The following is a 141,427-nucleotide window of genomic DNA, read 5'->3' on the forward strand; positions in this document are numbered from 1 at the left end:
AAGTGCAAAGTTTCATACCTAGAATACTAAATCCAGTGTGCAGCTGAAGTATCTAGAATGGCTATCGCTGAAGAATATAGGTGCGGGAGTCACAGTATATTTTAAAAAGTAGAACCTGAACTCTCCATACCATCCTCATTTTAGCTGTCCTGAATGCAATCAGTTTTGTTCCTGTTTTCCAGGAGACCAATTCTTAGCCATCTGTAAGTCTATTATTGGAAGAAGATCTGTACAAAGAGAAGAGTCCAGAACTGTAGATTATAAGAAGCAAAACTGGGATTCATCCTGATCATTGACAATAGGGAATTCCACAGCCTGGGGAAAACACTGCATCTGGAATATAAGAGCTTCCCCCTAAGGACAGGGGGAAGTCAGTCAGTGTCTCTAACTATCCTAGCTGTCATGGCAGGGGAGAGGTAGTATTAGGGCTAGACCATTAATAGCTTTACAGATCAAGACCAACGTCTTGAAGCAAGTCTGGAGCTGGATAGGGAGCTAGTAAGGAATAAAGTGCACCCAATGTGATGTGATCTTAATGAGTTCCACTGGGCAAGGGGGCAGCGACATGATGAATCAGATGCAGCTTTCTTGAGGCTTTAGTGGTCAACCCCCAAAACATCATTTTGTAGTGACCCTCCCTGGGTCATGAAAAGCATGTGGGATCACTGTGGTTAGATCTCCTGGTTTGTTGAAGATGGAGGGTGTTACTGGACACAGTCATTAATTGAGTTCTTAGAGACAGCAAAGAGTCCGGTAGAACTATATACTATCTCAGCGCAGGAGGGCAGAGTGTGTGGCCACAGTTTCCTGCCACGCCTTCCAAGTGTTTTCCTCTTGCTGCTAATTTCACCTCCATCTTCCCTGAATTTAACAGAGCCACTTTCCTGCCTCCCAAGTTCTGTTCCCTTCAGATACTGAGACATGAATGTCAGTAATGGGTGCAAAAGTGGTAGAGCTGGGTATTGTTGGCACATTGATGACCCTGTAGTACATGACAGCTCACATGAATAAGAGGAAAAAAGAAAAGGAGTACTTGTGGCACCTTTTCTTTTTGCAAATACAGACTAACACGGCTGTTACTCTGAAACCATGAATAAGAGGGTTGACAAGTTCTGCAGCACTCTACAGGGAAGAGGAGCAATCACTCATTATGTCCATCTGGATTCTGTGAGCGGGAAAATGAGCAAAAACAACTCTGCCTACCCCTGCAAGGTCTCATAGGGGAGTCAGTAGGACATCATGTTTGATCGTGTGGAAGGCTGCTGATAGGTCAAGCAATATTAGAATGGACATCTCACTTCTATCCACGGCCAGAAGGGGGTCATCAGTGGAGCCAGGTCTGTCTCTGTGACTGACTGGAAAGGGTCAAGAATACTGGGGAGGTAAGTTGCTTCTGGAGGCAGTTTTCCATCATCTTTTCTAGAAAAAGTCCAAGATGCTGATTTTGTTTACTGTCACGTGTATATTTATAGCACCTATAACAATTGTATTTTGGTACTGAAAGATGCCCAGATTGCAAATGTTTCTAACTAGGACCCCCTTATTTTCCTTCCCTGCAACCTTGGGAAAATCTTCTGCTCTCAGAGGAAATCCCCGTCTGAAATGCTTTGTTAAACATGCCGCCAGAGTCCAGGCACACTCAACATTCCAGTAGATATGCTGAGGACAGTAATGCCTGGGTTTGATACTTGTCACACTTTGCCAAAACAATAAAGTCTTCTTCGCTATCCCATACAATTCCTAATGTTCCCTCTACCACACTGTCTGCTAGATAGGCGCCGAATCCGTGGGTGCTCTGGGGCAGGAGAACCCATGGGGAAAAAATAGTGGGTGCTTAGCACCCACTGGTGGCCCCCCGATCAGCTCTTCCTCTTCCCCCACCCCAGCGCCTCCCACCTGCCGGTCGGCCCTCCGATCAGTAGAGCCCTGCGCGGGTACAAATTTATACCCGTGGATGCGGATATCTGCGGATATAAATCAGTATCTGCTGAACTGCAGAGCTCTCCTGGGAACCGCAGCAACAAAAGGAGCAGAACATGGGGCTGCCACTCCCAGGAGCCAGTGCCCTGCGCTGCCAGCTCATCCGGCATGGCCTTACCGCTCCCAGCCCTGCCCCCATCCCTTCCATGTAGCTGTCTGCATCTCCTGTCTGGGGGAGTGTGCTGCTTGAACACAAGAGTGCAGCCAGGGACAGCTGCCGGTGGGGCGGGGGGCAGTACAGCCATGCTGGAGGAGCTGCCGGTGCAAGGCGAAGGCTCCTGGGAGTGGCAGCCCCACTTTTTGCTCCTTTCGCTGCTGTGGTTCCCAGGAGAACCCTGTGGTTCCATAGATACCAATTTATATCTGCGGAGGGCTCTACTGATCAGCTCCTCTTCCTCCCTCCCAGTGCCTCTCGCCTGCTGTGATCAGCTGTTCAGCGGCATGCAGGAGGCACTGGGGGGAGGGGTGGAACAGGGTGAGAAGAGGCAGGACGGGGGGGTCGGGGGAAAGGGCGGAGTGGGGGGCGGGCCTGTGGCAGAGCAGGGGTCCAGCACTCCTGGGGAAATCACAAAGTCAGAACCTCTGGTCTGCTAAGCTGAGATGGAGCAACTGAGAGCATTGGATACAATGTTTTTCAGTGGTGGAAGTCTCTTGGGACTCATATTAATAAAAATCCCTTAGTGCTTCCCCAGATCTTTTATAGGCACTCTTAGTAAGTACAGCGATGGAGTACCAAGACCCACTGTAGCTATTGGAACCATGGCATCACGAGCACACGAGAGCGTAGTTCTCAACACAGCTATCAATGCTAGCTCTTGAGGGCAGGGACTATGTCATTTAACATTCATAATAATAAAACACTAAACTAGGGTTTAGAAAACCTAATAAGAAAATGTTAAACTAGTGTTTAGTGTGTTCTTATTTTTAACACCAACCAGATGACTGATTTCAACCATCTTTTGTATGGGTGGGTGGGGAATACAAAGTCTCTCTCCGCTCCCTGTGTTCTCTTTTTTTGGCCTCTGAGGATTGGAGTACCTCTTGGTTCAGTTCTTCCCAAACAGGTGTGTTACATGGGAAAGGTATCTTAAAGGAGATAGTCCCAAGGTTCTCGCTCACTTAGGAGAAGTCCTCATAGCTCTGAGAGTGTCTGTACAGCTGTGGGGTTATCTCTGCAATCAGGAACCAAGCAAAGTTATCAGCTCGAGGGTAAACAGCACGTTCTTTTCACTAGAACTCATAGGTTTAAAAAAGCTCGATACTAAACTCTGGCTGGCTTCCAGCACCACCTCTCCCCTCAGATCTCTTCTTTTTAAATTTTTTTTAACTGAACTCAATCCTGTCATTATCAAGGTGAAATATGATGCCATTAGCATGGCAGACTAGTTATTTGTAGAATGAGACGGCAGCTTTTCTGCTTCTAATTATCTGACTGTATGAGAAATCCTGACATTAGGAACAGACTGTCACTGCAGCGAGAGGCTGTTTGATCCACCGTGCACTGAGACGCTTGTACAGTTTAGAACGTTTCTACCAAAAGACAGGACCCCATTTTCAAAGTCTAGCAGCAGCATTGCTGGGGAATCGAGGGGTCTAGTCTCTTAATTCAGAATCAGGGGCAGAATGGAAATGCCCAGCGATTCTGAGCTGCAGGGCAGCAGAGCGGCAGCAATTGGCGTAAATTATCGAAAGACACAAAAGGTAAATGATATCATGGGCATCGTCAGACCTCTGATTTCTTTTTCCTTCCTGCTGTTCAGGGAACATTGCCCAAGAAAATGTTTTGAAAACAATTCACTAAAAGAAACTACAGCTGGACAATATTGATTTCTAAGGCAACAACCACTGTGGCCAGGTACCCCATGGGAATGAGATATTCTAGTCCTCTCTTCTAATCCCTTGTGACCCCTACATTGAAAGCATTGCTTTTAAATCACATTGTATTGCACAGGCTGCTTATCTGTGGTTCTCATTCTGAATACCTGCCTTTGTACATCAGTGCTATAAACATACCCATTTAAAGAAGGCAGCAGACAAAATGTTAATACTGTTATTTGTTCTACTCTCTGTACCAGTTCCTTAAACAGAACAAACTGAACTGAGTTCACCATTGACTAGGCATGCAACTATCCTATTAAATGGGCTGACCCATCCATTTTATTCTTTCCTTTGCCCATAACTGGAGGTTGCATTTTATTTCCTTTGGATTATCCGTCAGTTTCTCAAGATGATTCTCCTACATTAAGTCACTTTTCAATAGGTTTGTCTTGTCGTGATCTGGAAGCAACTGCTAATGTTAAAGACAAAAATATTTTTGTCATGACTAAAATAGACCAAAATGGAAACCATCAACAAAAATACTTCAGCCTCATTGCCACTAGCTTGATTAAAAAAAAATATTCTTTCTGTATATGCAACGAAGCACAACTATTTAACGTGTTTGTAACAGCCCACAGGACAAATACAATACAGGCCAAATCCACCTTTGATATAACTCCATGGAAGCCAGTGAAATCACACCACAGATGAATTGTGCCCTGTATGTCACGAGTGATCGTTCCAGAGTTCCTCAAACAGTAGGAGTGGATGAATCAGTAAGATTACAAATAAGCAGCTCTTACTGTTCAAGCAGCTGAGATTTTCGGTGGTTAAAGCAGTGCTTTGCAGGACTTGGTCATTAAATGGGATTTTCTTTGGAGAAAATGAGTCCCCCCGGGATACCATTATTCTGAATTCCCACTGCTCCATGGGTATTAAGAGAAAATGCATTAATCCATTCTGGTTACAAGAGTTTGCAAGGCTTGGTAATAAGATCTAAATGCATTTCCAGATGGTCTATATTCAAGAGATTTCTCAGGGCAAGAGCTCAGTACAGAGGGAACTTCTCTTTTCACACAAACACAGACTTGTTTCCAGAATGCACCGAATCCAGATATGTAAAATGCTGTTGAGCAGTGTAAAGTCACTGAGCACACAAAGTTTGACAGGACGGACTTTGTTTCGTATTTCCATTGGCAACCAGACTTATACTTTTCTCTTGTCAACTAAGATTTCTCTGGGTGTCTTGGAAGAATGGCCTTTCCTTTCACCTACTAGGTCAGGCAAAAGAGAGGGCAGCTGGAAGGAAGTGGCTTTCATTTTCATCCGCATACGAAAAACAGTTTTTCATGGACATCCAGAAAGGCTCCAATATTTCAAGCACTTGAAACCTCTTTCCTTAGGCCACACACAGCCTGAGCTATGCAGCTGTTGAGCTCTCTCACTTGTCTTAACTCCTTATGTGCCCCATCACTGCTGAAGTGCTTTAATTTAAGCTGGGCATCCTGAAGGGCACAGAGATGGCACTTCCCTGGATAAGCAGGGAAGGAACCATTCTCTGTGTTGCTCCCAATATATCTCTGTTCTTGAGCACAGCAGGAAGGAAAGGAATACAGACTCCGCCAGGTAGGAATACTGAATCTTTATTCCAACAGAGAAGCAGGAAAGTCTGTGAAGGTGCTAGATTACTGAGGACTAATTGGCAATTAAAATTAATTGTGAACAGTGCATTGGGACAAGCTAATACTTTGTCCCGTTGGCACTGGGGTTTGAAAAGCTAGAACTATGCCTGTATTCCTGACGCTGCTGAGACCCGACCTTTCTTTAAAGATGACTGGTAAGGAACAAGCCAACTGCTTACTCCCTCGCACTGTAAGCATCCCCTGGTACCCCGGCTGGTAAATACCTCTTTGCTGACTCTACTACTTCATATTCTGCTACCATGTAACCAAAGGTAGAAACCTTTTTCTTAGGCCCTATTGTCTGCCTTCCTGACACTGTGCCCAGGAGGGTTACGAAATACATGCTGCAAAATAAAGGGCCTAATTCAACTCACTGATGTCAAAGGAAGCTGGACTGTGCTGTAAGGGACAAGGTCACAAGAGAGCGGAAATTTTGAACAGTGAGGGTGCTTAGCCATTGCAACAAACTACCAAGGGAACTGGTGGATTCTCCATCTCTTGATAGCTTTAGATTAAAATTGGATGTCTTTCTGGATGATATGCATTAACAAGACATGGGTTGTGTTATAAGGAGGTCAGACTAGATCTAATGGTACTTCTGGCAATAAATCTATGAAAAAATAAAGGAAGCTAATTTCCATCTACAGCAAAGACCTAAACAAACAAACTATATGTTCTTCTGGGGCTTGAATTCAGTTTTATTTTTAACTTACCCATATGAAATTACCTAATCTGAATGGCTCACTTATCTTTGATCTTTCACCACTAACCTGTACTTCTAATTGGGGATAAGAGATTACAAAAATATTTTCCCTAATTAAGGGGAAAGAATTTCTTTGTGGTCATTAGGCATCTAAAAATAAATCCTATGAAATGAAAGGTGGTTATGATTATACAGCTTTTCATTGTAAAAAGATTAACTGATTATATTAGCAATATGGGGCCATGTACTCTTAATGATGCTGGAAATAAAGTCTGTGAACTCTCATATCCACCAAACTATACAGTCCATCACATTGCTGATCGGACATGTAAAGAAAATTTGGGTAACATTATAATAGTGTTGCTCTTTCAGATGCTGTGTTACCTTTTCTAATACTGAGGGACGAGGAGAGGGAAGGACAGAATGCTATTCTTTGAGAAGAGATGCCAAGGGAAGCTCTCTACCTCCTAGAATGGAGACCCCTCTTACTCATGGGCATGATGGTAGTCCCAGAGGAGTCAGTTTCCCCCATTTCTTAGTATTTACTATCTAGCCTTAGATTGAGCCAGTACTGGGGCTGGTCCATTCACACTGCCTACTGAAAAACCTACACTGGGGACCTCAATTAGTGTGTGTGGTGTTATTTTTTTTTTTCAATGGAAGATGAGAGTTGAAAGAGCAGCCAGGTTCAAGGGGAGGGTCTCTCGAGCCCAGGGAGCCTTAGTGGGTTGGGAAACAAAAAGGGCCACTTTTCAAATGTCAGTGTTAATATATACATTCCAGTTAGTTAAATGAGGTATTATCTTCTTCTTCCGCCAGGAACTATTTTTCACAGTGGAAGGATATGTTGGGAGTTTCTCCAACAAGTTGTTGAATTTATTTTTTACAAATTAGTCTTAAAATGAAGGGGACACATTCTGATATTAGGATCCCCTTCACAGTGTGGGTGGGAGGCTGTTTCTTGCACTTCTCAGGTGGCTGAGGGCATGAAGTTGTGTGCACCCAATGGTTTACTACTAAGCGACACACAGAGGCAGCTTATTGCTCTTTTTCTTTCTTGCCCCTCCCCTATTCAGGGTGGGTGACTTCTGTAGTCTTCTTCCAAAACTCCTTGTACGCCTAGCTGTCACGTAAATTGGTCTCTCTGCCGATATCTGGTCCATATACAGTCTCTGGCCTCCCCTGTGGTCATCTTTCAGCCATGAACATTGTAGGAGTCATCCTACCAGTGTAACTGTTAGGTCTCCACTGGGCATGTCTGTACCAACATAGCCTAGCCTCCCTCAACTTGTCTTTCATTGGGGCCCACATTAGGCCCCTCACAACCTCATTTTTTTTCTTGTCATGAAGCGTCCAACCATTTGACCCTCTCAACATCTACATTTCTGTAGTGGAAGCATTCTGATGTCTTTTCCTGTGGCTGGCCACGTCTCTGTTCCATACATTAGGATGGGTTGAACTACAGTTTTATACACTCTACCTTTTAACTTTATTGGCATCTTTTTATTACAGAGAACTGGGATCAGCTCACACCACTTGTACCAAGCAGCTTTGGTACTATGCTGGGCACCATTGTCAGCAACCATTAATACCAGGTATTTAAATTCTTCCACTCTTCTAAGCTGTCTGCCTGTAATATCCTTTATGGTGGGTCCTCCTCCCTCAGTTATCGAAGCCTCAGTTTTACCAAAAAGAAAAGGAGTACTTGTGGCACCTTAGAGACTAACCAATTTATTTGAGCATGAGCTTTCGTGAGCTACAGCTCACTTCATCGGATGCATACCGTGGAAACTGCAGAAGACATTATATACACACAGAGACCATGAAACAATACCTCCTCCCACCCCACTGTCCTGCTGGTAATAGCTTATCTAAAGTGATCATCAAGTTGGGCCATTTCCAGCACTAATCCAGGTTTTCTCACCCTCCGCCCCCCCCGCCCAAACTTACAATACAATACCCACCTGCGGAAGTGAAGAAACAGATTGATAGAGCCAGAAGAGTTCCCAGAAGTCACCTACTACAGGACAGGCCTAACAAAGAAAATAACAGAACGCCACTAGCCGTCACCTTCAGCCCCAAACTAAAACCCCTCCAACGCATTATTAAGGATCTACAACCTATCCTGAAGGATGACCCAACACTCTCACAAATCTTGGGAGACAGGCCAGTCCTTGCCTACAGACAGCCCCGCAACCTGAAGCAAATACTCACCAACAACCACATACCACACAACAGAACCACTAACCCAGGAACCTATCCTTGCAACAAAGCCCGTTGCCAACTGTGCCCACATATCTATTCAGGGGACACCATCACAGGGCCTAATAACATCAGCCACACTATCAGAGGCTCGTTCACCTGCACATCCACCAATGTGATATATGCCATCATGTGCCAGCAATGCCCCTCTGCCATGTACATTGGTCAAACTGGACAGTCTCTACGTAAAAGAATAAATGGACACAAATCAGATGTCAAGAATTAAGCATTCATAAACCAGTCGGAGAACACTTCAATCTCTCCGGTCACGCAATCACAGACATGAAGGTTGCTATCTTACAACAAAAAAACTTCAAATCCAGACTCCAGCGAGAAACTGCTGAATTGGAATTCATTTGCAAATTGGATACTATTAATTTAGGCTTAAATAGAGACTGGGAGTGGCTACCTTGCATAATGACTTAGCCTATTTCCCCTTGTTTTTTCCTACCCCCCCCCCAGACGTTCTGGTTAAACTTGGATTTAAACTTGGAGAGTGGTCAGTTTGGATGAGCTATTGCCAGCAGGAGAGTGAGTTTGTGTGCGTGTTCCCGGGGGGGTGGGGTGAGGGGGTGAGAAAGCCTGGATTTGTGCTGGAAATGGCCCACCTTGATTACCATGCACATTGTAGGGAGAGTGGTCACTTTGGATGAGCTATTACCAGCAGGAGAGTGAGTTTGTGTGTGTGGTTTTTGGAAGGGGGTGAGGGGGTGAGAGAACCTGGATTTGTGCAGGAAATGGCCCACCTTGATTATCATACACATTGTGAAGAGAGTGGTCACTTTGGATGGGCTATTACCAGCAGGAGAGTGAGTTTGTTTGTGGGGGGGCGGAGGGTGAGAAAACCTGGATTTGTGCTGGAAATGGCCCAACTTGATGATCACTTTAGATAAGCTATTACCAGCAGGACAGTGGGGTGGGAGGAGGTATTGTTTCATGGTCTCTGTGTGTATATAATGTCTTCTGCAGTTTCCACGGTATGCATCCGATGAAGTGAGCTGTAGCTCATGAAAGCTCATGCTCAAATAAATTGGTTAGTCTCTAAGGTGCCACAAGTACTCCTTTTCTTTTTGCGAATACAGACTAACACGGCTGTTACTCTGAAATCAGTTTTACCAGTGTTTGCTCAACCCTATATTGCCACTGCTCAAAGTCGGTTTGTAGGGTCTTACAATCTTCTGCACATATCACTAAGTCATCAGTGAACAGCATATTCCAAGGCATCTCCCTTCATATAGTCTCATGTATCACATCCATGTAAACAAAAAGGGCCCAATACTATCTCCTGATGCGAGCCAATGTTTACTGTAAATTCTTTGGTTTAGCCCCATTAGAGTGACTACCATAGTCAAAATCAATCATATATAGCCTGGATAAGGCAGCCATATTCTTCTGGCACACCTCTCTGTTGCAAACTCCACCAAACTAATTCTCTCAGTACATGACTGTATGCCTTATCCAAGTCCACAAAGACCATACCTAGTTGCATTCTCTTTTCCCTGAACTTCCCCATGGGGATTTGTAGAGCAAATATGGCATCAACTGTACACCCTTCCAGCATAAATCCATATTCACCCTTCCCAATTTCAGCTGTTCCATGCAGATGATTTTCAATAATCTTCTCCCAGACTTTCGTAGCAAGTGATGTCAGCTTACCTGAGTGATAATTATCATATAGTATATCTCCTTTATGTTTAAAAATGGGCACCACAAAACTTTTATGCCACTCATCTAGCATTTTCTCTTTCTTAAGAATACAGTATCATGTTCTTAGATTCTCCTTCATCACTCTTTCAAAATAATCACTCCAGACTTCGTTGGGTAAATCACCATTTGTTTGCAATAGATCACATTCATTTTTAATATAAAAAAACTTGTTCACATCCCTCATCATTTTGTCTTGTAATGAGTTTGTAGATTGTCTTTTCTCCCTTATATTCTCCTAGTTGGTTATATAATTAATCTGGGACCAAATTTTTAGTTATCACAATACTTCTTTTGGCTTTGTTTTTGCCTGTATATACACCATCTTATCACTGCTCAAGCCACTGCCCTGCCATTTTTTTTAAGGTTACGTTTTGTTTTTGACTGATTCTTTAAATTGAGGATTCCACCATCAAGTCTTTCTTCGTATCCTTTCCAGCACTGCTTTAATCACTGTTAAGACTTCATGTGCCATTTCCAGCAACAGTAACTGTAGTTTGTATCCTCCATACATCCCCCACTTGCTTCTTTAACTTTAGCGGCCTTTGCCCAGGTATAAGAATCAGGTGAAGCTGTTGTTCCTTGCAAGCAACATATGCCCTAGTCCTCTGAGTTACACTTGATATGGGAATGAAGATATCTTTAAACAAGAAATAATGCAAAGACTTCCTGACTACATGAACACATCTATTGAATGAGTTTTACAGGTCGGCTATCCAAGCTTGACATACATGGTTTGAAATCTGAATTTCCCTTTTCCTAGGTGAGCTACCTACCAAGGCTACCAAATCCCACCCACCCTGGCAAGACTTTTTTTAATGCTGTCTTTATTTGCCTTGTTCTTGTCATAGAACCAATGTGGCATTTTACAGAGGTAGCCATGCCACCAACTACCCCATCGCACCCTGTTGAGAGATGCCACCAGTTGGTCCGTGACTGCTTATTGGATATTTGCAGCTGTCCTGCGTCTGCAGAATATTCCCCTATCTGCCACCCAGGGATGTGCCTTATGGGAGTTACACATCCCGTCACAAGGCAGAAGCTGCTTATTGCTTTATGTTCAAATCTATTTCACCATTGATACTTTCACCCTGTGACCTGTCAGAATGCTGTGCCGAGCAAAATGGGAGCTGCTTGCTTTAAAGAGATCATCTGTTTGCTCTTGAAACAATTAGAGAGGGCAGACATGTTCCTGAAATAGTTACAGAACACAAAACAGCTACGACTGAAACAAGTTCCAGATGGGGTTTGAGAGGGGTTTGGTTTTGGTAACAACAAATTAAAATGGATTCCATGTCTTAAAATTCCTCTGGTATCTAACGAACAGGAAACATGAATTACAAGCAATAATTTACTACAAACAAAAGAGATGAACTCTGAGACAGGCCCATTTATCTTTGTTCAAGTGCCTCCTTGAGGTTTGCATGTTTACCGCCTGACGAGAGCTAATGGCTTTCTTCCTCAGTCTTTGTGTTTTCAAACTCTTAGCTATTTTGGGTCCAACACAAAAGGAAAGGAAGGTGCTGAGCTCCTGCTGAAGGGGCTGGCTTACCTGTGACCTTGGAGAGATACACAGAAGTTCCTTGAAAGCATACAACAGAGAGAAAACATGAGAAATGATTGCAAGGGGTCAAGGACTAGAGGCACGTTAAACAGGAGAGAGGCGCTTGATATTCCCCCTCCCCCAAAGTTGCTGCACATTCAGGAAATATTTCATTTAGAAATGCAGGACCAAATTTATCCCAGGTGTAACTTTAGTGGACTTGCACTAAGGATTATTTGGGCTCTTAGACTACAGGGACATTTTCCTCTGTCTTGATTTACTGACTGCAAAGCTTTTGAGTGCAGCTGATAATAGTCGCTAGGATTGCAATGCGGTTTCGTAATACTGTACCACTGACAAGGCTATCTCCTGTGCAATTGTGTTTGTTTCATGCACAAATATGTCAAGTAAAGGTTATAGATGGAAATGTTTTGCCATTAGCATGTGCATCAGCTGCAAGAGACCTACTAAACATGCATCTTTCAAGGTCCATTTAATAACAGCTTTGACCTGGATTGAGCAGACAGGCTGGTTTTATAGAAATTTGGATCATAACCTCAGTGGACAGCAACTCCTAGGGGTTTGCCCAGTAAGATAGTGTCAGCAGTTGCACAAACCTCCCTCAAAGGGGGAAGGGACCCAGTGAATAGCAGAAGAACTACTGTAAGTTATTGCTGGGGAGGAGGCAGGGGGGCAGCATTAGCTCTATGCCTGGAGCCCTCATGGTCAGGGGGCTGATAGGACAATGCCACGGAGAGATGGAATCAGTCAAGAAGTCCCGGAACAATGTTACTGTTCCTGTGAGCCCTTGACATACAACATTTTCTAGTTTAGTTTTTGAATAAATATGGTTTCTTTCCTCTGTAGTTTTAACTTTATAAAAAATAGCCAGAGTTGAGCCACACAAAAATGAGTGTAACTCTGTTGTGCAATTGTATTAATGTGTAAGAGAGGAAAAATATCATTCCTGAATCCCATAAAATGTTGACATGATGATGAAAAGATTAAAACCGTCTCTGGCTGTACTACCCTGAATGCACCCAGCCTTGTCTGAACTCAGCAGCGAAGCCAAGTCAGGCAGGGTTGGTGTTTGGATAGGAAACGGCCTAAGATTTCTACATCTGCTAGCATCTTTTGCTTCTTCCAACACTAGGTGGCAATCTTCTCACTTCATTTACTTATTCCCTCCCCCTGCATCCTTTAAAACAAAAAGCAAGAAAGAGCTTAAAAAAAGAGTGCTTCCCCTTATTTTTTAAAATTGATTGCTGTTTAATAAATTATATTTGCTTTGAATTGTATGTAATGATCAGTGGGTCAGGGAAGCATCCAGTGCAGAGAGAGCACCCCGGAGTGGGGACATCCAAGCCCCTGCCCTAAGTGAACATGACAAGGTTGGAGGTCAAGCCCCCCAGGAATCCTGGGCCCAGCCTTGTTGGGGTTATGAGGACTCCGCCACACAGGAGAGTGAAAGGGGAGCCCTTGAGGTCAGGCAGGCCTCTGGGTAAAGGAAGTGGGAGCGAGGACTCATCATTTCGCTGGGGTAGGGTATAAGCCAGGAAAGTTCCCCACAATAGCGGGACCATTCCCCCGCTTACATCTAGGGTGCGAGTTGGCCAGACACTTGCCTTCTCTATTATATTCATTTTACAGATGGGAAACTAAGGCATAGTGATGTGCCTGACAGAAGAGGCATAATTCTCCTGTCTGTCTGCTGTCTATGGTGTGTATCTAAGCACCATGTACAATGTCCCTCCAAACTCCCACTAGGATTGTTGTGTCAACAAAACAAAGTTTATGAACGTAGGTTAAATTCAGGGTCCAAGTTCACCCTTCCCTCACTCCATCCCTGGGATTCACTCAAGCCACAGTCCAACTCCAGTTAATACATCAGGTATCCCCACCTTAGAGCTGTCAGGCCACAGCCCACTTTCTCAGCACTTCAGACCTAGGGGCCTTCTATCACCAAACTGTTTCAGTTTCATATGTACCCACTTGTCTTATTTTTTATTCCTCCCCTGACATAGTTTCTTTAACCTCATGATCCTCATTTTCCTGCTGGGTTTTGTTCTTTACCAAATGGCTGGCTGGGGAAGTGAAAAGGAGAGACTCTTCTCCCCGCACCCCACCACTCCCCCAACTGAAGACTTCATTTTCCATTAATGAAGATTTTAAAAGACATCTCAGGGCTCATTAAGAATCTGGTGACAGCTTTACCTTCTTATGCAGAAACTTAACACCAGACCATTTCCCCGGTGGCCAAAGCCCGGATGGCTGCAATGTTAGTTCTGACTCCACTGGAGAGTTCTGGAAAGCATGATCATGCTGCAGCATAAATGGATGTCAAGAGGTTTACTTAGCTCTTTATCAGATCTTCATTTCAAAGGGCATTTCATAATATATTTGAAATGGTTATGCAGGGAGCTCAGTCTCTCTGCCGCCTCCCCAAGAACTGAATGCTAAGCTCTGCTATCATCACCTAGGTGATACCCAGGGACACTGCAGGAGCATGTCTCAGAAATGCACTGGGTGAGTGTAGGGTTGTTGAGAAGTGTCTGGTTGTTATTCTTCTAGTGAACTTTTTCCCATTTACATTAACCACTTATTTCCCTCTGAGTCTGGTGTGATGCCTTCCCTCTACTGCACAAGAGGAACTGGTCTTTTTCTCTTTAGTAAGAATCAGTTAAAAAAAAAATCTCCCTATGACAGAGTGCTAGCAGCAACACCCTGATCGCTGACCTTGCTGCAGCCTGTAAAAGGCTGCAGGCTCCGCTCGGGGCGGCGAAACACTTTCTGCTGGGGAATTATGAGCACCCAGATGGTAACCACTGCCTTAAGGATGTAATTGGGAGGCTATAAGTAGACGGAACAGGAAGCAAGGGGGAAGCTCAGCTGGTGAGATGTGCTGAGCCTGTATGAAAAGCTCCTGGTACTAGATGCCTGTGCTATGTTGTGTGTGTATAGGTGCAGAGGAATAAAAGGTTCATGGGGTGAATGGCAAACAGCCTGGGTGAGCCTGTGAGGTGACAGAAACAGGCTAGAGTGGTTCTCATCCTGCGGCCTAAAGGCCACTTGCAGCCCAATCAGCACAGAGCTGCGGCCCATGTGACATCCTCAGGGCCATGTAGTATTGGATGTGGCCTGTGGCCCACAATGGTAAATAGGTTGAGAACCACTGGGGCAAGACAGTGTGGCACATTGAGTAGCTACCTGAGAGCGTGCCCTGCGATCCTCCCCCAAATGCTTTACCAAGAGCAAAGTCATTGTGTATCATCCACTTTGGGGGGGTTTTTTTGCCAGGTTTCCATTAGGCCAAACTGATCAAACTGGTTGGTTGCCCTGATCACAAATCTAGTGAAGTTCAATATTGGTAATGTCCCTTTTTGTGGCATGACATTCACGAGAGTGCACTACATCCTAGGAACAGCCCTGCCGTTCTTATGGTGCAGGAATGACCTCAACAGACTCACTGGCTCTTGTGCTCCAGCGCCAGTGTGATTAATGATGACGTTTGCCCCCTCAGGGCCTTTCGGGTTTTGTGCAGAGTCCACCTGTAACTGAGCATCCTAGTCAGGAAACGCCTTTCATCTTCTCCATAAATCACTTAGTTGCTCTGGGTCTCTGCCTCGCTGCTGTGTGATGCCTTTGGGGAGTTTTCAGAGGCCCCTGCCTGGATTCGGGGGGGGGGTGCTTGTGTCATTTCGGACCCCTCTGCTAATCTAATAAAACTGTTAAGAAGCAAAGGCACGTAGCCCTTTTCATTAAAGCTAGCTTCAGTGGTGCTACACTACTGCCATTACATTTGGGGGGGTGGGCAGGTAAGGTGTTCCTATATAAATTTACTCAGCTCTTCCGATTTAGAACTAGACAATCAGTGCAGCATGGCTAAAAACTTGCATCTAGGTGCAGACGTTTACTCTCCAGCTCTCATTCAGAGAATCTAAAGAGGGTGCAAATCTAGGTAACAGCATCACACAACCAGATTGCTGCCATGGTGGCTGCAGGGGACAGCTGCAATTCTAGGGAAGCAAGTAACATCTTCAGAGACTGTTCCAGGCAGAGAATCTGGAAGACTGAAATCCACGAGTAGGAAAAATTAATAAAATTCAGCTGGAATTACTTGATTCATATACATTCTCCTGGCTAGGCAGCTGGAGAGCTGTCATCACTAATTCTGACTGTGCACAGTTCTTATTCTCTTTGTTACCCCATCTTCCCCAACCTCACCCCAGCCTGCTTTGTCTTAGCCACTTATTATTTCTTACCTTCTAGAGCGCAAGTTCTTTGGGGACAAGAGCCGTAACTTACTGTTTGTGCAGCGCCTAGCCCAATGGGGCTCAACCTGTTGCCTTTATGCGCTACCACAATACGAATAATACTAGTTACTAATACACCTTTTAGGGTGGTTATCTTGGCAGAGAAAACTCCCTTGCAAAACTTCAAGAGATAACACTAAAAATATAGCTGCTGACACTTGGAAAAGGATATAAATGCCACAAAAGACCATTTTAGATCTCAGTAAGTAATAAGTGGGCCCTCGAGTATTGTCCTGTAGTGAGGAGGTGAAAAGCAGGAATTGCATCCTACTTAATTTTCAAGCCTAAATGTGCTTTGAGCTTGTTACACAATTCAGTGAGCTGTTCATACCTACGTGTTGTTTGATATGCCTTTTTTTTTTTTTTAGCTTATCTGTCTTTCTGTTCTTTGCAATAGGAATTGAGAGCGAAATTCTCCCCTGTGCAGCAGGCCAGAACAATGCCTAGGCACCACTTAAACAGGGTTTAAGTGGGACTTAAGTACATAGGCATGGGGTTGACCCTTTGTAGATGGGGAATCAGAAGTTGTACGTGCTTCAGCTTGCTTCTTTTTCTTCATTCCTCTGCAAAAGATCCAAAGGTTTAACAGATGCGTGCCTGGTTTTAAATCCGTCTCCGAGGATTATAAGAGTCTACTTGTCTGTACTTTGTAGCCTCCTACTTCAGAGATCCACAGAACTCATTCCCTTCTTTTTGCACATTCTAGTGACTTTCCCCTTGCCATTGCTGATTTTGTTCCCTGCCTGGTGAGAACCCTGGTGCCTTGGGAAACAAGGGTGTGAGATGCACTATTAGGCCTTTCCTAGTCCCTTTTTTGGAAAGGCCTTTTTACACATGAAGGTTCAGAATCCAGATTTACTGCTGAATGTTACACTCCTGCCCCATCCCAGGCTAGGATCACATTGCAGGGTGGGGGGCATAGGGAACATCCAATGATTCATTTATTAAAAACAGCCCTAGACCATAACTCCAGTTGTAGGGGGGCTGAGCTGGGAGGGCAGGGGTGAGTTCTTGACAAGTCAGCCAGGGAGGCCGTTTCAGATTTTGGCAGTGGAGGGCAATTTTAACCATGATTCCAGGGGCTATTTAGGCACTTGAAACTCTAGGTTTTTTGGCAGATAATTTAGCAATTAGCTGACACGAGCACTGTATCTAATTCCTATGTAAAAAAGAAAATGAAATAAATATTAGGCCCACTCAGCTGTAACACTAACATGTTCTGACATCTTAAGGGCAAGTCACTTAAGGGACACTGGTTAGGTTTAAAATGTTTAATGTTTATTCTTACTTTGTTACTAACTCTGCAGAGAGGGAAACCCCATCAGGATGCCTGGATTCTATCTCAGCTCTGGGAGGCAAGTGGGATGTAGGGGGTTACAGCGGGGGGGAAGGAGGGAGCAGAAACATCTGGGTTCTATAAAAGACCATCAGAATGGTCTTACTGTGTAAGACCAATGGTCCACCTAGCCCAGTGTCCTGTCTTCCAACAGGTTTCAGAGTAACAGCTGTGTTAGTCTGTCTTTGCAAAAAGAAAAGGAGTACTTATGGCACCTTAGAGACTAACCAATTTATTTGAGCATGAGCTTCCAACAGTGGCCAATACCAGGTGCTTCAGAGGCAATGAACAGAACAGGGCAATGGTAGAGTGATTCATCCCATCACCCACTCCCAGCTTCTGGCAAACATAGGCTAGGGACACACAGAATATGGTGCTGGCTCCCTGCCCACCCTGGCTAATAGCCATTGACGGACCTATCCTCCAGGTACTTTATTGGAACCCTGTTATAGTTTTGCCCTTCACAACATCCCCTGGCAAAAAGAGTTCCACGGGTTGACTGTGAAGAAATACTTTCTTTTGTTTGTTTGAAATCTGCTGCCTATCAATTTCACTGGGTGACCCCTAGTTCTTGTGTTATGTGAAGGAGTACATAACATTTCCTTATCCAGTTTTTCACACCATTCATGATTTTATAGACCTCTATCCTATTCCCCCCTAATCACCTCTTTTCCAACCTGAAAACTTCCAGCCTTTTTTTAATCTCTCCTCAGAGGGAAGCTGTTCCCTACCCCGTATCATTTCTGCTGCCCGTCTCGGTACCTTTTCCGACTCCAATATACCTTTTTTCGACAGGGTGACCAAATCTGCAGGCAGCACTCCATGCCTGGGCGTACCATGGGTTTACAGAGCGAGCCTAGGACAGTTTGTTTCGTCAGGGATCCCCTTCGGCAGGGTTCCTCTTTTGGCCGCTCGCTCTTTTGACGACCCGCAGGGACTCCCCACTTCTCCTTCTCCATCAGCAGCCGCTGACGTAGACCCCCCCCCCGCCGCCATTTTTTTTGTCTGGGGAGGTGGGATCCTATTTTGCGAGGCGCTTTCCGGCGCGTTTATCAGCGTCGCCGCTGACTGGCCAGTCTCTCCACAAGGCCGCCGGGTCTTCGTGCGGGCACGGACGGACGCGGCCGCTCCTCTGGACCCCGCCATCCCGCTGCCCAGGCTCCCCGAGGCGGGCGCTCCCCGGGTGGCTCCCGGCCCTCGGCTCTGGCCTGAACGGTCCCGAGCGGTTCTGCAGCGGCTGCGAACGTCGCCAGCTGCCGGCTCGCCCCTTCCCCCGGCTCGCTTGTGAAGCGCCGGTCCCGCCCGGGGGACAGAGCCACGCTATGGGCCTCCAGGGGGCGCCGCCCCGCGCCCCTCCAGCCGGCGAAAAGCCGCCGCTCAGCGGCGTCCCAACCCCTCCAGGGGGCCCGGGCCGCGCCCACTTCCACACGCCCACCCCGTGCACGCGTGGGCTCTTCCCATTGGTCTAGGTGCTCTGACGCTAGGGCTCTCTGGTGCGCTGATTGGCCGCCTGTTACAGCCACGTGGCCCTCTCTCCTCCCGCCACAACAACCACCACCCCTGCCAGAAGAGGGGCAGGACTCGTGCGCTCCCACTGGCTCCGGGCCGCCTCACTCTCTGCTCTGTCCCACCCCCACAGAGCTGCGCTTCCCAGTGGTTGGTTTGTCGCCGCTGACCGCTCTATTCCCCTCCAGTCAGGGCGAGTTTCTTCCGGGTTGGGGAGGCGGGTGGCAGGCGGTGGTTGGCTGGTGAGCGCTGTCTGTCACTTCCTCCTGGCGCAGCGATTGGCGAGCGGAGGCTTGGGGGTGGGGCTGAGCCTGCCTCAGTCGCTGCGGCCGTATGGCTGCGTTAAAGGGGCCGTAGCGCCGTTTGCCGCCGCCGCCCCGGACCCGCCGCTGCAGGCCGGTGCCGGCTCCCCGGCGGCGCCATGGCCTATCAGGGCTTCGCGCAGGAGTACCTGGGGATCCCGGCCGTGACGCGGGCCTACACCACCGCCTGCGTCCTCACCACCGCCGCCGTGGTAAGGGGGGGGCCGGGGCCAGGGGGCCGCGAGCGGCCTCCCGCCGGCCGGGATCTGCGGGAGCTCGCTGCGGCCCGGCCCAGCTGCCCTCCCCGCGGGGGGGCATAAAGCCGCAGTCAGCCGCCCGCCCACGTGCGCGCTGCCGTGTGGACGCGGGCTCTGACACGTTTCAGCCCCCGCCCCTCCGGGCCCGGCCGTGTGCCCTGGGACTGGCGCCTGTGGGCGGCCAAGTGGGCAATCGGGGTGTGAACGCTCCCGCCGCCAGCCCGGGGGTTACCAGCTCTCCCCAGCCGGCCCCGGGTCGGACCCCTCGGAGGCTCCTTTCGAGTGGACGTTGCTGGGTGTTCTCTGCCCTGCTCACCGGGAGGGGATTTGGGCTGAGGCTGGTCCCTGGGCTGTGTCCTGTACCCTGTGCTCTGCTCCTCAGTGCTAGGGAGGGAGGCAGACGCTGTGCCCGGGACACCTACCTGCTGGACATTTGGTCTGTGCGTTTGCCTGCTCCTCGTTTCCTTTCTGTGGCAGGGAATGGGATAGTTCAAAAAAGAGCAACAAGATTTTCAGTATTCTTCTAGCGCTTATTCCCTAGTTCGAGGCTAAATTCTGCGAATAGTGGAATTGGTGGGCTTGCATTCTGGCTCTCAACATTTGCATAATTTGCTCTAATTTTCTATTAGCACACTCTCTCTTTCTGTCCCACCATCAGCTGGCAGTGAAATAAGTTTGTGACCCGGCCTGAGACAGGGTGCAATATCTAATGCTCTCTGAGGCCAGACTCTGTTAGGAGTAAGGTGCTTCAATAGTCCTGCGTGCAGCTCACCATGTCTTCCCTGAACCATCCTTGCAAATCACCACCTCTTCCCTTGCTGGGTAGGGGTTGGAATGAACAGTATTGTCAGAGGTTGCATTTAATGTCCTTTATGGGATGGCAGGTAGGATGGGTTTGGGAGGGCTGATGTTTTTGCCCCCTCACACACTACAGGTTAGACAAATACCTCTAAGGGCTGGTCTAGATAATACTTAATCCTGTTATGAGTGCAGGGAACTGGACTAGATGACCTCACAAGGTACCTTCCAGTTCTCCGATTCTATACACAGACACAGTGTTCACCCAAAATCAGAAAACCAAATGGTATCTGCTTGAATAAAGAGCATCAGAGGATGATAAAAAGGGGCTCAGAGAAGCAATAGATACAAGTCGAGCAGTGTGCACGGCAAAAAACCAAAAGAGAATGACTGCTCCGTTTATGCAGCAAGTGGCTCATTCCCCACTGAAAACACTTCATACATTTCCACTCCCCCAGTGACAGGGTTCTTTGTGTCTCCAGCAAACTCCACCTTTGTCTCCAAATTGCTCGGACTAAGATCCTTCCATTGAAACAGATTCTGACCATTCCACCTGCATTTGTCTGCTGATCCTTTCCCTTGTTCCTCTGCTGCTTTGTGTCTGTCCTGGCCCCATTCCTCTTTCCCTCAAGCTTCCCGCTTCCAACCTTGCCTGATGTTGTATGCCAACTTCCTTCCCTTCTACCCTCCCAAAAATAAAAAACTACCTTGGTTTGTCAACCATCATACTATTACATAACAACCCTGAGTAGCTGTGCGACCTAATCGCTGTATCCTTTGTCCTCCCCATTCCTCTCTGCATCACTTAATGCTCTCACTCATGGCATCATGTGTAAAATTAAGTGGTAGGTTTCTTGGTACAAAGTCTGGCATACTCTGGGTGCTGTATAAACAACACTAAGGGCAGCATGACCTGCTTCTCATGTCTCGCTCCAAGGTTAAATGGTTGCTCTCTTGGTTTCTTGCAGCAATTAGAATTCATCACCCCTTTCCAGCTGTATTTCAACCCAGATCTGATTTTCAGAAAGTTCCAGGTGAGATTCTTTTCTTATAAGGGGTCAATTTTCCACTGAGTCCTTCATTCTTTTCCTAGCCTGATAATCCAGAGATTTCATGAGCTGGAGGTGGAGCCAGCAGGCCAGCCCAATTTCCCTATTTCCTTATCACAAGGAGCCCTACTAGCCTGGAGGAGCTTCTTTATTCCAGATACTCTCTTGTGCTCTGTCTGGTGGTGAAAGTGGCCGCTGGGCCTTGTGGGACTTTTTCCCACTAGCAGAAGTTTGGAGTTGTGGCTATAGTCAGACAGTAGTGTTTTCCCCACCCTTCTCTGCCCCACGCCACAGTGGGTTCTTTAGGTCCATTTCCTGTTTTACTCAGATCCTACTAAGACTGTCAATCCAGTCCCCTTTCAAGAAGAAGGTTGGGTGAGATTTATGACCATCTAGTCTCTTGAGGCTGGATGGGGGAAGCTCTTCTTTAGGAAGGAGTCTTGCCTTGGGTGGTGGGATCATAAATTGTCTCTTCCCTTGGGGAAGGTGTGGAAATATCACTCACCAAGGAGGAAAGACTGTCTGGCTCTGAGAGGGTAGATGGAATCCATAGGAGGTGGGTAAGACAAGCATCTAGTTTTGTGGGGCTGATTACCGAACAGGGTAAATGGCTGTATGGAAGCACATAGGTGCGGGGGACCTTCCAAACTGGGGAAGAGATATGGCTGTCCATCTCGTTCTTTTCCTGTCTCTTCTCTTACAGATTTGGAGGCTGATCACGAACTTCCTCTTTTTTGGGCCCTTGGGATTCAGTTTCTTTTTCAACATGATATTTTTGTATCCTTTGGTCTCAGCAGCACTTTCTGCTCCCTTTTCATTTTAAATGTGACTCTCCACTCGCCCACCTTCCCGATCTAGTTGGCTTGTATCATCAGCGGGGCGGGGCTGGGCTGTAGAGTTCCCCTTCCTCAAAAGTCAATTCCCAGACAGGGTCGCTCCAGAGCCTGTTGGTGCCTTGGGATGGGAGATGGCCAAGCTCACTGCTGAAGAGATCCAGCTAGCCCATCACTCATTCAATCTGCCATCCAAAGTACCTGTCAGGCTGGGGCAACCCCCCTTGAGGAATGCCTAGTGTGATATCAGTGAGGCAGGCAATGTTAGCTGCCACCAGAGACTACAGAGCCATACCAGCTCCTGGAACTGTGCTGTCCATGGCCAGTGCAGTGTGGTTTCTGCAGCCACGCTGGGCAGAGGTGACTCACTCTTTCCCTGAGTCTGGTAACACAAGACAAAAGATGAATCTCACTGCTCTGGCTCAGGGACTTGGGCAGCTGGCTGGCAGCTTCCTCTCATGAAACCTCTTGTGGTAGCTTGTTGGCAAACCCCTGTGGTTCATCCAGTGATGCAGGGCAGCCAGCTGTTAAGTTTCCTATACTGCAAACCCTCTCGTTTCCTGCTCTCAGGTACAGATATTGCCGAATGCTAGAGGAAGGCTCCTTTCGGGGACGGACTGCAGACTTTGTTTTCATGTTTCTCTTCGGGGGATTTCTCATGACAGTATCCTTTGTTTGTTTGAGTAGGTCAAGGCCCTCTGGGCTGCTGTCCTATGACACTTTGTGAATAGGCTGCTAGTCCACTGACTCCTTGTACCAAGGACCTTCTTAAGGTCTTCTGTATGCCTCTCTACATTCTGGTTGGCTTTCCCATAACGTAGGACAGGTGGCTGCCTAGAGTGGCAAAACTTGGACTGCACGATGTGAGGCTCATGTTTCCCAAGGCAGACAAACTCTGGAGCCACCAGGCTGACAGATGCAGTCTCTGCTCCTGCTTTTCTCACGTACAGCAGCCTCTGTCTGTGCAGGCTCTCAAATGGTGGACTGGCAACTCCACAGGCTAATTCCTTTCGTTGTACACGTCTGTTCGTACTCCCCAGGCCCTGAAAGGATTCGTCTAAGATTTATGCTCCAGCTACAAAAAGTTAACTTTTGTTTCTTCCACTGATCACAGGAGCTCTGATGTATCTGGAGGGGTCACATATAATTTGGACAGGGGGGCAGGATGTTGTGTAATCAGGGATGCAGGAAGCTGTCCGATCAGTAGGCTTCACCGGAAATGGAGTCATATAGCTCTTACCAGATTAAGTAAAAACGTTAAGTAACCTTACTGAGCTATGAGGTTCCTGTTCCCATATCTCTACACTGATCCATGCTGTCATCTCGGGGGGAAGGGGGGGTTGTTACTGCCCAATAACAGCTCACACTGGAGTGTCTAAGTGATTGGAATATGGGTAATTTAGAGAAAACAGCAGCAATTAAAACTTTTAGCTCCAAGCTCCCAGAGTGCGTGGGACTGACGAAGGAGCTGCCTGCATGTAGCTGAAGGCAGCTTGGCCCTGAATCTTTAGTAGACTGCGTACCGTAAGTCTCTGCACTGTGATGGTATAGCTCATGGGCATGACCAGGGCTACTTCTGATTTTTGTACCTAGTGTGAACATTGTTTTAAGCTTTGGAACCATTTTAAAGTAAGAAAAACATATCTGGGAAGGACAAAAAACTCCTTCTGCAGAGAAGCCTGCTGCCATCTGTTGCAAGGTGCACTCAGAGAAGGGTGTTAAACGTGTGTCCAGATGGAAATGAGCTGTATCAAAAGATGCACTTTCCCTAAAGCTGTGTGTATTTTCATATGCAAATGCTGAGCAGACTCCGACATCCAGGTGCAGTGTCTGTAAGTGCTTCGCTAGGCAAATGCCAATGCATCTGTGGTGTCCACACTCTTGACCTGCCAAGACTGAGTCAGAGGCCCTGAGCACAGCAGGGGAAATGATTGGGAAGCCCAGTCTCACCTCTGCAAACCTGCAGCTAGGCCTTAGGGCCATTGGCATGTTAGAAACAAACCACCCATCTCCTTTCCAGGGAAAGGACTCTAATTGAGAAGAGGGTATGGTTTATCTTGGACAGAACTCTCTTGCAGAGGACAAGTGTGAGCGGCTTGGATGCCGATAAATGTCAGGTCCACCTCTTGTGCTCAAAACATGAAACTTAACTTGAAGAAGTGGCCTGGCTGGCTCCTAAGCATTGTAATGGGATACAGAATCTCTCTCCCTCTAGGGCAGCCATTCCGACCTAGCCCAGGGTAGTAGTTATAATCCTCAGAGCTCTGAAGATGAGTTTCCTCTCAGTCCACATCCCACTCGACCAGTGTCCATGAAATGAAAACTACCGTGTCGCACTAACTGGCATCCTCAGCAAAGAGCAAGGAAGGGCTTCCCATGGATACTGACCTACCTACCTACCCCTCACAGCCTTGGAAGGCAGCTTGGTCATGTGGAGAGGGCATGGTACAGGGAGTTGGTGGAGATGGCTTCTATTTTGGGATCTGGCACTGACTCACTGGGACCTAGGCAAGCTGACCTCTCTCTGCTAGCTTCCCCATTGGGGGAAAGCAGGATCATTCTACTTACAAAGAGCTTGGAGCTCTTTTGTTGAAGTACTGAATCATGGTGATATTAAAACCACTCCCTTCAGAGCAATGGTGAGGGGCTAATGAACAGCCCCTGCTGCTGCCTCTAAGGGTTTTATAGAGGGCTTGGGACTCCCTGCTGTCAGTCAGGCTGCTTCCACTAGCACTAAGTTCATGCTCTGTAGATTTACAGGAGAGAATTAACAAAATAGGGTTCTCCTGTGAGCTGAGCAGGTTGGACACTTACCATAGTGGCAATAACCATCAGTTTGGACATTGCTCCTGAAGAGCCAGGTGGTTTTCCAAGGGAATAACCGCTGTTTGTGCTATGCCTGCCCTGGGGTGGAACATGCTGTTCCTCAGCAGAACGGCATGCTGACTAATTCCTGTTGCAGCCACTGTTACGGAGGGTTGGGTGCAAGGAGGGGTGAGTATGGGGGCTGTCTCCATGCACAGGAGAGGGGTGAACTTCTGCAGGATAAAGCTGGTGACTTGTCTGCTCATTTTGCTGTCCAAGTTAGCTGCATCCAGACAGGCCCTGCTCACAGATTCATATGAGGCCTGGGTCTAAGGAGACCTGTCGTGTCCAATCTTCCATCTTGCACAGAGGTTTTTGGCAAAACACTACTAACACCCCTGGAAGCTTAACATCTAGTGATGAAGCCCCAATTATTGCACCAGGCAGTTTCATGTCTCTTCCAGGCTATGGAACACTTCTCTAAGTTCATTAAAGAAAAACTATGTCCAGTGTAGGAATATTGTCCTCTGCTGCAGGGGAGGCCAGTGTCCTGGAAAAGTGGAGGGGGGGAGGGGTGCTGCAGAAGTGAGGGTGCACAGCCCTTTCTTGCCACAAGCTCACCCCAGGCAGCACAGAGTAGCTGCGGTGTAAATGACACTGATCCAGTGCAGGTTTTGCTACCTGGGGAAGGTGAGGACGCAGCACTGGGCAGAGGGATTGATGTGTCCCAGACCTCATGGAAGGAGTTGCGAGTTGCATGGGCTCTCTCTCACTTATGTAGCGGACTCCAGTACGCTGAAATCCTAGGCAGCTGCCCAAGTATCTAACTAATGTGTCAGAACTTCAGGCATTTGTCAGGGGCTTATGAGATTGTCCCATCTTCTGTCCTGCTGCTCTGGGCTGTAGCATAAGCAGAATGTGCTGTTCTCCTTGACTCTGTAGCTCTCAGCTCTTCGGCCTCTTTGCAAGCCTCTTCTTCCTGGGCCAGGCTTTCACCATCATGCTGGTGTACGTGTGGAGTCGCAGGAACCCTTACATCCGCATGAACTTCTTCGGGCTTCTTAACTTCCAGGCCCCCTTCCTGCCCTGGGTTCTGATGGGATTCTCTCTGCTGCTGGGCAATTCTATCATCATTGATTTGTTGGGTAAGAGGACACAGAGCACCCTTTGGAAGGGTGGTGTCTGGGCATGTACAGCTCTCCCAACCGTGACTCCAGCGGTTTACGTCACATGGCCTGGGTTCACCCTTGGTGGCATGCCCTTTCTCAGAGGAGAACAGCTGGCCTAGTCTGATTGATTGATTGCCACAGACACCCAAGTTCAGGCTCACTGTTGAACTAAGTGCACTTTGTATGGCACCTGTGTATTGTGCCCAGGAGGCACCAACGACTAGCTTGGGATGGTGCCACCTATGAATCCACAGCAGAGCTGGCTGTTCAGGAATGGGGATGGGAAGAAAATGAGCTCTAAGCTGACACTCATGCCCCGCTCCTTCTGCCCTCCCAGTTCTGTTTTTTTTGTCCATACCCCAAGAGTTCTCTGCAGCCATGCTTTACTTTGGAGCATAAAGCACGAGTACATTCAAAGCCAAGCCTTTGCTAAAGGCGACACCCCCCCACCCTCCTCACACACAGAGTGGTGACTCACACAGGGCTCTCCCAGCTGGGTATGTAGAGGCAATGCAGCTGTCTCCTGGGACAGCTGCTTACAGGTAGCTCTTTTCCTGTCTCAGAACTTCAGCGAGCAGCTAGTTAGCTGCCCTCCACCCCCAGGGAAGAGGCATGTCTGAGGGTAACACTTCTGCCTTCATCTTCTCTACAGGAATTGCAGTGGGTCATATTTATTATTTCCTTGAAGATGTTTTTCCCAACCAGCCTGGAGGGAAGAAGTTGCTGCTCACTCCAGACTTCCTGTAAGTGAAATTCTAGTCATTTTTCCTGGATCCAATGTATCATCTACACCTCCAAAGGTTTTTTTCCAAAGCAAAATAGCTAACCTGCCTCAGTGCTGGGAGACAACCTCAGCCTCACTCGGGCTGGTCATGTCTCCGAGCAGGTTACTAACCAGGCAGTGCAAATGCTGACAGCTGTCCACATGCAACCCTCTCTGTTGTGGAAAGCGCCACATGCCTCAGACTGCTGTTCTAACTGGCAATCTGTACATGCTCTGCTCCGGCTTGAATGCTTTGACGCAGGCTCCCTTGTTACTGGGAGTCAGGCTTCCCATGGAAGGAAGTGGCCCTTGTTGGACACTTGAGCAATAAGATATTATGGCACAAGGGCAGCTCCAGGCTTGATAACTGAAGTACAGCGTATGGGTAACTGGATCAAGTCACTGGAGGGTAGACAGGAATGCATAGGCTTTTTCCCTGACTCAACTGAGAACTGTGGAAACCCCCCGGTGCAGTACATGTAGCTGTCCCTGAGAGTAGATTTGGTTCCTAGAAGGGATGGGGTGGCTTTCATCCCTCACACCTAATTCTTACTGTTCACTTCTTTTGGGGATGGGCCTGTTCCCTGCCAGGAAGCTGGTATTTGACACTCCTGAAGAAGATCCAAACTACAACCCCCTTCCTGATGATCAGCCAGCTGCTGACCAAGACCAGAACCAGCCGCCGCCTCAATAGTGGGGGAGAACCTGCTCTTCCCCCACGTGACCGAACTCTTCTCCTTCCTGCTGGACTGATACTGTGCCCTGGGTAGGGGGAAAGCTTTGCCATGGACAGATGCTGTCTGAAGAACAGCTCCAGTCACTAATTTTAGTCTGTATCACTGTTCCTTGGGGATAACTTATTTCCCAAGTTTTTCCTTGGAGTATCATTTACAAACTGAATGGAATTATGTAGATGTATGTGTACAGAAGTGGTGTAGGGAGGGGGTAGAGGCTAGCCCCTGGCTACAGTAAATCCCACAGCAGCCTGGGCCTCAAATGATCATCCTAGTCTAGTTCTGCTACAGCCATGCTGTGTGCCAAGTCACCTTTCTCCTTGGTATGCCCCTGGTACTCCCTCCTTCCCAAAGGCTACAGTAGTTGCTTTGTGCCATGGAAGTGCTTGATGCTCTAGGTATTACTCAGCTGTAGCAATGTAGCAATGCAGCAAACCCTAGGACTGGAAAATCACAGCAGGGAATGGTTCATTGCCTTGGTTCTGCTCTTCTTTCCCCTTCCATTCTCCCAGCTTCTTTACATTAAAGTTTATATTTTTCAAAGGCTGAGCTATGCCTGGTAGGGCAAGAGGCACCCAGGGCTGTTATGCAGAACGGTTATTACTTACACCTAGGAATGAAGCCCTTGCTGAGTGTCAGGGCCTAAGTTATTTCAAATTCAGCTCAAACAAAGGGAAGATGTAGACTAGTGCACTTGCCCAGCTCCAGGAGAGCCCACCACAAGGACAGATGGGAGCTTGAGTGCTGCAGGGAAAGGAAACAAGCAATGCAGGTGCCAGACAGGCTGAAGGAGATGCAGAATATTGAAAGACAGCAGCAAGGCCCTCTTAATGTAAAACACTTGAACAGCTGCTCAGAGCTGAAAGTTTTCCAGTCTCCTCTAATCATGGTACAGTGGCTCATGTTAAATTAGTGAATTTAATAGTGACAAGGTTTGCCCCTGTACAGCCCAGCAATAACTTTTAGGCCTTATCTACAGCCACCAAGTTGCACTGGTTTAAAAGCCCACTGTATTATACCCATGCAAGTGCCTGTGAATTACATCTGAAAGCTGAACAGTTTTGGATCCACACCAAGTTGAACCACTTAACAAAGCTGAATAGTGTGTGTGTCTGGACCAGGCCTAAGTATTTCAAACCAAAGTTTGCATTATGCAGCCACCTTTGTGGGGCTGGCTTGTGTCATAGTGCTTTGCAAGCTTTGCAACCAGAGCCACTAGACTCAAACAGTAACGAGTATCAAGTTAGCAGAAGCAAAATGGTGCAGGAGCCTTAAGGCTCAGGAAGCTCAGCCCTTCACTTAATTCTCTGCAGTTTATGTCAAGTGCTGCTCCCAGAGGAGAGGCTGAAGCCTCCTTACCACAAAGTAGGCATAGTCTTAGTACCCACCAAACAAAAAATCCATTGTAATCAAGCTCCATTCAAAGGGGGGGAGACAGGGAGATTTACTCATCATTTACATTCTAAGCTTAGCTGTGTATAAATGCAGCTTTTGGCTGTGGGACTCCCCCCATGTTGGAATAACCTGTTGATGAAAGGTAAGAGGCAAAGACTAGCAGTTGATCAGTGTAAGGGTTAAGGCTGCAGTGATAAAGCTGCTGAGTTTGCAAGTTCATGGCTTCTGCAAACTCTGAATTTTTATTCTTCCCTCCTCCCAGACTCAGCTGTTTGAAAGCAAACAGGTTTCTATGAACTGGGGTTGCCAATGTGCAAGACAAAGCACGATAATTCTCATGCTAAAAGGAGATTTCTGACAATGCTAGAAGCGTGGGTTGATTATGCTGGAATAGGTTTTACAGCCTCCTTTAAGCACACCAGTGTCAGATTGTCAGTGTAATCTGTGCTGCTTGCAACATTGTCTCTTGGTTTTCCTGGAGGAGGAGGAGTAGGAGTAGGAGTGCAAGCTCGAGCAAAACAGCCAACAAGCCAGCAGCTTGGCTTTGATTCTATTTAAAAAAATAAAATAAAAAGCTGACCATGTGTATCTTGTTTAAAACAGCCAAATTAAACTCCTCCTGGGAAAGGGCAGGTCTCTGCATTCTCACCAGCTTTACAGAATCCCAGCCCCAAAGTGTTAATGGCACGTGCAAATACAGCTTTATTCCTGGTGAGAGCTTAGTTAATTCATTAGCTGCAAGGGAGGGACTGACTGCACATGATCATGCACAGTGGCGGCTTTTTACTGAAGGAAAGATGCAATTTCAGCAGAGAGTCTGTAGTCTTACCACCAGTTCTGGGAGTTGAGGTATTCTCCCCAACTTTGGCTTCCAACCAACGCACTCTGACACTAGACAGAGATGAACTTCAAAGCCTACCTGAAGCCATGGACTATACCATGCTCGCCAAGCTAACCAGCCATGGTCCATTCACTGAGACATAACTACAGACACAAAGCTAGTTCTGATCACCCTGAGTGCACTAAACAAACAGCTCCTTCATGATCCAGACAGCGTCAGCATTCACTCTGTGTAGTTCTCATGATCTTCACCATTCCCACCCCAGTGAGTCACAAAGCCCAGTCCTCTGGTAAAAGACAAGGCCTGGGCAGGATTCCCTTTGAAGCTTATTAGATCTATTCCAAATGAGCAGCTAGAGGACAGGACTCCCTACCAGCTGTGAACATCCAGCTCTTGTTGACCTGGGGAGAAAAGAAGGGCTGGAAACAACCCATGAAGCTCCAACAACTCCAGCGTTAGGCCATCAGAAGGCTCAACTGTCAGGAGCCCAAACAATGGGAGCTAGACTCCCATGCATATAAGTTACTGATTCAAACCAACCATTATGCATTCCTTTTATTTTAAAAGTTGTCTTAACAGTGCAACTTGCACATATACCAAAAAAAAAAAAAAAAAATCTTTACTCAGTCCACACACAGGTACATGAGGGCTCTGACAGCTGCCACAGGTCTCGGATGGATAACGTGCTAATGCAACGTTCTAGCCCCATGGCATTAAGGTGGGGGCAGGGGTGGGAGTCAGCAGTACCCTGAACTGCTTGGCAAGTGGAATGTATGTCCTCATTCTGGGCCAAAAAGATTCAAGACAAACCCCTGCCAATCTCCTAGGTCCTTTTGGGGGAGAGGAGTGGAGACAGAGTCCGTAGGATGAACACCACTGTCATATCAGGGAGGGTTACCAGGCTGGAGCAGTGTTGGCCAAACGTCTCATGCGCCTGTAGGAAGTGGGGGAGAAAAAGGCACAGTAAGTGATTGGGAAATTATGCTTTAGTAGATCTGCCTGGAATGGCAGCACACAGCCCTCCCAGATGCTAAAGGGCAAGTTACTGCACAGTCATAGGGGCTGCTCGACAAACTTACTTGCTAGTTAACACCCTAGCCTGGTTGTACTAACGACTTGAACCACATTGTTATCTGCCCAGCTCCTGAAGAGTGTATGGCATTGCTGCCATTGCTGAGAAACCTGGCTACTCATTTCCATGTGTTCTTTCAGCCTGAATTGTGTTTCAACATCCATCAGCCATTGACAGTTCAGCTTTACTGCAAGAGCTTACAGCTCCTGAGTATCAGAATGTCAGTCTTGTCAAATTGAGTATTAAATAACTGGGAGACGGTTTGTTTATCAGATACCAATGGCAGGGACTCCATAGTTTTGAGCAATCCATGGCTGTTGCTTGAACCACTAGAATCTCTCAGTTTTATTATCTACAGTATCTTGGGGAGATAAACCAGGCAGATTTCACTTCACATCCATACAGGTTTGAACAGCTTAAGCTGACCCCGCAGTGCTGCTTTGTAGGTCTCCCCCTACAGGGGCAAAAGCTGCTCTTGTAATCACAGTGTTCCTACCTGTGCCAGCCAATAGGCAGAAGTGCAGTTAACCAGGCTGGGGTTTGGAACGTCACTCCTACTTCAAACAGTGCGTCTCCATGCATAAAAGGGAAGCTTTGTCAGGATGCTAGGCAGCATGTGGCATTTAGTCTTAAGACTCTTCGAGACCCCAGATATTACTGCACTAGAGAGGAGCGAGCTTTGAGCAGGAGATGGTCAAAATGAAAATGTTAAGACACTTGCAGAGTGATGTGATAACAGTTTAATATCCTGAAGCAAAAGGAGAGAGAAATCCTCTTTCTGGTGTATTGATCTGAAATCCTGCCAGCTGGCTCTCAGCAGAGAAAAATAAAACATCAAAGCTTTTAAAAATTCTATCCTAGAGAGGGGCCAGAATGAAAACTGTATGAACGGGCAGCACCTTGTGTTTCTGTCTTGGTCTCGGATCTTCTTCTCCATCTCCGCGTCCGTCAGGGTTTCGAGCAGAGGGCACCACTGGTCAGCATCACCTGTGTTGCGAATGGCGATCTCTACAGTTGGCAGAGGGTTCTCACTAAAGCACCAGGTCAAGACAAAAAACAAAATTCAGCCAAATCTGAATTGCAACAGCCAAGACACACAGACCTTTTGCTCCCCTTGGGCACTGCCCCAGAGCTGAGATGGGAGGGGTACTCAATGGTTCTCCACTCTGGCTGGGCACTCATTCTTACAGCTGCTTGGTACAGTCTGGTTCCTGCCCAGTAGACAGACAAGCTACAGTTCCTGGAGCCTGGAATTGCCATGAATCTAACTATTTCAAAGCCATCGTCTCTTGTACGCATCAGTGTAAGGGGATTCATCAAAGCAAACGCTGAACAAGTCCTCCTTATTTTAGAAAGTTTTGGCCGTCAGGAGGCATATGACCAATATTAACAACAACATGAAGACTGCAGTTTAAAGAAGCATGCAGGTTTTGAATGCCAACCACAGTCTCAGTAGATTTCCCCTCTCTGAAGGCTCACTATGTAACTGGCTAATGGACATACGACATTCAGGCTGAGTGATCACAGACTAAGGAAGAGATCATACCAGTTTATGAATGCTGAAAGCTTTGTCATATCCAAGGGGACATTCATGAACTGGGAGAGTACCCTGCCTGCTCAGAAATGTGGCTTCCTGAGGTTCCTGCCAGCATTTCTGAGGCCATGTCTACACTTACCGGGGATCAAGGCTGCTGTGATCAATGCATCAGGGGTCGATTTAGTGGGTCTAGTGAAGACCCGCTGAATTAACTGCAGAGTGCTCTCTGGTTGACTCCGGTAGCCCACCGGAACAAGAAGAGTAAGGTAAGTCGACCAGAGAACGTCTCCGGTCGACACAGCACAGTGTAGATACCGCAGTAAGCTGACCTAAGTTATAGCGTAACTCAGGTCAAGTTAGTCCCATAGTGTAGACAAGGCCTCAGGCTATGCAAACTGCAAGTGGGGTACTGTAATTCTGAGTTGCCTAGTACAAATGCTCTTTCTTCACAGCCTTTGGCAACTCCTTAGGTTCATAAGACCTGGTGACAACAATAAACTCTCCCAATCTTCCACTGAAGAGCAACACATTATTGCAATTGAATCTAGAGACCCTAGTCATGGATTGGGTTCCATTGCACTAGCTATTCTACAAATGTACGGAATAAGTGACAGTCCCTGACCCAAAGAGCTTAGTCTGCTAGTGCAAGTTAAAAAACTAGTCTGCTATGAGCAGCTACACCATCACATGCTTACAAAGGGGTCTTTACTTCACTATCCCTTTAAGAATTAACTGGTACGGCCCCTTGTGCTTATGTGAGTGGCTTCCTAAATATTGAGGAGCTGGAAATGCAGCGAAGCTACAGGCAAGTCTCAGTGTAAATATTTGGTTCAAATTTTGAAAAAGTGTGTGTGTGTCTCTGTCCATCACAGGTGCACACGGCCATGTCTGACCCCTCCCACAGAGACACCACCACACAGGGTAGGATCCTGTCACTTACATGCAGCTAATCCTAGCTCTCTGATTCACAGGACATAATTCAACTGCTGATCACCATGGAAATGGGTTGTCTGCAGCAAAGCTGTTGATCGAGAATGGCAAACCTTTAGCTAACCCTCCAATAAGATATTAATCCAAGGCCTCCTGGGAGGATGCCTCACTTGAATCTACTTCTGGTACGTCTGATGCCCATTTTAGCCACTCACCAAGAACACATACCTCAGCCCAGCCTGCGAGCATTGCTGTGTGTTCCAGAGCCAACTGCTAGATCTTAGCTGTGTATTCAACTAGATGTTTAAACTGCTCTTGTTTTTCTCGCACACTTACCCCTTTGGGGCTGGTTAGATGAAGTTTCCTGAAATACATTTGTGCTACCAAGTGAGAAGAGAATTTGAGGGCCTGATTCCAGCTCACACCCGCACAAGTCAACAGACTTCAATAGGGCTGCAAGACTGGGCCTAAGAGCATAATTTCAGCACAATCTTAAACTGGATCCCACATTTCCATGGACCGGCAGGAGTCAAAGAGAGAGGAAGGGAATCTACACTCTTGTGACAACACCTCAACTTCTCAAGGACACAATGCTGCTGCCAGGCTGGAGGAGTGGCAGAGGGGATACTCCCAGTGTAGGAGGCCCTGTGTAATGCACCATCAGCTGCATAATTTTTAGTGGAATGAGAGGAAGTTTTGACCTTCCCCATGCCCCGGTCCAACCCTCAAGTGACAGGCTGAGGTAACATTCACATGTGGCAGGATCCATACAGCCAGCTGAGCAGGGTGACACTTTCTACTGGACACAAGGATGACCCCTAAGGCATGGAGTGTTTGGTGTCTGGTAAAATCAGCTCCTTCCGTTAGATATTCAGATGGAAGCTCTTTGGGCCAGGGAGCTTGTTTGTATAGGGTCACTATATACTGAATAAGTCATGGGGACAGGAGAACTTGTTGGGTCCCATTTCAGCCTCTTAAAAATACTTTCATATACCTTACTATAGAAATAGTTCTATCTAGTGGCTCTCAGCCCTGTACTGCTATATCATGTTTCTTGGCTCTCTCCTTGTTTCGCACTGACAGTGCTGACCAGCAAAAGCAGAATCCCACCGAATTACATGGTTTCAGCTCTCCCTCAGATGATTAAGATCTGCATGACTCCTCAGACTCTTGGCAGTCCCTGGAGATATTAAGGCTGTTCTTTTGATACTGCTACAGCAGACCCTTCTCCTACATCACTGGAATGTCTCTCTTCAGCAACCACCACTACTGTGGTTTGGGAATTCAGGAACTAACCAACCACAGAACCCAAATATCATTAATCACAAGAAGGTTTCAAAGCCACTCCTCTGCCGGAGGAGAAGCAGAAGGAAGAGGACATTTGTACTAAGAGAAACAAAACAAGGTTTTAATTAGTGTTTTTTTAAACAAGAGATGATGTCTAAGTATTGATGATTACTTTGTTCTGCTGGGGCCTCCTTTCCCACATTCCTCTCCTACCAGCAGCCAGCACTTTGATTTCATTGTTTGCAATAAGGTTCCTTTATCTTTGACAGGAGGTTTGAAGTCTACCTATTGCAATCATCCTCTATGTGCAAACTCTCCTTAATAATCAGGGCCATGCAGAAGTCCTTGGTAAACTGGCTTTAACAAGCCAGGGTGTGAAGTCACCTCTTGGGACCACAGGCTGGTATTATATCAGAGCATCCGTGGCAAACTAAGGACTGTCTGAGAGAACAGCATTTGTTATAAGCTAAAATGACTAGAAGGGAGGTACATTTTCATATCAGGCAAGCAACCTCCTGAGGGAAAAAACCTAACTATCTACCTGCAAATAGCCTCCATCCTAACCAGGTCACCTGTGATAAATGGGGAAAACACAGGTATATTAGAAAAGCCTTTTGGTACCTATGCAGGTTCATAGGGCCCCTCTGAAGCACTAAGGGACAAGAACTAGGAAGAGTGACCATCTGGGAATGCTAGTCTCCACTGGATATGAGATACACTGTAATGGGGTGTGCAGAAGGCAATTTAAACTTATAAGGAATGAAGCAGTAGCGTTTGGGCTAATCCAAAAGAGGACTTCTGTCCAACAGTGACGAGAGGGCTCTCCTCTTTACTTCAAGGACTGTCACAAGTATAAGCCAGGAGGGAGATACAGAGAAGAAAGCTTGAACTCCCAGCTGTGCTCGCCAGCACATATTGCTAAACCAGCAAACGGTCCCCCTACCCTGGTTGCTTTCGAAGAGTTTACTCCCCAGTGTGGCCAGGATAAAACTATTCCCACCACCACTGCACAGAGCTTGAGACGCACTTCCACCCAGTCTCAGGGACTGCACCTACAGTTAGGAACACACCTGTGACTCTGCGTTGGTGGAGGCTGTAGTGTAGACATGCCTAGGGCATTTTTTCCATTATGTCATACAACTCTACTGAGAGGGGGTTAGAAGACAGTGGGAAAGACACTAGATTCCGGTCCATATTTCAGCTTTTCTAGTGTGGACAAGACTAAAAGCACCTTTGGCAATGGCGCCAAAAATGGTTTGGTCCCCAGCCACATCAGGAGATACCAATCAGCTTTCACTGACAAAGGAAGGTATAAGTCACACCCTGAGATGCTAACAGAGGGGAAACACCGGCAGCAGGACAAGCACACAAGCTCTAACAATGAGACTGTACTCTTGCTTAAATCCATAACTACAAACTCCTCTCCAGAGAGGCAGTTCTCCACACTTAAGCAGAGAGGATTTTATGTTTACCTTTGGTTTACACTGAGTCTCTTACAAACATTGCTTTGGCAATAATTTTGGAATTACACTGTTTCTGGGGACCCCACTGGGGTACATTCTTGAAGGAAAGCGAACTGAGAAGCGCCAAGGGGCAGATGAGGAGTTAAAAGCAGCTGGCCTACAGCACTCCGGTGCTCCATTTCCAAAGGAGGCTGCCACGATGCTGGTTGTGGACAGTCGTGAATATACAAAGACCGTGGAGAAAGGCAGAGCAAAGGACAGAAGGTTACAGTGATACAGACATATGCTCATGGTGCCAAGAGTACTAACTGGCTGGGGCTCTTCTAAAATTATGAAAGCTGACTGCTAACTCCTGACTACAGCAATTTATTAAACCACAATGTGAACTATAATAATCCTACGCACTCTCAGGATTGCCTCTTATACAATAAACAGGTCAGACTCGCAATCTAAGTGCCAGCAGAGTAATTCTATGGACTAGCCTCCTACTTCTACCATAACTCTATCTCCTGTTTTCTGCTTCTATGCTCCCTCCCCCAGCCCAGATCGACCTCTAAGCATTGCCCGACCCTCCAATAAAGGGCTGGATGCGGTTCTCTTCGAATCACTGGGGTGTACCATTGTGATGGCCTGAAATGGCCACAGGGAATTACTAAAAGCCAAAGCAAGGCATGTCCTTTCCCCCAGCCACTGTTGGCCCCGCAAATCATCTCACCTTCACAAAGTATCACAATGCACAGAGTTTAGTCTGCCAGGCCAGCCCAGAGACCAGCTCATTAATGCATATTCCTAACTTGCACACTTGTAATATATTATAATGAAATACATTAAGGATAAAAACCATCCATACACTAATTCACCACAGACCACTACATAATACAACTGGAACCTATTACTGTCAGAATGCATAACCTGTCTCCTGGTGATAAGTAAATCCTGTACATGCTGCAACCCAGCTACAAAACGCAGGTCTGGAATCACACCAGTTTTTATTCTGGCCAGTGCAGGGCATTACAGTTGCTGTTTAAATCAACATTAAGCTTTGAAAATACTTAAGACCGGTTCACGAGTCAACGTGATACAGGGAACACAAATGGCTTGGAGGCCTCTCGAAAACGGTATCAGTATGTATGTTATGAAAGGAGAACATGATTAAAGGGTACATATTTTCTGTATGAAGAAGATGAAACAATAGCTGTTACCCATTAGCTATAACAAAAGGCTGTAATGTGGTAAGAGCTGATATTCAGTATCACAGAATAGTATTGCCTGGAACAGTTACAAACTGTACGTAGCACCCCCAGCGTCTCAACGCAAACGGCACTTAGGGAATGAAGCAGCCATTTCTAGTCTTTTGGCTCTATTTTAAACCAAAAGATACTTGATGTTTTGAATGGGTGAAGCAGATTCCTCAAGTTAGCCAACCACCAAGAGCCTCAGGGTATGAATGAGACACAGGCCTGAGGGGCAGCATGCAGAGCCAGGCTTCCCTAGAGTTTGTGGTGTTTGCACTGGTCCCATTCCCAGCCCCAGTAAAGCTGAACTCCATGCTCTCCAGAGTCAGCCTGCATGTTACATCCAAGTGAGGCTATGCTCCATTTCCCCAATGCAGGCACCAATTCTGAAATTAGCTTACATCAGTGAGGACGGCATTGAAATAGCACCTCTCCCAAACAGCCTCAGCACATTTACACCTTGCCCTCCCAGCCACCCAGCAACACAGCCTGTGAACCACACAAGAAAGTGGGAAGAGTCTCTGCAGGGTTCCCAACAGGGGACCATAAAGGAGCTGCCACCACCACGCAGGAAATGGCCGTTACATAATATTGGCTTTGGGGAATTCCTTTGATTTGTGTTACTAAGACATTTACATGAAAGGAATATCTTCACTGCTTAGGAGTTCATTTGCTTCTTCCTCCTCTGATAAACCTCTCCACAGCAACTAACTTATGTCAAAGTGAGGAGGGCTTCAGGTGACAGAAGGACCACATGAGCTCAAGAAGCCAAAACCTTGTTTCCATGCAAGCATCCTTAAGAAGAGCAGAGTAGGAACCAGTGTGGTACATCAGCAGGATTGTCTCCCAGAGAATCTCTTCCACAAGGAGGCAGCTATTTAACAGATAAGACTACAGTGTTCTGTACCTGAAGGCATAAGTCTTCTGATGCCAGCTCAGCTGTCCCCGAATGCTGTAAGCGATGGTGGTGACAAATTCCCCACCGAGCCCAAGCTCTGAACACAGCTTCAGTGCAAACTTCTCCGGAGAGTTCTCCTTCTCCGACATGTCCCATTCAAACTGGTCTACCAGGGAAATGTTCCCCACGTGGATATTTAGCTGGACACAATGCCATAAACACAAGTCAGATTTGTTTGCATCTCAAATGCTCTTACGCATACCAATCTCTTGCATTACCTTGTCATGGTCATGCTTATTTAATGCGGAACGTAAAGTTCAGGGGCAAAGAAGATAAAAGGCTGAACCAATTCCATGCATTTCTAGAACTACTGTATTTGGGTTCTATACTGCCATTAGTGCTAGGAAACCCAAATGTGTGAGGACTTCCAGCGCTCCTCCCCAAAATGTGACACTGTTCCTTCCCCCACGGAACTCCTATTACATCATCGTCATCTCAATTCCTGGCACAGGACAGCAGTGTGCAATAGTCTGCCACCAGGGCCTCAACACGGAGGACAGAGATGCGATCTAGACACAGGACTGGGAGCCAGGAACTCCTAGCTTGAGGAGCCCATATACTTTTCCTTCCCCAAACAGCCTTCTACAAAGTAAGTTAACCGAGGTCATGCCTTCCTTCTTTATTACCTTAATAATAACTCGTTGATCTGATTGGTCCTCTAGGATACTGTCAGTTGGATAAGACTCAATCTGTTGTCGAATTGCAGAGGCAATGGCAGGGACAAAGGTCAGAGGATTCAAATCCAGGTCATCACAGAGAATCTCCGAGAACATTTCTGGGGTCATTAGCTTTTCTGATGGAGGTGAAGAAAGGAAAACCAATTTAATTAGAACAAGCCAGTATTCCCAGTTAATTCAGTCAGGGCTTACAGCAATTAGAATCTTCCTCTCACTAATTGATTACAAGGCATTAGGCCTCTGCTGTAACCTACCATACAGAGGGAAATCTTATCTAACCTCTTACTAGAAAGAGTCAAAGGAAGTTTTTAGACTCTGGTTTGTAAGGACATAAAAATCTACAAACTTTGACTTAAGGAATGGACAACATTTACTATTTGTTCCTATGGAAACAATGTAGCTGCAATCTAATACAATACACAGGTGAATGAGATTATGGAGATACAGGCTTTCTGTGCTTTTATATTTGTATCTCATCTGAATACCACATGAGATCAGAGACACTGGACTGTGGCATCACTGAATCAGGTGTGGAGAACAGGCCAATTACAAAAGATAGACTCAAATTACACATACATCCCTAGAGCTCACTGCAACCAGCAGGAAGGACACATGATACAGGATGAGACATGACAAATGGAATCCCAGTGAAATGTGAGGCCTTGACAGCTTTGCCAGTGTGTGGCAGGGGATGGGTGGATCTCTCTCAAAAATAAACAAACAAACAAATAAATTATGCTATTGTATGGATGCAACTGAATCTCTCCAAGCTCCTTAGACAAGACTTGGCTGCCTACATACCATTCATGTTCCACGTAAAAGCATCTCTGAGTTTCTGCCCATCGATTTCCATGTCCAATCGGATTGGAACCAGAACCTCTGGCTGGGATGCATTCTCATGGATCACTGCCGGGTCATGGTCATCAAAGCTGAAAACAAACCATGACAACACACAGCATTCGACACTAGCATCCAGGAGAAGAGACAGGATTTACCAGGCGTACCTCGCTCTGATAATCACAGCCTTTGGGTGGGCTCTAAAACATAAGCTTACACGTCCAAGGCAAAAATGGACCTTGGGTTTCATTTTCATCTTTAACATGTCTGAGATAAAAGAATATGCTAGAGAATACAGTGAGGAAGTTCCTCGAGTTAATTTGCATGACTGGCTCCCTCTGAACTCTTCAGGTCAAGTCTTCTATGGAAGATATAAAATCATCATGAGTCATAGCAGCTGGACAGTGTTGCAGAGAAATTAAAGTTACTGAAATATTTGCACAAAGGCAGTAAAATACATATCTAGTACGATGTAGGGGGACACAATTTGACTTGATCTAGCAGCTGGAGAATGACTATGTGATGTGATATTAATGATCATTCAGTGGGATACACAGCTCCTCTCTTCTAGGCCACGGTGTTCAACTTCAGAACACATCTTTAGCAAATGAAGGCCATTACTACTGTGTGGCTTGTTAGTGGCCTACGTGAATGGAGCAGTAGTCTCAGTCCAGTGCCCAGAGTACAGGTGTGCACCTCACAACCACCACCACAATTGGCATCCTTATTGACAGTCTTAGCACAGCTACCAAGGAGTGGATAGGAAATGAGAGTGAGCTGCTCTCCTCACTACTGAGGATGGCCCTTCCTGAGACAGGGTTGAGGCATAGCAGGGGGCAGCATGGGAAAGCTTGCACGGCCACCTGTGCAGTGTCCTATCAAAAACCAGTAGATTTGCATCCCGGGCTGTCAATCCAGCACCTTCCACGAGCACTAGATGAAACAAGTTTAAAAAATTAATGTTACCTGATTCTTTAGTGGTTATTGATTAATTAGTAATTAATTGAAAATCAATTATAAAGAGCTGGGAACTGTAGGGTTCTAGTTTCAGAATCAGGCACAAGAGAATCAAGGTTATGCACTTCAGTGTCTGGTTGGGAACCCTGATGTGCACAAGGAAGGCACTCACACCAAAGGCAAAGCAAAACTTTATGCACTTTTATTAGCACAATAAGTGAGGACACAAATAAAAAGAGCAACAGTATAGAGTTAAGGTATCATGTATCATACGTCACAGAGACTCACACCCTTTCTTGGGATCTGGTGGTAAGAGACAGGTGGTTGCCTACAAGGGTCTTACTCTGTCCCTGGCATGTCAAACAAGTCTGATGGTCCAAATCTCACCTTACATACATGTGGTCTGGTCTATTGTAGGGCCTAAGGGCTGTCATGAATATTCATACAAATACCCAGCCTCCCTTGTCCGTATCTGACTTCCTCACCCCAATAATGTTGGGGTGTCCTTATCCTATAGGGCAGTATATTAACGATCATCACATACACCAATTTGTTGCCAAAGCAAGTTTGTGGTTAAGCATCTGCCAACATTTCGATCCTAAACTAAACAAGCCTAGTACTAGTTCAAATGTCCCTGCAGTTACCAGCTATCATTTTGCATGGACTTCCCCCCCTCCCCCAGCACAATATTCCCAGTTCCCCAAAACTCAGGGGGACTGTGGGGCCACTTATTTATGCTTAAGTTCATAGGCCTCAAATCCTTATGTTAACTTAAGTTAATGCCTTACAGGATACAGGCCTATAGGTTCTTTCAGTTACTGCTAAACAGAATGCTAAGCTAGCTCTCTGGGCTCCACACACATTTCAGAACACCATTCTGTCTCTATGGATGGCTGCAGACCTGACAGTTCTGAGACAGGCAGAAGTGGTAGAAACACAGACCAGCAAGGGAGGTCACCCCTAGAAGTGCATGAAATATTAAAAACCAGGGAACACACATTTTCTGCTGCCACTGAATTTTCATCATATGGGGTGAAATTCACCCCATGCAGAGGCCAGTGCAAGGCCTATGTGCCACTCAAACTCCCTGAGGCATTAAATGGTGCAAAGGCCTAATGAATGGCGCCTCATGTACTCCGCAGGGGCAAATTTCACCCAGGGGGCATAAGTACTTAGCTTCAAGTAGCACAGTTTAACCAAGAGTGTCTTAGTTTTGGGACAGCTGGGTCTTTATCACTAAGTATAACGTACAATTTTAACAGCATCAACAAACCCTGTACAAGTCAATACAACATCCCTGCTGCCTCAGAGCCATCCTCTAGACAACTGTCATCATGCAGAAAAACCCAGCAGTTTCCAACAGCAGGTGACTGACTCACCAGAGCGGGAAGGTTCTCTTCTTATCCCTGCCCATGCGGTTTCTGTTGATGGTTGTTGAGCATGGCACAGCATCGAGGTGATGAGAGCTGTTGGGTAGGGTTGGCACCCACTGGTTATTCCTTTTTGCCTTCTGCTCTCTGAAAGAGGAGATTTAGTGTTAAACTTGAGGTTCCAGCACTAAATATTTCCATTGTCATTATTTACGGTATGGTCATATATACAACTCTAAGCCTGATTGCAGGCTCCTGCAATGGTAACCTGAAAGCTGCATGGTGCATTTGTTCCATTCATAAGTCTCCAATTGTCTGGGTGGAGAAATCCCCACCACAGCTGGGAGAGTGTGGGGCTGGCCTTCTGGAAAAATAGTTTTAGCCATCTGATGATACTTGGCCCTTCTACAGTATTCACCTCAGACGAGCTCACAGCACTTCATTTAACATATACCACTGTTCCAATTCATTGGCCAGCTTTTTCTGTTTGATCTCTCTTTGTTTTAATCTATCCCCACCAGTCCTTTTTTGCCAAACAAAGAATCCATTGACAGGACTTATTGCCTAAGTAATCCTACTTTCCCCTTCTACAATGCCTCTTATCCACCGTTCTCAAAATGTTTTACAACCTTTAAATTATATCCTTACACTACCCCTCTAAGGCAAGTCAATTTGCAGATAGGGAAATTAAGGCACAGAAAGGTTCAGTGACTTGCTCAAGGTCAGGCAGAGCCAGGGGTTGAACCCAGAGTCCCAACTCTTAGCGCACCAAGCTCTAACCATTAGGAAGCACTCCTTCCCTTAATTAAGAGACTATCATTCTCTATACTCTATTTTTTCCCCTAGCAGAGAAATTCTACAGCCACATGCACCATTTTTAAATACCAGAACAACATTTGGATTGTGTTCATTTAAGTGACCTCTGGAGTGTATAACTTTGTCTGTCTTACGCCCAGACGGTGCACAATGTGGGTGTATTTTTCCCCAGAACATACACTAGAATCTGGGATGAAACAGTCCTAAGGTAAGCAACGTCATCAAATTCCAAGGTACATGTATGCCAGAAATCAAATTCTTCCATAATAAAGATTTTCATTTAATGAAACAGTGATTAACATTAGCAATGTTAGGGAACACAGAAAGCAATAGATACCTCACTAAATAATACCCGAGTTTTATAGTTTGACAGGGTAGAACAGCTCTTCCAATCACTTCCACTCTGATCCTAGGCCTCAGCAATGTTTATTACCTGAGGTAGGTGGGAGGCTCTGTGCTGATAGACACTGCCTTGTATTTCTCATCATTTCCATCCAAGATCTCTTCCACTTCAGAGGCTTTCAAGAGAGTCACACTAGTGGCTAGTGTCGTATAACCATGATCTGTGACCAGAAAGCATGTAACTGGTTAGCCTTTGAAATATTGTCAATCGTGGTACTAATTAATGATTCTGCTGCTGAGGATAGGCAATGTTAACGTCTGCTGAGAGCCTCTAAAAAAACTGAGTAGCTTGGATTCCTTCATCTTATTCCTTTAAAGCACTTCATTTTAGAGGAGTTTGACCTGTCATTGGAGCACTCAGTGCACAGGGAGTTGTGGGCAGGAGTGGACCAGCAGAATTTCACAAGAAGCACCAAGAGGCCCTAGCCCCGTTGTGCTAGGCGCTGTACAAACATAAAGATGGTCCTTGCTCCAAAGAATACACATTCTAGTTCTGGGGCCAGTTCAGCCAGGAGAGGCAAGTTTGATTTTCTTTGGTCGTGTGACAACCAGGCCCAGTCCCCCAAAGGGGAGAACAGGGGGCTTGAACCCCAAAGCATACACAACTGAATCACATGGTTGTATATAATGTTACTGTCATATTTTTATATACAAGTAAGGTCTTTTATTAAAGCCTGTAAGGTTCTGACCTTGATGGTAATTTGAGATATGTATACAGACTGGCTATGAATCTATGTATTTGCAAATATAAAAGTGTACTCATAATTTGTGCTACAACATTCAGCTCACAACAGTAAGTTGGTTAATCAGGCAGGGAGGAGCTGCCTCCTTAACCAGATGAGACTACGTCCGAGCATCCACCATTGTCACTTCCGGGGTTGTACAAGGGTAGACTATTAAAGTTAGTGGAAAGACACTAAAATGGAAAAAGAAAACCCCAGTCTTGGAAAACTAAGGAGGAAGATTCCCTTGATCTGGACATCCATGCATCACCAGTCTGAGGCCTGGTCTACACTAGGAAATTACGTTGGGATAACTAAGTCATTCAGAGGTGCGAAAAATGCATATGAGCAATGCAGTTAAGTCAATCTAACCTCCGGTGTAGGCAGTGCTAGGCTGATGAGAGAATTTTCCCATCAACCTAGCTACCACCTCTTAGGTAGCTAGACTCTCTCCCGTTGGCATAAGTAGGGGCCTCACTGAAGCAGCATTGTAAGAGTAGACAAGCCCTGAAAGGAAAATGCTCTCTCTTTTTAAGCGTTTGCAAGGTTAAGTAAAAAGCAACCAAAAACTGAGGGCCAGAATTGAAGCAGGGTCCTGTGGGTGACACACTGGCTCCTTTCTAGGCCAGAGGGCACATTGAGGCACTAGTCAGAGGCAACAGGTAACCTGTATTAGAAATGGGAATTTAGCTAATATAGAAGTGTAAACCTGAAACTGCACCTTTATGTTTATTTTCTGTGCAACTTGTGTTTGCTTTTCCTTGCTATTTCTTTCTCTCTCTTTTTTTTTTTATTGTGCAAACCTTTTATTTGTACCCCCAAAAGGTCTCTAGTGCAAACGTTGGGGGACATTCTCCACACAATGAACTGATAACTAGGGAGCATGTTTCACCCAGTCAGGGGCAACGAACTAGAGGGGAAGAGTCCAAGAGTCTGGTAGTTAAGAACCCGGGGTAGATGGATTTGGGAAGATTCAGGCCCAGAAAGCTGGGGAGGTCACCCTGCAAGGAATAACTAGGATGGCGGAAGCCAGGGCAAGACCTTGATGATTGTAGGGCGGATACTGGGGTTAGGGGTCTGAGGTGATGTCTACACTACAAAGAAAAACCTGCAGCAATGGTTTCAGAGCCTGGGTCAATTGACTTTGGCCCCCAGCGCCGAGGCTGCAGGGCTAAAAATAGCAGCATAGGAGTTTGAGTTCAGGCTGGAGCCCAGGCTCTGAAACCCAGCAAGGGGGAGGGTTTTGGAGCCTCAGCTGCAGCTCCAGCAGCAACAGCTACACTGCAGTTTTTAGCTCTGCACCTGGTCAAGTGATCTGGGCTCTGAGACACCATGTCACAGGTTTCTCTCTGCAGTATAGACATACCCTGAGCCATAGCAGCAGAGTATTAAGGCACCCAAGGCTGCAGGGCAGGTGCTGACAGAATCCCTTCCTGGTCTGGGTGATCCCCAAAATGTCACAGTAGATCTTATTAAAATATACCACAAAGAAGACACTGCAACCCCCCTATGATGTGAAATGGAGAAATAAGACCCAGAAAATAAGACCAGTGAAAGCTCTGAAGGGCTGGTTAGTGACGGTGCAGCATGGCACCATTTACAAATGACAGCAAAACTGCTTGTGCTAAAACAACTGCTTATGTAAAGACTCTGCTACAAAGAAAGAAGGGGCTAGTTGTGCTGCGGGCAGGAACTGTGATAGTTCCCCTCACACATCCCTACCAATGTACCTCAGGGATAACCAACTCTAACTCTGCTAGGCAGTGCTGGGCATCATGAGCAGACCAAGAACTGGGCTGTGGCTCCATAACGTGGACAAGAGTCCACAGAAAACAGACTGAGGCTTTTACCAAATACACATGAACCCAGTGCTTCCAGAGTGGAAGACTACGATCCATTATTTACAGCATCAAGCAGGTTTTTTTTGAAGGACAAAAGGAAGAGCTCCAGGTTATTTTAGTAAAGAAGAAAGCTCAGTGTTCCTGAAAGAAAAAAAACTACACAGAAATCCCCAGGTGAGATTTCTGGGTGAGAAATCCCACTCATTAAAATAAGTGTCAGAGCTACATCTAAGGTGCAGTCTATTAAAAATATGACTTCTGGCCAGGAATTCCCACTAGACACAAGAAATCCTACTAACCTGCTTTTCTGGGACTCAGGACCATAACCCACCAACAACACAGAGACATTTCTAGAGCCAAGACCCTGACTCAGAATGAAAAGGGGCTGAGCAGGCAGAAAAACAATAGCACTCTACTTTCTTTCCCTGTGCTACAGACATCTGTAAGTGCCATCTCGGCTGTAAGCTCTGATGTGCACTTGGAGCCATCCGGAGTGACACAGTTGATTACCTGCTTCAGCATGGGAGGAATATCCCAGAAACTAATGAACCCTGTGATGCATAAAAGTCTGGAATGGTGTGTCAGAAAGTGGTGACAAAGGTTAACCACAGAACTGAGTCACTCAACAGACCTATCAAAAACATTATGTGTTAGTCTGTATTCGCAAAAAGAAAAGGAGTACTAGTGGCATCTTCGAGACTAACAAGTTTATTTGAGCATAAACTTTCGTGAGCTGCAGCTCACTTCATTGGATGCATTCAGTGGAAAATACAGTGGGGAGATTTATATACATAGAGAACATGAAACAATGGGTGTTACCATACACACTGTAATGAGTGATCACTTAAGGTGAGCTATTGTATCCAGTTTGCAAATAAAAGTTGCAATTCTTCAACAAAAAAAACTTCAAAAACAGACTCCAAGGAGAGACTGCTGAATTGGAATTAATTTGCAAACTGGATACAATTAATTTAGGCTTGAATAGAGACTGGGAGTGGATGGGTCATTACACAAAGTAAAACTATTTCCCCATGTTTGTTCCCCCCTCCCCCCACACCCCCTACTGTTCCTCAGAGCTCTCATCAACTGCTGGAAATGGCCCACCTTGATTATCACTACAAAAGGTCCATCATCCATCATCCCCGCCCCCGGTAATAGCTCACCTTAAGTGATCACTCTCATCACAGTGTGTATGGTAACACCCATTGTTTCATGTTCTCTATGTATATAAATCTCCCCACTGTATTTTCCACTGAATGCATCCAATGAAATGAGCTGCAGCTCACGAAAGCTTATGCTCAAATAAATTTGTTAGTCTCTAAGATACCACAAGTCTTCCTTTTATTAATGAAGGCCTGATTCCATTGCAGCATATTGGAGAATTAGTGTCTGTAAAACACTAAGAACAGGTTTCAGAGTAGCAGCCGTGTTAGTCTGTCTTTGCAAAAAGAAAAGGAGGACTTGTGGCACCTTCGAGACTAACAAATTTATTTGAGCATAAGCTTGAATGCATCCGATGAAGTGAGCTGTAGCTCACGAAAGCTTATGCTCAAATAAATTTGTTAGTCTCGAAGGTACCACAAGTACTCCTTTTCTTTTTACTGTAAGAACAAAAATTGGGAGAGTGGCAGGGGCAGACCCTAGTAAGAATTAAACATCTGAATACACATATTTGATAGCAGCAGGGGCCACAAGAGGGATTCTTTCTTCACCAAAAGGTAAGAACAATGTGGGCTGAAGACTTACATCTTCTGGGGCTGTGACTCCGCTGAGACTCTGTTGAAAAAATAAAAACAACAAGTCAGCAGAAAACTCAGAGGAGAAGTAGACATAAATCTGTAACATGTCAGGTTTGTTGTGCTCCAGCCCTGTAGCTTGTAAGGTTATCTTTTAAAAGGAAATTGTTTCATTACTTGCTTCTCTTGCCAAGGAGACTTCTATTAAGATAACAAGATTCTTACTCTTCTGTTTCTATTGATACAACTATTGAACAATACCAGTTCTGGAATCTCTTTCTTTCCACCCCCTGAGAGACAACCAAGGTCAGACAAAACACCTTGTTTTCAAGCAAAAAAAAAAAATTGCAACATCACAAAAAGGTTGTGTGTGTACATACACACACACTCATACACTAGAAGCCTCTTATGCCAAATGAAATTGTATGGGATTAATTTAGAAATGTATAAATCTTTTGCAATTCAAACACATATAACTGGTTCAATGAAAATAATAGTTTATGGGTATTTTTAAGAATGTACTTATTTCATTTTTTAAAAAATATCCTTTCAGACTTAAAACATCAGGAATATTTATCAATTTTCTTACCATGCGAAGATGCAACTATTTTCTTCCTCTCTTCTACTGTGGCTAGTCGCCTCCAGAGGGAGGGATACCTCTTGTATAGGGAGCCACGAAACATACGTAGGTAGTTCCCCACCTACAAGCAAAAAGGAGGAGATTTGTTTTAAGGGACACAGCTCAAATGGAAGGTGTTTCCAGCAGGAACCTGAGGCATACTGATTCCTTTGTGCTGGTGAAGTGGGGCACCCAGTGATGATTCTTTCAGCAACAAAACAGTTTCTGAGATAACACCAAGACTTTTGTAGCAATACAGGAAACAAAACATATATTGACCAACATTTCTTTTACCAGCCTGGTGAGAAAGAACCCCATCTTAACAATCCTTAATTTAATAAGACCACCAGTAGTTTTTATATAATTTCTTAACAATCTAACCTTTCCTAGTCTTACTCCGCCTGGAATTACCCAGGTCTCCCACTGCAGGTTTGTACAGTATGTTTTGATATTATACCCCCACTACCATCTTTTATATTGAACCTTTTCTGTTTCCAACATTCTTCTTTGTGCAGAACCTAGTAACCTAAGACCTGGTTTGTATTTTGTGTTTTAAATGCTCTGAGGAACATGCAGAGTTCAAACACAAATCAATTCATGACTCACTTGACAACAATCCCTTTTAAAATTCAGTCAACATCTGTAAAGCAGTTTCATTCTTCCTGGCATAATGTCCACACCTGTGTTATTTTATCTAAGCACTAAATGAGGCTATTTCTAGACTATGAAACTAACATTTATGACAATAACATACCAGCAGCCTGCAGAATGTCATACAATGGGGTTTTCTTCTAGATTAGAAAACACCCAGTTTGGTTCTAACTCTAGCTTCTGGTTTTCTTATACTATTTTTTGTTATTTGATGTTTATCAGTAAATAGGGTTAGAAATTAGCTGGTGGCTAAGAGAATAATGAAGTATTTTCCTTCTACACCATTGAGATTGCGATTTTGATGGTTAGAGAACTGCAGAGTAACACCTCTGCTTTGTCACTTTACAACCTCCCCAGTTCTTTCAAAATTACCATTGGCTGGGGCCTTGTCATTGCTAAAAATATGCATCTGGAAATCTAAGTTATTCAAGACTCCTCTCCCCTATCAAATGGGGCTGAAATACTCATTTTTCTGTTTTAAAGGTATAACCAGATCTTGAACACAGTTGAGACGATCAAAGGTTCTTGCCTCAAATGAGTCAATTCATGGAGGTAGTGCAACATCTGTGACTGACAGAAGCACTGCTTCTGCAAATCGTTACTCCACTATGCTAAAAACCCAAAGGGAGTCAATGAGAACTGTAGGAGCATTAACTGGATTTTCCTTATTGGCCACCAAAGCCTGGACCTAAAATTATCATTTAAATTAAATTAATCATATGGCTGTTTTTGGACATTCAGCATCTTTCTAAAATAAAATGTTCAGATATCCACAATATATCACGTCATTAAGAAGTGTGATGATGCTTAGGCAGTTAGGACTTGGAGATCACAGAGACAAGTTCCTGGTTTTGGTCGAGTCTTAGCCCCAGTGTGGCAAACACTTAAACAAGCTTAACTTTGTGTATATGACCAGTTTCACTGAAATCCACTAATTCAGATCCTGCTCCCCACTCATGCTGTCACTCTCCCCCAACCAAGCCAACTGAAGACCTCCTAAAGTCTTCTCCTAGCTATAAACATCACCGGCCAGAGCTTCACAACCAGCACAACACAGGTGCTGGAAGCACAACCGGACCTTGTGGGTGTTGAAGATGCCCCTGTTATAAAGCATATGAACCAGGCTGCCGTAAAGAGGGGCAACAACTACAGCGCCCCTCCCGGATGAAGAGATTCGGACAGCATCTGGGGAAAGCAACAGCTACTTCAGCCTACTGGATCAGGCCCAGCTCCAAGGGGGCCAAGCAGAGATATGGGAGCATGATGCCACTACTAGGGCTGCCTCTCCCCTGCGCGTGGGGGCTCGCACAGTAGGGGGGAGCTTGTCTCAGCCAGATCCCCTTCGCCCCAGGATGGATCCTCCTGCTCCCAACCTCCCACTTTCGGTAGCCCATCACTGCCAGGCCAGGCCCAACGCAACACCTCCCCTCCCCCGCCAGCCTGCTTCCTCCTACCCAGCCCCCGTCCTCCCCCAGTCAGACCCCCTGCTCTCCCCCGCCAGACTCCCCACCTCCCCCGCCAGCCCGATTCCTCCTACCCAGCCCCCGTCCTCTCCCAGTCAGACCCCCTGCTCTCCCCCGCCAGACTCCCCACCTCCCCGATTCCTCCTACCCAGCCCCCGTCCTCCCCCAGTCAGACCCCCTGCACTCCCCCGCCAGACTCCCCACCTCCCCCGCCAGCCCGCTTCCTCCTACCCAGCCCCCGTCCTCCTACCCAGCCCCCGTCCTCCCCCAGTCAGACCCCCTGCTCTCCCCCGCCAGACTCCCCACCTCCCCGATTCCTCCTACCCAGCCCCCGTCCTCCCCCAGTCAGACCCCCTGCACTCCCCCGCCAGACTCCCCACCTCCCCGATTCCTCCTACCCAGCCCCCGTCCTCCCCCAGTCAGACCCCCTGTTCTCCCCCGCCAGACTCTCCACCTCCCCCGCCAGCCCGCTTCCTCCTACCCAGCCCCCGTCCTCCCCCAGTCAGACCCCCTGCTCTCCCCCGCCAGACTCCCCACCTCCCCGATTCCTCCTACCCAGCCCCCGTCCTCCCCCAGTCAGACCCCCTGCACTCCCCCGCCAGACTCCCCACCTCCCCGATTCCTCCTACCCAGCCCCCGTCCTCCCCCAGTCAGACCCCCTGTTCTCCCCCGCCAGACTCTCCACCTCCCCCGCCAGCCCGCTTCCTCCTACCCAGCCCCCGTCCTCCCCCAGTCAGACCCCCTGCTCTCCCCCGCCAGACTCCCCACCTCCCCGCTTCCTCCTACCCAGCCCCCGTCCTCCTCCAGTCAGACCCCCTGCACTCCCCCACCAGCCCGCTTCCTCCTACCCAGCCCCCGTCCTCCCCCAGTCAGACCCCCTGCACTCCCCCGCCAGACTCCCCACCTCCCCATTCCTCCTACCCAACCCCGTCCTCCCCCAGTCAGACCCCCTGCTCTCCCCCGCCAGACTCCCCACCTCCCCCGCCAGCCCGCTTCCTCCTACCCAACCCTCCTCCATCCCCAGTCAGACCCCCCACCAGACGCCCCCCACACACCCCGCCAGCCCGATTCCTCCTACCCAACCCTCCTCCATCCCCAGGCAGACCCTCCGCAGCCCCCCAGACTCCCTGCACCCCCCCGATAAGCCAGCTTCCTCCCACCCAGCCAGATCCCTCCTACCCAGCCCCCCTCCCCCGTCAGACCCCCCGCCCGACTCCCCACCCCCGCCAGCCCGATTCCTCCTACCCAGCCCCCCCAGTCAGACCCCCCGCAACCCCCAGGCCCCAGTCAGGCGCCACGCGATACCCCCTCCCCCATCCAGGCCTCACGCAACACTCCCCCCTCCACCTCCCCGCCCCCTGCCAGCCCCCAACAACCCCCCCAGCCCGCCCGTTCCCCCCACTCTCCCCTCACGCCCCCTCCAGCCCGGCCCCCCTCCGCCGCGCCGGAGGCTCCCACAGCAGAGCGGGGCCCGGCCGGGCCATTGTCCCGCCGCCTGCCCCCGGGCGGGCCGGTACCTCGGACCCGATCATGTAGAACTCGCCGTCCTCCTCCAGCTGGAACTTGACGGGCTTCTGCCCGAAGGTTTTGCTCAGCGCCATCATCATCATCGCGGCGGCGGGCGCGGGGCCGGGGGGCGCCGGGCGCGGAGGGGAAGCAAGCGGGGTGCTGCGGCCTACTCCGCCCGATCAATGCGCATGCGCCGAAGCCGCGGCTCGGGGAGCCCCTACCCGGCGTGGGCGCGGCCTTAAAGGAGCCGCCTCCAAGTAGCGCCCCCCCCTCCCCCGTTTACGGGGCGCCAGCGGCGCGTGGGGGCGGGGGCAGGCTCGGTCCGGGGTCCGGGCCCCGCCCCTCCCCTTGCGGTGCCTGGCTCTGGTGCGGGGGGGCTCTCAGGCCGGGGGCTCTGGAGGTGGGAGGAAGGGGCGTTTTGGGGCCCGGGGGGGGCGCAGCTCTACGGCCCTGGGGGCGCTGGCTGCAGGGGGTGGGGCCGGGGCTCGCCCTCGGCTTCCCCTCCTCAGCCTTTGTTAGTTACACGGCGAGAGCCAGGGCGGCTTGGCAGGACTTGCCCTGGGAGCAGAGCCGGATTATGGTTTTGGGGGGCCCTGGGCCAGAGCAAATGGGGGCGGCTTCCTACCCCTTCTGCCTGCAGTCACCCCCCTCCTGCTGGGGAGTAAGGTGAGGGGGCTTCCTCCACTCCTGCCAGGGGGTGCCTATTTTTCCAGCCCCCCCCCCCGGTACAGACCCCATTAGCTAAGTGCCTGATCTGCTACTGCATTGAATGGGTCCGACCCCTTGCTGAACCTGCCCCAGTTGGTGCATGGGGGTGAGTCCACGCCCAGCCTCAGAGCCCTGCAGCCACCTTTGGTCCTGCCCTGACCCTGCTGTCAGCATGGGGGTAACATATTTGGGAGCAGGGGCAGCAGATCCCCACAGGTGCTGGAACAATTTGTGTAGATGCATCCAATGAAGTGAGCTGTAGCTCACGAAAGCTTATGCTCAAATAAATTGGATGGTCTCTATGGTGTCACAAGTCCTCCTTTTCTTTTTGCGAATACAGACTAACACGGCTGCTACTCTGAAACCTATATAATGGAAGCTACTTCAAGCCAGATCTCTCTTGCACCAGGCCTCACTCAAGGAAGAACTGAGGCCAGCATTGGCATGGTGTTAGTTGTAAAGCCTAGTTGATGCTATGGCGGCTGGGTTGTTGCCACTTTATAGCATTGTTGGCTGTAAACATGATTTATGTCCACACACCATGATTAGTAATCGTGGCATCTAGGCATAAGTGACCTAGCCAACAGTATAGGCCGAGACATTCTTGTCTTCCTAAAGATGCTAACTTTGCCAATATAGAGAGGATTTGCATAATAGATTAGCCAACCCAGTCTTCCCAGCTCCCTGTGGAGCTCTATAGCCCAGACAGCACTACCTCGCATGCAGCTGTGTTCACCTTCTCCAGGTACACTGTTTCCTTCCGGGGGATATCTGCTTAGACTTTCACAGGATGCACAGATACCACCCTGGGTATGCCACATAATAGGTGCAGATACGCAAACATGGCTATGTTGTGAAGAAGCCTGTTACCACTTTAGCTGTTCCTTCAGGTACATTCAATGGTAGCTCCTCTTCTTTTCTGTAGGGGTTCCACAGAGCTCCAGCCTTGACACTTTTCTCCTTCTATACCCTTTCTCTGGGCAATCTCATTTGGTCACACAACTTCAACCACCATCTTTGCATAGATGACTCAGCTCTCCCTCTCTACTGCAGAGGTATCTCCCTCTGTCCAGTCCCATGTCTGAGCCCCTCTCTCCAGAATGGACCCCTTACTCCATATCTTTCTTCAAAGTATTAATGGCAACACCATCTTCCCAGTCATACAAGTCAACCTGGGAGTCTTCCTCTACTCTCTCTCCCCCTCCACGCACACCCAAGCTACATCCATGTTATGCAACTGCTTCTTCCATAATGTTTGACCTTTTAATTCTATTCAGAAAGCCAAAAACTCAGTCAGCTTCTCAGCATTTCTCATCTTCACTCCTGTTGCTTTCTCTGCAACTCCCTGACAACCACATAATCTTCTATAGTTCATTCAAAACACAGCTGTCCCAATTATTTTTGTTGCTTGTCAGTCTGACCCTATCACCTCCCTCTTTGAATTCCAATTCCCTTTATATCACCACACCAAGTTCAAGAGTCTTATTCTCATCTTCAAGAGCCTTCACAACTCTGCTCCCACCTTAATCTCAGCCTCTAGCTCTTCCTCTGTCATAATATCCACTTTAACCACTGGTTTATGAGCTTCTCAAAACACCTCCCCTCCTTTTATGCTACACACAAGGCACTAAATCTGTAAGGCTACTGACTCTCTTCTCAAGACCTGTTTTTACAATCAGTGACCAGTAGACTGAAGGGTAGATAAGGTTAAACTAGTTATACTATTGATATTTTTAAACATTTATATTGCCATTGTACATGAACATTGTATGTATTCCAATGCATTCCCCACACCTTTCTTACATACTTGTCTTCTTAAATGGCAACCTCTTCAAGGTAGAGGCTATGCCTTTGTATAGCACTCACTTGCAAGCCATTAGCAACACACAGCCCTTCCTTTACAGCTTTTTGAGCCTTACCCACTTTCCCAAATCCAATGCTGCCCTCTTATACAAACTTTCCCCCCAGCATGCCTTTCTGTGTCTGTCCCTTTAAATACTGCAGAGTCAAGCAGCTGTAGCCCTAAAGTAGCCATTTTGTAACTAGTTACTCCTTGCTGTGCTTCCTATACTTCCTGAGGGAAAATTATCTTTACTCTTTCTATAGTTTTCCTTTTCCTATTCTTGAGAAGGGAATGTTTCTTACAGCCCCAGTTTTGATCTAGATCTCTAAGTACCACTGTAATAGAAAAGTTCAATAATGATAGCATGACCCAAACTCATCTATACTTCTTGCAACTGGGTCTGGTGACCAGGTCACAAACAGATTACAAACAACACCCTTGTACTTACAGCATAGACAGTGCTCAAGATAAGGGTCTGTAGGTGGGATCGTTTTAAAATTGTGGTTGAAAACTATGTTAAAAGAAATTCAGACTAAACAGGGCATAGAAAAAAAAATCACATTTATTAAAAAAGCACAGTATATATATATATACACACACACACACACAGTATATATAAAAAGGTTTTATACACATTGTACAAACATTTACATACTTGCTTTGAAGAAGAATGGTTGTAAAAACAAACACTGAGAAGAAGTAAAAAACCTAGACCTGAAATTTGAATGAGGTAAAACTTTAATGCTTAGAGAGAACATGCAGGCCTAAGGATGATAAAGGCCACTGAGCCATCTCTCTATTTGCTGTGGGTAGGTTTAAATCCCACTTTGTCTCTAACTAGGTCTGAAGGAAAGCTGATAAATAGTAAGGATAACTGAGTAAGTTGCTACCCTTCCTTGACCTCCCTTTCTTGGGCAATCAGAAAGGGCCACCCTAGGTTTATTTTGCTAACCAGGATTGTTACAATACATAAAGTTTTGCTATGCAGCAAAAACCATGAGATGTGGAAGCAGATACATTTTTGCTCAGTTGGAGATATGGGAAAGGAGGTGAAAGATGGAAGGTAGATGCGTGAGGAATAGATAAGAAAAAATGCATGACCCTCTTTTGTGTACTGATTTTCAGCAATAGGTAGAGGATAAAGAAGTGAAACAAGGCACAAACACTGGTTTTGAATTTGGATAGACAACCTAAAATTCTGGTAAAGTTGTAGACACCTGGCCAGTATTGTGGTGAGCTAGTGTCCTGTGAGATCCCAGAGTTAGTAACAATATATGGAGATATAGGGCAGTGTCCAGCACTGAAACCTAGCACCTTTAAAAAACCCAAACAGAATATTTTTACAAATCAATACAAAATTATTATGATTAGTGACAATACAAAACAAAAAACAGAAATATCAATAGACCTGGGACAAGATGGTGAAATGCAGGGGTCCAAACTCAACTTTATTACCATGGTGAAGCAGCCCCAGCAACCTGGGCACATGTCTTGAATCTGAATTTGGGAACAGTTAAAACTCCCCTTTCAATGCTAGTAAAGTGGCCCTCGGTGGAATCCATTCTCAACAGTGCTGATGTCAGGAACAACAATAGTGGCTGTGCTGTGGGCAATGTTAACAGAGGAAATACCATTGGGATCCATTTTCTAAGTGGATGGGGCTCAGATAACTTTGGAAGCATGACCCATTCCAGGCTGGTCTCTGGGATCTACGTGCTGGAAGTGTTAAAGTAGCCACTCAACAGCAATCAGGCTGCATCCTTATTTCCAACACCAAGCTGTGATTGGGGGCCCCTGGAATCTGAAAATGGGCTGCCACAAGCCACAGGTCTCCTCAAGCCATTGGTACAATCCATTGTGTCAGGTGATGGGCATAGCAAGAGGCCAGGAATGCATATGAGATTTCTCTCTCTGAGAACATGACATCTTTCAAAGTGACAGGTGGAGACATGGGGAGATGGGAGGGGATCTGGAGGATGCCAACACCCGTCTCTTCATCTGAAGAAATTGGAGGAGGGTGTACAGCTGAAGAAGTCATGGCTGATCTGGCGTGGGTAACCCTCTAGCACTTTCACCTGCACTGGGTCGAACTTCCAGTAAAGCCGGCCTCTCAAGAAATAGGCAAAACCTGTGGAGGAGACAGAGACAAGTGTCAAAGGAGACAGAGCAGATGTGATTTATGGGACTCTTCATTTTCTAGCATTGTTACTCCTTGTGTTTATGTCCCATAGTGGACTTCATGCTCAATTTGCCAGTGGGCAAAGGGGTGGCAAAGACCCACAATGAAGGATGGTTCACTAACTAGCAAAGAAGGATGAGGAGGAAGCTGGAGATGCTGCAAGGTTCATGTCCTCTCCACCCAGCTCTGTGACTCAGCAATTGGCCTCGTTGTGGAAAGGTCAGTGAGAGTAGAGGGGTCAGAATGAGGCCCTTTATCAGTACAGCAAGGACTTGATGGAATAGGTGTAGGCTATGGCTGAAAGGAGACTATTACTGCCAAGAGATTTCTTTGGGATTTATGTAATAGATTTTCATAGATTCCAAGGCCAGAAGGGACCATTGTGATCATCTAGTCTGACCTCCTGTATAACACAGGCCATAGAACTTCCCTAAATTCCTATAGGATATCTTTTAGAAAAACATCCAATCTTGATACAAAAATTGTCAGTGATGGAGAATCTACCACAGACCTTGGTAAATTATTCTAATGGTTAATTTTTCCCACCATTAAAAATTAATGCCTTATTACCAGTATAAATTTGTCAAGCTTCTACTTTCAGCCACTGATTAGTGTTATATCTTTCTCTGCTAGGCTGAAGAACTCATTAAATATTTGTTCCCTGTGTAGGCTAATCAAGTCTCACGGCCTTCACCTTCTCTTTGTTAAGCTAAATCGATTAAACTGCTTGAGTCTATCGCTATAAGGCAGGTTTTCTAATCCTTTAATCATTCTCGTGGCTCTTCTCTGAACCCTCTCCAATTTATCAACACCCTTCTTGCTCTGTGGGCACCAGAACTGGACACAGTATTCCAGCAGCAGTCACATTGGTGCCAAATACAGAGGTAAAATAACCTCTCTACTCCTCGAGATTCCCCGGTTTATACATCCCAGGATGGCATTAGCTCTTTTGGCCACAGCATTACACTGGGAGCTCATGTTCAGCTGATTACTCACCATGACCCCTCAAACTTTCAGAGTCACTGCTTCCCAGGATAGAGTCCCCCAACCTGTAAGGATTGCCTACATTAATGCACAACATTTCTCAAGGAATCCCTTGGAAGGGGAGGGCATTAGGGTTGATACATCTGTTGTCAAGAGTTCTCGATGTATCACTGGATGATGAGGCCATGTGGTGTCACTGTGCCATTTTCAGCAAGGAGCCCTGTCTGGGGGAATGGTAGAATGTTGTCTATATTCCCAGCACCATTATAAGCAGTGAAATGTTGTCTGTAGTTCTGTCACCTGTGCCTCGTTTTCTTCCTTGAGGGTGTAACAGGAGCAGGTTTCCTTGTGCCATTCTCCTATTAGTAGAGGTTTGGGGAGTTTCTCCATCTCTCCCCTTAAAAAAAAAAGCATCTGTAATGTCCTACATGTATTTCCTTTAAGGGGAGAATGGTACTATTGGGGTTTTAGTTGTTTAATCACATGATCTTCTACAGAATGGATGATAAATACCTGTTACACACCCATTGCAAGCTTAACTGCATGATCTCTGTACAAATTGTTATATGCATGTATTATTAGATTTTTCTTAGGGATGAAAATTTGCAGAAGTGCTTCACTATTAATAGTCCAGATTAAAATAAATGTCCAAATCCTGCTGATTCCCTTCGCACCTGAGATGCGAGAATAATCAAGAAAGCCCACGCAAGAACAGGCCTCTATTCCCATCTGCACTCACCAAACTCATCCTGGAAAGCAGCATCAATCTCCTGGGGGATGCCACGCCAGTCGGCCATCCTGCGGGGGTAGATGGTCTCCACCTGGCGGGTGCTAGGGTTGAAGCGCCAGTAACTGCCTCCCTTGAAGAAGTAAATCTTGTTCGTCTCTGTCCCCCACATCAAAGCTGCCTGGACAGGAGAAGCAGATAGGCCCAGCTCCGAGATAGAAGCAGGGCCAGACACACGTCTCTCGCCATCATAAATCCAGTACTGAGAGCCTGATGATGGGGCAAAAGAATATAGAATGACAGGAGTGACCACAAGCTGTTTACTGTCTAATGACCGTATGGCGAGCTGTGTGAAATGACCTGAAATCTCAGCCCAGTCCCAGGGGACAGGTGTCCATGACAAAAAAACCTCTAGCACACCTGGCACCCTTGCTGATGACCATTGAGACGCCATGCATCAAATGGACAGGGGAGAACAAACTCTCCTCTCACCTCTAAGCAAGGCTGACGCCAGGGAGAAAGTCTGTCTTTGCTGTATCTGTTCCTTGAATGAATAGATGGCTTCATCTTCTAGGGCAGTCCGTGTAGCTTGTTACATGGTGCCCATCACTAGTGTGGGAGTGCCTCCGATAACGGGGATGTGTACATATACAGCCGATGAAGTGAGCTGTAGCTCACGAAAGCTGATGCTCAAATAAATTGGTTAGTCTCTAAGGTGCCACAAGTCCTCCTGTTCTTTTTGCATATACAGCCGAGAGCGGGTTAGTTTTTAAAAGTAGTTATTGTGAGTAGGCTGATACAAAAGAATGGGGTTTGAATTTTGCTCTGAATGCGCTGAGGGAGGTTCGAACCCTCTTACCACCATGACATCTATGAGTCCGTTTCGTTTTTAATCTAAAGGAAGACAACATGCGGGGAAGGAAGGAAGACAAAATCCGTGAAGCAACATTGGCAAGCATAATCCCCATCTCATCCACACCTTGCGTCTCTTTTATTCTCCCTGCCCAAGAGCCTGAGGCTACCATGTGGGGAGAGGGAAGAAGAAAAATGGGCCACCTTTGATGTGGGGGGAGAGAATTAAGTGAGGGGTAAGGTCTTTGTGCATGGAGAGTCTGTGCATACTGAGGTGTCAGTGACATGCTCTTGAAGTCTAAGCCTTAAATAGAGAGAAAACTAGATAAGCAACCGCATGTGCAAAAATGTCTGTGCAATTATGCACCTACATTGTGCACACCAGCTACTGTTTTGGCACATGCAAATGACAGACGTGTAACTGGTCATTTGCACGATCCATTATGATAACTGAATATGCAACTGCTGTAATTGCACAAACTAATTTGCAACTGCATGCAGATTATTTGAAAATGCAGATCTACACCAAACAGTATTGTAATGACTGAAATTAAACATCCATCTCTGTGGGACCACATATAACGAACGGGTGCTTCACGCTCCCGCCGCAGTGAGCTGTCCACGTGGGGGCATCAGTGATGTTGGTGCCTAAACAAGCAAACAAAGCAGCCCTGTTAATGTCAAACTTCGCAAGAAAGAGAAACACAGGAAGGCCAAAAAAATTTTTTTGCTAATTGGAAAAAGACCAAATCAGTGGGGAAAAACCATTTTATGTTTATACTTATTGCAGTATTGTAAAGTGTGGAAAATGGAAATGACATTTAAAATTATGACAGGTCCTTGAGAGGGTTCTTTTAATTTGTTTATTTAACTACTGGATGTAGCTGGGAATCCTTCAGCAGAAAGTATTGCTTTCTTTTAAAAGCCTCTCTCTATTCCCGTGTCACTCACTGAAAAACTATAGCTCCCTGGCACTGCCTGCGTTGTGGAAACACAAAACAACGTACCCCGTTCTGGCTGTAACTACTGCTAAGAGAGATTGTCTAGTTGATGGTGTTCAGGCTGTGGTGGAGGAAAGGAGGACCAACTGCAAGCTGTTCAGTGTAAGAACCACCTTCTACACTGTGTGTGTTCAGTGCCTCGCACAACTGGGCCCCATTCTTGGCTGGCCCTTAGGAACTATCGTAATAAACATGATTAATAATACTTCCGTACGTATGTAACTAACATGGCTACCCCTCTGGTACTTGACATCCGTAAGTGTGCCTGTGTGTTTAAATGGGGGATCTGCATAAACGAGCAAGAAGTGGTCAAAATAAAATAAAGACCAAAATAATGTTTTGAGTTTAGATTAAAATTGCAATCTTCATGATTACTCCAAGACATTTAATGGTTTCTTTATGCAACACTCCATAGCACTGCTCTAGTTAAAATCCTGGCAGTTTTAGCAGGATGTAGGATAATTCTGGATGCTGAGCCATTTGATATGGTCTGTGTGATATACTGAGTAATGATGCAGAGACCACACACACACACACAAAACTGGGCAACAGTATCCTACCAGCTTCTGGATTTTCTCTACGTAATTTAGACTTGGAAAGAGAATTAAAGAAAACGGTGAGTGCTTATCTGGGTGAAACAGGGTAAACTATTATTCTTGGGTTCCAGAGATCCTCAGGAACAAATTTGGTGTCTACACGGTTTTTTAAAGTCACCGCATTTACCAGAGAATGCATACCTGGCTCCAGGCAGCGGCACTAGGAATGCCAGGGCTTTGTTCAATCTCTGGGCCAGGTCTTGCAACCACAGTCCCCACTGTAAGAGGGAATAAGGTGTGCAGATGTTCTGCCATGGCTGCAGGGACTCCAGGGATTCCAGCTAGAGTGAGAACTTTGAAAGTGCGCCATGCTCTCCCTTCTTGCGCCAACTTTCCTCTGATGGCTGGTGCAGAAGGTGAGTGGGTAGGGCCATGGCCTTACTACCTTTAGTGTTTGTCAGACGCTTGTGTGCTGGAAGCACAATGACCATACCTGTGGCTTGCCCCTTACACGGTTGGGAGGGGGAGGGGAGAAATGCTCCTCTCCTTTCCCACACAGCCACACACACAGGCTCGCTGCAATCTAGTCCTAGGTGTGTAGATTCCTGGAACATTTGTGCTTGTTTGACAAATTGCACTGCACAATTTTGAGTCCTTGCACTCAAGTAAGTATTGTCCCATCATGCCCAGATGGATGTCAGGGTGTCACTGCGCCTGACTGAACTCCAGACTGCTGGGACAATGATGGAAGTCTCTGCAGGCATGAGCCATCTTTGCCCCTGCTCAGAACTTACATTAAAGCACTCCTTGGCCAGACTAGAGAATTGGGGCCACTGGCTATAAAAAGTAATCCTGACCAAGCTAAGGTTTTTATATGATCTCACTTAGGCAGGTGCAAATCAGGAATAGCTCCATGGAAGTCAGTGGAGTTACACCAATGTAAAACCAGTCAATCCGGCCTCTGATTTCAATGTCCAAGCTGAATGAGAGGCAGAAATAAACAAATACCCATAAATAGTGGGAAAATCAATTGGAACTCTTTCTGTTCAATACACTAGATTTGGGAAACTCTTTTGCTTCTAAGTAACCAAGGTGAGAATATTTACCAGCTGGACAATGCCACTTTAAGAAGAGCTGGCCTGTTCCTCTTCACCAATTTTCATCCCAAAAGGATAGGCGGTAAGCGTTACCTTCACTCCTCATCTGTGAGTGAGGCACATTTCCAGGCAGAGACTTGGAAGCAAAGTGCTCATGTTCCAAAGGAGGAAAGTTTGATATTTGGCTTTGTCTAAAATGAAAGTGAACCCCCACCCCACCCCGACATCTGTTAAAATATTAAAACTAAGGAGAGAGGAAAACAAACAAAGGAATCCTTACATTAGGGGTGTGGGTTTTTGATGCTGCCAAGAACATTTTCATGCCCTGAAACCTACTGGGTTTTGTGTCCCCCACCCCACCACAAGAGTTTGTCCTTTCTAGCCCTCCAATCCCGTCTCTGTTCTCGCTTACCTTGGAAAAACCAGATATTTCCTAGGGAGTCCTCAAAGGCCGCGTCGACGGAGCTTGGAATTCCCTGCCAGTGGCGAGAGGCCAGGGCCGGGTAGCCAGCCTGCAGCTTCCCATTCCTGAGCCGCCATACGTAGTGTGACTTGAAAAAGAACAGCTCCCCCCGGATGGTGGAAACGGCGTCAAAATCCGTGTCACAGGCGTCAGGCTGCACAGACTGAGAATACCGTGTGCCAGTCAGGTGCTGAGCTCCGAGGGGCACCCTGCCCCCATGTCAAACTCAGGGAGTCACCCTGCCCCGGCCCGGTGCCTTGCCCGAGGAGGCTGTAGATAGTCACTGCAGATAATAGGGTCTTTCCCAACTAAAATTTAAATCCTCCCCATGCTTCACGGATCAAGACAAGTGCTTGAATCAAGAAGCCTGGGAGTGAGGAGGAACTTTGGCTTACTGCATTGCCTGTTGGTTTGCCCCGGGGTGAACTGGGCTCTGTGCCTATAAACACACTGACTTGTTTATTAACGTGACAAGTAACCTGCCCTGGCTACAGCCAGGGGTTGCACGCACAGGTGCTGGGCAAGCATCCCCACGCAGCTCTGCCAGTGTGTCTCAGTTCTGCTTGGTGCTACCCACCTCTGCAGACATTGATCATCTTTGTACAGTGCTTTGAGATCTACCAGTGAAAAGTGCTGTAGAAGAACTAGATATTGTTACTATTGAAGTCCTCGGGGCCCCTACACAGCTCTGCCAACGCACTCCTGCCTTGACCTTCATTGCCCCTGCAAGGAAAATCTTTGACTCCTCTTCACCAGGAACTGCCAATCATGCTAACGTGTGCCAAGCTGGGAGGTGGAAGGGGGTTCAACTGCAATCAAACCCCTTTCACTTGTCATCTAACCCAGGCCTGGTGTAGCCAGCTCCCAGGGCAGTGGGATTCCCAAGGAATCCCCGATTTTCCTTCTTTTCTTTGCTGTGGTTTCCCTAGAGCCTCACCAGGGGGTGATTCTAGGAGAATAAAGTTGGGGTTGCCTTAGTACTAATGGGGGCACTTGGTAATAGTGGCTTTGACGCAAGCGTTGCTGGTCACTCACCCCCACGTTGGTGATCTCATTTGTTTCGATGTCTGGCGGGTTTGGCTCTGCCTTCTGTGTCGGGGCTGGCACCGGATCGGTCTTTGGTTTCCCATAGAGGTACTGGATGCCTTGTTTGTCATCCTCACTCAGGCTCAGCGGGTAGCGGAAGATGTAGAAGGGAGACATCAGTGACTTGGAGACAGCAGTGTGCTGTAGGCCCAGGACGTGACCAAATTCATGAGCAGCCACTTGCAGTAGGTCAGTCCCTGCAAAGGGAAGAGGGTGCAGGTATTTTTCAGGGTGCTGAAAGACACCCAGGATGGGCAGGGCCCTCACTGTTCGTATGGTGGGATCACAAAAAGTTCAGTGCAAGAGGGAATCTGCTTTTCAGGGAGATCGAGTTGAGTTGACCATAGTCCAAAGGGGTCTGTTGATTTGCCTCATGTCCTAGAGTGAGCGAGCATCTCAGCGGGTTGAATTCAGGGCCCTCCTGATTCCCAGCTCTTTGCTGTAGTGCTAGATGCTGTGGCCTCTTTAAAGGAGGCAATCCCAGCAGCCGTGCAAAGTGGTGGGGGTGGGCTGGTTTTCCAGCCAGGGCTTTGGAACGGTGTGAGTTGGGTCACTGAGTGTCTTCACCTTTTCCCATGTGCTAGCCTGTGCATATCAACAAGTTACAATTCTGCCTCCAGTGGGTTCTGCATACGTCACCAGCATAGGGGCCAATGGCCCCAGCTCCCAATAGAATCTTCCCCCTACTTTTGGGGGGAAGGTTCCGCCTTTGGCACATCTGTGGGAATCTGGCCCACAGGAAGCAGACACTAAGGTGGTGTCCAGTTAGATCAGCTTTGCAAAGGGGGAGCATCGTTCCTCGATTAGCAGCTAACATAGTGGGGGTTCACAGCAAGACACCATCCTGTGGAACACCTGGTGTGATGCAGAACCATGCCACCAGGACCACTCTGAGAACAGCAATGGTAAACAAATGGTGCCACACAGACAGCAGGGGGCGATCACATATTGCTTTTTGGTTAGTCGTGAGAACATGAAAGGCAAAATAAATAAACCATTTCTGATGTTTTATCCAGCCCTTCCCACCCAGACTCTAATAGATTTAAAGGAGGACATGCTTAGGCATAAACTATTTGAAAGCATCTTTAAAGGGAACATAAAGGGATTCAGGTATGTAGACTACACTTGGGAGATTTCCTTTAGCTCCCTGCTGATTGCTTTCAGGTTCTAAAGTTGTCGGAGAAAAAGACCTTAAAAGAACAAATTAAGCAACAAAGACTGTGAGGAAGAGTCCTAATGTTGTTTCCTAATGAGCCCAAATGCAATTAATTCTTCCCTGGTTTCAGTCAGAAATCTCCAAGGTGTAGCCCCATTAGAAAGAAGAGAGTCAGCTAACCAGGGGGGATAAAAATCAATGATTTAAAAAAAAATTTAAAAATTAGATTTTTTTTTATTTAAATCGGATTTTTTTTATCAAATGCTTTTTGAGGAAAAATGCTATCTAAAGATAATTTTAATTAAGATACATTATAGCTCAAAGATCTCTCATCATGGAATAGGGATTGTAAATTCTAATTCTATAGTATGAGACACTATATTCATGTAACGTTTAAGAAAAGTTTTGTAAATGAGTTCTAATAGTTCATGGATTAGGGACCCAATCTTCTGGGGTTCCACAGGCTTCTCTATAGATTATTTAGGTAAATCTTTTCATCTACCCAATGGGACTCAGTGCTCAGTCTAGAAGATACCGTTAGAGAGGCTTAGTTTTGCAGTTCTCAAACTGTGGATTTGTGTCTCCAGAGGTAACATGCTTGTTAACAGCAAAAATGTTTTTAAATAAAATAAATAAACTATATAGAGGTGAGAAACAACAGACCTCAACTCTATTGTCCCTCTGCAAATTTGTGTACACAGAGTCAATCCCTTACCTCTCTTTAAAAGTGCAAAGTTTCAAAAAGTTCAATGAATAGAAGATTGTTGGGGGTGGAATAAATCTGGACAAGGAGAAGAAGTCTGGAGATAAATGTGAGAAGTGAGGGACATATCCCTTTTTGTTAAAATATTGTATGTTCGCTGTTGAAGAAAACAATCCAGAATACTTAACGTTGTTGTTTTAGTTAAATAAAACAATTTTAATGTCTGTCTGGTGATGTTCTCCTCCTAATACAGCATGGCAAGAAAATCCTCCAAATATTAATGATTAGCCTGTTGAATTGGACATAGTTCACCTCCCAGTGACTTCTTAAATATCTACTTCAATTACCTTTGGTAAATGAAATAACCAAACACTCATTCATTTTCTGATGTAGCTGTAAAACTAATCTGAAACGTTTTCAGAATAAATCACTGTTTAAAAATGTATAGTGTGTACCTTCTAAAAATGAAGCCTACGTCTATCTCTGAGTTGTGAAGAATATATTTTAAGGTTATAACAACCAACAAGAATGCACTTTTATGTAGAAAATCATGATTAAATTGAGTCTTCCTGACTAGTGATTTAAATCAAATCCACCCTGTAGTTAACTGAGCTGGTGTGTTTAGTGCACGGGCATGCTGCAGAATATTCCAGTGGGATGTGGTACGAACACCTGGGAAAGTTTGATAGAGAGGACAAGTGAACTTGGCTTTTATGCAAATGAGCAGCCCCCTGAAATGTGTCAAGTTTGCTCAGCACTGACACAGTTGAAGTGATCACATCTAGGTCAGTTGAGCATCCGGGATTTCTACCTCAGTGATTTATTAAACACTGTCGAAAAATCCTGTTTAGATTGGCAAGCTCCTCACTCTCTGCTTTCCAGTATTGGCAGATCCACAGTGCTGTGCTCCAACTTTATGGGGAGCTGAACAACAGCGCATCCAACAAAAATCTTTGCATGGGAAGGGCCATAAAAGAGCATGGAGACAGGAACTCCAGAGGGCTAATCCTGGTTCTGACAAGGATATGCTGTGTGACCCTTGGGCAAGTCACTTATGCCTCTAGGAACTTTGGTTTCTTTGCCTGTAAAATGGGGATAAGGATATTTCCCTGCTTGAGAGAAGGCTTGCAAGGGTTAATGAATGTTTGCAAAGCTCTGGAGGATATTAAATTGGAAGAACATGCTAAGTGTGATTATCCCCAGTTATTACTGAAGCCACATATGAAAAAGAGAGAGTGAACAACGATGGAACTTGGCCTGGTCAGTTTCAGCAGGTTTTCAAGCTCTCCTCCAATACAGGATTAATGAAGAGGAATATATTACGAAATATTTCAAATGGCTTATCTAACTTCTGAGAGAGTGGTGAAAATTGATTGCAGATGTTCCCAGAGTCTCCCATTGCAAGACTGGTGGGAAGTACCTCAGATATTTCAAAAGTTACTGGTGTTTATTTATTATCCAGTGTTGGAGTGTGCTTGATGCTCTACAGACAAAAAGACAGTCCCTGGCCCCAGGGAGTTTATAAACTGTCAGTAAAAGTCAATGGGGAAACTGCCATGGACTTCAGTGGGTGCAGGACTGGGCGCTAAACACTGACCCACACAAGGCAAGCTGTACAGAGAGACCCTGAAGGGAAGGTGTTAGCTTAGTTGGTTTTTTCCCCCCTCTCTTCTCCCTGTAGATCATGTTGGGGTGGAGGAAGGGGATAGATGGGAGTTGTTATCTGTGCATCTTGCAGAAGAACTGAGGCCTTAGGCAGTGATCCTATTAGATCTCAAGATACCATATGTATCTTGTGAGATGTTATGGCATTAATTCCTGAACACCACAGTGATACCAGCCTGGCTCTATTATTAGGAAAATCGTTTTTACTTGATCTGGAAATCAAGTTGCTCCCCCATATTGACCATGAGATGTTGTGGGGGGGGGGGGGTCAGCGTGTTCCCAAGCCAAAGTGAGAGATTGGGAGCCTGTGTTGTTTCCCTTTAGAGACTTTCAAGAAGAAAAGTTTTGGAAACAGATGGTGGACAATGGGGACTGGGACTGAGACCTGCCAATTATACAGGACTTTGGCAGAAAAACACTCCACCCCAGTGTCTGGGGCTTAGTTTCCCTTCATCTCTCCCCTGTTTTATTTTCTAGCGGTGGCTCTTTGCGTGACCTGGTCTTAGAACCCCACTTAACTGTGATTGGAAAGAGACAAGGACACAGACCATGTGAAGTGCCCTGCCCTGGTGTGCGGACAAGCCTGTTCAGGCCTCTTCTCTCTGAATTAAACGCTTTTTACATTTATCAGTGGCCTCCTGCTCCCCAAACACACCCATGCCTCCATCTGAATCCACAACACACCTAAGTTGTTCCCAATGGTCCAGGTCTCGTCGTAGTCAAAATGGACATCTCCCTCGCGGTGGGTCTTGGGGAAGAATGCATGCGCCAGGATGCCTCCAGGCCCGTCAAAGGGCAGGTTATCGCCATGCCAGTACCTGGAGGGCAAGCACATGGTAGTTCAGTGAAACCGCACTTGGCAGCCAGGGTGAGCCTTGAGAACAGCACCACAAGCCTATTTGTATCATTCAACTTCGAGCCGTCCCTCGTGTCCCTGCAAACCTCGTTCTAAATAGGGAGGCCGAACCTTCACACAAGCCCAGTGCCTTCACACCAGGCCACAGACGCTATTAGCTTCTTATCGGTGTTTGTTCCTTCCCCTGTTCAGCTTTCATCAAGCCTGTAAAATTCAGGCGAAGGCTGATCAAGCTACTATCATTAAGGCAGCAGAACTGAATTGTGTGGAACACATGGACACTTCCTGGGCCAAATCCTCAAGTCCTCACTCAAGCCAAACTGCTGTGAACTGAGGAAGCCCTGGAGAGAGGTGAACAGTGCAGAGAAGTGGAGACAAACACACGGAATACAGCCCACATCCTCCTCCCTTGGATGGGATCCACAATCCCTTTTATTAGCTTTGTGCAAACATTCATTGGAGTGAAGTTTTGCTCCTGCAAATATTTTGCAGAAAGTGAAGTGCAGGCCTGGAGTCAAGATTCATTTAACCAAGAAGCTAAATTTGTTTTGGGGCAAAAGGTCAGGTCATTCAATCCGGGGAGAGACTGAAGAGCTGGAAGCAGCCAAAACAAACACTTGGTCAAAGATCCCTGGCTGACAAGTGGTAGCATAAATTAATTGGCGAACAATTTTCAATAATAAACCAATTAGTAAAATAAATGATTCTTTGTTGTATGGTGGCACCCGATCAGGGCCCCAGTGTGCTAGGTACTGTACATGCATGTAACAAAACAATAGCCCTTGCCCAGGCAGCCTCCTACGACTATTTATTTCTACTAAATAAGAAAACCGAAGTTTGGAAACAGAACATGGGCCTAACTTCAGCGAATAAACAATCTGCTGCCAACAGTTGGACCCGCTCCAGTGGGGGCGGTGGGATCTGTCCTTTTCACACCAAGCCCAGTGGGGGAAGAGGGACGTTTGCTTTTGGATTAGAATGGCTTCCCCTTCCAGGCTTACCTTGTGAAATCAATCACAATGTCAGCTCGGCCCTCGTGCACTTCGGTGAAGGTTAGTGGTGTCACGTCACTCCAGACTTTCAACGCTTCTGCAATGGTCCGTCTCACTTTCGTGTTCACAAGTTGCCATGGGAATCTTATAATTCTAAGAAGCAGTATTTAGAGGTAGGAGATCACTGCCCATCATAAGAACATAACAATGGCCATATTGGGTCAGACCAATGGTCCCCCTAGCCCAGTAGTCTGTCTTCCAACAGTAGCCGGTTTGGCCAGATGCTTCAGAGGGAGTGAACAGAACAGGGCAATTTATCAAGTGATCCATCCCCTGTTGTCCAATCCCAGCTTCTAGCAGTCAGAGGTTTAGGGACACCCAGAGCATGGGGTTGCATCCCTGACCATCTTGGCTAATAGCTATTCATGGACCCAACCTCCATGAACTTATCTAATTCTTTTTCGCACCCAGTTATCCTTTTGGCCTTCACAACATCCCTTGGCAAGGAGTTCCACAGGTTGTCTCTGTGTTGTGTGAAGGAGTACTTCTTTATATTTGTTTTAAACCTGCTGCCTACTAATTTCATTGCATGACCCCTAAGTCGTCTGTTATGTGAAGGGGTCAATAGCACTTCCTCATTCACTTTCTCCACACCAGTCATGATTTTATAGACCTCTTTCATATCCCCCCTTAGTTGTCTCTTTTCCAAGCTGAACAGTTCCAGTGTGCTTAATCTCTCCTCATACGGAAGCCGTTCCATACCCCTAATAATTTTTCTTTCCCTTCTCTGTACCTTTTCCAATTCTAATATATCTTTCTTGAGATGGGGCAACCAGAACTGCACGCAGTATTCAAGGTGCGGGCGTACCATGGATTTAGACAGTGGCATTATATTTTCCATCTTATTATTGGTTCCTTTCCTAATGGTTCCTAGCATTCTATTCGCTTTTCTGACTGCCACTGCACACTGACCGGATGTTTTCCAAGAACTATCATCCCAACATCACACAATGGTCAGCGTCAGACTGGCACTGGTATGAGCAGCGTCATCACGGGCATTAGCAGCAGCCGGGAGTGCCATCTATCGTAAAAAGGGATGCTACCCTCTTCTGTGAACATCAGAACACCTCAGCCAACATAATCACTATCGGAGCAAGCCCCACACCAGCGTAATGAGTCTGGATCTCACCGGCAAATCAGGGTCAGTGTGAACCGCAATGCATTAGTTGTCACCACAACCAGCATTAGAATAGCCATTAATGTAAATGCCACCATGTCCATCATCATTACAATCCGCACTAATGAGTCATTGAACTTCTGTCATCATTACACTGGCTGCAAGTCACAATTTCATGAGACAACAGGGAATGTCCTTACCATAAATCCCACCATCAGCTTTCCATTTTACCAACAATCTGCCACGCAACATTGGTTCGCTGGGGCCATGTAAACACAGTAACAGACCTGGGCTTTGCCACAAGAAGAGGACACTCTAGCTCAGACAGTCTGTATAGCTCAGGTCCTAGCATACAAGATACCAGGCTGAGGCCGAGGTGGCGCAAGGAATCCTGCAGAGGTGGTTTTGGAACAGCTTTGTAGACATGTATTTTTTAGGAGGGCTTTGGAGGAGGAGAGGGAAGCTGTTTGGTGCATGTGCTGGAGTGAAATGCCGCAACAGTACCTAAGAGGGGGTATAATCCCTCCAGTCTACCCCCACCCATAACTCTGTTTGGATGGTGTGATTTGATTCTCTCTAATCTCTGCTGCAAAGGCATTTTATTCCCATGAGGTTGGTGCTTGTTGACGTCAGCTGGTCCCCTCCACTCCCCACCGAAGCGACCATCCTGATCCCTAAGGGATTGAACCTGCGACCCTTTCGTTATCCCAGTGAACAGCACATTCACGAGCAGCCCTATTAACGCCAATGGGGGGAGGGTTGCTCATGAGTCACTGCTCTGCAGTATAAGTAAGGCTCCCGGAATCAGACGCTAACTCAGCATCCCTGCTGTAAACAGTGACAGGATTGTCATTCTAGTGGAGAGCAAAGTTCAGGGAGGAGGTAGTACACTAAACATTTCTAAATTACGACTCCCTCCAGCCAGTTCACGCATGCCTCGAAGGCTTGGGTACAAGTCAGGGAACATTTGCCAATGACCTTTGACTCCTCAAAGCCTAGGAAGGGGTCCCAGCCAACCCATCCTACCAACATTCAGTCTGGCCATCAGCACAACCACTGCCATCAATGTTACAACGTACTCATCACCACAATAATCACCGATAAAGTCTCCGTCGGCATTAACGCCACTGGTCCCCTACCCTGACCATCGCTTGCATTGGCATAATCACTGCCAGCATCATCAATCGCTACAGCCCTGCGGGAACTGCCCCTGCAAGCGGGACTGTCCCCTAATCACCTGGAAATCCCTGGACTCCCCATTAACTTGCACTCCCCGCTCCTGACCGTAGCGCAATGACACTGCGGTTAGAATGGCTACAAGTCATGCAGCACCACCACTCCCACCGGAGAGGTTACCCTGGCCTCCATGTTGCATTTAAACCTGCTCGGTGTCGGAGTCACGTCTGGCCGAGAACAATCGGCGAATGAGACGTCCTCCATCTAAAACCAGCGTAACGGCGTGAGAGACAGAACAAACTGCCCCTGTATGGAAGAGAACCTGCAGGACAGTAGCTATGGGTCTGAGGTGGGTAGCTTTGCTGTTAAGGACATTCTGCTTCTCCTTTCCTGGCTAAGGCACCCCTCATTTATGCCAAACGCCCCCCTCCCCGCCAGTCCTCCCACAGATCCCTTCTGAACGGCAGTAGGCCCTGCTGGAACAGGGAGCTACAGCTTACACCTCCATGCACCGCCTGGGGTGAATCAAGCCCACATCCAGATGTGCTCAGCTATGAAAGGGGGAACAAAAGAATTGCCATACCGGATCCAGACCAATGTCCACCCAGCCCAGCGTACTGGCTCCAACAATAACCAGCACCTGATGTGTCAGAGGAAAGTGCAAGAAAAACCCCACAGGAGGCAGTTGCCCCGCAGGGAAAATGTCCTCCTCAGCCCTAGCAGTTAAAGATCACCCCAAAGCTTTGCTTTATTTTTTAATATGTACTATTAGAATTCTACCTGCTCCTGTTGCCCATAGAAACATCTAACCCTTCTCTGAATCCTGCTAAGTCCTTGGCCTCAACAACATCATGTGGCAATGAGTTCCACAGTCTGATTGTGCACTGGTTGCAAGTTTTGAATTTGCCACCTTTCAGTTTCATCAGCTGTTCCCTGGCTCTTGTAGCGAGGGGAGAACTGGATGGGAGCAGAGGGAAGACATATTTCTGGAAACGTTGCCAGCTCCCGGGAAACGGGAGAAGAGGGAGAACTCTGGTAAAGGTGCACACTCTTCGTGCACACCTCTAGTGTGGTGAGGCGCTCAGATACCAGTCTAAATAGATTCCTAGACACACCTTTGCCAGCATATCTCTGAGCTAGTGTATGGACATACCTACCCTGTGTGCTCATGTATACATGGGAGTTCTCAAAGCTATGGAAAAAGCTTTCAGCTCCTAGCATCTGGCTCATGCTGAAGGGAAATGCTGTTTCACTAACTGGTGCATGAGCCCCTCATATCCCACATCCCTGTAACTCTGCCTTTGGATAGTGTGATGTTTTTAATCTCTGATGCAGCAGGATTTTAGTTCCCCGGCACAATGTTGGTGCTTGTTCATATCAGCAAAGTTTTTTTCCTCTGATGCCAGGGATAAGAGGAAGCCTTTCCACTACCCTGATAGTCTCGGGAGGCTATTGGCATAGTAGCATCCCCTGTGCTCAGTTAAGGTCATTTAAATGCATACCCGGTGAAGATATTTCTCTGGGCCTTATCAAGATGCACAGGAGCAAGTTCTCCTTTCCACATGTGCCTCTTACTCCCTAGGCTAACAGCAATTGCAGAAGTGCACTGAGGAGAGAATATGGAGTGTGATCAGCCAGCAGAACCCTGGCCCTTAACCACACTCAGCAAACTCCTATCAGAGAGCATGTGGTGTGATTTCGGGGACACTGAGGCCATGTTTGTAAGCACTTCACTAAATGATGACTAGAACGGACTATTTAAAATAAACGCGGAGGGAAGCCTCGGGGAGGGAGGGTGTTGTGTGAGCATGTGGGACTGGTGCCTGGTGGGGTGTGCGGAGATAAGGGCCGGGGTGTTTGTAAGTCTGAGCGAGTGGGTGTATACGTGAGCGTGGGTGTGTTAATGAGTGTGTGGTTGTGTGTGTGTGAGGGAAGGAGCGTGTGTGACTGTGGGGGCGCACACGGGTGCTCGGAGCTGGTGGGTGTGTGAATAGCGTGGGGGTGGTGGGGTGAGTGAGTGGCTGAGGGTGTGAAGGCCGTCACGTCTATGGTGAGCACGTGGGTGAGACAGCGTGGGCCTAACTGGTCTGTGTGGTATATACCCTTGTCACCCCAGCATCCTGCACCCTGTTTCTTGAACAAGTTCCCCAGCTTGGACAGGCCCGTAATAGGCGAGGCTCAGTGAACGAAAGCACCGAACGGAAACTCTCTTTTAGGAAGGAGATCCTGACCGGGACTCGCTCCCTGCTTATGACTTTGGTTCTGCGCTTGTCTTACTTGTAGGTGAGGTCCGTCTTCTCCCAGCGTCCTCCCGACAGGACGAACCGCTTCTGCCGGTTCCGCCCATTCTGGCCGTCTGGCAGGGTGGGTAGGTCTGGCACGCCGCAGCGAGGTGGGTTCCAGCTTGCTGCCGGCCTGTCTGTGCCCCTGGAGAAGCCCTTGATGGGGACTCCAGTCTCCATGGTATTAACCGAGGAGGAAATCCAGGGGTTCTGCTCCTTCCAGGCATGGTGTTTCCGAGCCCCATCCTAGGCAAAAGGCAGACAGAGCTGTGACTTGTGCGGATGGCAGGAGAAAGCATGGCATATAGACAGCTACACAAACCTGTCCTCTAGCCTATGCCACAGCAACCCTGCCGCAGTGTCTTCCAGCTGCATTCCAGCCATTACACCGGCTCCCCCCAAACACTCTTTCAGGTGAGAAGCCTCCTTACTTCCCACCATTCTGTGCAGCAATCCCACCCCGGTCTTTGTGCTCTCCCTCCACTGGGCTCTGCTGCTCTCCAGGCCGGGGCGCACCTGCTGCAACCTCAGTAAGCCACAGCAGCTCCTGGTCTGTGTTCCCTTGGCAGCCGGTCAGCGGGAAAGGCTTTGGGCAGGAACCCAGACCCTCAGAGAAAGAAGGGAATTGCTAGGCAGTAAATTCCCCCAGCCGCATCTTTTTCCCAGTTGGCTGCTCATTGGCGTTAACCCCAAGCACACCGTGCTCGGGCAATGGTTTAATTATGCACCTCACTCTCCCTTGCACTTGGGACAGAAGCATCTTCGAGTCCGGGTGCTGTGCTGGGGGGGTGCAGAAACCTCTGCTTTGCCTGTGGAAAGCAAGAGGCTGGCAGAAGAACACGTGGATTCAGAGGGAGAATGGGGGGCCCGCACAGGTCTCTCCTATCCCCCTTGTTCCCCCTTCATCATTTTCCTATCGTTTCTAGCATCTGCCCCTATCTGCGGAACAGGACCCCTGGCAGTCCCTGCTCAGTGCGCGAGCATTCGCTGTGTGATCCCTGACCGTGGTGACTGTAATGAAGTGCCCCCAACCTGTGTCCTATGGCAGGAGTTCTCATCCCCCTGGGTTCACAAGAGGCGTCAAGACCACCCTGCCCATCCCATATTGCTAAATGGGAGGGAGACGGTCCCAACTAGATGGGAGGGGAGCGCCAGGAGTGGGGTGGGTCCTGGCATGGGAAAGGTCATGAACTACTCTTATGCGGTGATTGACACTTAACCTTTCATATGGCGCTTTTCATCATACAGCTAGTCCCACCGATTAAGCCAGCCGTCTCCCCGGAGAGCTAAGTCAGGACTGCAGTTCTCCCTTTCACAGGAGGGTCAGCTGGGGTGCAGAGAGGACAGTGCCAACATTCTCAAACTTGGCTGCCTAAAAGTAAGCAACCCAAACCCACAGGGCCACCGGTGGGAATTACACAGCGCTCAGCCTGCGTAATTCGGCTGCTCAAACGTGGACGCAGTTGCTTCATTTTAGGCATCCACATTTGAAAACGCTGGTCCAAGTGACACGGCAGAGGGAGTCCGTGGAGGCTCAGGCTATTCCGCCGCCCTGCTCCTCCAGCCACTGCACACCCTGCTCGGTCCCTGGCAGCCCAGCTGGGCTAGGCAGTGGCTAATAAGTTATAGCTGACCTAGTTCCAGTAGGTTACAAAGCCCACTGGTGTCACAGGAGCATACAGCAAACTCCTTCACGGCTGCTGATGCTTGGATTCTTCCCTCCAGAGGCAGTTACCGGGTAAGGGAGATATCCCTCGGCCACGTTAGAAGCAAGACAGACGGGGCAAGACGCTGAGGGGAGGGAAGCTCCCTTTATCCTGAAGGAATCAGGGTCATTGGAGCCGCCAGGCTCGACTCATTTGTTTCCTTTAGTTCTCTAGTTCCCTGTGACTTAAATGGGACCTCGCTGTGCTGACAGACTCGCACAGCCCGGTCTCGCAGGTGCCAGCAGACAGGCCACCCCCTGCATCACCCAGCCAGGGACCTTACGGTCAGCGGGACGCGGCGCTGGCTGGTTTTCTACGGATGGAGCTGCAGTTTAATCCCACAAATTGCCATCTCTGTTCCAGCACAATAGTTCCATTCATGTGGGCTGTAATGAAGTGTGAAGCCCTTGGCATTAATTCCGCTATCATGGCTAACATCTAGATCACAGCACAGTGCCCTCTGGTCCGGACAGGCTGCAGGGACTGACACAGGAACTTGGCAGGTCACGTGAAGGCACATGGTAGTCTCGCCACTCATTGCTAGCATTACTCCGCCAGCCCGTCCTGCCCTGTCGCAGCCAGCCAGACGCTCCTCTAGCTCGGTGGCGATCACCTCCTGCTGTCCTTGTCTGAGAAACCAGACTCAGGTCTCATAATGAGCTAATCAATCTTACATCCCAAAGCGCTTTGCACGCTATAGCAATCGCCCCAGCTCCGGGAGGCGGCAGGTCAGCTGCTGAACAGCACCCAGGAACACTACGCACGGCCCTTAAGCCCAGGCCACCAAGAACAAGTCGATGGTTTCTGACAAAGAGGAGGCGGGGGACGCAGGTGCGGCCTGTCCTGATCTGTCCCCGGGCACTCCTCTCACACCAGCAGCTCACAAGAGCAGAGCCTTACCGAATAAGAGGTTCCCAGACTTTTACAGCAAGGCTGGTAACAAGATGAGCTGTCAGAGTATCGCTGTGCTGCTCACCTGGGATGCACACTAAGGACTCTGCGGCTGAGTCCAGGACAGCCCCCGACTGATGGGGCTCTCTCTTTGTCAGGCACCGTGCAGGCTGCACCAGATAAAGGGTGCTCACCTCAGACGCCGGGGCAGGACCTGCTACGCAGCAAGGACAGCTAGAGATGGAGGTGTCTCGATTCCACAGGCCCAGAAGGGACCCTGCAAGGAGCATCCACGGGACTGGGGCAAAGGACAAGTGCAAGGGGGGAGCCAGTGGATTGCACAACAGAAATGAGCCCCAGTGGTGAGTGGCCTCTGGCCTCAGGGCCCCTCGTGACTGGAGGACATGTGCAGTCATGGGCTGGTTAGATTAAACAGTGACCTGCAAAAGAGTTTTACCCATCTGCGTTTGTGCCCTTCTGACATACAGAGAAGGCCTGGAATTTTTCCCACCTGCTTGGTTTTTTTTGTTTTTTAACCTTAGACGTATTAGGACCATCCCCCATGGTTTGCCCTTGCTTTGCTGGAGGAGCTGGTGGGTCTCTCGATGGCAGGATCTTGTTAGCTCCACTTTTGCAAGTGCTGGTGGACATGGGTGGTGGATGGAGCCCCCCTTCAGGGAGGCTAGCCCACCCTCCCCCCCACCCCTTCCTCCCAAGGACCCCCCGAGAAACCCTGCCCCGTGACTGGAGGACCCCCAGACCAGCTGGGACCCTGAGCTCCCTCTCCCCCTCCCCAAGGCCAAAGGAGCCCCCAGCCATGCCGCGGCTCCCCTCCTAAGGCCCCAAGCTGCTCCGTGAGCTCTTCCAAAGATCCTGAGCTTTTTATATACGCCATGCAGGTTCTGGGGTGGCTGAGGAGGCGGTATGTGTTATTTAGCTTCCTGGATTCATCAGTAATCCCTCTGGAGTCCAGGGAGATCATTCATGAGCCCAGGAAGCTGAGTAGCAGATACCACCTCCCCAGCCTCCCCGGATCCTGCCTGGGGCATAACAATAAGCAAAAACTTCCCTGCAAACCCCGCAACCAGCGGCCACGGCAGGCTCAGCCTGCCCTGGCCTATTATACCTGCCGCCTATGCTGGTGGAGGCCATCATCCTGCCCTGAGCCGTGTGGGGATAGAAACACCTGAGCCCTGTCGACATTATCGGCCAGATGCACACTGGTGCCGGTCCAGAGACCGAGAGGAGGCAGTTTGTCTCTCCCCTATTCCGGGGCCGATTTGGCTAACTTGTGCCCTGTTGCAATGGGCCACTGCAGCTATCCAGAGCCACTGGACCTCTGGGCTTGCCCCCAGCCTTGCCCCAGCCCTCCCGGCTCTGACCCCACCCTGACCTGCCCCCTGTGCACCTCTTCCAGGCCTCAGAGCACCCTGCACTGCTGAGCGAGGGAGGCCCGAAGAGCAGCACGGAGCTGACAGAGTTGGCTCTGCACATGGTATCTGGGCCCCTGGTGCAGGGTGGCTCCCTATGCACTGGCATAGAAGGGGTAGAGAATTCACTGCCACAGCCTATCTGCCCCATTGCTGGAGCTGCCCACGTGTTAGCACAACCATCGGAAATTCCCTGGAAACCACCGGCGTTAGCCACAGCCAGACACGCAAAGCTGCCCAGGGGCTGGCCGAGAGGCTGATGCCATTTGCCACGGAATTCTCTGGAGACTTTTCTAGCCAGAGATAAGAACCTACTTGGCTGGACTCATCGCTCTGGTCACCGAAGACACATCCCTGGCCTGGAGCCTCTCCAGGGGAGAGAGGTGGCTCAGGAAACACGTCCTGCTTGTCGATGTTGGATTCCACCCCCTACTGCACTGAAGCCATGTGCCGGGCAGTATGGGCTCAGCCGGGCTCGCTTTGTGCACTGGAGCAGGGATGGGGTAGAAGACCCGACTGTCGGCTTTGATGTCACCCTGTCTCCTCTTCTGTAAACCATGATCGCTCCTCCTGACCTGCAGCTCCATTAGGAGTGAGTGCTGGGGCTGGAATGCTGCTGCCAAAGCCTCTCTTGGCGGCTTCACTTTCCCGAAGAAAAGCATTAACTACTTAGTTGTGTCGGTGCCTTCCCTCCCCCTCCCTGATCTGGAGGGGAGATAAAATTCCAATGGGCCAAAAGGAAAGAGAGGCCATCACAGCTGAGGAGCCAAAAGCTACTCCTGGAGCCTGTGAAGGTGGAGCCTGGGGCCATGGAAATCAGTCTGGGGAAGGGAGGACCGTGCATCACTCTCAAGCAATGTCTGCCAGCGAGCCTTACAATCCTCCCTCCCGTGGGGCTGCTGGCTGGATTGTGAGACCCTTAGTCATGTCTGGGGGAGTGCCTTACTCCGCTAATGGTCCTGCTGACTGCCCATGGGATAGGTTGCTTCTCACTATCAGGGTGGCCCCAGGAGTCTGTCCTGCTCAGGACATGGTGGGAGGATTTATGCAGCTAATTCTCATTGGCTTTTATAGGACTTTCCAAACCCTCCCACAGAGCACAGACAAGAGCCCGCTAAGAAGGGGATATTCATTGCCTGGGGTTTGTGAACTGATGTTTCCCAGCCAAGGGAACAAGACAAAGGATTTGCAATATGGAGTTTGAGTGACTATCCAGCTGTCTATCCCATACTGACGAAAGCCCCGAGTAAAAGCCCTGGGGACACTAATGAGCCAAGGTCTCTCCCTTCCGTAGGTATTTCTCCCTCCTGGGGCAGGCTGGAATGATACACACACAGGGCTAAGCAGCACATTGGGAGGGCGGCCTCTGAAAAATGAGCAGATTCCCAGCAGGCAGTTGGTTGACTGTGAAACTCCAGCCCGGAATGAGAGGGGGAAAGGTCTGATCCCAGGGGACAGCAGACAGCCCCGCAAGGAACAGATTAGACTGCCTGCTCCGTTCTCCCAGGCTTTGCACGGACATCACCCCGGGCACACTGCAGAACATGACAGACATCACATGAGGCCACGTGGGAAACAGCCAGCCTCCCCGGTCAGTGTCCCATCCACATTCACGAGCTGCAATGGACCCTTAACCTCTCCAGCTAGGGGCAGGGCAATTGTCCCGGAGCTGGCTCCTGTGTGTAGAGCTCACAGCGTTCTGCATGTGGAGGTCAAACACCATGCTTGGCAGGAGGCTGCAAACAGGGCAGCCCAGCCACAGAGACCCAGGAGCAGCAGCAAAGCAGGACATTTTCGGTCAACAAAAAACTTGACAACAATGAGGCTACCGGTGTGCAAAGCCCACTGCCCGTCCTGCTGACCAACACCCTCTCATTGGTTCCTTGCGGTCTCCCACTGGGCTCTGTCTTCTACTTAGACTGCCCTCATTGGGGCAGCGTTCATTGCTTTGTTCTGGGTTTGTACAGCGCCTTGCACAATGGACCCCAGGTGCCACCACAACACAGATAACACATTGACATTCTTGTTCCCAGCCAGCTGAGAAGGGCTAACTATACTGCAATCCTGGCTTAGATCCGTTTAATATTGGATACGACTCCTACTGGGGGGCTATAACCTGCCCTGCAGGGGAACAGGCTCAGCTGGTTTCTCTCCCTCCCCTCCATCACTTACATTTGTGATCCCACCTTCAAGGTGGAAAATCCAGTGATTTGCCCTCATCCAAGGAACCTGAGAGCTCTCCGACTGCCCAGCCTTCATACTGGCCTTTTTTGACATACTTCACTTCCTGGCATGGACTACCCTGACAATTAGGAAGCTTTTCCTAATTTCTAACCTAAGTCTTGCTGCAATTTAAGTCCATTGCTTCGTGTCCTGTCCTCAGTGGTTAAGGAGAACAATTTATCTCCCTCCTCTTGATAACAACCTTTTACATACTTGAAGATGTTATCATGTCCCCTCTCAGTCTTCTCTTCTCCAGACTAAACAAACCCAATTTTTTTAATCTTCCCTCACAGGTCCTGGTTTCTAGACCTTTAATCATTTTTGTTGCTCTCCTCTGGACTTTCTCCACATCTTTCCTGAAGTGCAGCACTCGGAACTGGACACAATACTCCCATTGAGGCCGTATCAGCGCCGAGCAGATTGGAAGAATTACTTCTCATGTCCTGCTTACCCAACTTCTGCAAATACATCCCAGAACGATGTTCACTTTTTTTTGCGACAGTGTTATATTGTTGACTCCTGTTTAGTCTGTGATCCCCTATAACCCCCACATCTTTCTGCAGTACTCCTTCCTCGGCAGTGGTGTTGTAGCCATGGTTGGTCCCGGGATATTAGGTGGGTGAAGTGATGTCTTTTATTGGACCAACTTCTGTTGGTGAAAGAAACAAGCATTCGAGCTCCACTGCTACAATGATAAACAACCCCCCTGCCCCCCCACACACACCTTTCACGATCCATGGGTCCTACACATGCCTATCACAACATGTGGTCTACCACATCCAGTGCACTAAATGTCCCAATAGCAACTATGTAGGTGAAACCAGACAATCACTGCACTCTCCTATTAACTCACACAGGAAAGCGATGAAAAGCAAACCACTGCCTCACCTGTGGGTGAACATTTTTCACAAAGCGATCACACTATAACTGACCTATCAGTCCTTATTGTTGCAGGGAACCTGCACAGAACTTTCAAAAGGGAAACCTGGGAGCTTGAATTCATAACTTTGCTAGACACTAAAAGTCATGGACTGAATAGAGACAGTGGATTTATGGCTTATTACAACAATTGATAACCCACTAACAACCTCCCCCATCTGCTTCTCCCCCTCCTTTCTTCCCTATGACTGGAGGGGTGTTAACAGGCCACTTCACCTTGAATGGTCCCTTGAAAGATGTGTTAACTACTTGCATTAAAAAAAAAAAAATCTATTCCATCTTGTATTTAGCTGTGACACTGGACATAAATTTCCCAGACCTGAAGAGCTCTCTGTAAGCTTGAACACGTGTCTCTCTCACCAAAAGAGTTTGGTCCAATCAAAGATATTACCTCACCCACCTTGTCTCTCCTTCCTAGGCCAGCATTTCCCATTTTGTATTTGTGCAGTCGATTATTCCTTCCTAAGTGTGGCACTTTGCATTTGTCCACATTGGATTTTATCTTATTTCAGATCAGTTCTCTAGTCTGTCAAAATCATTTTGACTTTTAATCCTGTCCTCCAAAATGCTTGCAATCCCTCCCAGCTTGGAATCATCTGTAAACTGTATAAGTGTACTCTCTAGGCTATTAACCAAATCATTTATGAAGATATTGTATAGAACCAGACCCAGGACAGATCTCTGCGGGACTCCACTTGATATACCCTTCTGGCTTGGTTGTGAACCATTGATAATGACTCGGAGTAGACTTTTCTAACCAGTTGTGCACCTGCCTTACAGTAGGTTCGTCTAGACTATATTTCTCTAGTTTGTTTTTGAGACGGTCATGAGAGGCAGTATCAAAAGCATTACTAAAGTCGAGATATAACACAACCACCACTTCCACCCTATCCACAAGCCTTGTTACCCTGTCAAAGATAGGTATAAGGTTGGTTTAACACCTGTTCTTGACAAATCCCTGCTGATTTGTAAAGGTGTTACTTATCACCTTAGTTTCTTCTAGGTGGTTACAAATTGATTGATTGATTATTTGCTCCATTATCTTTCTGGGGACCCAAGTTAAGCTGGTTGGTCTATATTTCCCTGGATTGTCCTTATTCCCGTTTATAGACAAGTACTATATTTGCCCTTTTCTAGGGCCTCTGTGTCACGCTGCTCATATAAGTACCTGTGTGGAGCACGCAGAGCTCAGCCTTCTGGGATAACCAGTTCAAAGCAATTCCCTCTGTCATTTCATTCATCTGATGGGCTTCGTCATGGCACAGACGCTATTCAGTAGCCACAAGAGCATTGCAGTTCACTGATCCCTTCCCAGCGGCCCAGGCCACCAGCTCTCCTACAACGGAGGAGCACTGCAGGACTCAGGAATCAGAACGACAGCCACCCTCCAAGAGCTTCCTGCGACACTGCCCTGCAAACCATTACAGCAGTCCAGGTCTTTCCTGCTGCTCCTTTCCCTGTGAGAGTGGGGACAGTCTCGTTCTCAACCAGCCCCCTTCTCTCCCTCCACGCTGTCTGTGCTGACCCAGTGTTTGCTGCTTCCTTGACTGATCCCATGGATACTCTGGCCACTGGAGGGGTGAACCTTCACAGGCAAAATCATCCTCCTTTAGGACCAAAGAGTCCGCACTCACAGGCATTGTACTTCTGCACTTGCCCTCCTCCTTCCTCTCTCAGGGGAGGGGGAAGATCCCTGTGTCTTTACACTCGCAAGTAAAGCTATTTCCTCCCACACTGTAGGGTAAGAAATTGCTGCCATCCGTTCCCAGGTTCTTGTCTCTGTGGTTCTGCTCCAGGACAGCTGCCTCCCACTCATTCCTGGGGTGTGTGCACGGCTTCTTGCTCCCGGGAGTGGCAGCACCAGCCGTGATTCAAAAGAAGAACACTCCTATTCAGTAGCACTGATCACCTTTGCCCCCCTGGGTTTAGCAAGCCCTTCCTCTAACCCGGAGCGGGTTGGGATTCCAAAGTGCTCTGAAGCTACTGTTTAGCAGTAAAGTTCTGCTTCCTCACAGGGAGTCACTTCCACACTGAATCAGGGCACCTCAGACACTGTACCAGAGTCCATGCTCGCTAATGCTACCAGAGAATCACAGCCACTTCATGGCTGAAAGGGACCATTATTCTGTGATGTAGGCCAGCCCCTGCTTGTTTTGTGGTGTACAGCACCCTGGTAGCTCTGCCCAGTGGGACCTGTTAGGCCCTGATGTAAAGAGTTGCACAAAGAAAGTCAGCACAAGATATTTTATTGATCTTACGAAACCCGGAACAATGCATATTCTTGAATGCCATCTTCTGGCACCGAATCTATTAACTATTTACATATACACAGACACAGAGCACTCTCATCACAGGACAAGCCCATGTCATCTGGGCTGCATTCTGATCAACGTGAAGAGAAAGCCATCAGGAATGTGATGATGGGCTAAGGCAGGGGAAGATGCAGGAACAGAGCTCCTTGTACACACAGACCAAGGCCCCTCTCCTGCCATTCGCCTTAGGAATCCTCAAGTCCAGTCTCTCTGTGACCAGACTCTGTTTCCCGTTTATCTGGTGGTGGTTGTTGTTGGCAACGAAGAAAGAAAATGTTTATTTTTCCTAAGCAACAGGAAACCTGAAACACTGAGAACTGCAAATGTTTATGCCCACAGAGGCAGTGACGGCCTAAGCTGATGCAGAGGGAGGGCAAATTAATAAACTCTTCAGGGTTATTTTCATTAGCAGCCGTTTTAGTTATATGCAATGTTCCCTCTAATTTTTGACAGGCCGTGTGCGCAAAAAATTTCTTCTGTGCAAATGTTTGTGCGTATGGTGTTTCGCCGTGTGCGTGGGGTTTAGGATGTGTGTGCCCGGGCACACGAGCACAGCTTAGAGGGAGCCGTGGTTATGTGATAATTCAAGGCTTTGGTCCACCAGTGGCACCATTCCTGAGCAGGCAGCACAGCGAAAGCCTGTGGACAACCCGAGGCAAGAGTACTCACCAGGTACAAGGAAATAAACCCCAGGAGGCCTGGCTGGACAAAGATCTCACGAGCCCCTAGTCTGATGAGGCAGGAATCCCCTGAAAACCAAGAAACCCTCCCGGGACTTCGTGCAGTCCAGTCATAGTAGGGTTGTTTTTTACGCATCTGTAAGGTCAAAGCTAAAATGAAGCATCAGCTGTCAGTACATGCCAGGGACTGGGACCCACTGACCTAGGGGGCCACATGTGCAGGGACCCCCTCCCCCATTTATGAGGGGCATGTGCCAGCCTGGACCAGGGATTGCCACCCCCAAACCTATGGTGAGCAAGTACCAGTTGGGCCAGGGACCAGCACCCCTTATCTATGGGTAGGACGTGCCTGCCCAGGCCAGGGACTGGGATCCCCCAATCTACAGGAGCAGAACCCACTTGGGCCAGGGGCCCCTGACCTTTAAGCATATGCTGAGAGACACCCCCAAGTCTCTGGCCAACATGTGGAGATCTTCAGGCTCCTGGGAGGATGGAATGAAGAGCTGCATCTGTGAAGGCTCAAGAGTTCTATAAATATGCAGTGATTTTAGAGCATCTTCCTGACAGACAGGTTTCTATTTTACCCTTGCGTAGTGGACTTTTCAGTATGGCAATTCCATGAAGCGCAGCAAGGATGTTATACCACCGAGCTGATTAACAATATGATATCTGCACACACACAGATGGTGCATCAGAGTGCTGGCTGAAAATGTAAGTAATAAACCAGCCGCAGAGCTTCTGCTCACAGCAACAGCCTGAGAATTCCACAAGCTCTACCCAAGCCTGATTATTCTCATTTATTCTCGACAGAGCAAAGCCCTTTGATGGGTTCTCCAGGGAATCCACCATGTGTCCTCCCTAGACACCACCTGTTCCATCTGTTCCTCAGTGGCCTAAACAGTTAGGGATGTCTGCCGCAGTTTGCATACACTTAGAACAGACCTCTGGCCTCAGTTTTCCCTCTAAACTTGAGCCAAACCTAACCCACGCTTTTCTGAAGGTTGCAAATACTCAGGTGACTTTCATTTCCATGTGCCTTCTGGTTTAAGCCACACCCACAATCCAAATGCCCAGATCTCACAAGAACAACCTTTCTCGCTGTCCTGGCTGGAATGGGATAAAACCTGAACCTCAAGAGAAAGCTTGTTCTTGTGAAGTTTCCAGTCTAGTTCATAGACCAATGAGGCTTGGATAAGCCCATAAGATTTGGATACCAAACTTTGCTGCTCATCAGACCCACCGCTCTGAGCCTTTGGAGAATCCTCCACTCCTGTCAGCATTGTCAAAGAAAACCAGCCCCTCTCCTTATGCTACTTCTGTTACAGGGAGGAGAGGGCCAGGGAAGGTGAGGAATCTCTTCAGACCCCAGCTGACAACATGTTCCTGCCCAGAAGCATGAGGCTTGACGGTCTTTGCTGTTATTTTTATCCTTCCCAGTAGGACGGCAGATACGCTACTTTTCTTTTACTCCTACTCTCTCTTCTGACACCCCCCCCCCCCCAGCTCTCCCTTCCTGTCCACTTTGCCAGAACCCAGGTACTAACACAAAGCCTTCAAGAACTGCAGTTTGCTGGGGGGGGTGGGGGGGGGTGGGGTGGTGTGTGTGTGTGTGTGTGTGTGTGTGTGTGTGTGAGGGGGAAGGTGGACACTGCCAAAGCCTACACAACCCTGGAGTAAATGTTTACATGTGCTCTTGATTCCCTGCTGAAGTGGAGGATAAACATGTCTAAATTATCCTGAATGCTCATTTCACTATTTAAAGAGTGAAAACAAACAGCATATATCAACCTCTTTTGTAAACTTGGTCTGCATGGGGAGGGAGGAGCCTGCATGGGCCGAGCTACTCCTAACGTCACCCCCATCTGCTCCTGGCCCAGGTAGCTGCATGTCATGCAGCTATAAGGAAGCACAGTGCATTCCAGGTAGGATTGCTGGCTCTGAAGAGGGGAAAGTTCCAGGAAATGCCATACGGCTGGATTACACCAGCCAACTAGGCATGAGGCCACCAGTTTCCCCTCCCTCCCTCCCCCCCCCCGCAAGGTTAGTTTCTCAGTGAAACGCATTGACATTAATTTCCCAGAGGGGGCCTGAGCCAGGCCATCTCCAGGTGTTCCATTTGGTGTGCAGTGCCCTGAGAATTTGAGATTTTAGTTCTGGGGGTTTTAAAAGAACCACTGCAGATGGTTTGGCTTTTGCTCTAATTCTTGCCTTCCTCAGGTGCTAACTTCTAAATTTCCCCCACCTAGTTTTACCTTGTAACAAACCTTAACCCCTGAGCACCCCAACAGTAAATGGGGGTGTATCAAAAGCTATCAAACCTCATGCTTCAGGACTAAAAACTGACCTGCTGAGGTCAGGAAGAAATCCAGCACCCCCTCTTCCAACATGTCATGGTATGTTTTTGTACATTGTCTGGGTGTAGTGAAGCATTTTTGCCCTCCATCAAGAGGTCAATCCGGAAATCCCAGGTAACCCTGTCTTAATCTAATAACCAGGTGGCATCCAATTAAATTAAATGGCAACAAGATTAAATGGACACCAACTTGGAAAAAAAGAATCACATTTCTCTGAAATTTTGAGCCTACTATGGTTATAAGTAACATCTTCAATGACTGAAAGCCATCAGTGGTGGAAAGACGTGTCTCCTATTTCAGTTTCTTTACTTGGTAGATAGGAGAGCACCTCCTGTACGGTTAGTGTCACTGTTTGCACGGCATAGTTGGTGTCTCGCTTGCTGGAAAGATCCTTATAAACACTGGCAGGAGATCAGAAAATCCTTGTGGAAAGGGAACACACTATTTGCTAGTGAGGGAGGGTGCTCCACCAGAAAATGATTAAAAAGACCAAATTGCCGATGTCCCTTTAGAAACCATGGAAGTAAATTTATTTTTTGCCAAAAAGAAGCTGCCAAAAGAAGCTCTTGACCCAAATGCTTATCAGGATGCTGAAAAGGTGTAGCAATTGGTTAGGAATAATATGGAGATCATCCAGAGTTACTCTTGTTATATCAGGGTAGTTAGCAAACAGGATTCAGAATATTATAAATCAACAGCTGGCTGCCTGGGATTAAGGAGAAGCTTTTCTCACGGCCAGGTGGACTGTACTCACTCCCTTATGGGAGTTCTACCATCTTCTGAAGCATCTGGTATCGGACACTGAACAAGACGGACCACTGGCCTGATTTGGTATGGGATTTCTGTCTTACCAAGGCATTGTGCCAGCTCTTTCCCTCCCCGCTCCTTGCTGTGCTCCAGACATGCTGGCTAGTTTGTATAAGCCTCAGAAGCCTTTGCACTCCCTTGGCGGCAGTGAGTGGGGATCATGGGTATACGAGTGTGTGCGTGTGTGTGTGGGAGGGGGACTAGTCTCAGTTGGGCAGAGTTATATGGGAACCTTAATTTACACAGGATACTTTAAAACTAGGGCTAGCAATGCCTTCCTACAAAGCAGCCAGCATGGACCCCTGCTGGTCTCAGGACCCAGATTAGATGCACCGCCAGTCCATTCGAGAATGGGGATTCCTGGGTTTCTTTATGTAGCGACACCATGGGGTGGCTCAGGACCTCTCCCCATTTCTCCCTCCCCTCCCCCCCCATACCACTTCATGTCTCTGCAGGAAGGAGCAGGGCTCCAGATTTGTCAGTTACTAACTGTGGCTTATTGGCAGAGCTAGGGATCAACCAGTTGCTAAATGTAGTTGAAGCCCTAACACAGCTGGGGGCGTGCAAAGAAATGCATCTCCATTCAGCATGTGCGCTGCCTTACTCTTCATGGAGGCACAGCTGGGATGAGTTCAATGGCATTTTGTTTTGAATAATAAAAGTGCTTCCTAGGCCGAGAATTTTTAAACCAAGCTCCAGCCCCCAAGCAGATTTAACAGCCAAGTTATAAACCTCTCAGATGACAGAGCTTGATAATAAAACCATGGACAGGACCTGCGCTAATCCCCAGTGGTGCTACCGGGAGTTGCTCCGTCACCAGTTTAGGCACCAGGAAAACACATGCCTATAATAACCCAATTACACGCACAGCCCCAGTGTGGGCAGCACTCGGTCCTCCCCAGTCCCCCAAACTCCCCCCCACCCAGGCATCAGCACCTCCAATTGCCAACAGCCCCATCCCAGGTGACGGAGAGCCCTGCCTGCCGCTTCCCCCCCCGGCCTGCAGGTTTTATTCATCTATTTAGTTTTGTGTCCCCCTTAACATTTCTCGCTTTCATCTGGAACTGCCATCGCAGCGTGAGGGACGCGCTCTTACCAGGCAATGAATGCCACCGAACCTTTAAGGGGAAGAGTGGGGAAGGATCCCTTGTCATCTTCTAAACACTAATTACAGCAATCCCCACAAAAGAGGGCACATTTTAAAACTGCATCCTGACCTGCGAAAAGCCAGCATGCAGATTTCACTGCCCTGCAACAAAGCAGGAGGCAGCTGACATAACAGTAACGTGCCACCTCTAAAAACAAACAAGCATCTGCTGCTGGGGGGGACAACTGGAGGCGCTTCCCTGGGAGGGGAGAAAGAAAGAGAGGTGGGTTTGTTCCCCCAGCAGAACAGCCACCACCAAAAGTTTCCAGGCTCTTTTTTGGAGCAGGGAGGGGTTTGCCAAGGAAATGCCCCAAGAAAAGGGAATGCACAAAAGGCAAAACCCTTTAGGTCTTTAGAAAGAGCATGGAAATCCGAAGGGGCGCGCGGGGGGGGGCACACAAGAGCAGCAAAGCAAACCCGTGCCGCCAGAGGGGCTGTGACATTCTTCACCCAGCCCTGGGCAGGGTTTCTCCCGCAGCCGGCACGCAATGGGCAGCGGGATGTAAACAAGGCGAGGGGTGCCGTCCCTCCGGGAAGCGGGGCTCCTGTGTGAGACCGGTGTGGCCGAGTGGGGGCTCCGGCCAGCTGTCTGTCCGTCCGTCCAGCCCCCCCCCCCCCCACCGCGCGCACAGCGAGAGGGGAGGGCGGAGGCGGCGTTTGGCTGGAGGAAGGGGAGAGGGGAGATTGCGACCCAGGGCACAGAGGGAGCCGCATGGAGGCAAAGCGGGCCCGGGCAGCGGAGGGGTTAGTTAGCGCGGAGATCGGGGCCAGGGGGGCCAGGGAGACCCCCCCCGCCGCCGCCGCTTGTACTCACCAGGGTTTTGTGCCGGCGGGCCCCCCGCGAGGCGGGCAGCGCCTGGCCCCCCAGCAGCCAGGGCAGGAGGAAGGCAGCGAGCAGGGCGGAAAGCGGCGCCCGAGCCATCCCCGGCGCTGCCGGGACGAGCGCAGGTTGCAGGCGGGCTGGGGCCGGGGCTGGGGCCGGGGCCGGAGCGTGCCGGGGCCGGGCGCTGCCTGGCGCAGACATGGGGCCGGGGATGTCCCGCAGCCCCTTTTATACGCGCTCCTGCCTTTTGTTCTCCCTCTTCGAATTACACGGTTCTGGGCCGCCGAAGTGACACATCCCGGCGGCACCACGTGGGGCGGCGGGGGGCGGAATCCCGGGAGCCCGGCTGGAGCCAGGAGCAGGGGCTGCGTTAACTCCTTCCGCGCCGGGGGGAGGCAGACCCCCCCCACACACCCCCGCAGGGGAGCGCCTCCTCCCCCCGGCCACAGCGTTACACGGGAGCGGGGGAAGACCCCGCTGGCTGGGCAGGAAGGAAATCAGCCCTGCCTGGGGGAAAGCTGACGGGGGGGGGGGCAGGTGGTTCTCCCACCGCGATCCCCGGGAGCGCTGCTAGGGGGCATGGTCACCGTGGGGGGGGGTTGAGAAGGGCCCCGTTGCTGCTCGCTCGGGTGCCCTGGGAGCCTCCATGGCTCTGCAGTGGCTGAAGGGAGGTTTCAGAGGAGCAGGCGTGTTAGTCTGTGTCCGCAAAAAGAACAGGAGGACTTGTGGCACCTGAGAGACTAGCCAATTTATTTGAGCATCAGCTTGCGTGAGCTACAGCTTCGTGCATCCGATGAAGTGAGCTGTAGCTCAGGAAAGCTGATGCTCAAATAAAGTTGTTCGTCTGAATGGAGGTTGTGTCCCTCCCGGTTCCTGACCCTCTTGAAGTCACTGGAAAGTTGCAGCATTTGGAGCAAGGATTTAAATATCCTGGGGCCCCCCATCCTGCAGGGTGAGTGTGGGCGGGCCCCTCTGTCCGCACACAAACACTGATGTCCACGGCCCTTTGGGCAGGCACAGGGGCTGCTCAGGCGTTGTGACTTGCAGGATTGGGGCCAGGATGGGATCGGTCCCGGTTGGGTGACCCACGCCATCCCTGCCATGCCAGACTGGTCCCTACAATGCATTTGCTAATGTTTCGTTTTAAACAGGGCTCCTGCCACTTCCCCTGGGACACACTCGTCCCTCCCGGGCCGGTAGATCTCATGATTGTTATGGTCCCACTTCACTGGACTGTGGTACAAACAACACAAAGGCAGCATCTGCCCCAGAGACCTCAGAGTCAGTCGACATTCACCTTTTATTGCTTTCACCCCTTGTGCCATCTCTGACAATCCCTCTGCCTCCAGGACCTCCATGATCTGTTACATCTTGCGGTAGGCCAGTGATGCTCTGCCTGGGCATCAGGGGCTGCACAGGTGGAATAGCCTGGAAAACCGAGGCCTTAGTCATGGCCTAGCCAAGCTGTACATATTTAACTCCTTACATCTTCCCTTGTCAGTCAATCAATCAATTGGTCCTCCCAGGCCCTGATCACTGGGGTTGTTTTTCTCTAAATTCCCTCCAGTTTGCCTGTAGCCTTTTTGATCATTTGCCCAAAACTAAGTGCAGCATTCCAGGTGCAGTCGCACCAGAGTTGTTTAGAAAAGCCCCCCCGCCCCTGTCCGCATCTGGCAGTGTCTGCGTATGGAACTCAGGATTGCACAGGCCCTTTTAGCGGCCATGTTCCACTGCAAATTCACATCTAATGGTCCCTTGGCTCACCTCTTGGTCTTCCTCCCCTGCTTCCAGCTTTCTGCCTCCTCCTGCATGACTGATGTGGATCACTTTTCCCAGACGTATTAGCTTGCGTTTTACCAAGGAAAATCTCCCCGTGTTATTTTCTGTCCATGTCTGTAAACTTCTCCTGGTCCCTTTGTCTCATTTCTCTCTCCTCGCGGCTCTTTGCAGCTCCTCCCAATGTATATTCATCTGTGAAGTTCATTAGCACGCTGTTTATTCCCTCTTCGAGATCATCAATGAAGATGTTAAGTAGAACCAAACCTATGCATGGTATCCTACCTGACACCTCCCCGGTTCTATAGTAGCCAATACCGTTCATTTGCGGTGTTATATTCACATGTATTTTTGAAGGTTGTTTTGATGCGCCTTGAGGGAGTAGGATGGGCAAACTGCATGAACTCGACAAATTAGCACTGTAAATTGAATTAGCTTTTGTTGACAGTTCTTTTGCCAGTTTTCAGGCCACACCATCATGGCACGGTAATAGAATTAATGTGGAGAGTAGGGTTTTGTGAGACAGTCTATCAATTACTTTACTCATGCATTTTCTTTTCATCCACTCATATTGTGGTGCCATCAAAATGGATCAAGATTTTCTCAGAGCAGGGTTAGATATGGGGGTAAAAATGCCTCAGTCCTGTCTATGCTGCAGCTCCCACCATTGGTCCAGGTCCACATTTTACCAGTGTAGATGCAGACTTAGAGTATATCCAAAGGTTTCAGAGTAGCAGCCGTGTTAGTCTGTATTCGCGAAAAGAAAAGGAGGACTTGTGGCACCTTAGAGACTAACCAATTTATTTGAGCATAAGCTTTTGTGAGCTACAGCTCACTTCATCGATTCTCAAACTGGGGGTCGTGACCCCTCAGGTGTCACGAGGTTATTATGTGGGGGGGGGGGCGCGAGCTGTCAGCCTCCACCCCAAACTCTGCTTTGCCGCCAGCATTTATAATAGTGTTACATATATAAAAAAGTGTTTTTTAATGTATGGGGAGGGGGGGCACAGTCAGAAGCTTGCTGTGTGAAAGGAGTCACCAGTACAAAAGTTTGAGAACCACTGATATGGGCTGTAAGGCATGATCTAGCCTCCAAGTGTGAGGGAGGATGGATTAGAATTAGATGACCCTAGTGGGGTTTTCCATCTCCAATGTCTATGAGAGTGAGCCACACAGGATAAGCCCTATAGGGTCTTGGTTTAGCATGTGCCTAACTTGAAACATATGAGCAGACATGCTGAGTTTAACTGAAGTCACTGGGGCAACTCACATGCTTAAAGTCAGACATGTGCATTAGTACCCTACAGAATCAGGGCCTGGACGGGTGATTCTGCAAAGAGCAGCAGTAAAATTGTTAATGTCTCCTGACATGGTTAGAGCACGTTCCATTTTGTAGTGTAGACGAGATCTCATCCATGTCCCCAAGCCAAATACATAATAGGTTGGGATTAATGATGCTGTACATTGAAATGTAAACTATTACTTGTTAATTGTTGCTATTTGTTATCAGCTGTTCCCTCAGTTCTTCTTCATCTACATCCAAAATACTCCAATTTTCCATTTAATGAATTGTTTTACTTCCCTACGTCCCCTCTCCCAGAGTAGCTAGCGCAGCAGTACAAAGCATGAAGGGGAAAGAAGTTCTTTCCAACAGAGCGTCCCTCTCTCAAGAGCGCATTTCACCCTCTTAGCAGGGGCCAGCGGGGAATCGGCGTTGGCTATTGTTTTGGGAATGCCTTTTTTTTTTTTTTTTTTTTTACCAGGGACACTAAACCCAGGGCTTGTTAGCTGGGAAGGAGGCTTCTTCTTCCAATGAGTGTCACTGAGGAATTTTCTACAGAAAGCAGCTGCACCAGTTTAACCAAAGGCGTGATGTGAACGTGTTTTAATTAAACCCGTGCAGCTCTGTGAGTGCGCACACATGTTGGTTTGAAGCTGGTTTAGCTTGCGGTGCACGCACAAGATACTACAGGTGCAAGCTGAACCCACGTAACCCGGGTTTACATGCATGTAAGTCTCCCCCTCCTCCCTAAAAGCTGCCCTGGTTTAACTGAATCACTTTAACATCACACCTTTAGTTCAACTAACGCATCTGTACATGGGGAGGGAAGATACAGGGTCTACCCCCAGGTCCCCTTAAAGTGAACAGCAGAGTTTCTGCTAGTGAAGTAAATAGAAAATTAATGTAAATGGCAAAATGTGGCCAAGACTCTCTTCTTATCCCTCATTGCCCCCAAAGGTGAGTAAACTGGTCACCAGCCTGCACAGAGTCAATGTCAGAGGGTACGGTCCAGACTGCGTACACAAAACATGCTCTAATGCTATTTCCAGTCCTTCCTGCTTCTGCCAGGGCTGGGGGTTCTGCACAAACTGCTCCCCTCGGAGGACTTCCAGATCCCCACTCCCGCTCCCGGCTGAAAACACAACGGGCCTGAGGTGGGCAAGGTTTTAACCTGTTGAAAAGAATCAACTGTGGTGTTTTGCACCTCGTAAGGCAGGCGTGCCCAGAGCATTTCATAAGGCCCACAGCCTGCTTCAACACAATATACTAATGGCCAATTCATTAGCATTTTGTCGTTATGTTTACATCATTTTAGTTTACACAAGTGTGTAAATAGACAAAACTATACATAGAAACAACCTGTCTAAATACATACAAAACAAGCTGAACTTAAAATACAAATCAATCAATCCAGGTGACTTTAAATCTTATTAAAATATGTAGATTCTGTCTGGCCCACACAAGGTTGTGCTTAGGTTTATGTGGTCCTCCTGTGTTATAAGGTTGGGCAGCACTGTCAGAAGGGGTTTGCTCTGGTCCTTGTTTCATACAGACTGCTCCAGCCATCCCAGATCAGACTGAGAGAAGGGAAGTTTAGTATGAGGAGTTACAACAGAAATCAAGTGTACAATCAGCTGGCAGCACCATAATCCAGGCATCTGCCTTCCTGCTGCATATGTCCTGCTGCATTCTGGCAGTGGATTGCGGTGTTTGGGTGGGGGCGATTTCCCGCAATGATCTTCGTATTTGCATACCCTCTCTAATGAAGCAGATGCTTGTTCTTAGAAGCAAGAGCCTCCACTCAAATTCCTGACCCCTCAGTCCTGATGGAGGATGGATATATGTCTCATTTTAACGCACGAAGTGTTTTCATGCCACATGCACGGTGTGAATGAAAGTTCTGAAGTCAGCTGTGTCTACACTACCATTAATTTACCTGTGCCCACACCCAATCTAATTCACCACTTGAGAGCAGTGCAGCTAGGGAAAGGAAGCCATCCACGTCTATTTTGGAGACTGCGAATTCTGGATTGAATCAGCTTGGAGACAAAGCCAGTGAGGGCATTGCAGTATTGTCTCTGGGTGCATTATATGGGAGAAGTCCTGGTCTTTATCGACATCCCCTGTGTGGACTGTGAGTTTGACTACAAATTGCTTCAAGAAATGTATGCAAGTAACAAAGCTTTGATCTCTGCCTGGTGTGCAGGGAGAGAGTAAAGTTTCCTGGCATGCAGTATTACGTTATTGATTTACACTTCTGTGATGTATTGTTCACATTTTGTTTGATGTGAACCATATTTAGAATGTAAATACCGCATACATTTAACAGATGTAAAAAGAAATAGAACAACGACAATACTGATATGGCGCATTTTCCCCACAGATCCTTAAGTCCTTTACCAGAGGAGACAAACATTTGACAGACAGGGGAAGCCAAGACAGAGAAGTGAAATAACTTGCCGAAGATCACATGGCATGGAACCGGCAGAGTCAGGAATCAGCACAGGTCTCTTAACTCCCAGCTCCGTGCACAATCCACTGCCCCCAAAATGTATCTAAAACTGATACCCTGCTAATTGGACAGATGAATGCCCTGGCATCAAGCACAACTCCACTATCTTGCCTCCAAAGTCTAGTTTACCTCATCTCTGCATCTGTCCAAAGTCTGGTTACAGCAGCCCTGAGGAGCTAACTGCAAGAGATGCCAAAGAGAAGGAAGGAACCTGTTTTCATTGGGCTCAGAGTTTAACGAGCAGAATTAAGGCTTCTCCTACTATCCTGGCTCTGTCCAGAGCACATGAAGATGGAGTTCCTGTGATTTCCTCTGGGGAAGCTCCTACTCTCTAGACAGGGTTATGTTTGGGGTTTGCAGGCAGAAAGCAGTCACACCTTGGCTGGTCTTACCTGGAGATCCAGGCATTTTGGTTACAATGAGAAAAAGTCCTCCTGTCTCTCTCCAAGTACCTTTCCTTTTTTGTCTTTTTCCTTTGAATGGCTGGTGAATCGGTTACCTAGCCATCCGCTCCCCCAGCCCCACGCTGTCTGGAAGGAGCGCGATAAGCTACTGCCAAACCCTCACCTGTGTTGCAGGGAATACACCTCCTGCAGTTGTGTGGACTAACAGCAGGCAGGGGCTCCCCTTTAAAGAGAGAAACGCTTTGTTGTGTGTTGAAGAATTGCAGGTGAGTCTGAGTTATGCAAGCTCAGATTCCTGCAAAGACGCTTATACAGACCTAAATGGCACTGTGTATTTCAGAGTTGTCGCTGACTAAAATAAGAATTCCCAGCGCAGCATGCGGAGTGAGTTCCTTTTTACCAACAAGAAGATGCTCCTTTGAACTCACCAGTTGCATCAGCTAGGCAGTACTATGATAGGGGCCATAAGTATGAGGTAGGCAGATAGGTCTCTGAATGGTGTTGATCCCTCCCTCCACCACTGGGAGAGATGGGTGGGTTTCAGCTAATCGTCATGGCCATGCACACATCACTTACCCATAATTCAGAGGTTTAGCCTGATGAATTTAATCAGGCTGCTGGCAGCTTAGCTCAGGGGCTCGCATTGTGGCCACCTTGATACTGAAGGTCTGGCATCCCTCTGCAGAGGGACTGGCCTGGAATCTCTGGGAGACCTGCCGGTTGTCAAATGGCCAGAGACTGACCTCCCAAGCAACTGGGTCCAGACAGCCTGGCTGCCACTGCTTGCCGGAGACAGGTCACTGGAGCCCTTGCAGCCTTCCCTGAGCCACAATCCTGGACGACACGTCAGCAATGCTGCACCCGCCGCACCTGAGCCCTCTTGCTTTGCTACTGTCTTGACATGTTCCTGTCCTAACAAGTCAGAGAGTTGCCAGTGTTTTTCCAATCCTCCCAGCCAGCGTTTCCGCTCTCCCACCAATTCTGAAAGGAGGCAGGGCTGTTCAGTGCTCAGACACTACAGTGATGGGGGACTTGGAAGCCCCTAGGTAGACAGGTAGGATTTATCCTCCACTGCCCCACTTCCAACTCCAGGGGACAAGCTGGCTACTGGAGCACAACCACGTGCATGTCAGGCAGGGCTTGGAGAGCGCATGCCCAGGCTAGGATCCTTGTTGGCTGCTCGCCTGGCTCTGCCAGAAGCCCAGAGCGCAGGAGAGCTGTGAATCATAGCTTCAGCTTCCTCCGGTTATTCTGTTTAACTGATCTATTTTCACCAAATACAACATAACAGGAGTCTCTCGAGCAGGTGTCAGGGCCTCGCGACCACCCTCCCCTTCCCAAACAGGAGAGGGGCCCTGGCTAGAGCCCAGATAGATGGGAGAGGGGACCCACTGTGGAAAAGGTAATGGGACGAGGGGCCTGGTTTGGAAAAGACCGACACTCATTCCAGGGGCACTAAAGAGTCTCAGCTAACGGGAGCAGCTGAGGACAATAGGGTCATGCGGTGCCTCTTGTCGCCCATACTCTCATGTGCTGTGTCCTGCCTTGTGCATGTATCATGCTTGCAAGCTCCTTGGGGCAGGGGCCTGAAAAGCACATTGTGCACACCTACGGCGTGGTACAAATAAGCCTGAGGATGGTGATGGTAGAGGACTTCTGCCGTGCTAGGGACACCAGGTGTCAGCATCTCAGCTCTGTCCCACTGAGGGCTCCAAGTAACTATGGCTTCTCTTACATTTCCACTCGCTCACCCCCACCACAAAAGAAGTTCGGGGAGGAAAGTGCTAAAATACCAGGAGCAATTTTCTACCCTATCGCACGGCACCAGGAGTCAAGGTTATTCCAGTTACGGCTGAATTCTGCAAGGAGGGTGGGAGGCTCGGACCAATTTCCATAGGACAGTGAGTGAATGCTGTAAGAAAACCTGGGTTCAAGTGTGCTGTACCAGGGAATGTGAAATGGATGACGTGGTCTCGGCACGGTCTTTGGAAAAGTGAAGTGTGTATATCTATGCAAGACTGGAAGATTCCCCTTCTGCCTGATCATGATAGACCCCTTGCTCTTCTTCTCCAACGACTGTTCCGCTCTTCTGGACAATCTCCATTTGACTGAATTTTGAGCGCGATTCCAGCCCTGGGCTGGCCTTTTCCCCAGAATGTTTCATCCTCTACCATGCCATATACAGCAACAGTTACTCTCTGCCTGGGAATCCCCAATTTCAGCATCACCAGTGAGGCTCGGTAAGGACAAACCAAGCCTCACCTGTGTCAGCAGGGTCACATGAGCCTTCCCATTGAGTGTGATGTGGAAACAAGGCAAGGCTTATTATCAGAGTGCCTCACTAGCTCCTGGCTATGCAGCCAGGGGTGTTCAAGAAAAAGGCTCTCGCCCTTTGATTTCATTTTCCGAATGCCTCTCTGTCCCATGTTCCTCTCCTCCCATCACGGACCCTCGCTCACGGGGGCCAAGTGAGAACCGGCACAGACCGAGGTGGCTGATGGAAGTGAGTTTGGTCCAGCTGTCCCTGACGGCAGCCCTGCCCCAACACTCCCGGCAAAGAGGATGGTACAGAAAGTGAAGAAGAGAAGATGGATGCAGGAGGAAGACAGTGGGCCTAAGACTCCTGTCCGACCAGTGTAAACGAGGAATAACTCCAGTGACCACAGTGGGGGCTACTTCAGTGTAAATCTAGTGTAAGAGAAGAATCAGACCCATTAAGCTTCAGGCAGAAGAGAACATGGGTGAGAAAAAGAAAAACACGCTAGAGCCCAGTGCCAGGCCTGAGGAGCTGAACAGGGGAGGTGCAAGTGGGAGCTGTGTGCTCTGTGGGCCCTTATGTCGCCCTTCTGCGCAGGGGGGAATCTGTGAACTAGTAGGATCCTCCAGCCCTGCACCTCCCTTAGCCTCGCCATGTCCCACACCTGCACACAGCCACACAAGGAGGGTTGACGGGGCAGGGCTCCGCCTTGCACGGCCCCGTGTGACTCCTTTACCTGCACTCTCCAGGCATTTGCACAGCAGAACTGCATGGGTACGTGGTCAAGGTTCCTCCAGTGTCTCAGAGGCGGGGACTGGGTTTGCCCCAAAGCAAATAGCTCCCAGTAGCCCAGTATTCAGCGTGTGGCTCTCCATAGGCTGAACGCAGGCACAGAAAGGTGAACCACGGCGATGCCGTCTAATCAAATTGCTAGGGGCAGCGCGCACACAAACATCCACAAACCCTGCCTGCCTGCCAGGCTGGGGAAGGGAAACACGCTCAGCTGCGCATCTATGGGCCTGAGATGGAGTTTCATCTGCCGGCGCTTTCCTGGCCCAGACCCAGCACATGCCACAATTCACCTCGGGAGCCAGATGCCTGGGAGCCACTTCTTCTTTCTGGCAAAATGTTTCAGCCCCAACTTGTGCGGAGAGAGAACTGTGGGGAGCCGGTCTCACACGCTGGCCTCACTACAAGGGTCCTCAAGCTGGGGGAGCCCCAGTGCGGAGTGGGCGTTAAAGGGGCAGGCCGAGAAATGCTGTTCCCCAGCTGGGTGAGAGCCCACAGCCTATTTCCCTCCCTGGAAGCCGTGACCTGACGGAGACTTTTCCGGCCCTGTAGTGTCCATGCCGTGGTTGCACCCCTGCTAGCAAGTGCAGCCCCGGCACCGCTAACTCGCTGTCCGACTGCTCTTTGGACAGGGCCTCAATCATTGCTCCGCGAGAGGGCAGCCGAAGCAGGGAGCATGTGCCAGCCAGAGCTCGCTGCAGAGCCTCCAACTCGGCCCGCGGATACGGAGGTTGCTAGTGCCGTCTTGCAGCATTTCCAACCTGCCAGTTCCCCACAAAGGAAACCCGGGCTGGTGAGATGTCCCCTCCTCCCTCCCTCTCTCTGAGCCCCTGGAAAGGCAGCGTTCAGAATGGAATGTCAGATGGGATATTATTCCTTCTAGCCGTAGGGAGGCTGTGTTCATAAAATCCAGCGGGGGGGAGAAGAGAGAGGTAGGCAGGCTCTGCAAGGCGAGGAACTGCTGCCCCCCACTTCTCATCCCACCCGTGGTGCCATGAGCTGAGCTGGGGGGGGAGGGAGGCATGGCTTGCCTCCTATACCGTTTTCATCTCTCCCAGCACTTCCTCGTCACCCTCCCCCACTAACGCTTCTGAATTCTCCTCCGTGAAGCAGGTACACCCATGTGTCGGGGGGGGGCTGCTCCTCTTCAGCGCAGGCTCCTCCTTGCTCCCCACAGGGCACGCTTTTGCCTTTGATAAGTGGAAGGCATGAGGGCCTCAAGATGCCCAGGCCAGCTTCGAAAGCCGAGGTCATTAGTAGCAACCACAGAGGGCACTGGCCAAGTGCCAGGCACCCTCCAGAGTGCTCCCCGAGTCTTGTTAGCGCCAGAGGGGCGGCTGGGCTCCCCGCAGCGAAGCGGCTGCCTTGATTGATGCCAGGTGGGCAGAAACAGGCAGGGCTCAGCGCTTTCCATCTCATTTCAATCAGGGGTTATGCGCTGGGTTAAGCAAGCCACATGAAAGCAGCAGCTCATGAAGCAGAGGGGCAGGCAGATACAGCAGGGGAGGGAGGTTAGCTATTAGGCAGAAAAACAAAGGAGATAATGGGGATGAGAGAGAGAGAGAGAGAAGTTCAGGGAGTGAGTGAGAAGAAGGTAATTGTATTTATTATTATTATTTATTTGTATTATGGTAGCTTCTAGGAGAACCAGTCCTGGACCAGGACCCCAGTGTGCTGGCTGCTGTACCAACACTCTCTTAGCTCTCATCCTGTGCTTTGGGTGCCTGTCACATAAATTAGTGTATCCAAAGTCATACGGGGCCATGTAATAGACAACCCATCCCCTTCCTAAACGCCTGGGGGGAAGAGATGGGCTTTGCAGCTCACCCCGTAGCATAACAAAGCCAGGCTCTACCGTAACCAGAAAATGTAACCTCGCTGCCATAAGTATACCGCCAGGCCCTGGTATGGCTCAGGCACCAAGCCCGTCTAGCCCCACTGGTAAATGACTCAGGCACTTTTGGGGGACCTTTCCTGTATGTGTGCAATACATCTGAGCCAGGAGGGAAATAGGGGCAGGACACAGAGCGATGGTAGAGGAGGGACCTGACTTAGTCCTTAGCACTTGGATGAGGCAGAAGCTTTGAAGGCATGAGCTAAAAAGCAATATCATTCAATTAAAAAAGTGATGCTGAAAAGGATGTGAAAAGCCTTCAGGGATTTGTTTAGACTCATTACCTCCCTGCAGAGCTAGGGTGAGTTCAGTATCAAATGGCACCACAGCCCTTTCCCAGCTAGAGTAGCGGTAAGATTGAGCCCTCATTGTCCCGGACTCCCCGCCACCCGGGCAAATCTGCACCGCAAAAGGGGAAATGCAACAAATAATTGCTTCTACAAAATCCAAATCCCGAGGCCCTGGCTCAGTTTCTGTTCAGTCCTCACTCAGGCAAAACCCCCATTGACTTTAATCCCCATTAATCCAGTGGACATTAAAAAACAAAAGGCCCAGTTCTGTTACCTTTGCTCACGCTGAGTGGCTCAGTTCACAGACACCAGCCCTGGAGGATCTCCGTAACACATTATCCACAGCAAAACCATGCCAATGGATCTCTCCTTGCAGACTGATAGCACATCAACGGGTTTCAGAGAAAAGCTTTATGGGCCCACAGCCTCAGCTGGTGTAAGTCAGCATCATTCCATGGACAATAGCTGTAGATATCTAGCCTCTTAATATTATTATTTTTACAGAATAATACGCTAGCATTAACTCACTGTATACGCTATAGGCACACTGCTGTAGTCATCAAAACACCCCAGGATTCCTCATCCTATTTCGCCAAGTGGATTGACTTTTATTTGTATTTTACACTGATTTTGATGTTTCTGTGGACAGCCAGAGATGGGCCAAAGCTGGAAGCCTTTATCTAAAATTTTCTTCCAGCAAAATTTTGATGGTGTGGATAAAATGGAGGCCAGAACTGGGCATTGTCTTGATCTTATGACATGCTGATGGCACTGGAGATGACAAGGGGATCTGGGAATTTCCCTACCACATCGCAAGGGACAAACTCTTCCTACAGACTGGATGTTTGTGGTTACATAGTTTAATGATAAGAAGCTTCTCCAGGTCTGAGAATCGCCAGCCTCCGAGCCATCCACAATGTTTATGCACGTGGGCAATTGAACAATAACTCAGAGGCAGAAGACCACAAGCTTTGACAAGTCCCAAATGTTTCACAATGGATTTCCGTGGACCCAGCAGACTCTGAATAAGGACATGGAGAAAGCCCTACAGTAATGTGGTTATTCCCCCTGTACCATCCCTGGGCCTTGCTTTGAAAGAGTCCTTTGGGGGGCAGGGGCGGTCTTCAGAAGATAGAGAGCAGAGCAATCTGTTCAGCAATACCCACTCTGTATATACCACAAGTCTGTCTGCTCTGAGAATCAATTCCTAGCGGTCAATCAAGAAACAAATGTCACATTTATTGTTTTAGGTCAATCACCAGGGGATAACAACCTACAGAACTGAAACTGGGCCAACGTGAATGGGTTAAAAGTCCTTTCATTTGCTTTATGAAGTTTATTGAAAACTACATTGTTCATCTGCTGAAACTTCACAGCTGTTGAGTTTGCCCTCGGGGTAAACCACATCCAAGAAATGGCATGTAAAACTTGAGTGTTCAAGACTTGAAAGCTGAAACGCTGCTCTCCTTTTGCTATCTTCCTACCCACTGCACTCATTCCTTCTCCATCATGCCTACCTGACTGTCCCCTGGCCTTTTTGACATTCCTTTTTCCTCTCAGGGGCTTTCTCTCTTTATTTCTCATTTTTCTGGTGTCTAACGCTTGTCTTTTTGCAGTAAAATAAACCCTCAAATCAGAAGTGGCTGAGGTGTGATAGAGGTAGCAGGAAATTCATTGTCTGAGGAAGTACCTTCAAAAGTCCATGTTGTTATTTTTATTATTATATTATTTGTATTATCACAGCAGGTCAGAGCCCCTGTCATGGGCCAGGACCCCTTTGTGCTAGGTGCGGTACAAACACAGAACAAAAAGACAATCCATGTTATGTCTCTGTTCTTGATATATTACCGTGTCACCATGCTATTATCATGTCATTACCATACAATGCTAAGTCATGCATTATTCAACCTGAGATGGACAAATACTGCAAAAAGTGTATTCATTTGCTCCAAGAAATCCTGTGAAATCATTTTGATTCACCCTGTAGATTTTCTCCCAGCAAATGAGGGAATTTTTGTTTGCACAAACGTTTATGGGATAAAGGAAGTGTGATTATACATGCAACTAGATATTTGCATATGTATTGCTTTCTGAAGTATTTGCACCAGATTTGACATTTCTTTGTGCGTTTGGGACTCATCCAATCAGGGAGTAGAATTAAAATGATGTGATTTTGGTGATCAAGCACCTGACACAAATAGTGGGTTATAAATAGTGCATATACCAAGCAGTAGTTGTGGTGAATAATAAAATAAGAGTAAAAATAGGACACGGAACTCAATGGGTGAAATATGTTCGGTCATGAAATCATTCTGAGTAACAAGCACGTTTGTACAGATTTTTGGAAGATAATTCACAAACAAGGGGCTAAATTAATCTGAAAAGTTTGTCCAGCTCAGCAAGCAACTGTACTATATAATGTGCCAACGAAGTACATGCAGCCAAACATTTGAAGAAGGGCAAAAGTGCATTGCCCTGCCCAGATCTGCCCAGGCATATGGTAATTAGGTGATTCCATGTGCAAACATGTCAGGAGGCAGAGAGTAAACTCAATGAGCACCTGCAAATGATGCATCAGAGGGCTGTGCTGTGTGAAACCATGCAATGCCCAGTGCCATTATGCAATTACCATATGCAGCCATGTGGATTAGGATTGTGTGGAACCATATGGCAATCTACCATTACCAGTGGCTACCATAAAAATACAGAGTAACCCAAGGAAAGGGGCCATGCTGCCAGAATACATGAGAGGAAAGATACCCATGAAAGAAGGGCTCCTCACTCTATATGACTGTGGGAAATATACCCTGGGAGCCCTAATGTGTGCTAAATTCCTGAGTCTCCCTGCTTGTGTGCTAAGAGAGAGCGCTCGAACATTAGCAGACAAGAACATTTATGCAGCAGTTAATTACCAAGCCAGCACTGACTTTGCCCTCTAATTCCTGCCAGTCACCGAAGCCAGCCAAAAGAGGAGTTTTTATAAGATACTGAATGTATGAACACAGCCCCGGAGCCGTCACATAGCTGCGGTATTTTTTTTTAGGCAGGGCAACCTCCTGATTCTTGTTTACTTTTTAAATCGCTTTTGCTGCACAGGCTGGAGGGAGCCAGTTTCAGGCACTAAAACTGGAAGGAGCAATAAACTCTGTGCCTGCAACCAAAGGCAGGCACAGAACTCCGGTTTGGGTTCAAGAAAACACACTGCGTTGGTAAGGGATGGGCTAGGTGAGAAAGCAAACCTCCACCTCTCATGTCACAGATTCTACGATTCATTTCCTCCCAGGGCTGTACTGTGCCATCAGGGCCGTCCCTAGCCATTTGGATGCCCTACGCTGCGCCCCCGCGGGGGGGGGCTCTGTGGGGCCCAAGGCCTCCCCACCCCAGGGACTGGGAGGCAGGAGCTGTGGGGGGCCACTTTTGGGGGATTAGTGGGGGGGCCGGGAGCAGCCCGCTCTGCTTCCCTCGCCCCAGCCCCAGCCATGTCGCTCAGGGGAAGGGATTCCCCCTGCCCCCCACTCGCCTGGCCCCAGCCCGCTCTACTCCGGCAGCTCCCAGCCGCGGTGCTCCGCTTCCCGCCACCGGTGAGAGCCGGGGGCGGTCCTTTCCCCAACCCGAGCGACATGGCCGGGGCCGGGGCAAGGGAAGCGGAGCGGGCTGGGGCCGCGTTGCTCCGCTTCCCACCGCCGGTGAGCGTGTAGGGCACCAAATTTCATGGTGCTCGTATGCTGCGTATGCCTAAGGACGGCCCTGTGTGCCAGGAATCCGTGCTAGCTTCCAAGGAGGCCCTGAAATCCAGTTTGAGTCCTTCTCCTCACAGCTGGATTCGGTCATTCCAGATTCCGACAGAGGAGAGGTAGGATGGTACAGTAGTTAGGGCATTAGCCTGGGACTTGGGAGACCAAGGCTCCATTTCCCGTTCCACCACGGACTTCCTATGTGACTGACGGACTCACTCCCCTGTACATGAAACAGGTGTAATAGCATCTCCCTACCTCCGAGGGGTGCTGTGAGGATAAATATGTCACAAGATTGTGAGGCGCTCAGGTACCATGGGGCCCATAGAAGTATAGAGATAGAAAGCCAGTTCAGATCCTCTTCTCAGGAGCTGCCCCCAGAACCCAGTGCAGGTAGACACAGAAAGCCAGCTCAGGGTCTTAGTCTCTCAAGGATTGTGCTCAAAGCTCAAATGTCTAATGTCCACCAAGACTTGAATGCCTTTGCCAGCCCACTGGGCAGCATTCAGATCCTGATCTCTAGTTCTGCCCCGGCTTGCACGGACTTTCAGAAATATTCAGTTTGGGGTAAATAAAAATTCTCAGCTGAACACAGTAAATGCTATTCAACATCTCAGGCTGCCCTGACTGGAACCTGTGAGCACTCTGTGAATGCAGGCTTGCTACATGTAAGCTACTGTTGGGATGCATGGCATGAAACCGATAAACACGTCAGTGGTCATCTAGTCTCACTAGCACTAATCCCCATCAGCCTGCCTGTAGGTTCTGGGAAGATGTGAGAGACTCCCTGGGTCTCTAAGAAAGTGGCACACGGGCTGTGGGTGAAAACACCAGCAAGGAAAGGAGTTCACTATGGGATGTGGTCTAAGAGAGAAATAACCACAGAGGTAGGCGAAGCTGAAGGAATAAGGGAAACATCTGTGGAGGGCTGTGGTGTGGCCTGAGCTATGCGATGATTCATTGTCTCTCAGGAATTATTCCCGCAAGGTGCAGCATTGGGACTGATCCGCAAGGGGCGTGGGTGGCACTGACAGATTAGATTCCCCATCTCCATTCCAGGGCAAAGACCAAAAGCCAAGGCAAGAGAATGAGGAGAGGATCAAAGAAAGAGAAGAGAGAGAGAGCGAGAGCAGAGTGGAGGAGCGCCCCCTCTGGGGAATCTAGTTCGGGAAATGGCTGCTGCAAAGAACAGCTTAATAAATAAGCAGCTAAGGATATTTCTCATCCCACTGAAATCAAATACTGTGTTTCACATACATCTTATCTGCAGCTCTTTAACAAGTAGCTTTGTTCTGCTCGCTAATTGCAATGCCCTCTTACCATTAAACCCTTATAAAGTGGCTATAGTGCCCCGGAGACAGAAGTCCTGGATCTGTCCACAGATTGGCATTACAAGCTGCCCTCACGTTCCCATGCCAATGCGTCTCAACCCTGATGGGGAAGAGAGTTCCGTCTTCCCAATCCCTACCTCACAGGGCCGAGGGGAGGATTGTGAAGCATTCAGATATGACAGTGATAGGGGTCAGATGAGTACCTAAAATAGATAGCTAGTCCCCATGGAATGTTCGGTTTCTTGGCCACTCGAACAGTCATAGTGTTCTTGGGATGTGCATAACTCTCCAACAGGATTTTTGGTTATAACAGACCTGACTGGGGCCTGGGCCGGTGACCTACAACTTAAGAGCAAGGCTCCTTATCCATTAGCCATCTCCTGCGTCATCCAGTCTCACTGGCAGGTGAGGCTCCCTCATTTTGCAGTGATTTTGCGTTCTCCGAAGAGAGGGCTAGCATTGGTTAGAGCCAGGCACAGAGCAGACAAGCAATGTGAAAGCTTCCCCTACACAGGTCCACCCATCCCTCTCATTTCTGACCTGCTGCACCCCGGCTGATCCTGCCCTGGCCTTCGCGGGTGAGACTGCGGCTAGCCATGCCACACTGTGGGGTGGTTTTGTGATGTGGCCCAGTACACTGAGACCAGCTAAATGCAGTCAGGCATATTTGGACAGACGTGTCCAGAGATGAAAGCTGCTTGTCCCGTATCACTTAATCCCTGAGATACTGTCTGTTTGGGGTAGTAAGACAAAGCTAAGTATCCAAGCACTTTAAGAGAATGGTTTGCCCTCTCAGGGTTTTTTGTTGTCTCTGTCTGGCAGCGCTGTGCTATAGAAACTGAAGTGCAAATTCAAAACAGACATCAGAGTGTGAGCTCTGCGTTCACTTGCCTTCCCTTCCCCTCGTGGGTTGCTTCATAAGAAGGTAAAAGCCATCAAGAGAGAGAAAAGGTTCATAGATTATCAGGGACCTCAGGAGGTCATCTAGTCCAACCAAATCTCCCATTTTTGTCCCAGATCCCTAAATGGCCCCCTCAAGGATTGAACTCACAACCCTGGGTCTAGCAGGCTAATGCTCAAACCACTGAGCTATCCCTCCCCCCTGTAATAAAACCCCTCTCCATTCACCTCTGAGAACCTGAATCTCACAACTACAGGGTCATCATCACAGTTTGTAGGGGGCCAGATAAAGCAAAGGGAGATAAAGCAAAGGGCCAGATAAAGCAAAGGCCTGAAAATCAGATACTGAGGCAGACATGACAAAACTCTCTGGCTTCCCTAGCAGTGTGTGAAGCTGGCTGCAATTGACTATTGTCAGCTTTGAGTGTGTTCCTGCAGATAACTCCATGCACAGCATCTGGGAGGTAATCTAGGAAAACCAGACTCAGCGGGACACTGCACAGCACACTCTGGAAAGGCTGAGTAACAAATACCTCAGCAACTGCAGATCACACATACTGAGCCCCTTCCAGCTCGGCGTCAGTGCAGAGAACAGCCCAGCCAATTCTGCGTCTGAGGATTGTTCAGTGGCCTTCCCGACATGAGTTTGCAACTCAGTCCAGTTCCTGGTGCACGTGCTATCAGAACCAGCGGGTGCCTTCTTTGGCGGTATCAGCATCTAGGCCAGGGATCGGAAACCTTTGGCACGCGGCCCATTAGGGAAATCCGCCGGCGGGCCGGGCCGGTTACCTGCCGCGTCCGCAGGTTTGGCCAATCGCAGCTCCCACTGGCCATGGTTCACTGTTCCAGGCCAGCGGTGGCTGCGGGAAGCGGCGCGGGCCGAGGGACGTGCTGGCTGCCGCTTCCCGCAGCCCCATTGGCTGGAACAGCGAACCGCAGCCAGCGGGAGCTGCGATCGGTTGGCGGAACCTGAGGACAGGACGTTACTAGGGAGGGTGGGAGGTAGGGAAGCTTGCATGGCTACTCGTGCCTAAGCCACACCTGGATTGCGGCATGTTTGTTAGCACTAAATTCACCTTTGAGAAGCTATCCGAAACAAAACCGCCACAGCCCCAAAGGTGGACACTTCGCGGGCCAGGTGATCTGAAGCAACCGGCCACAGCCTGCTGTCCAGGAAATACTGGGAGCACAGCCTTGTCGGTATCATTCCCGGACATTGCTGCCCAGGGCTGACAAGCACAAGCCTCCATGCTGATTGGGGACACTGTGGTTTGAACTAGGAACCAGCTTCTGGACATCTGCCAGTCTCTATGGCTACTCCTAACATCACAGATATGGATATCTGAGTCCAGCTTAGGATATTCTCCCTCAGTTGCAGGTTTCCACAAAAACCCTCAGTGCTTCCCCAGCTTCACTAACTCCCCAGGGAATGTGCTATTCTCTTTAGCCTGCTGCTGCTTCAGCCACCTCCCTGCAGCCTGCAGTAGCTTCTGGGCAAGAAACGACAACGGCCCATTGCAAAGATCCTCTCTTAATGGAGCATGTGATGACAGAAAGGGATGGCAATTGCCAGACAATAATAGGGAAAGAGGTACGAAACTCCCCTAGTCTGACTCCGGAGGATGTGGTTCCGTCTCTCTGTTACGGTTTGGGGCTCTTACTCCTGAACAAAGTCAGCCTGTCTGAACTGGGTCTATTTGCAGAATGTCATGAACCTGCAGCTGTGCTCACAAGATCTCCACTTTCCTGCCTTGGTGAACAAGCTCTCTGGAATTTGGTGGTGAGGACGGTGAGGTTTCCTACAGTGCTTTGGCTTTTGGTGCCTTTTCTCCATTCCCCCGCTCCTGCCATAATGAAAAGGGTTCAGCAGCCAATGGAAAAAATCCCTGGTTCTGGGGCAGTGTCTTTCCATTTGATTTTCAGAGAGTCGTGGGATGGTCGGCTGGGCTCTCAGGGGAGAAGGGGAACACCAGCACATATGGGGCACAGTTCAGTAGCTTGTGACCTCCTTGGTACGTTAAGGAGACTCTTTCACAGTGAATCAAGCAATTCACAGCAGACAGCACATGTGCTTTAGGTACAAGGTCACATTTTGCCTTTTATATTGAGCGCCTGCCAGTATGGTGACACATCACACACGGCTGGGCAACAGAATTCGGCTTCCAGGCAGCCATGGTAAGCCTTTTGGTACGCGGGGTTGGCTTCTTCCGCCTTGCTAACATGTGGGAATGTTTTCAAACTGCAGCGCCCTCCTTTCCCAGAGCAAGCAATGGGTTGGGTTTCACATTTAAAAGGAGGGGTTTTCAGGTGGATGTGCAGCACACACCTACCCCCACCCCACCGCGTGGTTATTCTCTGGAATGATCCCTTTAGCCAAGCGCAAACAGCCCAGCATGAACGGGGTCCTTTTACTGTTCCCTTACAAAAATTCCCCTATTTCAACCAGGTGACCATGAATGATATCACTCTCCTGAGGCTAACAGAAAGATATAGACTGAATGTTGCTTGAATGTAACCAAAACCCAGGACCATTCGCTGCCATGCTTTGTGCTGCAATGATTCCAGACTTGCTAGTGGCTTGGCGTGGTAAAGTGTCCTACCGTGGAGGACAAAATAAGGCAGCCCTCCCCAGAAACCTTCTGCAAAGGCTTTCAAAGGACCACCAGGAGAGCACCCCAATTCTTCAGGGCAAATCAAACATTAAACACAATTGCTTTTAAACCCTGTACTCTAGTTACAAATCTGCACTCACCAGAGGTGCCTTCTCCGGCTTCAGGGTCTGGAATCCTGCCTTGGGAGGGTATTGGCTCCAGGGTGATGAAAAGGTCCTGGCTGCCGGGGAGAACGGATTCACCACTTGCCTCTGCACATTCTCTTCCTCCTCCTCCTCTTTCTTATTCCCAAAATCCTCCTCCCTGTTGCGTGAGACTAGCCCCTTGCAGGTGTCCACAGACAGTGGTGGGGTAGTTGTAGGGTCACCCCTAGAATGCCATGCAGCTGATCATAGAAGCGGCATGTATGGGGCTCTGACCCGGAGCGACCGTTTGCCTCCTTTGTCTTTTGGTAGGCTTGCCTGAGCGCCTTAACTTTCACACGGCACTGCTGTGTGTCCCTGTTGTAGCGTCTCTCCACCATACCCTGTGCGATTTTGGCAAATATATTTATTTGCATTTCTTCTTTCTGATCAGAGTTTGGCCTGCACAGTGCTTCTCCCCATACAGCGATCAGATCCAGTGTCTCCCTTTTGGTCCATGCTGGAGCTCGTTTGTGATTCTGGGGGGACTGCATGGTCACCTGTGCTGCTGAATTCGCCACGCTGACCAAACAGGAAATGAAATTCAAAAGTTCCCGGGGCTTTTCCTGTGTACCTGGCTAGTGCATCGGAGTTCAAAGTGCTGTCCAGAGTGGTCACAATGGAGCACTCTGGGATAGCTCCCGGAGGCCAATACCATCGATTTGCGTCCGCACTACCCCAAATTCGACCCAGCAAGGTCGATTTTAGCACTACTCCCCTTATCGGGGAGGAGTATAGAAGTTGATTTTAAGAGCCCTTTAGGTCGATGGAAGAGGGTTGGTTATGTGGACGCGGTCATTTTAAAACCAACCTAACGCGGCTAAATTCGACCTAACCCCGTAGTGTAGACCAAGGATTAGGTAATTACCCTGCCCCATTACTGCAGTATCTGTGCTCCACTCAGTCTCTGATATATCTATCCTCACAGCGCCCCTGTGAGGCAGGGCCATGCTATTATTCCCAATTTTCAAACAAGGAACTGTGGTACAGAGAGCCTTCTCCAGGATCAAACACAAATTCTGGGGCGGAAGAGGGAACTGAACCAGGTATGCCAAGCCCCAGGCCAGCACCCTACCTCTCAACTTAAACCTACCGCTATCAATATACGACTTCTTCAACTGTGATAAACCTTGTTTTGGGTAAAATGCTCATTGAATGTGCATTGATTTAGATACTAAGGTGACAGATGCCTTAGAAATACTTGATAGACAAATATTAAAAGCCTGATTTCCCGTGACAGCTGAACAATGTTTTGTAAGAGATTATGTAAAAGGAGCATCTTCAGCTGCATGCATGCATGCGCATATCTTCCTTCCATACACCCACCATACTGAACTTCATGGTAGTGCAGCTAAAAGAAGTCAGATAGCACCCTCTGGTGGGCACATGGCTAGTTACTGAACCATGTGACACACCGGTTGTTTGTCTCATGACAAAAGGACACCGTGATAGTCATTTTTTAAACGGACTGAATTCTGGTGAGATAATTATATCTATTCTTAGTGAGCAGGTACAGGAGACTCTACCAAAAATATGTCAACTTGCCATTATGATAATGTTAGCCCTGGGAAAACTAATTGCCATGGCAGTAATTTAAGTGTCTTCTGGAACAACAATGGGAACGCTATGGATATACTAAAGATGTTGTCCTGGAGATCAGTGGTGTGCAGAGACAAACAACTAGTTTCCAGCAATGTTGCTTGGCCAGGAGAGGGAGCAGGCTGACTGTCCTGGAAGCAGCGGACAGCTCCAAGAGCACAGCACAGCACTCCCTCCGACAACACCAGGGCAAGAGTTCAGTTCTTACTAAGCAAGAGTGCCTCAGGCAGAATCGCTGTCACTGGGCATCCCTTGGAGGTGCCCTGTCCAAGAAGCCACTAGAACCAACTCTGCTTAATTGCTGGGGTGTGATGGGCTCACGGCCCAAGCCATGCAGCCGCAGGCCATGAGAGAAATATACCAAGGAGCGCTCTGTATCACTCATCTACGTCTCTTCATATATATACCATGGTGGGTGGTTTACAAATGCAGGGACAGGACAGACCAATGGTTTTCAGCCTTTTCCACTCGTGACCTCAAGTTACCTCAAAAACGATTTTGCAGGATCCCCTCCCCCCCCATTAACCAGAAAGCCAGGAAGGCGGGCAAGGATGACGCTATGCAGCGGCAGGGTTGAGAGCTCATGGACACACAGACCAATCTGGTGGGAATGACTCTTCCCAGTGACATTGGAGCCTTAGGCCAAGGCGCCTTCATTGGGCATTATCCTGCACTGACCACAAGGCCCGTCCCTGCCTGGCTCCCACCAGCACTCTCTGGAAAGCAGCTGAAGGTCAAATGTATGGCTCTGGGACAGCCAGTTTCTGGCCTAGGCCCACGTGGAAGGAGGGCGCCTGCGCAGAGAGCAAAGTGACGGCAGACCTAATGAGGGCAGAGGCTTCACGTGCTGTCACGGAGCATGCGCGAGTCTCGGGGCGCATGCCCAGTAGTAGCCAAGCGGCAGAGCCTGGCCACGTGGGTTCCCTCGCTCGCCCTTTAAACCGGCTGCGCAGCACCCGCGCTCAAGGAGACTCGGGACGGAGGCGGCGGCCCCAGGATGCCCAGGGGGAGCAGGAGCGCGGCGGCCCGGCCGGCTGCAGCCAGGTGGGCGCGGTGGGGCGGGTGCAGGGTCCCGAGCTCCAGGGGCTGCCCGGGACAGTGAGAGTCCGCGTGAGTCCCCGGCCCCGCTCCCGCTCCGGAGCGCGCGTGGGCTGCAGCCTAGCCCCTGCCCCCCAGGCCTGGGGCCGGCTCCGGCTCCTCGCGTGCCCTGTGCTTGAGCCGTGCCTCTCTCCAGCGCGACAGGGTGGGTTGAGGTGGCCTCGGGCATCGGCCCAGCTTCGGTCGGTCAGACCCAGAGCTCTTCCTCGGGCCTGGGAAAGGGGCTCTGAGCCTCACCGCGCAACACGAGGCCGGACAGCTGGGTTAGCATGAGCCCTTCGCCCACGTTCTGAGGGACCCTTCGTGGCGAATCTCCCCAGACTGGTAATGTACTAATCCCTGCCCCTTAATGGGCTAGCGGTGCCCTGGTTTCCAGCCTGGGCTGTCCCTTGCCCTGGCGATCACCCCAAGGAGGGCTTCACCTGGAGTGACTCCTCAAGTCAGCTGTGGGGGGCGGGGGCTCTGTGGGTCCCCTTCGGCCTGCCTGTCCACATGCTCCTCCCCACAGTCACACCAGCTATACACGCTGTACCTCCTCCTGTTGCTGGAAAGACAAGCCTCGCCCTCTGGGATCCTGACCCTGCTCTGCAACTGGTTACTAACCAGTTGCGAAAGTACGATGCCAGCTGCATTCCTACCAGTGTCCTTGGCTGGTTGAGAGGGATGGGTATCTCAAGGTGACTTTAGCCATGGTAGTGTCATCTTGACGCATTTGACTGGAAGTAGGTGTATGTTTAGAAGGTGGAGTGAATTCCTGAGTTTGTGCACACAGAAGTGTGGGAGGAAGTAAATAAAACCCTGTTTCTGGGATGGCAGTGCCAGATTTGTAACCACAAAGCTATTGAGTTGACTTCTGTGAAAACTGAGCAGCTGGGGTCCCTTTTCTTTCACTTGCTGCAAATCCGTCTCAGAAAAATACCACATGTTGTATTCTCCCTCTTTCCCACCCTTGGAATATACCTGGGTGGGACCACAAGCAGGCAAGCTGCTGGGGTATGTGATTTCTATGGTAGTTATCTAGTGTAAGATCCTTCCTTTACAAATTTCACTAAAATCTTTCTTTCTCCTCTCTTTGTTCATTTCCCTTGTACTCAGCAGTGCAGTCCCAGCTCATGCTCATCCTCCACCTTCAGCTGTTGCAGCCCCAGGTCAGCCCCAGCAGCCTGGCCTGATGGCCCAGATGGCTACCACTGCTGCCGGGGTTGCCGTTGGATCTGCGGTGGGCCATGTGGTTGGCAGTGCTCTTACTGGGGCATTCAGTGGTGGTAGCAGCACTGAGCCAGCGAAACCAGCCAGTGCTATCCAGGTAATGCAGCTCCATGGTTTCATCAAGAAACTATTCTTCAGAGGTTCATGGAGTCCAGGAAGCAGGGCTGGTTATCTGGTGTCCTAGAGGGCCTACGTACACTCCAAGAAAACACAAACAATGTCCACTTTAAGCCCCACTATTACTCTGAGGTGCCTTGTGTGTAGGGGTGTGTTTGTGCTTAGAACTAGTTTGGTCAGGCTAAACCTGTGATTTAAGTGGAGACAAGAGAACAGAACATGATGCTAGTCTGTAGAGAAAACAGCCACGTGTGTATTATCTCTCTGGATTTGGAACATTGATTTATTGAACTTTGCGGGTCAGTTTGGCTTTAAACTTAATAAGATGCCTTTATTACACAGTAAAAACTCATTTTTATCAAAAATCAGTGGGTATAGATATTTTGAAACTAGCTGAACTTAATTTCTGAAAGCCTGCCTTAGCTTTAGGAGTTTGATTAAAATAAATCATTATAAAATAAACCATTGACATTAACCTGCCTTTGTCTCTCCTAGTTGGAGAAGCTGATGCTGGTCCTGATTGGGGCACAAAACATGTCCCCCCTTTTTCATGTTTAATAGGAAACTTCCACCCCCTTTTACATAAACTGTCATTCCAAACTCAAAGTGCCAGACTTGTTTTTTGGTCTCCAGCCCTGCACTTGTGAGATTAACCTTCTAGCCAGTTGGGGCAGAGCGCACTAGCCTTGGGCCTTGCTGCTTAAAAGGAGGGGCAATTAGATGACTTTTCTGGGCGCCCATTTGTTTGAACTGGTCCTGAGTCTAAACTTGGGTCTGGAAGGCAGGAACTCGCTAGTTCTAATCCTGCCCCTGATAATGGTTACTCTTTGGCACTGGAGTTGCTGAATTGCTCTGCCTCGCTTTCTCTGTGTAAAGTGAGACTAATCCTGACCAGTTTTACCGGGCTGTTGGAGATTAATGAGGTCCATAAAGAGCATGTGGAGATGCAGAGCAGCAGGTCTTGTTTCCTTTCTGCCCGGAAGCAGTGTTGGGATCCACCTGCCCCCTTGGAGAGATGTGGGGCATCTAAAAGTAGAAATTATTAGCAAAGTGAAACCTGTGGCATGACTGTTACATAAAACTGAGCCTGCCCCAAGGATTAGCTAGATCTCTAGGTGCTGGTAAGGCAGGCTGTGGCCCGTACAAGAAACCCAGGAATCTCCTTTAGAAAGGCTTTTTCTGTGAAGGCTGCGAAACCCAGGATTGTTAGTTCAATCCTTGAGGGGGCCATTTAGGGATCTTGGGCAAAAAAAATTGGGGATTGGTCCTGCTTTGAGCAGGGGGTTGGACTAGATGACCTCCTGAGGTCCCTTGCAACTCTGATATTCTGTGATGATGTCTGGACTCTTGTAGTCAAGGTTAGTTGTTGGATGTGGAGCTGCTTCCTAAAAGGCCCCCAGTATAGACTGATGGAGATGTTGCCTTCCTCAGCATTCTGCCTCCCTGCTTCTCATCACTGCCCTCTCTAGAGTGTCTTTAAATGGGACATAAGGCAGTCTGTATTTCTGTTGTGGTAGCACCGGAGTATTGGGGATTGTGGTCCAGTTGTCCTAGGCACTGGGAAAACAGATAAGAGTCCCTGCCTTGGTGTCTAGTCGTGCAGTCTCCATAGCCGGTTCAAGTCCAGAAGCCTCCAAATTCCATCTGTCCTGCAGGAACAAAGTGTCAGCACAGGAACCCACTGGAACGCAACATAAAATGTGGTTGGCGTTTGAAGCTGTAGATTGTTTGGCTGAACGTTGGTCGCTGGTCTAGTAATTTACATGGAATGTATGGGCCCAACGAGTCAAAGGTGTTAACCTAACTCAGTCACTGCCCAACAGTAAACCGTTTTAAACAAGGTCTGGGGTTTGGCATACAGAGACCTCAGCCTGCTTAGTACCATGGCAAATGCACCATTAAAAATCCTTTAACTTTTTATTCAAAGATACAGAAAAGAATGAAAGACCGTTGCAGCATTTGAAATGTAAAGTTTTAAGGCCTTCTTTTCCACTTTAGCTGGAGAGAGTTTTTAGAAGGAACTCCCCTCCCCTCTTGTCTGACAGTCTTAGAATGTATCACAACTGTCCGTTTTGGGGAGAAGAGAATGTTAGTTGAGGTGGGTTGGAGCTGTTGCTGCTGTTTAAGTCTAATCCTGCTTCCTTTGAGACAAAACGAGATGAAGACGAGGGGGAGAGAAGAACAGCAAAGAGACAATAGAGCTTTTGTCTCTAGTTTTGACTCTCATTTGCATCCTCAATGCTGGAAAAACACAGGCATAGCACGTGGTTCTATCTGCACTCTGAGACCTGGCAAACTTGTACGGGCATTGGGCTGCTTGGGGTATTACTTTTAGCTGCCTCTTTCTGGTTACTGGCTTATAGCATTGTTGCAAAATATGCAGTCCTGGCCAGATGAGCCAGCTGTTTATTAGACAGAAGGGGAGAAAAGAGAGAGATAAGGTAGGGAAGGAAAAGAGTACCAAGTGGTGGTGGTCCTGAGGCGAAGTCTCCTATCCCAGATGATGTTTGGCATTCAACCAGAGGTGATGTCATCTGGGTCCCACTCTCTGGCCTGGTCTGGTCAGAGCATCTCTCCGTATCAGGATGATGGGGCCTGGAGTCTCAGGAGATGGTAGGGGTACCAGCCCTGATGGTGAAGCTCACTCCAGTAGCTAATTTTTCCTCCCCAAAGTCTCTTTCTTTGAGGACCCTGAAAGGGAGTAATGGGTGGAATAGCCCATCCCCAAGTTATTTTGTCAACCAGTTAGTCCTAATATCTGACACGAGTTTTGGTGCATTTTTCTCGTTACTAGTCATGATCTTAACACAGTCCTTGAATTATAGTTGTAGGCCTTCTTTTGTTTGGACTAGTTCAGTCTGTCCTTGTTGCATAGGGTGACCAGACAGCAAATGTGAAAAATCGGGACAGCGGGTGGGAAGTAATAGGAGCCTATATAAGAAAAAGACCCAAAAATCGGGACAGTCCCTATAAAATCGGAACGTCTGGTCACCCTATTTTTGCACCTTTTCCAGTCAACATTTGTTGTGACATGATGAAATTTCACTCGCTTCTCACAGCTGAGCTCACAATTAGGGCAAATTTGTAGGCTGAATTATCACAACATAGTCCTCCTCCTAAGTGTATACATCCGAACAACTTGAACAGCATAAAGGAAGCTTCCATTACTGCTCTGCATGGGGGAAAATGCTATTCTAACCTTTCATTTGGACTGCTCCTTTTGCTTATGTGAGAATATTGGTGTCTAGGAAAGGTTTTTATTTTTCAGTTATGGCCCTCGCTTCTGGCTATTTGGTTATGCACTGAATTTAGGACTGTAATTTATTTTGAAAACCATGCAAGGTGATGGGATGTGAGCTCAGCTTAGTCACACATTTGCCATGACTGGCAGGTAAACTGGAAAATCTAGACAGGATAGATCATTGGGACAGAAGACGAATACAGAGCTTGTCTCCCTAAACTGGGATGTTTTTCTTCTTCTTGGGATGTCTGTAGGAGCCCAGGCAGCCTGCGTACCAGGAGCCGCAGTATGGACCTTGCCACTATGAGATGAAGCAGTTCTTGGACTGTGCTACCAATCAGAGTGACTTGACCTTGTGTGAGGGTTTCAACGAGGCACTGAAGCAGTGCAAATATAATAATGGTGAGTTTTTTGCTTGGTTTCACTGCAGGGTGCAGGCATGGGAAGCTGTCAAATCTGGGACTGACGAGCTAATGTTTGAAAGAGTAGTGTGACTTAGTCTGGTAGGGCTCTGAGCTTTTGAACAGCAGCTTGTTAATAGTTCCTCCTAAGGAAACAAAACCCCCTAAATGTGGAAGAGGTTGCTGTCCTTCTCTTTGAAGTGACTTCAAAGTCTCACGTCTCTGCCATTTCAGTAGTGTAGTCCTCTCCATAAAGATGCTCAGGAATCATGAAAAGGGGAAGAGGGACACCTTTGGTCCATGTCTTAGCAGAATGAAAATGGTGGTCCAAATAGTGGGCTTGGAGATCCCTTTTTTAGGGGTTGCGTGCTCCTTTGGGGAGCCTACTCCTTTCCCAGAACACTGCCAGCCAGTTCCCTATTTCTTCGTTTGCCAGAGGAGAAGGGTTTCCTTCTTCTGGAGCAACATACTAAATAAATTAAGTGATGAGTAGACAAAACCCCCTTGTGTGCTTGGTTGAACTTGTACTCCTGTTTGCATGTTCTGGCTAATCATGTTCACCTCAGTCAGGCATTTGACATATGTGGGTCCCTTCTGCCTAATGTTGAACTTGAGCTTCTCCATCCTCTCCTATTGTAGGTGTCTCCTCCCTCTTGTGAAGAAATTCAGCACTAACACAGGGAAACTAGAGCCTGGAGTACAGACAAGACTGGAAGGGACAGCTAGTGACCAAAGTAACCAGTTGAAGGGAACGATAGTCCAACCAGCGGAAAGAACCACTTAGAGCTAACACACTTCTAGAATTGCCAGGAAAGAACGATGGTTGGAATTTGATGGGGCTTTTAGACTCCAGATCTTGTTTGATTTGTTACAGTGAAATATGTAATAAAAGGAGATGGTTTATTTTAATCTATTAATAGTTTGTTGTTTCTTATTGTAGATGAAACTGTAGGATGTCATTCTAATCTCTGAATGTGTTTTCTTCCCCTCTTCCCCAAACAAGGGGAGCAGAATCATTAAAATCCATGTAGCTGGATGACTCAGCAAAACCAAACCAAACAAGGCCAGGGCTGGATTTCCTCTCACAGGACATGTATACGACCACTGCTGTACTATTTTTGTCTGCTCGGAAGGCCAGAGCAGAGAGAATCTCTAAGAGCACTGCCCTGCAAGTGCTTCATTGGCTGGGATTTTTATACATCTCAAAATCCTCTCCGCTCATGGACATGATGGGGACAGAGGTGTGGGAAGAAAAATGTGACCTGGTCAATTGCATGACTAAGAAGGCTGCTGGCTGATCTTGTTTTGGCTTAGTGGGTTAAGTAGTATGCTGAAGGTGATTAGCATCAGGTTAAATTCGCTGGTGCCACATACAGCTTTAACATTGCACTAGGAGCTGCAAGGCCTCATCTAACAATCAGGTACAGCTAGTCAGTAACTGAAATGTGTTCGACACTCCACACAGATCTGGCTCTGCGAAAAGCTAACGCTTTCAGTTTTATTGGCTATGAAGCAACTTGGGTTACCTTTCCACAGTCGAAACTGACACTGTTAACAGTCATCAGGCTTCAGCTGGAAGGAATGTAGCTGCTGTGTGACCAGGAAAAGAATGCTTTGCATACTAATATTGGGATTTTCTTTGCAGATGGATAAAATCTCTTGGTTATTTTAATTGTCATTGCTCTTTAGCTGCTGTTGAACACTGGACAGTATTGTCTGAATCTCATTCCTTGTATGGATTTGTAAGTGGCCGGTAATAGTCTATGCTGGTGCAGTTCTGTTACAACTTTCCAGTTCTGCTAAACAGGAAAGAGTATTTCTCCTCTTAAAAAAAAAAAAACAACAAAATAGTAGATATACCCTAGTCTTGCAATGAAAGCCTCTCTGCCACCAAAACTTCATGACCTGAACTTTTGTCAGTGGTTTGTGTCTCCTGAACTATGTGTGGCTTGCAGTCAGACTGCCATGTGCTGTGTGCCAAGGAAAATCTAGGCACAAAGGACATTGTAAAGTCTTGCTGCTTTGTGAATAAAGAGTGAGATTCTGATCTTGGGAACACCAATATAAATCTGGAATAACTAAGGAGTCAAAGCTACTCCAAACATACATACTGAAAATGAGCTCAAAATTGGATCAGGGTTTGCACATTTGCTAATGCATGTGTGAAAGAAACCAGTTCCCTGCTGAACAAAACTGCATTTCCCACAATCCTTTAAACCATTGTTTTATTCTATGTATTTAGTATTTGATGAATTACATTCTAGTCTGGTTCATAAAAATATTCCTCCAGGAGGCACTCTCTCTAATCAGTGTTTAAAAAAACAAACACACAAAAAAAACCCACTGTACAAGGTGAAGCTGTTCCTGATGGGGACAGGAGATGTTGGAACTGGGCTTTCACAAAGGCTGCTTGCAGAGCAGTTACTGTGAAAGAGGCACCAGGGGATTCCTGGCTGGGTGCCTTGCAAGGATTCCATATCAGACTTGCTCAGTTTCCAAGACTATATGTTTCTCTTTGATGGCCAGCCCTACACCTCAGCCTGCAAATGAAAGTCAAGCTGAGTCTTTTCTGGATTATGCATGATCAGTCATAAAGAGCCTCCCATTGGAATGTAAATTCTGCTTTTGATGAAGCAGACAGAATACAATCCACTTTGCTCTCCCATATCTAGCATGGTGGTAACAGGAATAAAGTAATCCACGTTTGCCTCTCACTAATGTCAATAGATTACTTTTTTTAGTATACATGTACCAGTTGCCCTTATCCTGGGGAGGGCAGGGGCGTTTACAGTACTGGAGAAATGACTTGCAGCAAGTAGGCTTGAGAACACTGACACATCACAAAGTTCCCCTATTTCTAATAGGGGTTGTTAGGTGTTACCATTGTACGCTTCATTTGGAACGAACTGTGGCTTGTGTTGGGTTGTGACTACAGATGTGGCACCTTGACACACAGCGAGCAGGTCTCTTCTGCAAGAGAGTTGCTAGTACCAAAAGTAAAGTCTTTGCTACATTTTAGTCTGTTAGCCCTGACAGGTCTAAACTCTGGTTCAGAGGGTGGCATAAGCCTAGCTAGCCTTCCATTTAAAAAGGTTCGAGGGGGAGGTCTCTGATTATGGCTCAGTCTGGCTGTGATAAGGATGCTGCTTGTAAAGCAGTGTCGTCTTGCATCCTGCCCTACAGTTTGACTCCACCTGGCTGGCTGTCTTTCACCCTGTGAAGGGTCCCTCAGAGATGCTTCCAAACAGCTAGAAGCCTTGTTCCCGCAACGGATGATACCCTATCTAGGTGGGCCTGCTGGAGGGAACAGAGCCTTTCTTACTCTGCTGTGTGCTTCTGAATTTTGCTGGGGAGCCTTGGGGTGGTTCCTTCAGTGGGCGAAACTTTCTCTGCATGGAACTCCTCCTCGTGTTGTCCTTCAGCTGAGGGTGTGCTGATAACTTCTGCAGCCGCTCTGGGAAGCAAACCCAGAAACCAGCTGTTAGTTTCTTGCTAGGCTCCTGTCTACTAAACCAGGGATTTTGCCAGCTAACTGATTCCTTCCTTTTTTAATATGGCAATAGAAAGAGTGATGGAGTCTAGTGGCCTGAGCCCAGGATTAGGAGACAAGGAACCCCTGTGCTTTCTAATCCCTGCTCTGACCATCTGTCCCTCTTTATCCTAATGTAAAACACTTCATCCCTCTGCCTCTGTTGTCCCATGCACGAAATGGGGTTGGTATGTTACCCGCCACCCCTGGATGTAATGAGGATTAGTAAGACAATGTTTGCAAAACACTGAAGATGGAAAGCTGCATGTAGTAAGGATGGGAAATACTTCCTGGCTTAAGCTAAACATACACATTTTGGCTTTGCTAGTTTTGTTCCTTTTTTTCACCCCTGTTGCTGGGATCTTTTGTTCCTTTAGCCAGAGCAACAACAACTTTTGGCCGAGTCAGTTCTGGAAAAAGTCTCAAACCAACCTCAGGCCAAATTCTGCAAAAGGGACTATGAAATGCAGGGGCTAATGATGGTGCACATGGCAGGGATTTGAATGACAATGTCTGATGTTATACATCTATGTCACTGGTCTCCCTATGGGGATTTGATGCAGTGGGACCCCAGCTCTCACCTGCCAGCTCAGGGTGGTGTTTTCCCAGGTTCTCCAGTAGGGATTCATAGTAGGTTGATTCCGAGCCTTCTCCTCCTGCCAACAGAATTAGCAGAACCATGCTCCTTCATTTCATATCCTGGAAAAATTTACTGGGCCATAAGACCTGCTTTAGCTTGTGTAGTTCTGCTAAGTCACTTCAAGAAGAAGTAATTGTTTCACGCTAGCATGACACATGGTGTTGGGAGTTTGTCACGATACAATTGCTGCGTGGTTTCTATCTATCCACCTACCTACCCCCATACACTATTTTGCGGTGTCCATTTGCAATGAACACTGAGCATTTCCTTTGTTTGCTTGTACCTTTGCGCTCTTCATTTCTACATAGTGGGATGAATATCCCACTAACTTTGTTCATGTATCTTTGTGTAGAACAAACGAAATCCCATAGAAGGAAGGAGTGGGGATCCTTCCCTATAATGGGGTACGTTGCTCTGGAGGGAGCCCGGCAGCATTCTCAGCCTGCAGAGTCTTGGCAAGTCACTTACGAATGACTCTGAGGAGGATGTAGCGCTGCCTCTCCTCGAGGTATTTACTGGCCAGCTCAGATGCAGGATTTTCCACTTCGCTCAGGTTTATCAGGGTCCCCAATTCATCTAGGAGATCAATGCAATCTGGAGAGAGAGATTGGATTAAGAAGTTCCTATGTACCCCCAGCTCTACAATTCATACAGAGTTAGAGTGGGCTTATCTACACAGGGTCACTCAGGAAAGTGACTTAAATTAAACCAAATTAAGGTCACTTTAATTCTGAATAAGAGTGTCCACACAACCACCTAGTGCAGTTTAACTAATCCAGTTTAAATTCACAGTTTTAGTTCATTAGGATTAATTTTCCTGAGTGGATTAACTTTCCTGAGTGTCCAGTGCAGCCCTCCGCTTCATCTTCACCTGTCCATGACAGGTATGGAGCTACTCCCATTTGGCACAGCCAGTGAGAGACTCCACCCTGACAAGTGACCTGGTTACAGAGGCATGAAATTCACTTGCCTGCTCTGGTACACAGTGGTTATGCCCCCACATTTTGTAACATCAATATTTTTAGGTCATTGAAACACCCAGCAAACCATTGCAGTTTGCCTGTTGCTTAATAAAGGACTTTGGGATCCCATGGGGTTCTATGAATGTATTTTCCAGTGTATTATTTTTAGTATGTTACACTGATCACAAACTTTATGACCCTTTATGAGACAACACAGAGGGAAATACATCATCTGCTCTACCCCCATCCTTTTTGCAATTCAGTCTCACCCCCTTAATCCCAGTTTGACCCATTTTTCACCTTTCCACCAGCTCCCTCATCATGTCTGATACTTTAAGAGCACCTGTGTCTGTCCCCCAGGCAGGTGGCCTTCACTCATTAAGAGCGGGATGGAGACATGGTACCTTCTGGCCGACATTGGCATTTCTTCTTCAGGTGCGTGGTGAGGGTCAGGACCCGGCAGTGCACGTTCACAATCTCTTGGCAGTCAGCTGTGAAGCAGGGAAAGGGAATCAGCAGAGGAGGAGACAGATTTTCCCCAAGTTTAGGAGCTGCATAACCCAATGAGCTGCAGTGGGTGGTTCAAGTGCAGTGACGAGACAGACGTTATCTGCTCATGTCAGCGAATGTGGCAGACAGAAAAGGGAGGGTAAGTTTTACTGCAGAAGGCGATGTGTCATAGCCAGACCTGGGGTGCTACAGACCTGTGCTCCTCCTTCCCTGGTCCTTAGAACCACAATCAAACCGGACCAGGAGGCATCCAGAGTATTCTGGTGGTTTAGGAATACGTCTCACTGCTTCATAGGATGCTTGTGGGTTCAGTTTGGTTTTTTAAACTTGGTCTCATAAAACAGAAGAAATAGGGAACTTAGGGTGTGATCGGGCCCTTCGCTTTCCCCTCTGCAAACCCACAAATGTCACATGTGACTTGAGTTTGGGAGTCTCAGCTTAGTCACCAGTGGATATTTGCCTCAAAAACTTGTTAATTGAGCGAGACTGGAGAGGCCCAGCACATGAACAGCAAGAGGTTGTGCAGGTCAGTATGGAGTGCAGTAACAGACTGGGGACAGGGGTCCAGAAGTAGGCTAGCAGGGGGATCTGCAGGTCAGGACTGCAGTGCTTTAGAAGAGATGTTGGAGGGCTCTGAGCTTGAATAGCAGAGATTGCAGGTCGCGACTGAGGGCCATTAGCTGACTTTGGGTAAGGCCTGCACGGTGCCCGCTCACGCTATTGCTGGGCCTTGCCTGAGCTGTCAACCCTTCATTTTAAGAGCACTCAATAGGTTGCACTCTACAAAGCAAATCAACAAACTATCATGTTCTCAGGGGAGCCATTTCTGCAGCTAAACAGCCCGTCAGTCAGTGGGCTATCTTCACTCTGCTGCTGGTGCCCAGGCCGTGGGCCCTGGGTCACAGCAAGTCCACTTGGAGCAAGTGAGCCGGGAGTTGGTCTGCAGTGATACAAGCTGCCCCCAGTCCCTGTTTTGCCAGGGGCCCTAAGCTGCCAGCATCACCCAGCAGGCGGGTGAGACTGGGCAGGAAGGGGACATGGCTAAGGCGCTCAGGAGAACAAATGAATATAAAAGCTATTGTCACTGATGTGATTGGCGATGACTCTGCAGACACACGGAGCAGAGATGACATTTCTGCACAGTCACTTTGCTGAGGATGCAGGAGCTGCACTTCAGAGAAGCACAAACCCCTCTGTGGAGCAGGGGCAGCTGGAAAACACGGGAACTTGGTTTTCATCTGGTGTCTTTTGTCAAATTGCTTCATTACGCTGTATGGCCCTGAAACCACAGAACAGTAAAAGTCTGCAGTGACTAACCTCCCTTAGAAAGATGGAGTAAAGTCACCTTTAATGGTCTGAGGTCTGTCTGCAAATAATACCTTAACGCTTAGCTCTGATTTAAGTTTTTTTATCCCTCGGTCTCAAAGTTCTTTACAAAGGAGGTGAAATACATGGTTTTACAGATGGGGAAACTGAATCACAGGGAACTCACACAGTGAGTCAGTGGTCTCCTGACTCCCTGATCTATTCCCTAGCCACTAGACAACACAGTCTCCCCAATACACTTGCCCAGGCCACTGACTTAAGGCAAACGGATAGGACCACTGAATGGTGGCCGGAAGAGGAACACAAAGTATGCTGTCAGGTTTCGTGATCAGAGAAACCAGCTGATTCGGAGAAGCTGGGTCCAGAGGGCAAAGTCTGAGCTTCCCCCACTTACCTCCATATCTCACTGTAATGAACATAGTGCTTCCACTCTGCTGGGCCCAAGCCTCCTCAGCAGCCCCCTTCCTCAAGACTGCTGTCCCTCTCCCCCGAGCCAGAGGACTTTGCTGATGGTGTTCCGACTGCCTTGTGTTTTGGGGCAGACTTGCAGGCAGCCTTGGTGACAAAAGGCTGTTATTAAGGCTGGCATAATTAGCCCGCCGAGAGCCTGGGGGAGCGGTGAGCATTTCCCTTGTTAATGCTCTTATTGGTTTCAACAACCAGATTTCCCAGCAACGGGGAAATAACTCCTGCCGATTCCAAAGCTCCTCAGCGAAGCTCTGACAGGGGCCGGGGCAAGGGCTGTGCTGACGCAGGCAGAAGCATCCGGGAGGGCTGCCCAGCCCATCAGGGCATTGTATGGCTCCAGACCATCTTGATGCCACTGTCTCATCATCAGCACCGAATAACAATCCCGGGGCCTCTGCTTTGGATTCAGAGGATTCCTTGCCCATCTGTTTTCAGGGCCTCAGCAACCCCGGTGCTGCGCAGTGTTCTGCCTGCATGTTTTCCAGCTCAGCTGAACCAACCACCACTGAAAGCCGTCAGCACTGCAGATCCAGGCTAACCGCAGGAGTGGCACCTCCGGTCTCGGCTGTCTGCTGCATCAACGAATCCCCAGCCCAGTCCTGACTCCGCAGTCTCCATTGCTGGTGCTGAGAACTGGCAGAGTAATAGCAATCGCTGTGTCTCCAGAGACAGGGCTGAGCGTCTGGCCTGGCAGCCAGGCCGGGCTTGGCCAGAGGGGCTGTGCGGTCCAGGAGATAGAGCGCTGAACAGGGACACAGCAGCTGGGGGTTCTATTCCCAGCTCTTCTGCTGGGTGACTTGGGTAAGTCACTCTGTACCTCAGTCTCCCCATCTGTACCATGGGGATAACTGTATTGTAAACAGAGCATGTTCGATACAATGGGCATGGGGAAAGCTGGCAAAGCAAGACGATCACAGGGCTGCATTTCTAGCCGTTGCTGTGCTTTGTGGTTCAAAGCCCTCCTTCCCTTCATTTGAATGGTGATCATTCCTAGTGCTTAGCCAGCACAGTGCCTCTTCTGAGCCATTTACAAACAGCAGGGAATGCATGTTGCTTCACGACCACCGTGGGCAAAGCCTCATTTATCCCCATTTTACAGAAGAGGGACTGAGACTCACGGCCCAGGCCACCCAGTGAGTCAGTGGGAGAGCTGGGATTGGCATGGAGGCACTTGGGAATGCCAGTTTGAATGGTATTCTGGTTCATGCTGACTCCCCTTCAGGACTTTCCTACTTCAATCAATCCATTTATTTACAGTGGCGGGCTCTTCCTCTCCCAGCAAGGGGCCCAATGCCTCGTCCTGGCTTTGGGACTGTTCCCATGGCAACACAAAGCACCGGAAGACCTCTGAGCGGGGATATAACCCGAAATGCAACACTTGAGGCTGCAAACTGTCCCCATGGCGATGGTTGCCAGGCAAAGAGTGAGGTATTTATATTTTGGTCCCTTGGGGCCTTTTAGTGGCGTCATCTCCACACAGCCTCTCCTGTATATTCATGGCTATAGACCCGTGTGTAGCTGGCAAAGTTGCCTTATATGGGCTGAGGGTGTGTGTCGGGGGGGGGGTGGAGGGGCAGGGGGAGGATTGGTGTGTCTTGGGAAATCGGATGCAAACCCTCATGTTATGGCTAAATTCTCTCATCCTCAGCTTGAGCTGGGAAGAGGGGGGCAGAGCTGATCTAATCTGCCCAGAAGCCTCTCAGGGGAGTCCCAGGCCTCACTGTGGTGGGTGGCATGTTTACAACACAGGAGCAGCATGGGTTTGACCCACGTCCGGGCCGATACCACAGAGCTACGGAGCTCATGATATTATCCAGAAACAAAGGATCTGGTTGGTTGATGGTTACGGTTGCTAAGCAAAGTTTAAGAGAAGAGGGGTCATTGAAGTCATCCAGAGAACAAGCCCAACCTCAAACATTACAGCTAAGGAAATCACCAGCTAAGGGTGCCTCAACAACTCTGACGTCAGCCTCAACATTAACACCCAGTTCGCCCCTCCCCATAAAACAGACCCATTCCCAACAACTAACACGCCAACCTCGGTGTTACTATTTCAGAGATGACGCTACTTTCACTGATCTCAGTGGTTTCCTTCCAGATGCAAAGATGTAAATACCACTGAGCCGCCACTTGAGGGGGGTATTTGTTTATGGTGAAACACACAACTCGCAGACATTGCACCTTGTGCTGTGAGCCAGTCGGCAGGGTCAGTCCTTGGTTTGGAGACCCCCAAGCAGTGCTTAATTTGTGCCAGGACTTGCCAGGCCTCAGCCCCGGCACCTCTAGGCTTGGCAGTTCATAGCCCCGGCACCTCTGGGCTTGGCAGTTCATAGCCCCGGCACCTCTGGGCTGGACAGTTCATAGCCCCGGCACCTCTGGGCTTGCTGCATCAGTTATGAATGTAAAAAAATTCCTGGAGCCCCGGCACCTAATTGCTGGTGCCCCAGCACCTCTTTCATTACAAATTAAGCCCTGCTCCCCAAGGGAAACTCAAGAGGCTTCAAGGAAGCGGAGTCGGGGACTCAAAAGGTGACATGGGTCCCAGTCAGTCAGCACTGAATGCAAGGTCCCAGTGTGGCGTCAGTAAACACTGAGCTGGGACAGGTGCTGTATTTCAGTTGAAATGTCAAATCGAGGCTCTGAGCACCGGTGTATTAAAGACCACATGGCACTTTTGGTAAGAGCAGGGCTGCTTGTGCCAACGTCATGCTCAAATTCCAGCCATTTGTCTACTTGCATGGCTGTCACCTCTCTGGCCTGTCCCCTGCCCTGGGGAGTCCAGCCCCTCTTACCAGCAGTGCTGGGAAAGAGACCTCTGCAGCCTTTTCTACTTCCAGAGACTGCTGCTGCTGTCTCCCCTCAGCTGGCTGAACTGCTCCTTGGTAACTGGCCGCGGACCCTCCTGCAGCACTGCCTGCTGCCCATCTGGCCACCTTCCCTATTGCCCACCCAAACCTGCTAGTTGGCCCGTCACGTTTATTCGGCAGCTTTAATTGTCTACCTGATGATTAATTATCGAACTGATTCATTAACTGATTTAACTGCCATTTTTAATTGTCTCTCTAAGTAATGAATTCATTATTTAACATTGATTCTCCTCCTCTTCTGTGAATTGACTGCTTCATCCCTAGTCCCCCCTCCTCCTTCACCCCCTTCAGCTCATTCAGGAATGGCTGCTCTGTGCCCGTTAAACTCACTGCCATCCACGACCCCTCATCTCCATCCAACCCTACACACTCAGTCAGTGCAGCCTGGTTCACTGATGGACACTGCCACCGCAGCTGCACTTGCCTATACTGGCCTTATCTTCACCATCCTGCTGCCCTAAGGTGATCCAGTAATGGTCACCCACTTTCTTCCCCTCTTTTCAGTCCATCAGACTCTCCTCCCTCTACCTTCTGCATCACTCTCATTTACGGTAGAGGTTCCTCATAATGTTGGAGAGACAAGGTGGGTGAGGTAATAGCTTTTATTGGACCATCTTTTGTTGCTGAAGGAGACAAGCTTTTGAGCTACACAAAGTTTTGTTTAGCTCGAAAGTTGTTTCTTTCACCAATAGAAGTTGGTCCAGTAAAAGATATTTCCTCACCCACTTTGTCTCTCTTGTATCCTGGGCCCAACACAGCTACAACAACACCGCAAACTTCATAATATTAGTAACACAAGATTTTCACATTCAAAATAGGGGCTTTCAGCTTGAAGTGTGATAAGAATATTGCCTGCTACCTAGGACAAGGGCTGCCAGCCCTCTAGCTCCAGAGCAGAACTCCAACACTCGCTGCCTAGGAAGGCCTGATGGATGGACCATGTTTGTGAGGGTGAGCTGACCCGGGTTTGGAGGCCAAGGGAGGCAGTGAGGGTGAGGCTGCTGGGTGAGATGGGACAGTGTAAAAGCTGAACATTATGGACAGTGGTGATAAGGGATTGTGAGGCGAGGAAGAGTCGGGAGTCAAAGTGTGAGGGGGAAGGAAACTCTCCAGCCCAAAATGTCATTTTTAATATGGGGTCCCATCAGGGAACTGGGAGTTCTCCTCCTCCAGGGGAAGCAGCACAAGGAAATTTCCATCCAGGTCATTTCAGTTTGGCAATTAATTTCTCTGATCATCTTCTTTCCATTATCCACTCTCCCCTGTTGTTATTTCTTGAAAAGGTCAATGTGCTGGGGTTGCATTGATGTGGGACATGTCTCCTCTGAAGCATGTGCTTTGGGCTGTCTTCACTGCAAGGCCGTGGGGGCAGAGCAGGGTTATTATTAGGGTTACTTATCACACTGCTTCGTCATATGCACGCTGCAGACTACGTCCCTGAGTAAGGTGAGAGATTTTTTTTCTCTTTCCTACTCAGACGCACGCCCAGGTTGCAGCCTCTACTGTCACATTAATGGTGCCTGCAGACTCTACGAGCAACATGAGGCTTTGGAGATAGAGAGAGACAAGAGGACATGGGATAAGCATGGCTCTTCTCGTTTCTGTGTTGGTGCTTTCCTTCTTGCAGGAAGTGTTCGTTTCCCTAGGTAAGCAGAGTTGCACCACTTGGGTATTCTCCTGCTTTGGGCATTTGGGAAGTTTGCTCAGTGGAAGAGCCAGATGTAAACCTGCAGTACTGGGGTTGGGGTGGCTTACAGTGGAAAATGGAAAGATGGAATATTAAAGATGAGCCTGAACCCTAAACCTAGATCAGAACTGCTCAGAACTTGGAGAAACTCAGAATCCAAACATGGATCTGGCCCATTCCTCTAATGAGCTAAACCAAACCCCAGATCCAAACACCTCCAGATCTCTAAAGGGCTTGAAATCTGGGTTTGAATTGAATTTTGTGGACCAGGTCTAGCTCTGTTAATTAGGGCTGTGTTTTCTTGCTGACAATCTTTATACGTTGTTTGAATTACATTATTTCTGGTGCATCAAAGGAGAATTATTCTTTTTGGATTTTGTTTTTTATGGAACTTGACATACAAACTGTGCTGAATCCAGATTAGCAATGAGATATTCACCAAAAAGAGTACCTGCTTTTATATAGATGGAAAAATGAGTGAATAAAAATGCTTTTGTGATGAATAGCAGGTGTAGTTTTCTTCTGAACTGTGTTCAAATGAAAAAATATATATTGCAATGTCTATGTAATTATGCTTTAGTATTCAAATATAACTCATGATTGCAGTCTAAATTGGAGCATTAACATGGAAAGTAGATGGGACCCAGTTGCTTTGAAATGGAAAAAAATCCCTTTTCCTATATACAAAGAAACAATTTAATTGAATTTAATTAGGTTTTTTTCCCCCCCGTCATGTTTTCCTTTGGGCTCTCTAGAATGATGAGATTAAATAATTAGTTCTTGGCATTTAGAACAAAAGTAAATTGAGTAATATAATTGATAAGGAAATATTATCTAAGTAGCATTAAATATTTGGGGGAACAGGTTAAAAATTGGGGGCATTATTGTGTATCAAACTAGACTTTATTGATATCCAAAAATTTAAGAAAGAACATTTGTAAAATCCTTGATCGTTCCCCTGAGATGAATGAAAGCCTAGGGAACTTATATTGCCTATCCTATAAAGTTATGTTCAATCTAAATAAGATTACTTTATTGAACAGAAGGCACACAGAGCATCAGATGGAGGTGGTGTTATCGATAGTATCTGATTGTACAATTAACTCAGAAAAACACAAAACCCCGTCACATCATACACAGTAACAGAAATGTAACAATGATGCACCCCCAAGGACTCCACAGGGATTAAAGTCAAGGTCAGCAATGAGGCATATTGTTGGACAATGTGATAGAAGCTTGTAACACTGGAGACTTGTCTATGTTGTGTCTGATCTGTGGCTAAACAGAGAAATTAATTCTCCAAGGTAGTCAGTCTGGCACCTTTCACCAGCGGTAAATTAACACACACACAAAAACTAACAGCAAATAAAATGGAAGTAGGTTGAACTAGCTGATGTCATTCCCTACAAAACAGCAAGGTCCAGAGTTTGCTGAGACGCCTGCTTTTAACTACACTTTTCTGTTTTAGGTTCTAGGGAAAACCCTCCAATGATCTCGGTAACTGAAGGGGAACCCATCTCCTTTGAGTGTTCCTTTGATGGATCCCCTGCTGTTGGCAATCCATTCTACGAGATAATCTGGATGTATGAGATGACCCATAAAAATGTGTCCAAGAGGATCCTGTCCTTTAGGATGACTCGTCCCAATACCAGTGTCCCGGTCTCAATCACTGAAGGCCATTTTAGGGGTCAATTAGACTTTGAAAAGAATACCAGCTCTCTCTTCATCCCCGAGGTGCGGGTGAATGACAGTGGCCTGTATTACTGTGAAGTGATCATAGTGCCACTCCCTGTTAAATCAAGAACAAACGGGACTCATCTCATTGTCACGGGTGAGTGTCTCTCTTTTTCTCTCTCTCCTGTTTCTTTCTCTCTATTGGACACTCTGCTGCATGTGCATGAGAAATCTTAGCTCTCTTGCTTCCTATGAAATAAGACTTATGATGCAAGCATGTTTATGAATTGTTTAAAAGCTTCTTCAACATATGATCATGCAATTATATTTCAACTATAGCAATTTTCTTGTCAATATTTCCATTGCATCAACTTTAGTTGAACATTACACGGAACATTAGCTTATTTATCAAACCAGTCATGTCACTTACATGTCACCATCTCTAGTGCTGGGAAATTGTACATTGGTTGTAATTCTCTTAAATATGTCACACCATGCATGGACTATCTGGAACCCCTGAGCTTAATGTGCTCCAAGACAAGTTTTGAGCTTACACTGGTTTGATTTAAAATACATATATATTTTATAGTGTGAGATGGCTCCATAATAACCTGTATAGTTGAGGAATGGGGGAGAAAAATTTGCAGTTTGCTTACAAAAAAAATCATATATGTACATGGCTTTTTGTGTATATTTTCTGCAAATGAATTAGCAAATTTTGACCAAAAAGGCAAATTTGCCATATTTTATAGCAATGGTAGACTTTCTAGTAGATAGTTTCCATCCCTAAGACAAAAAGTATACTATAAATTCTAGTTATTATACCTACTGTATTTCCTTCCTTGAATTTATGAGACAGAGTAATTATTTGTCTCCCCTATACCATTATACAGAACCTTACTCTGTTTTCAAAAATGAACTGCTAATTTAGCTGTGCTAAATCTAAATATATTTATGGAATATTTTCATAATAAAAAAACTTATTTGAAAAAAAGTGTTCCTGATCTTTGTTATTTATAATAATATCTTAGACTATTTTAATGGACAGTTATAAAATAAAAGGAGTACTTGTGGCAAATTGGTTAGTCTCTAAGGTGCCACAAGTCCTCCTTTTCTTTTTGTGGATACAGACTAACATGGCTGCTACTCTGAAACCTGCCATTATAAAACAGTAATCAAACTGAAAAAATAAAAACGTAGTTCAGAGTTACGGAATTTAAAGTTGCTTTTATAACAGAAGAACTATATTAGTCTAAAAACAAATGGTCTATAGAAATCTGCTGATTTTTCTAATATTGGACTTTTTTAATAGCTGGAACAAGATCTATTTTCTGGAATCTAGTTTGTTAGATCTATTAATTCAGGATGGGTACAGTCATCATCATCATCAAATATATTTAATATATCCTAGGTTTTAAATAAATTACCGCACTCCTTCTGTTGTACATGGCCCACTGTCAGTTGTTTCAGAAATATGATGGTTTTTTACATTTGAGAAGGAGCCATCAGTATTTTGAACAGAGTTTATTTACTCTTAATACTTTCCCGGCTTTTCAAAGGGATCATTGATCTGATCCAAAGACTCCAATTGATTTCAATGGGTTTTGGATCAGGCATTATCTGGATGAGTAAGGTGAGAACGATTTGGCCCTGTCTGTAAATTCCCCAGTTCTTAATCGTGGGAATTAACCTTAAAAACGTAATTTCTGCCTTATGCATTGTAGAATTTATTGACCTTGCATCTCTGTCTGTCTTTTTCCTGACATATGATTCAGGGACAAGAGGTAAACATTTTTCTTCCACAAATAAAACACCATCTCTTAAATGTAAGTAATGATGTGCTGTTAATTTAATGCATTGAATTAATTAACTGTATTAATTCACTGTAATGCAAAGATTCTTTTATAATCATTAAGGCGTGTATGAATTTATAAATAAACACTGTTATAATAAGTCAGTATTTAGGGTTGGATTTTCAAAGGCGCTGAACAGGGTTAGGCACCTAAACCCCAGTAAAACTCAATGACAGTTCCTGAACTTAATGCATGTTTTAATATTAATTTCCAAGTGACTACTGACTACAACAAAAATTACAGCATTAGCAGTATCCCTACAACATTTCATTTCCTGTGGATTGTTGTAAGATGTTCATCTTATTTCTCCCTCTCTTTTCCCTTGTTCTTTAAGCATATTTTTATATTAAACTAATTGTTTTGGCTGAATGTTCATACTTTAATGCATCGGGAACTGGATTGTATCAAACAATTGAGAATTCAGAATTCAGATTCCTTGCACAAGAAAACTGCAAAGGATTTTCTTGTTTTTTACATATTAGCAAAACCTTTGCTCTTTACTCTCTTTGGATATTTTAGAAACACATCAGGGCACTTTTAAAATACAGACACTCAGTTGTGTGTCTGAAGAAGTAGGGACAGTGATCGTTGTCACGCTGTCTGGAGTGGCTCATGACAGCTCACGATCGTGAGTGCCTACCTCTGGGCTAACTGTCAAAAGCAGGGCAGACACCCCATACTGGTGGTATGTTCTATAATTAGATTTCACCAAATGAGTATCAAATGAGAACTCCTAGATCACTGTAACCGTCTTACCAGGGAGTCACTGTCTGTCCCCTTAAGAGTCTAAGATTCAGACTCTCCAGTTATCTTGCCACCCAGGCAAGCTGGATTATATGATAAATGGTCATTTACACCCATAGGCATAGTTTGACTTCTATATTTGAGGGGGCAGCTCCGGTCAGGCCAATGGGGCCACATGTGTGTGTATGGGGGAAACTCAACAACTGTCCAAGGCTTGCAGTTTGGAGGGGCGGGGGCAACGCCCCTCCTTGCCCTCCAAAACTATGCCCATGCTTCCACCAAAAATCACAACATATTCAGGTTACACTCAGTCCCAAGAAACCAGTCACTCTCTGTGATAGAATGTACCCCTGTGTCCACCTCCCACACACTATTGAAATAATCTTTGTAGAAGGTATGTCTTGTAAGGTATCATTTGAAAACCCATAATTGTCTGGTCAACATTGTCCTGGTAAAATATGTGTGGCAACACTGTGACATTGTAAGATGCCCCTGTATGGTGGTGTTAACACATGTTCCAAACCACAGTCCTGCCCAAAGAGAAGCTAGCAAACAGGTCTGTCCTCAAACCAAGGAATGTGTGCTCTGCCTAATTTGCATTTAAGCTATTAACGGAGTCATCAGCAGGAAGGGAAACAAAAGAGTAAGCTGATGCCTCAGCCAGGTGTAAACAAGGCTGATGGGCCATTGCTTGCTAAGTGGCTATGTTTCGGCAGGAAAGGGGGCAGGGGCAAAAAGAATCTGCATTTTAGCAAAGAAACAGCATGGAGTTCCTGTCCACACAGACTGCCTGGCCAGCGCCTTTAGGCCAACCGGAAATGCTTCTCAAAGCTTTGCAGTATTCACACAGAGACCATTTGCAGCATGGCTGTATAATAGCATTGCTTATGGTGCCTGGCTGAAAAAAGAAACCCTTTGAAGTGCAGCAATGTTGGGTTTTGCAAGTCCAGTGATTGCTATCAAGAAAAAGAGCTGGGGATCAATCAACGGAAAAATTTAAAGCATCTACAAAACCACAAACACACACCACCTGTTCACACAGATACTGACCTAAGTGTGTCTGTTATTTATGTTGTGTATTTGAGTCTGTTTACTGCTGGTGAGGTGACTTATTGGTGGCTGATTAGTATTGCTGATTACTCGTGATATGGAGCTAGTGTTACAATTCCTTTAGGTAACAGTGAAGTAATGTGTGATACCAACTAACAAAGATTGTCCTGAGACAATCCTCACTGCATTTACTGCGTAACAAATCTGTGGACAAGGGATGAAGTTATGAAGGTAGCAGGTTGAATTTATGAGGAGGTAAATCTGATTCACAGTTGATTGTACTGGTAAATATGTGAACAGGGAGTGAAAATCACATTGTTTTGAGGTTAGGACTTGCTTTATTCAGTCTTGGAACAGTGCCAAAAAAAGATAAGTATCTACTTCAAGGCGTCCTGTGAAGGACAGTTTCAGCAGTGGGTTTGTGGGGTTTCTTTTCCCTCTTTTAACATGTATGAAAAAGGACTTTTGGCTTGTGTTTTGCCTTTGAAATATCAAGAATGTTAAGTACGGTTTGGCTGGGAGACTTGCTGCAGTCCTGCATGTTTACTGGAGTTGTCTTACTAGTCTATTCAGTGTCTCTTATACGATAGTATCTGAGCGCCTTTCTCATCCTTAATCGAAGGGGCAATATCGCCCGAGGCTTTGCACCGGAGCAAATGGAAGGGATTCAGTTTTCTTTTCTTTTTTTGACTTTTCACAAATATTGTTTGTTCTCCTTTATAGCCCGCCCAGACCCAGTGAATGTTCTGCTGATCCCCAGTCTGACTGCTGGGCTACTTCTGTTCCTCCTTGTTTTGGGCTTGTATTTTACATGTAAGTAGTTGCTAGTAAAGACGTGCAAACAATCTCCCCTGCCTCTCTTTAGGCATCATCATACACTTTGCAGCCATGGTTTGTTTTAAGTTACTGTTGTTGTCTCAGTGAGGTACAGCAAATCTTCTGGGAAATGACCAGTTCAGGATGTCTTTCCTGAATTCATACATGGCTCCATGCTATTTCTCTTCTTTATTAACAAGTCTGTAACATTTTTTAAGTTCAAAGCAAAGAATGAGAAGTTAAGAAACCTTTTAATTATGACAGGGTGTGATTGGGGCAGGAGCAAAGCAGCCATGTTCTAATACGGGGTGGCCAAACTTATCCTCTGAGCTGCATATGATAATCTTCATAACCTTGAGAGCCAGCCGGGGCTCAGGGCTTCAGCCCTGCAGCACAGTGCTGCGGCTTGAGACTTCTGCCCCAAGTCCCACCACCCCATCCCAGGGCAGAAGCTCCGAGCTCCCCCCGACCAGCCTGTTAGGCGGAGAATGGCGAGGGATGGGTTGGTGGGCTCCGGGAGCCAGACGTTACCTGTAAAAGAGCTGCATGTGGCTTGGGAGCTGCCATTTGGCCACCCCTGTTTTAATACCTAACAGCTAGGGATGGTCACCAAATCTCCACACTCTTTATATCTCCAGCGCAAGGTCTCACTGATACGCTTCCACACTTCAGGCAGAATTTCCAGTGATGTTAACAGGAGTTGCAAGCATGGATCAGAGTGAGTGTTTAGCCCCTCAGCTGCGAGAGCCTGCTCAAGGGCCAACTGGAGTCAATGGAAAGATTCCCTTTAATTGCAAGGGGTTTTAGATCAGGCCCTTTTGATGTAAAATAAATTAACAGAAGAAAAAAATTGAAAGCCCCTACAAAGCAAGAACCCAGCCTATAAATAGAGACACTGAGGTAGAATTCAGCCTTTCCCCTCATGCCTGCATTCCAAGTCATTCCATAATATGCATGTGTCCTTCTCTATTTTATATTAGTAAAGCGCCGAATCCAGGCCATGAAACCGGAAGTTTCCCTGGAAATGTCTGATCCCATTTGCAGCACCCCTGCCCCTGCCCAGAGAGACTCCTTTACACAGCCCGTCGGCCATGAAATGATCTATTCAAAACTGCAGTGGAGTGAGTACAGTGTAAGTGCTGATCTCTGTATCGAAAGTGCTCAGATGTCATTCCAGTCCCAGCGGAGTCACTTGGAGAACGAATGTAAATGATGATAGCTGTAACTGTTTGTACTTCTGTAGCATCTGAGGCTTTTTAAGTGCTTTACAAACCGCACTGTATATTTTGAGGTAGGTGGATGTTCCTATCTTACAGTTACCGATGAATAAACTGAGGCATAAGCTGACTTGCCCCAGGTCACGGAGTGAAATTCACCCCAGTGCAGAGGGCTTGTGCAAAGCCTCTGCACCTCCTAAGCCCCACATAGGGACTGAGCAGGGGATCCACTGGCTGAGTGGCCGCGTGGGGGTGTCTACCCAGTACGATGCACCATGAGACAGATCTCTGAACTGGCTCGGCCAGGCCAGCCTGGAAGGCCCCATTTTTGGAGGGCAGGGGAAAGTGACACAGGTTCATCTTTATATGAATCGAGGGGCCCGGGATTCCCTGCAGCTGGCATGGAGAGACTGCGGCTGCAATTGCAGCTCAGACACTGAAGAGCAGCTGCAGTTGTGGGGGCCATGGGGCAGCCCAGCATTCGGGCCCCACTCTCACTGTGGCTGATACATGGAGCTGCCTCATTCACTTCATCTCAGCCTCTTCTGCCTTGAGCTGAGGATCACAGCTCAGTGAATATCACTGTTCCCTGTGCTGATCTGGGGTTCTGCTTGTTTTCAGATGGTGTCCTCTCCAACGGGCAGCTCTCATGCTGGCGAGCCAGTGACAAAGAAGAAGCCCAGAGCAGGGACCAGTGACCCAGGGATGGACACTGTGTATGCCGTACTTCAGGCACCGTGAATGTATTCACCTCCATCTCGTGTACCACAAATGTCTCCAGCAAACACCCCTTTTCTTCAGTGGTGTGGCTCTGGCATGTAATAAATGTACTGATGAAAGTAGTGTGATTGCGTGAAGCTGATCTTTAGGTGGATACAGTATTCCTCAGGCCCCTATAATATTGCTATGAAATGTCCAGTTGGCCTTTGTTGTTGAGGCCCAGTGAGAAGGGTCTGAGGTCCCTCTCTCCCTTCCCCGTCTCTGATTGTATTGTAACAAACTCTGCCATCTTCCTCTCTGCCACTCACCCAGGGATGATAAGCTTTGTAATGATACCTTAAAAGAGACCTTTTGCATAAAGCATATTCCAGTTACATCATATTCACATTTATAAGCATATTTTCATAAAGTATATGGAGTGCAATGTCACAACGTGTGGTACTAACATTAACACTACATGACACAGACCGAAAATAGGGGCCACAAGGAAATCAATCTGTGGCGCAGGGAGTTGGGAATGCTCTGGGGACAGATGTCTTTCATACTGTCACAGTGCTGGATATGCCCAGCTTCACATACTTGCATTTCTCATCTGAAATGTCTCTCTCCAGCTTGGAGAAGAGTCTTTCTCTCCACAGCTGGCCTATGGCCTTTCAGCTCAGTTCAGCTAAATCCCCAATAAAGCCAGTTGTTATTTTCCTAAATCACTCCAGATTCTCAATAATTTCTACTCACCATGGGTCAGAAATAGCGCTGGTGTTTTACTCAGGCTCTGCCCCATCCCCAAATGCTACATACAGCTCCACATAGCTCACAGTTCTCTGACAGCTATCTGCCCATGTTCTGATCTCAGTTACGCTATCAGTGTGGAGTAACTCAACTGCTTTTCGTTGACTTTGGTGGAGTTATTCACAGTGTCACTAAGGTCAGAATCTGACAGTGTTTCAATCTATCTGTCTGCAGACTCAGGACAGTGCTGCAGCGGGTCCTGTTTAGAGATTTTCTTCCCACCCACAGGGGCTGTACGTTTAAACTAAAAGTGAAATTCTGCAGCGATGCATGTGACCGCTCAAGAAGAGCTGGTACAGAGTGGTATGGAATCACACCTTTGCACAGCACCATGATCTCTTGTGGTAGCCCCCAAAGGCTGCCACATCATTGCTCCTTCCAAGGTGTGAACAGCTCAGAGCTCACAAAGGAGGAAACCGTGCAGAGCGGAGGCAGGTTCTGCAGAGACCTCTTGCTCTGGTGATGAGGCTCGGGAGCTGTTGCTGGGGGAGATATGCTGACCCCTCCACCCGCTTTGCTTCCCCTGCAGAATGAAGTGTGAAGCCACACACACAAAAGAGAGTCATGGTTTCTCATTCAGCCGCTCAAGCAACAGGAACCTCTTCTGCTCTTGTACTGCATCAGAGCAATGCACAGGGAGATCGTACCAGGTCTGTGTGGAGCAGACATTCACACCAGGTTTGCGTGGGAGGGTGGATCTCTTTCTCACACACAAACCTGGTGGTCGCTCACTGTTTATTCCCACACCAAAGCTTATGTCTGAGTCTGAAAAGAGATGGTCACAGAAATGCAGAGGAGTCACAGTTTGCATTTCTTCAGACTATGAGTATATAGTTCTCAGACATGATCAGGATGTTTCAAGACCACCCCCTACCCCAGTCATTACCTACTTCTATTCTGCATGGGCTGATCCAAAGCCCACTGAAGCCAATGGGAATTTCTCCACTGGTTTTAATGAGCCTTGGATCAAACCCTATATGTTCTCTACCTGCTCTAAAACTGGCTCTGAGCAAATCTTTGTATGTTGGTTTTCCCTATGTACCCTGAGAGGCCACCACTGGGCATCACAAAAAGGTCAGGTGGCTGAGGCTGGTCCTGTTGGCCTGGCTGTATCGGGTTATCCCTCTTCCCTGCCAACTGCATTACAGCTCCAATGAACAGGAAATGTCCAATCCCTCACAAGAGCACGCCCTGGGTCTGGAATGTGAAGCTACATACGCAGAACACTCTCAGTAGGTCAGAAACACCTGGGGGCGGGAGGGGGAGAGCCAGACTGGCCCAGAGGGGTTAGGCAGAGGCAGTTAGTCTGGGTTGGAGGCTCCTGGTGGGTTTGATCCTTTGTGTGTTGCAGATGTTCAGGCTGAGTCAGACTCCATCTGGGCCAAACGCTGTGTGCGGCTTGACTGGTCACTGTGGACTGCGTGCTCTGTACAGGCTGGATGCAGCTTGGGGGCTGCAGGCCTGCCCGGGGGCTGGATGCTCTGTGGGGGTTGGTGGAGGTTCCCTTCAGGTGGAATGTTCTGGGCCAGACTGTGCCTTGCTTTTGTGTGGGTGACTGGTGAGAGCATTGCCACCCCCGGCAAAGGGCGGGCCAATATTAGTCCATGGGCTCAGGGAGCACAGGGACTGCTTCCTCCATGCACCCCCAATCCCTGTCAGCACCCGCCTGCAGAGCTGGCAGGCCTGCTGGGGGGAGCAGGCTACACTTGCTAAGGGAGGGTGCAGATTGCATAGTCCCCCTGTGCACCAGGGAAAGAGTTCTGGAAGGAGGAGGCACAGTCCCCCCAAGACTCCTCAGGTGTGGTGCGGCCAGGACCAGGGGACGGAGAGTAATTAACACTGTCTGGCCCTCACGCATAGTTGCCAACTTTCCCGTGGTAAATAAGCACTCCGACTTTCACAATAAGCCAAAAATCAAGCTAATCCCATTTCAAAACAAGGTCGAAACAAGCCAATCCCTAAGATTAAAAAAAAAAAAAGAAGCAACAAGCTGCAAGCCAAACAAGGAAAAACTAGCCAACAAGCAACGCACGAGCCAGTTAAGCGAAAAACAAGCCCAATTTCTGCGTTTTCTCGGCGGGTTTGGCATGTCTGCCCTCAGGGTGTTAAAGGCGTCATCCAGGCGGGTTAGCCCAGTTTGTGTTTGTCTGTGTGGCTGCCTGGCCTTAAATCTGCAAAATCCCTTCCAGCCTATTCGCGTGAGAGAAGCCAGAGGAGGCGGAATGATCACATACTGCACAGGGGCCGAGTGTGTCCCTAGGGCGATTGCTCATTTCCTGTTACCGGAGAGCACTGGAATTATAAACTGGACGCTCACGCAGCAAGGTTTACACACAGGCACTGCTATAGCACCCAGGCCACACTAGAGGGCAGCACATTTCAACACCTGGCGTCATGCTGCTGCGCCCCAACTCCGCTGCATTCAGAGATGGGAGACGGTGAGGATGGATTGCATTCGTGCCCAGAGGACCCAGTCGGGACCAGAGCCCCCTTGTGCAGGGCACGGTGTGAACACACATGCCGAGCGTTTCAAACTGAATTCAAACCATTTAACCCCTTGGCACTGATTGAGTGGGGCCCACCAAGTGGGATTTTCACCTTACTGCTCTGATGAAGCTAGGGTGACCGGATGTCCCGATTTGATAGGGACAGTCCCGAAATTTGGGGCTTTTCTTATCTAGGTGCCTATTACCCCCCACACTCTGTCCTGATTTTTCATACTTGCTATCTGGTCACCCTAGATGAAGCAGCAATCATTGTTATTCCCTCTCATTAGGCGCTGTCTGATCCCAGGGCGACATCACGGTCAAGCAGCCGCTTGGAATGCTGCATAATTACCCATTCTGGAGGTTTTACGCCTTCCTCTTCAGCATCTGGTCCTGGCCCCTGCTAAAGACAAGGCACCAGACTAGATGAACCATCAGTCTGGCCTGGCCTGGCAGTTTACGTACAGGGGTCAGGGGATGGGCGCAGGGCATGAGACCATGCTCTACAGTCTCCAGTTATAGGTGTAATTCTTTGTGCGCATAGACTAGTATTCACTTAAAGGCATAGTACATTGACAACAAGTTATCGCTTATGTTCTTTTATACATAGCTAAATCCTGAATCCTGCTGAGCTCCTGGCCTTATTAATCCCTTGCGGCACTCGGAGTGTACAATACAATACAGTGCATCCAGATCAGGTATATCAGCACTGCTTGGGGCATTGCAGCCTCCTGCGAGGGCTTATTGACACCAGTCGCTGCTGCTGGGCTTCCACTCCAGCTGATCTCTTCAGGCCCCTCTGTTTGTATGTGAGGGTTTCGGGTCCAATTCTGGTGCTGTGGTGAAAACCAATTCCCCACGTAAATTCTCCCAAGGGAGTGGCAGATTTGCCTGACCCTCTCCTGCTGTGGGGCTGCTTTAAATGCCCCAGCAAAGCTCATGTGATCAGTAGCAGAGCCAAAGACATACAGAAGGACTTTGCACTGCTCTCGTTCATTCGAATCCTTTGGTGGAGGACTGTCATGCTTCCCCAGCTTCCTATGGCACTGGGACTCCTGGTGCTTTCTTTAGCACGTAAGTTCTTGGTATATTTTTTGAGTCTTGCTAACTTAGTGATGCCAGGAGTTTTCTATAACCTTGCAGAGGAAACCCTTGAAAGCAAAGAAGGGTTTACTTTCTCTGCGTCTCCCAGTGGGCAAAACCAGCTCTGCCTCCCATCTGCATGGAGTTTTAGTAAAGTTATGCCACTTGGGTCTACACCGGATTAAGGGGCTGATGCAGTAAATTGGAGAACGCTTTGGTTAGATGACTATTGCAAGCCCAGTTGACAACATTGCTTGCCCACTAGCAGCCTCCATAACACTGTCTTTGCTTCCTGCAGACGTAGAGTCCCAGCGTGTCCTGACTCAGGAGCCCTCGGTGTCTATCGCATCCGGGGAATCAGTCACTCTGAAATGTGTTATGAGTGGGGTCAAGTTCAAGGATTTTTGTGTCATCTGAAACCAGCAAAAATCTGGCAGTGCCCCCAGTTTCATTCTGCAGTATTGTGCAAAAAGTGGTTTAAAGAGAGGAGAGGGAGTTCCAGAGAGATTCTCGGGCTCCAAAAATCACAGCCTCGGTGAAGGGTATTTAAACATTTCACGGATGCAGCCCGAGGATGAGGCTGATTATTATTGTTCAATTTGGAACGATACCCACAAAGTGCACAGTGCTATAGTCCCATAGAGAACCAGTGTGGGAACCCCTTAGAAGCTTCACAGTACACACCTGAAGGACGGTGCTCAGCCCCTC

The 141,427-nt window shown here is 48.0% G+C and overlaps 5 protein-coding genes and 1 long non-coding RNA gene across 9 annotated transcripts; 3 read left to right on the forward strand and 3 right to left on the reverse strand.

Annotated features, from left to right (window-relative positions):
- The first annotated feature begins 19,164 nt into the window (after positions 1–19,164).
- DERL3 (derlin 3) lies at positions 19,165–28,103 on the forward strand. Its single transcript, XM_077835197.1, has 7 exons — positions 19,165–19,361; positions 21,173–21,238; positions 21,957–22,030; positions 22,657–22,750; positions 25,841–26,036; positions 26,713–26,803; positions 27,415–28,103. Exons 1-7 carry the CDS (start codon positions 19,269–19,271, stop codon positions 27,515–27,517), a joined length of 717 nt encoding a protein of 238 aa, XP_077691323.1. The 5' UTR covers positions 19,165–19,268; the 3' UTR covers positions 27,518–28,103.
- A 2,230-nt stretch (positions 28,104–30,333) lies between these two features.
- Positions 30,334–52,063, reverse strand: SMARCB1 (SWI/SNF related BAF chromatin remodeling complex subunit B1). Of its 3 annotated transcripts, none has more exons than XR_013348086.1 (10): positions 51,884–52,063; positions 48,223–48,334; positions 47,644–47,673; positions 43,366–43,495; positions 42,126–42,263; positions 39,754–39,881; positions 38,902–39,068; positions 38,225–38,415; positions 31,362–31,896; positions 30,334–30,727 (listed from the first exon to the last, which is right to left on the reverse strand). XR_013348086.1 is itself a non-coding variant. In XM_077835195.1 (10 exons), the coding sequence occupies exons 1-10, from the start codon at positions 51,974–51,976 to the stop codon at positions 30,688–30,690; spliced, it is 1,161 nt and encodes a 386-aa protein (XP_077691321.1). In that variant the 5' UTR covers positions 51,977–52,062; the 3' UTR covers positions 30,334–30,687. The 3 variants fall into 3 exon arrangements, 2 of the variants coding, with proteins under 2 accessions (XP_077691321.1, XP_077691320.1); XM_077835195.1 differs by having other exon boundaries at positions 31,765–31,896; positions 51,884–52,062; XM_077835194.1 differs by having other exon boundaries at positions 30,334–31,896.
- Positions 52,064–56,420: 4,357 nt separating this feature from the next.
- Positions 56,421–88,871, reverse strand: MMP11 (matrix metallopeptidase 11). Its single transcript, XM_077835166.1, has 8 exons — positions 88,662–88,871; positions 73,354–73,604; positions 68,733–68,876; positions 67,560–67,693; positions 63,301–63,548; positions 62,215–62,428; positions 58,329–58,586; positions 56,421–56,554 (listed from the first exon to the last, which is right to left on the reverse strand). The coding sequence occupies exons 1-8, from the start codon at positions 88,869–88,871 to the stop codon at positions 56,421–56,423; spliced, it is 1,593 nt and encodes a 530-aa protein (XP_077691292.1).
- Positions 88,872–111,142: 22,271 nt separating this feature from the next.
- On the forward strand, positions 111,143–117,207 carry CHCHD10 (coiled-coil-helix-coiled-coil-helix domain containing 10). Of its 2 annotated transcripts, none has more exons than XM_077835214.1 (4): positions 111,143–111,276; positions 112,426–112,636; positions 116,152–116,299; positions 116,938–117,207. In XM_077835214.1, the coding sequence occupies exons 1-4, from the start codon at positions 111,230–111,232 to the stop codon at positions 116,955–116,957; spliced, it is 426 nt and encodes a 141-aa protein (XP_077691340.1). In that variant the 5' UTR covers positions 111,143–111,229; the 3' UTR covers positions 116,958–117,207. The 2 variants fall into 2 exon arrangements, with proteins under 2 accessions (XP_077691340.1, XP_077691341.1); XM_077835215.1 differs by having other exon boundaries at positions 112,429–112,636.
- Positions 117,208–119,582: 2,375 nt separating this feature from the next.
- On the reverse strand, positions 119,583–123,891 carry C15H22orf15 (chromosome 15 C22orf15 homolog). Its single transcript, XM_077834657.1, has 5 exons — positions 123,660–123,891; positions 121,834–121,920; positions 120,936–121,061; positions 120,409–120,483; positions 119,583–119,752 (listed from the first exon to the last, which is right to left on the reverse strand). The coding sequence occupies exons 1-5, from the start codon at positions 123,889–123,891 to the stop codon at positions 119,583–119,585; spliced, it is 690 nt and encodes a 229-aa protein (XP_077690783.1).
- A 10,442-nt stretch (positions 123,892–134,333) lies between these two features.
- Positions 134,334–136,398, forward strand: LOC144275470 (uncharacterized). The gene is made up of 3 exons (XR_013348036.1): positions 134,334–134,421; positions 135,405–135,556; positions 136,263–136,398. It is a non-coding gene; the product is annotated as an uncharacterized LOC144275470 (long non-coding RNA).
- The last annotated feature ends 5,029 nt before the right edge of the window (positions 136,399–141,427 follow it).

The sequence above is a fragment of the Eretmochelys imbricata genome, chromosome 15, assembly GCF_965152235.1.
Source record: "Eretmochelys imbricata isolate rEreImb1 chromosome 15, rEreImb1.hap1, whole genome shotgun sequence".
Classification (NCBI taxonomy): Eukaryota; Metazoa; Chordata; order Testudines; family Cheloniidae; genus Eretmochelys; species Eretmochelys imbricata.

Coding starts and splice junctions, on each gene's coding strand:
- DERL3 (XM_077835197.1), top strand. CDS start 19,269: ATGGCCTATCAGGGCTTCGCGCAGGAGTACCTGGGGATCCCGGCCGTG. Junction 22,751..25,840: donor TCGGGGGATTTCTCATGACA/GTATCCTTTGTT, acceptor TGTAGCTCTCAG/CTCTTCGGCCTCTTTGCAAG. Junction 26,804..27,414: donor CTGCTCACTCCAGACTTCCT/GTAAGTGAAATT, acceptor GTTCCCTGCCAG/GAAGCTGGTATTTGACACTC.
- SMARCB1 (XM_077835194.1), bottom strand. CDS start 51,976: ATGATGATGATGGCGCTGAGCAAAACCTTCGGGCAGAAGCCCGTCAAG. Junction 42,264..43,365: donor GAGCCTCCCACCTACCTCAG/GTAATAAACATT, acceptor CTCCTCTTTCAG/AGAGCAGAAGGCAAAAAGGA. Junction 31,897..38,224: donor CAGAAGACTTATGCCTTCAG/GTACAGAACACT, acceptor CTGGTGCTTTAG/TGAGAACCCTCTGCCAACTG.
- MMP11 (XM_077835166.1), bottom strand. CDS start 88,871: ATGTCTGCGCCAGGCAGCGCCCGGCCCCGGCACGCTCCGGCCCCGGCC. Junction 67,694..68,732: donor ATTGTGATTGATTTCACAAG/GTAAGCCTGGAA, acceptor CTTGCCCTCCAG/GTACTGGCATGGCGATAACC. Junction 63,549..67,559: donor GACCATTGGGAACAACTTAG/GTGTGTTGTGGA, acceptor TTCCCTTTGCAG/GGACTGACCTACTGCAAGTG.
- CHCHD10 (XM_077835214.1), top strand. CDS start 111,230: ATGCCCAGGGGGAGCAGGAGCGCGGCGGCCCGGCCGGCTGCAGCCAG. Junction 112,637..116,151: donor AACCAGCCAGTGCTATCCAG/GTAATGCAGCTC, acceptor GGATGTCTGTAG/GAGCCCAGGCAGCCTGCGTA. Junction 116,300..116,937: donor GCAGTGCAAATATAATAATG/GTGAGTTTTTTG, acceptor CTCCTATTGTAG/GTGTCTCCTCCCTCTTGTGA.
- C15H22orf15 (XM_077834657.1), bottom strand. CDS start 123,891: ATGCTCACCGCTCCCCCAGGCTCTCGGCGGGCTAATTATGCCAGCCTT. Junction 121,921..123,659: donor CATTACAGTGAGATATGGAG/GTAAGTGGGGGA, acceptor CCTGCTTCACAG/CTGACTGCCAAGAGATTGTG. Junction 120,484..120,935: donor CATCCTCCTCAGAGTCATTC/GTAAGTGACTTG, acceptor TTCTGTTGGCAG/GAGGAGAAGGCTCGGAATCA.